General features: G+C 38.5%; 2 protein-coding genes across 2 annotated transcripts; both read right to left on the bottom strand.

Annotated features, from left to right (window-relative positions):
* Positions 1-18,301: 18,301 nt before the first annotated feature.
* ints2 (integrator complex subunit 2) lies at positions 18,302-46,517 on the bottom strand. Its single transcript, XM_079600772.1, has 25 exons — positions 46,089-46,517; positions 45,177-45,473; positions 44,873-45,011; positions 44,311-44,413; positions 43,926-44,039; positions 38,759-38,889; positions 34,008-34,178; positions 33,697-33,917; positions 33,313-33,438; positions 32,344-32,415; positions 31,371-31,485; positions 28,334-28,402; positions 27,830-27,964; positions 26,084-26,254; positions 25,270-25,378; positions 24,327-24,431; positions 23,891-24,055; positions 22,901-23,102; positions 22,683-22,808; positions 22,030-22,231; positions 21,642-21,935; positions 20,641-20,748; positions 20,185-20,290; positions 19,537-19,713; positions 18,302-19,272 (listed from the first exon to the last, which is right to left on the bottom strand). The coding sequence occupies exons 2-25, from the start codon at positions 45,467-45,469 to the stop codon at positions 19,100-19,102; spliced, it is 3,627 nt and encodes a 1,208-aa protein (XP_079456898.1). The 5' UTR covers positions 45,470-45,473; positions 46,089-46,517; the 3' UTR covers positions 18,302-19,099.
* A 1,083-nt stretch (positions 46,518-47,600) lies between these two features.
* Positions 47,601-131,268, bottom strand: med13a (mediator complex subunit 13a). The gene is made up of 30 exons (XM_079600762.1): positions 130,682-131,268; positions 126,388-126,622; positions 105,320-105,488; positions 91,332-91,477; positions 82,766-82,963; positions 81,699-81,896; positions 81,437-81,599; positions 80,571-80,684; positions 74,601-75,320; positions 66,963-67,179; positions 65,214-65,244; positions 64,834-64,955; positions 64,457-64,547; positions 63,888-64,096; positions 62,442-62,641; positions 58,611-59,527; positions 57,942-58,109; positions 56,383-56,606; positions 55,768-55,957; positions 55,266-55,665; positions 54,151-54,370; positions 53,241-53,432; positions 52,292-52,515; positions 51,844-51,986; positions 51,390-51,548; positions 50,463-50,648; positions 50,159-50,316; positions 49,776-49,940; positions 48,892-48,992; positions 47,601-48,791 (listed from the first exon to the last, which is right to left on the bottom strand). Exons 1-30 carry the CDS (start codon positions 130,745-130,747, stop codon positions 48,659-48,661), a joined length of 6,459 nt encoding a protein of 2,152 aa, XP_079456888.1. The 5' UTR covers positions 130,748-131,268; the 3' UTR covers positions 47,601-48,658.
* Between the last annotated feature and the right edge of the window lie 12,911 nt (positions 131,269-144,179).

The raw sequence follows: 144,179 nt of genomic DNA, 5'->3' as shown, positions 1-144,179 counted from the left end.
AATGTTTTGTGATTTAAACATGTCATTTCCAGCTACAGGGTCTTTATGATGGTCAACAGCATCAGAATGCTTTCCACGGAGGACGGGTAATTCACAGCATGCAGAAACAGGAATTAAAGGCCCCGAACAGCGATTGGATCCACCCTTCATTACCTGGGCTCAGCTATACACTATAACTGCCCATTTGCTCTAATGAGGTTTGACAATTATGAGGTTAATAAAGAATAATTTTGACAGGGTTTATTGATATGGTTGGGAATTAAATGATTAACTATCTCATTAAAATTAAGAACCTTGAAGTGCAATTACTTGTGAAATGAATTGACCTTCACAAGTGAAAAGATATGTCCAGTAAAGATGGAGAAAAGGGGCCTGAGATGTCTAGTTTGCAGTGTCTTCATTTAAACTGGTGTGTTTGTATCTATATGTACATAGGTATACTTTTATCATCTTTAAAATGTCATCTAGTTGTAGTGAAATGACCCTTTCTCCTTGCATCGTACAAGTAACCCAGGGCTGCACAGACTGTTTAAAATAATGAGACAAGTAATATGAGGTTTTTGATCTGACGAAGGATCCCAAAATAGGATTTGCTCAGAGGAGTTGTGCTCATTAACTCACCACTATAAAACTGCTAAAATATCATTCAGAAAAAAATGGTCACACAGCTTTCAGTTCCAAACTAACATACCAGGCCTCAAACCAAGACAGCATTAAACTATAAACTGCATGCAAATAAGCCAAGAACAGTTAAAAAGAGAGAGAGAGAGAGAGAGAGAGAGAGAGAGAGAGAGAGAGAGAGAGAGAGAGAGAGAGAGAGAGAGAGAGAGAGAGAGAGAGAGAGAGAGAGAGAGAGAGAGAGAGAGAGAGAGAGAGAGAGAGAGAGAGAGAGAGAGGCTACAAACTCAGACCATGACCTTCCACATTTTTCCACATTTTCAGTGCTTATTTCGAGGGAAAATCTGCTTAACAGATCTATTTGGTAAAATGGAGCTGAAAGTAGTGCTTTATTGGTAGATAAAAGCATAAGCAAATTAGCCAAAATAATAAACAAACACACAAGGGGTGAAGGATGTTAACACACATTCCAATTCTATGTAAATCTGTTGAGTTTTCTGCAAGAGCAGATTATATATGGGCCAGTCCACCGCTCCATAACTGGAACAACAACAAAAATATATTAATGCTACATTTCCTGATAAAGGATTGAACTGTATTTTAGTTATTCTGCATTTGTTGATATTCTGTTCGTGTTTTGATTAAGTAGGCTACCACTAAATGAGGGTTATTGGGATTTTGATTGAATTTAGCTGTAACCGCTACAATGTGTGAATTGATGCCTGAACAAGCCCATTTGACACGATGTGAGATCTCCATTAATGATGGCTTGGCACTTTTAATGGATTTCCCAGACACCCCATTATATCTGCGGGTCATTCAGTGTGTGATAAGTGCTCTTTCTGCCGTCCTGAGTTTTTAACACGCTTTTAAAAAATACAGCTGAGCATAAATTTCTTTCTATTGATTTTTAGTATCTCACTTTATCTTTTTTTTCTGCCTGTGGCTGTGTGACTGCCTCACAGTCTTTATTATTTGATCGATCCGATGTTAGCTGGGCAGATAAGCTAAATCATCACTCAATAATCAGACATGTTTCCTACAGAAGGTCATTTTCTCGTATATCAGATTCATCTAATGTTATTCGCAGTAGCCTATATAAACTTAAACTATTTCCTTTTCTTTTGTATAAAGTGAACAGTTTGCATTTTGTGATTAAGGATTCAATTAAAAAGGCAAGAGAAGGAACATGCAGGGTCTGATCTGAGTCAAAAGCACTCACGTCTTTGTGATATTCTTATGTGATACCACTAGGTGTGGTATTTATGAGGGAATCAGTGAATCACTCAACCGTTTTGTTCAAAAAACGCTGATTCATTTAGGAACGAATGCGGGTCACTGACTCGTTCACTCAACTGATTTGTTACAAAACTGATAAATTTAGGAACTAAATAGAGTCATTGATTCGTTCACTCAACCGATTTGTTTCAAAAGCGTTGATTCATTTAATTCAGAACTAAACGCAATTATTGTGTGTTGCTCAGAGATTTCTTTGGCAGAGCAAACATTATTTCTATGCGATACATCAGAACATTGCTCGTGAAATATTGCTTAAGTAAAAGCAATTGTTAATAATACTAATTTGTAAGGAACAATAATAAAATGAAACGTATTGTTACTTGAAGTATTTCATTGTATAGGCTACTACATGCAGGCCTGTGTGTAATTGTGTGTGATCTCAATTCTGTTTATTCTTTAAAAAGTATTTTTTTGTGTGAAAATTGTTAGGTTGTGTCATATGGTCATGAATCTTCATTTTCCTTTTATTATAATTTCATTCTCTACCTCTAATGAGGTGAATTAACCAGCTATTTGGCACGGCATACATTTTTTTTATTTTTATTTGCATAACTGTAAAACATACACACGGTGTGATAAATATCCATGCGAAATTCAAATGTGCTTTTCATCACTTACTTACACTATAGTAACACCGGTTTTGTGAACTAATTTATTATAATATGCACAAGTACTGAGAAATGACAACAGGCTGGCAAAAGTATCAATGAAATGTGAACTCTGTGTCAAATCAGATCTTAAAACAATACTTCAGTTTCCAGGACCCCTTTAGAGGGCTTCACGTCTTTCAGGTCTGTGTCCATTATCAGCTTTCATTAATGAAGTGTTCTTAAGCGAGGTCAGCGTGTGCACTACAGTTAACCACCACTCTGCTTCTCTGTTGTAATTGAAGCATATGAACCGGGTCTATTAAAAAGAAAGACCATTTCAAAGCAGTATTCTATTGTGAGGTCAGGATGCTTTGCTTGTCACACAGTAGTAAAGCTACAAAGCACTGTACTGTATGTCCGTAAATTACCTTTACAAGTAAATACAGAATGTGAGTAGGAGGGGTAAATGTTTTAAAGACATCCCCCTTGGATGCTCTTAAAAATTAACAAGGTTAAATATTTATGGGATTTGCATTAGACGCCTTCGTGAAGTCTTTTTATGCTGCGAGTCAGGCATTGTGTGTATATTAACAGCGGAGTGCTTGACATTTGAAAGGCTCTGTGTATTAACTCTCCCCCTTTCATGCATCATGCAGCTGTCATTATTTGAAACGATGTAAAATGCAGGCAGACATTTTGCAGGAAATTACAGCCTGCGCACAAGATGCTTGTCGACACAAATAGGAGCCTTTGAAATGAGAAACTAATGGGTTATGCTGATGTTCTTGAATTAAGTGGCAAACAGTCCAGACCGGTTTAACAGAGGCCTGTTCATCAGTGATGCTGTTATCAGACATGCTCTAGGGTTTACAGAGGAACCGGCCATGTCTTATCTGGTTTATATGGGAATGTATCAGCCCACAGCTGTCGCTAGGAGAGGACATTAGGGGAAATGTCTCTCCCGATGTGCCACACAAAATAAGATGTTCTTGATAAAATGGAAAGAATTTTATTTTCAGTGATAACGATAAAAAAACGGTCACCTCCGAGGTTTCAGGATGATATTTATTATGTATTAGGATTGAGGCAGTTTTTAAAAGCAACTTATTACGGATATTTTTAACTTGTCCTGCATCTTTTATTCAGACATTAACATTAACAGAATCTTTTGTTCAGACATATAACTTGTTGAGATGTTAATTCTTTTCTAAAGTGTTTTATGTGTGTAAGACAATAAAACATGTGAGGAAAAAACCCATAGACTTACATTACAGGAATAATGCAAGTCATATACAGTAGATACCAGAATGCTACACACATTTTCTTCTGAAAGCCAAGGTAATACACCTATAACATGTTTTTCTTGAAACACTTTAAACAGAGAGTGATTATTAATGTTCCCGGTGTTCAAACACAAAGTGCGGTTGTCCGTAACAGAGTTTCAAACTTCAGCAGTAGGCTACTGTATCAGACACACATTCATTTCCCAAAAGCCAGCTGAAGTGCTTTTTTACAGGAGCACACACACATTTATCCAGCGCCACTAAATCCCTGCATCAACTCTAAATCCTCCCTGATGCGACAAACACAGAGACAAGCCGGTATTCAGTTCCAGCTCTGTACACACACACACAGCCCTGCTCAGGTCATTCCTCAATATGCCAAACAACGGCGTGTTCACAGACCACAGAGTGAGAGACATTACAGCTAACTAATGAGACTCCATTTATTCTGCCTGCCAAATCCCAAGATAAAAATACACTCTTATACAGAATAGTCTAACAGAGAAGCACTATCTGAATCTGACGCCTGACATGATATGCGGCCTCGGAAAATGATAGGTAAAGGAGAGAAAGGTGTATTATGAAGAATAAGTAGCAGCTTGACTCGAATATTGTAATGATTTATCATTTGCAAATAGGCCTAGGCTTTTTAGGCCTAATTTACTATTTCAGTTTTGCTTGCTATTGTTGTAATTAAATTAAATGAGAGTATAGTTTAATTTAGTCATATTGGCCTAGAAAATTTTATTTTTAATTTTAATTTTCTGTCGGTCTTAGTAAACAATGTAACTACAGAAGAGTCAAGTTTTAAATAGGAAAAATACTCTTTGGTCATTTTTTTTTGAGAGAGATGCTAACAGTCTAATCAGATTCAATGATCTATGCTAAGCTATGCTAAAAAAGCTACCGCCAGATCCGGAGATCGGCTGAATGGATTCGAAAACGGTAAAACTCAACTGTTTAACTCTGGTGGAGTTGGAAAATGAACCTATTTCCAAAAAAAATTAAAAAGTGGAGTGTTCCTTTAAAGAGTTGGGAAGTTGATATTTAAGAGTTGGGAAGTTGTGTTTAGGCTACGAGGTCATGTGGGTTCAAGTCACTTCCGTTGGAGCAAGTTGGCGGTGTACCTTCTCTCAATTAACTACACAAATATAATATATACAGCAAGATATTTTTTAACTCTACGTCTGAAGAAAATGAACATAATGTGCATCAGGTGTGTTTTGCTTTTTAATTTTAGGAAGCCACTGTAAACTATATTGTTACATACTCTATTGTTATATTAGCCTACAATGCTATCATATTTTGTGCAGGCAATTAGCTTATTTTGTTGTAAAAAAAAAAAAAAAAAAAAACCTAATAATGTCACTGCTACCTTGTGGTAGGCTATTCCACCATGTTTCTCACTGACACTCCCCCAACTCGATCGATTGCGGAAAGATCGATGCTCAAAGAAAACCCTGAGCTTACCACTGGTATACGACTTTGTGTTGCATTCAACTCGATCAAAATATGATCTTTCCGACATGACTTGCTACTTGCTAGCACCAAGAACCCTCATTCAGTCGTGGTGCTCAACGTTGCTTGCATCTGATTGGTCACTTGCATTCTGCAAACAATTAACAGTTGACCGTTTTGTCTCAAGCTAAATATTTTATATAGGCCTAGCTATCATACTAATTTTCGCATGAAACAAGTGACATCACTCACTCTTTCTCTCTTCAGGGTCTATTTCCGCAGTGTGTTTGATAGAGCTATGCAGACTGCATGTCTTTCTCAGTCCCTCGTCAGTGTGAGCTCTCGTCCAGGTTACGACAGCTGTCGGCTTGATCTACAGCCTCAGGCTGGTGCAGTAATGTAGACCAAATGGCCTGAGTCGCCCGCGATAATGCAGCCATTCTGGAGGAAATTGGAAATCAATTCTTGTCATCACTAGAGATAATTCTCTCCTTTTCTCCTTTCTTGTTTAGCAAATATCTAAAGATGAGCAGTCAAAGGTTATGAGTGTGGTTTCATGTGAAAGATAGCACTGTGTGTGTTCCAGTTTATGTGTAGCCTAAATACATGAAAATCATATTGATTTCAATTTTTCAATATAAAAATATGACAAATCTGAGTTGTGCAATTAGCATAAGACGCTTTAAATCAGAGAAAAACACACATGTAAACATTATTTGCATGACCGCGGGGGCGCGCACACACTCACTCACATGATGAATCAACTTGCCATTTAGGCTACTACAATTATCATCCTGATTTACAGCTGTGGAAACAGATGTCCTCAGGGCTGAATTTGACCCTAGCAAAATTAATTTATAAATATAGAATGACAAAAGGCAAACTCATTACTGTCCTCAGGGTATGTTCCTAATAATGAGTTTCTTAGCATAATTATATGAAGCATTTAAAGCAGGGTCCAAAATTAACACGCCAAATGAGAGTAAAAAGTGCCTGGTAACTTATATAACCTATAAAGAATTACACAATGGTTTAAAATGTCAATTTATTCAACATTTAGTTATGTTCCTCAAATTTGATTGAAGAATAACATTTAGCGTGCATCACTCCAGACTGGAGTATGTGATCAGTGTGGAGTTTTTTATTTATTTTTTTATACAGTTTCTTGGCTGGTATAAAATATTCATGACAATACACTTTTCTTATCCGTCTGGTGCTGTATATATTTGGGGCTTGCACTTAGTCAGTCAAAACAGAGCTAAGACAATTAGTGTAATATATATATATATATATATATAATAATAAGAAAATAATGAAATGAATGTACTCTATTTTAGCTTACATTTTTAAATGTATATATTTTGTATTTTTAGAAGATTTCACAGTACTAAAAATATTGCCCTCTTAAACTATTTATTTCTATATAAAATAATAAAATATTAGAAAATAAATATATAGAAGTATATTAAAGGTGCACTGTGAAAGTTCTAGCAGCATCTAGTGGTGAGGTTGTGCATTGCAACCAACAGAAGTTACGGTGGCTGACAGGAAAAATAGTCTGAGACAGCAGAGAGTAGCCAGTTAAGCAATGAGGTTTCTTTACAAAGATAAATGAAGAAATCAGGTGTACTTAATTATTCAGTAAAATGATATGTTATTGCCAATATTATTGTTACTTGTTCATCATTGTGTCAGTGTTTTATTCGCTGACTTTAGCTTGCTTCTTTGCACAAGGAACAAAATAGTGACGAAACACGTTTGTCCCTTTAGGGCTCCTGTAGAAACATGTCAGCGCATTTCGGTGTAAGGGGGCCCCACGGTTTATGTAGATAGAAATGGCTCATTCTAAGGTAATAAAAACATAACGGCTAATTAAGTAAGGTCTTTATACACCACTGAAAACATAGTTATGTACATGATATTGCTTTTCTGTCAACAGATGCTCCTAAATATTACATATATATATATGGATGGGAGGAGGACTGGTGGTGGACTGGATGGGAGGAGGACTGGTGATGGGCTGGATGGGAGGAGGACATATAGACATTATCAAAGTTTTTTTTTTTGAAAGTTTATAAGTTTATATTTAAATGTTGATTTTAAGTATCAGTTTATAGTCAAAACACAATATTTTTTACCCACAAATTTAAAATTCAATAAAAATGTAAAAAGAAAATTAATTAACTATATCTATTTAAGTCTGCATTTTTTACATTTTTGTTCCCATTCATTTTTTATTTTTAAGAACATTTAACCTTTTTTTAAAAAAATCCATATTTTTGAGTGATACCGTGTACTATCATACTTGATGAAGTAAAAAATTTTTTTTTTTTTTTTTTTGATTTTTCAACTAATGATGTTTGGTCACCAGGGAGTTAAATTACTCACCAGTGTGGTGTACAAATAATTTTGGACCCTAAAATGATACAGTGCTTTACCATTTACAATTTGGTAAAGGCAAATGACATTATATGTTGTTTTTGTTAATATCAGCTGGACTCTATGAATTTTACATTAGATTTTGATGGCAAGATATGTTGGAATTTGCTCACAGAAGAGAAATCAAAGAGAAAATCAGGGGTTAATGAGACAGAGCTGCATATCAATGTCAAACCTGCTGGAATAAGATGAAAAAAAGCTGGGTTTTTTTTTTACTCTGCTTCCCATTTGTCAGGCAGATTGGCTGTGAGAGGAGCATCCTGTCTGGTTAGTGGCTAGGAAAGGAAGGATGTGGAAAGATCCCATGGGAAAAGAGAAAACATCACTGCACGTCTCGGCTCTATCCCACAAGGCTTTGCTCAATATTAAGTGCACACACACTCACACTTCCATCTCCGGCTCATCATCCCACCACACCCACTCCTGCAATCCATTGTCGATCCGTCCCACAAGCCCTCTCCCTAAAATAGCACACCGTTGTCAGGTATGATAAAAACAGCAGGCGCGCAGCGAGACGGCAAGAATGAAAAATATCTGTCTGTTTGTTTGTAGCATTACAGGACTTGTGTATTTACGTTCTCGTGGGACAAAATCGAAGGCAGGAACCATCCATCTTGTTAATTGGGACAGTTTATAAAGCAACATTGCACTGACAAAATGTCTTTCTCTCTCTTTTTGCTCTGAATTAAATACAGGACCGTGTAAATCTGAGCTGTCATGGCTATTTAGCATGTTTGTCAGGCTTATTCTCAACTCTGCTGTAACCTGAAATCTTTTAGAGGTTACTTTAATCTGAACGACAGCTTTGTGAAAGCTGATAAATAGCGGACGAGTTTAGGGGCGGTTTATAAAACACCGTTCTCAAATAAAAGCAACAAAACGTTATGCACTTTGGTCATTCATTTACACGACAACGTCATTTTGGGGGCCTGATAACGGGTTTTAAAGTGCACGTTTTTGGAAAAAACTACCATTATCGTCTTTGTGTGAACTACAAAACCGTGTGACGTCATGCGCATGCGTATTGCGTGTTAAGTCTAGGTGCGTAGTGTTTCTTTACAAAATGACAACTACTGGCCTGGCATGCATAATTCAGAATAAATTACAAACAAGAATAAATTACATTTTTATACAAAGTGTAATAATGTTCCACAGTATTTACTGTATTTTTGATCAAATAAATACATACTTGGTGAGTATAAGAAACTTCTTCACACTGACCCTAAACTTTTGGGACGAACTATCCCTTTAAAATATTTACTGTTACTAGAAAGAGACAATGCATAAGAAGCTCTAGAACTTCTCTTTAAATGATCAATAAATTTCTACACACTGACAATTTTACCCGAAACAATTGCAAATTGCAAAACAAAGCAAGTTATTAATATCTTTCACCCTCCTTAGATGGGGTATATAAATATTTGACTGAGGACACTTTAACTTTAACCAGCAGAGCCTGAGGAGGGTCGCAGCGCCCCTGAGGTCTCACCCCGCAGCGTCTGGAAACTAAATCAGGCTGATTTTAAAACAGAGAGATCTTGTTAAACTTCACCAACAGGGCTCCAAGAAAAAGTTAGGGCACCCGAGAGGCAGTTAATAAACAGTGAAAGCACACGGCAGTGTTTGCCAAAGGAAACAGACGGCTTAGAGGGGGGAACAGTCAAACCACACACACACACACACACACACACACACACACACACACACACACACACACACACACACACACACACACACACACACGTTGTCAGCTCACTGGAGTCTGCGATGAAGGAAGGAGGAAAAGAGTGGCTTAAACAGGTAAGGACTGATAGGATATCCTTAGGTCACAAAAATAATTTGGATGAAAGTAATCTCACCCGCCTGGAGTTTCATACATGAGAGGAATACAAACAGCTTATTGTGGCAGAGAGAGGAAGTGGGAGGAAATGAGGTCACCAGCAATCTCCTCTCACATATTGCCTTTGTAGCCTGGGCTGAGACAAGGTGACCACAACCCTAACACAGACAATATACTGCATATGGATGCATCATTTCAAGATTGACTCCTCCTGGCTACAGAAGGCACGAAACAGAAGTTGAAACTCCCCGATTGTGACTTATATCCGAGTGAAACGGCTTCTCAAACAAGGACTTTTGTTCATCTGGAATGGTTTGCTATTGCTGTGATCTCACGTGAGTGAAGAGAAGTAAACACGTCACCAGAGAAGAGAAGAGATGTCGCTGCAAGAGGGAGGGGAAGTTATTCTGATTAAAGATTATGAGGGCATATGTATTTTGATTTCATGGTGACTTTAAACACCATCTTGGGTGGAAAGTGCCGGTGCTTTGAGAGAGAAACAGACACACATGCTGACTTTTCATTCATGGCTCAGGGAATGAGCTGTGAGAAACATGAGCTATCAGGGTTGGAGTCACGGGACCAGAGATGGGCTGTTTTTTTTGCACAGGACATACTGACGGCCCCTTGGAGAGCCACTAGCCTGATCTACAGCAGCATTTGGAGTACTAAACACACACCACTGAGCTCATTTCCTCTTACAGCAAGAGGGAAGAGGTATATAATCCAAAATATGAAGGCAACCAGTTATTGAAAGCCAATAATGTCTTGAAAGATGCTGCAAAACTGCTACAAAATTCATTTGATATTAAGTTTTGTTTCTTTGTTTACTTGCTAATTCCAATACGTAACAGAATCTATCAGCTATGTCATTATCATTAAGAACACTTATGGGAGAGAAATCTAAGAGGATTTTCAGGCACTGCTGATAAAAAGAATCACATACAAACTGTAAATTGTGTTATTTATTGAGTGTTAAATAAAAGCTGCCCTGATACCTCCAAAAGGTGATATTACACTTGTTCTGTGTTACTCTACATCTCACCAGGAGAGAAAATCATGCAAAGACGGGTGAAAATTACCTCTGGGGCTGCTCAAGAGCTCACACACACACACACTTGTTAATACACAAACACACATTCATGTGTCAAAAGAGCAATTACACGCCGGCTTAGTTCATGAAGACAAATGTAGAGCATTTTCCAGAAGCCGATTAACAGACTTTTTATCACACTAAAACCCGGGAATTTCATTTGCAGGGTTTAAAGTGCACACTATTTTTCTTAAAAAGCCCCCCACACCTTCCCTTAATAGGGGCATATCCTGCTAACATTAGAAGACAACTACAGCGCAATAACACAGAGTCATATTTTGTCTGCAGTGGTTTTAGATGAAAGTTAAAAAAAGTGTTGAAATCGTTGAAAAACCCTAAAACAAACGGTTATCTTTTATCATAATGTAAGTTATCGTTATCATTTTTGTTAATTAAAATAAAGCTGAAATGAAAGGATAATTGAAAAAAATTTTTTTTAAAGGAAAATCAAAAACTTTTTTTTTTTTACAAAAGCACGACTAATTTACTAAAATGAACTATAAATATATAAATAAAAGCTAATTCAAATAAGAAATACTGTAATCGTATGTAAATAATAGCCTACTAAAATATCCGTTCAGGATATCGAACTAATGGTGCTTTTACGCTCACATACACCATTTGTCTTATTTAAATGCGGTTAAAAAGGGCCTTGCTCTTCTCTTCTTCACCTCAGCATGGGAATGATTTTAAGGTATCTCATTAGCAACTCAAATGAGCTGAGGAGCAAATAGGCCTGGTTCATGTTTTATGTCAGTTTGCATCTGACACCACTTAAAGTGGTTATTGAACTGACACGGTTACAGGCTAACCTGGACGGGGAAAAAGTAGCAACAGATATTATTCTCCCCTTTGTTTTCGCTCTGAGGCCCTAAACCTAATATTTTTTGACCAGACAGTCTGTTCATGCTCTTCATAAAGGATCAGAAGTGTCATAAAGAGCCCATTACGTGTGTTTATGTGCTTGGAGAGAAACAGCGAATTGTCTCATCACTCCCAAAGCTACAATAAGCAGGTGGTAATAAAGGTGACGACAGCTGGAAGACGTTCTAAAATCATAACAAAGGCTTTCCAAAGAAGTGCTCACAATATCCACATCATTTCTTCTTCACCTTCCCGTCCACCTACATGCTCTCCGTCAACTGAAAAAACTACCGATTTCATATTTCATTATCCCCAGTGTGAAGCAGCCTTTTAAATGTAATTTGGAGTTAATCACCACACTGGTTCAGCACAAAATGAAATCATCCTTGCAGTAAAAATCTGATTAGCTTTCATGGTTCATTTTATAAAGCTGTGTCTGGCATTCCAAAATCCCGTCATGGATCCCGTCAACGATTAGACATCATTGCATGCATGCATCGGATCTTTACGCTGTAGTGCTGTGAACCTTTCACAGGAACACCCTCAGTTGACATTTGCATTATGAAAATATTTATTATATTATATATAGTAGTATTTGGATGGATGGATGGATGGATGGATGGATGGATGGATGGATGGATGGATGGATGGATGGATGGATGGATGGATGGATGGATGGATGGATGGATGGATGGATGGATGGATGGATGGATGGATGGATGGATGGATGGATGGATGGATGGATGGATGGATGGATGGATGGATGGATGGATGGATGGATGGATGGATGGATGGATGGATGGATGGATGGATGGATGGATGGATGGAAGGAATACAGAACAACAGATGAACAGGTTTAGGTGTTATGGTTTGGTTTAGTATAATAAGTTGGCAACATGTAGATGCAAAGTTTCTTATAGTCAGTAGAATGGCTGTTGGGACAGTATTGAGATTTATAAAAATAGCAGATATTAAGCAGACAGTCTACTAATACTCTATTACTACTCTAATGAGAGTTAGTTGACATGTAGTTGCTTTCCCATGCAAAACCACATCGAAACTGGGTTGTCTCCAGGGCATTGCTATGTGGTGGCAGGATTAAATATGGGTTAAATATGGAATGTTTGTTTGCCAAAGACCTTGTTTTAGGCAATATAATTTATATAGAAAGGCTTACTGACGGACGGACGGATGGATGGATGGACGGATAAAAACTGATGAACAGCTAGATGGATGGATGGAATGATTGATAGAAAGATGGATGTAAAGGACTGATGATAGATTGATAGATGGATGATGGATTGATAAAGGACTGATGGATAGCTAGATGCATGGATGGGACGCTACACTGTTTAAATTATTTTGTATTTTGGCAGTTAAATCACACGTAAACTAAAGGTATAGTGTCATTTGTTTATACTTTATAAACTTTTTGCCACTCTAAAAAATGCTGGGTTGTTTCAACCCAATTTTGGGTAAAATATGGACAAACCCAAACGTTGGGTTAAAAATGTAATGACCAAATTGGTTCCGCTTGTTTCTGGAGTGAGTGGACTGTCCCAACAGTGAACACTCATGATACTGCAGCTGAGGCGTGGGCCTTTAATGAGGGATACATATAGAGATTTCAAACAGATTCTACTTTTTATCTGGCCCACCACTTCTTTTTCTCTGTCTTTTGTTCTCTCTTTCAGAGACAATCTTTATTATTTTTTGTAGACCACTACACACTACTCCCACCTCTCTGGAGCTCTCAAGAGGTAGAACAGATATAATTTCACAGCTGAGCTGCTAAAGCCACTGAGCTGTGGGGTGTACGAGATTTCACACCTGAGGTTACAATAGCGTTACAGATTGGATCTGTGACTTTACAAAGTGAAGATACGCACACTCCCCTTGAGCAACCCCCGCCTCCCAAAAAGAATCATACTTTCCCATAACAACAGGGTACATATTCCGCTCAACGGATCTACAGCAATCATTTGGTCTAAATTCAGCTTTATTGGTTAATGTGATTGACTGTTTTCCCAGCTCTGGGAATGATTGTGCTAGCAAAGCAAACATATTGATTTATTTATCAGCACTAACATATGTGGATCAGTACGGCAGTTGAACACAAAGTTATCAAATAAGTGGTCAAGATTTGACATGCTAGCATAGTCATATGAGCATGTTTTGCAGGAAAAATGGATGAGAGAGAGAGAGAGAGGAGAGAGAAGAGAGAGAGAGAGAGAGAGAGAGAGAGAGAGAGAGAGAGAGAGAGAGGGAGAGAGAGAGAGAGAGAGAGGGGAGAGAGAGAGAGATGCTCAAAGGCTCTTCAGCACTTTAAGAGGACGTGTTACGCGGCCGTGTTACTGTTGAGACCAAACAGAATGCAAGAGCATGGATATATATTTTTTTTTTTCTCCCATCTCATAATTTCTTTCCATTTCTTTTCCATGTCACTTTAGGCCCTAAAGTTTAGGGGCACCATAATATATAAATCTTGGGCTCGGTAAGAATACAAAAAAAAAAAAAAAAGGCCAGCCTTGGTGACTTCTTTCAAAAACATGTATCGACCCCCAAACTTTTGAAAAGTGGTGTGTGTATATAGTTCTGTTTCATTCTTTTATTAGTCGCATGGGATTTACAGCTTATAAATGTGAGTGCCTCAAAAAACCCAACCAGCCTGCAGAACTCCGCCATCAAGAGCAATGGCAGCAGATTTCAAAGCACATACTTCCTACGCCAACCCGCCTGATCCCGTAACAGTATCTACACCTTCAAACTGTCGCCATAGCTTTAGAATGAGGCTGAGCAATCTCCCAAAACCACCCGAGGAGCCGATTATGCAAATGCAAGGCTAGCTAATTAATTGGCAGTCAAAGAGGAGTGCTCATCTCCCAAACCCTGCACCACAGAGATCGGTTTCTTGACAGCGGATGGGGATCGTGCCCAGAGGCAACAACAAAATAACAGAGATTTACAGTGGCTGATGATAATCAAGAACCATAATTGCTTTTTCAATCACAATGATAATGACACAATCTTGATGTAGAGCATTGTAATTGTGCTATTAATATGTATACTCTCTCAGCACTGCAGCCATCTGTTGTGTGGAGAGAGAGAGAGAGAGAGAGAGAGAGAGAGAGAGAGAGAGAGAGAGAAGGAGAGAGAGAGAGAGAGAGAGAGAGAGAGAGAGAGAGAGAGAGAGAGAGAGAGAGAGAGAGAGAGAGAGAGAGAGAGAGAGAGAGAGAGAGAGAGAGAGAGAAAGAGAGAGAGAGAGAGAGAGAGAGAGAGAGAAAGAGAGATGCTCAAAGGCTCTTCAGCACTTTAAGAGGACGTGTTACGCAGCTTACAGCCGTCAGAACGAGGTCAAATGTGTATATAATGAGGGCGTTAAATGGCTGGTTGGCTGGGTAAGAGCAATTTACTCTCTGAGGGGAAACACTGAAAAGTAATACGCCATGTCAGCACTGGTAATTAAAGATTACAATGTATTTAAGTGAGCTTTGGAGTCATCAAAGATGGTCCCTCATTCTGGCAATGACAACAGGTAAAATTGTTTTTGCATTTTTTTTTTTTTTACATTGTTTCAATATCAAGGCCATAAACATTCACCCTCTTTAGGTAAACAAATTATCATTAAAATGTTGAATAATATTAGTTATTCTCAACTGGTGGGTCACAGACAGCAGGAAGAAAACTGCTAAATGCTAATAATGGACTTTATGCACAGCTGCACTACTTCCTGAACTACTTCCTGAACTTTCAGCCAGCTCCTTTGTTTCCTGTCTGCCATTATTGGACAAACTGATTAATCCAGGTGTGCCTGACCAACAACAATAATCAGACACACCTGGATGAATCAGTTTGTCCAATAATGGCAGACAGGAAACAAAGGAGCTGGCTAAAGATCAGGAAGTAGTGCAGCTGTGCATAAAGTCCATTGAGTGCAACAAACCATATAATCAGAAAAGTAAAATAAAAATGCTTTTAAAATTTGCTGTTCAAAAGTCAAAAGCTGTGCATCCAAACTCATCAGCATGGTAAAAGAAAAGGCTGAATACATGAATACTTACAGCACAATATAGGTGTACAAGTAAACATTACTTGCACTGACCGCAATATGTTTTGTACAGTGAATTATAAGTGACAGAGATTAATATTATTTTCATTTTAACATTTATTTTTGGATTTTTTCCCATCCATCCTTAAAATTATAATATAACATTTCTAACTGCGCGCGTGTGTGTGTGTGATAAACATGTATGGTACTACGCCGGGTCAACACAAAACAAGCTGAGAACCACTGAATTGTTGTTTTCTGTCGTAACAAGAAATGACTGGATGGATGGATGGACAAACAAACAAATAAATAGATCATGGCACAGTGCATGTTGGGTACATCACACTACTACACGGAATATTCAAATATAATGTGCATAATACATACTGAGAAGCTAAAGCACAATGCTGCTATCAGTCATTTCTTGCTCCCGTTTACTATAAAGCCAGTTTTTAAGCTCATATAAGAGCGTCTCCTCTGTCCGATAGCCACCTGTAACACTCAGACCATCTCCCAAATCGCTTTATTGCCTTTACTAATGTAGTCACCCAGAGCGGCCGATGAAGTCAATGCGAGCCCAAAGCAACCGGCTGCAAATGATTTATACTTCAGACCAAAAGCTAATCACACATTCACCAGGTGTGGGATGTAATACACTCTCCCGTCTCTCCAGATGGCATAGCATCGAAGAGCCCTTAAGGTTCCTCCGCATCCGATTCTCCCCGCAACGCCGGCCGCGGAGCAGAGGGGTTACACACCAAGGCCGAACAGCTCGGCCTGTAATAGCGGGGGTAATTAGATTGAGCACGCCGCAGACCACACGCTGGCATCTGCTACCTTTCAGCCTACGAGGAAAAGAGTATTTTACATGGTGCAGTCTCTAATCTCATAAACAATACTAAAAGACATGATGTAAGGCTCCAGGGTGCCATGAACGTGGAGGCATATCGCATTTAGATGGAGCCCGTGGGGCCGGAGCTGAAATATGGTGATTTGATTGCAAGCGTCTGTAAATAGCTTTTGCCAGTTCAGTCGGCCTACGCTGACAACACGATTTGCAGCACAGCTTGCTTTGATTCAGTGGGAAATAAAACACACAAACTCACCGCAGCGCTCTGAAGCGAGATGTTTTGAATTTCACCAAAGGCTTGCCTGAGATCAGAGACTTGATATAACTATCTGGGCAAGAGACAAATTCACTTGGTTTCGCTCGCCTTTCCAACTGGCAGGCTTCACAAAGTTACTTGACATTCCCGTTTGAACTCCTTTGAAAAAAACGGCCTCCATCTTTGAGCGTCTGTAACAAGATGCAAGGAGAGATAGCCTGACCGGTCACAACCTACAATCTTGATGTTCACTGTAAAGATCTTTATCGGATTTAATCTCGCACACATGCCCGCCAGCCATTACCAGATGGAAAGCTGGCAACCGCCGCGGCGGATTTCACAAATGGATGATGTGCAGCGAGGAGCACAACACCGAACAGATGTCAATTACCAAATCAAAGCGTGAATTACATTATCGGTGCTTTTAGATTTCAGCAGACCTTTGTCTCGCAGCACAAAGTCAATCCGATTTACTGATGCGCGCACGGATATTCATACGGCAAACTTCCCACTCAAGGCATCCAGAAGTGAGGAAAATAACTCAATTGAAGGTCAAATGAGCAAGTAACGAGAAACGGCCCTGGAAAAGAGGAAGCCGGGTCTGCTAGGGGAGGCGATAAACATTTCCATTTCTCTCTGCCACGCAAGAACAAAGGTGCAAGGAAAGGTGAAAGAGAGAAAAGAGCACAGAAGCTTTTTGTGTGAAAAAGGTGTTTAAACTTGACAGCGCCTTAAAGGAGAAACAAAACTGAGCTGTGATTCTGCCTTTGCTAGCCTGAGGCCATTCACAGCAGCTCAGAGTCAGAGCTCTGAAGAGGCAAAAGACCTGCGGTGAGAACCATTTACACCACAAAAACACTCGGAATGCATATTTTCTGCCTTTTCTTACACTTTTATCACACGCAAGAACATCTGCGATCACCCTATGGGCAGATGTGCACTTAGGAGTGATGGATGCCTTAGTTATTTTTATGTATCCTTTTGTAGGTGCATATACTGCACATCAGACAAGAGGAAAAACTCAACAGCTTCTATTAGGGACATTACAAACGATTTTACATGGGCGAGAATGACTATATAAGTGATGCAAAAAGTGATTATTTTTTTTTAAATAACACAAGGTTGAGTCAAGCCTCATGGTGTAATCTGGCTCAGAAAAAAAAGTACATTCTTGTACTGGATTTTTCTACTCTAATGTGAAGTACATGGGCCAACTTTGATTGCAAATTAAATCAGAGCATTTTCTAAAGCTTTCATAACACAGAAAACCATTGTACTGGAGCAAAAGGAGCATGTGATTGGACAAGTTATTTGTTATGCTCCAATCATTGATCATGCCATCACTGAACACGCATAAGCGTTTCCATGTGTACTCCAGGTTGTGGAACTGGTATTTTTAGATGAAACAAGAGCACCCCCATGTGGATCTAACGGAAATGTTATTTTTTAATACCACAGATAAAGGATGGTCTATCTGAAATATTAAAGTTTATGTAAATGCCTTTAATATCCAGTAAAATTGTTGGTGCTTTTTGTGACTTGGAGTTTGGCAACCCAAACTGTTTATAATGCCAGCCAAATATGTTCTTCTCAATATGTGCTAAATAAAGGTGAAGTGAGATAATATGCAACTACAAGTAAGCCATAAGGAAACAAGGTCTTTCCAAAAAGATGATTTAATACAAATGTTCAAAGGATTGACATGTAAACAACCAAGGTAACAAAAAAAAGTCAGACGTCACACTTCAAGAAAAGTTGAATGTGTGCCAAGAAAATACAGTTAAATGCTGGTCAAGAAAACAGACCAATAATATCACTGCTAAGTGCCCTGGACACACACATCCAGTTGGACACTCAAATACACAATTTACTAACAACCTAACACACTGTTTAGAAAACATCTACTTCTACAGCAAGCTGCTTTGTGACCTGAATTAAACCAATCCTTAAGGACAGGCCAGAGAATGAGCATCCAATTCACGTAAGACTTAAAGGACGCTTCCTGGAAAGTCAATGTTATTTTGAGTCAAATATAGACTGTGGATTTCGCTGGCAACAGAATATGGAATTGCGATCTATATTTTAACCTTTCAGTACATTTTGTCCTTCGTTTTAAAAATGGTACTCAGTGATTTGACTTTTCGTATATATAATATAAGTACAGTTTACTTTAAACTATGTCAAATTAGATTATCTTTTATTACCTTCATTCCAGATGTTTTCATCACTTGTGGTATTGGGATGCCAAAATGGAGGATTTTGAGTGGATTGACTTTAAATGAAATATTCTCAGCACTAGTCCAACAGCTGCAAGACATCTATCATTATAATGCTTCGTAGGTTCATAAGTAGATTTGTACGACCAAGACTCCAGTAACATGATACTTAACTTTTACATGGGACAAAATACTCATTCCAATCTATGCACAGTCCATCAACATTTCTATTTGCCTGTGTGTTGTCACAGTGTCTGTGTGCTGGAGCTGATGATGTCCATGAAGGTGGCCTCGATCTGATAGCACAGCTGTACGTCAGGATCGGCTCCGCCCAGCTCCTCTGCGGATCTCTTTGGTAGAGAGAGTTTGGATTCGGATAGAGGCATTTCCTGTGGCTTCTCTCTCAGATACTGAAGCCCTAAACACAAGAGCACAGTGTATTAGATCTTAATCTAGGGCTACATGATTTGGCAAAATCATAGTGTGATTATCTTGATAATCACTGAGAAATATACTGAGAAATGACAACCTCATATTGCCTAACTTAAAAATCTCTTTAAAGCATCAAATGAGTAAAATAATTGAATCTAAAATCTTGTCATATCCCCACGACACCCCAACAGCCATTGAACATTACAAAATGTAAAAACAATTAAGTCAAATAAGACAAGAACACACTCACTGGCAATGAGAGGGTCAATGTCTCTGGCCTTGGTGGTGACATCAGCAGCGGACACCTGTCCCACCTGAACCAGCAGGGACATGACATCATCGAAGAGTGGAGGGAAAGCCTTGCAGAACGAAACTAGGCATGGCAGCGTTGGCATGAAAAATGCAAAGCGCTTGGCACGGGTCAGTACTGTAACGGATACCAAAAATGAGTTACCGGTACATAAGTGAATATATTGGACCAGTTTTTGGTTGCTTTTGAGAACAGATGCACGAGATAACATTAAACTTAAATGATCTAATACACAAATGTAAGGAACTGCAGGATTTTAGAGTGCTCAAGACTCCTCTGGTTCTCATTCAATAAAACATAATAAATGGATGGCTGATGCATAATTTATAAACACTGCAGATGAAGGTTTGTTATAGACAGTAACAAATGGCCAGCAGAGGGCAGTGTGTACAAAGATAATCGGACAAGTTTGCACAGGCTGGTTTTTGTTACAAAAAAAGTCAGGGTAATAGTCTGATCTCTCCAATTATCAATGTTATTTTTAGACACTCTTTAATAAAATGCCAGCCCTAATAAATGAATAAGAACGGAGACCAAGATAAAGAGAGAATGGAAGAGAGATAAAGAATCAGATGAGAGTTATTTTACCAGTGAGGAGGGTACCCATCACACTAATGGCAAGACGTGCCACACTGAGGGATTTGGGCAGGGCGTACTGGGTGCACAGATGGGACAACAGCTGTATGGCGAAGATCTGTGGCAGAAAAAACAAAACTGCCATTAGCATCAAGCCCATAGGTCAACCCTGAGGGCTCACCATGTGTCAGCAATTTGAATGATGCAATACACACTCTTAATGCTTCAACTTGTAGCTGTACAGCTCTAACTTAAGTTGTAGTATATACTATAAAGAGTCTCACATCCTATTGAGCATACTAAATATAGTAAACCACGTACATCTGTATCTCATTTAGATACATCGCTATGGTTATAATTTATGGCATTCACACCTAAATTCAAATGATGCTGTCACTACCAGAACTAAGTACATGGTCCATTTAGTCCTGGCTAATAATATGGATGGACACATTGATAGTTGCTTACCTGTTTCTCCAGCTGTGGCTGAGCGAGGAGTTCTGGGATAAAGTCTAGACAGATGTGCATGGAAGGAATTCCTGCCACCGTCAGAGGAAGCAAGGGCTGTGGATAACCCTGTAGAAACATTTTAAGAACATTTAGAAAACCTGAAGAACTCAAATAGAGCTTAGAAAGAAAATTTGAGATTTCTTTTTATTTATCTATCCCTCTTTTTTTTTTTTTTACTGATTTACATAAAACTAATTGCAGTTTAATTTCAACATTTCCAAAATTATGTTCACATCAACAGGAAAATGACCTTATTACACGTTCCTGCTAAATTTGAAAAAATGATTAACTGGTACATATTTAAAAAAATATATAATAATAATAATTTGATGAAAAATACAGTAAAAACAGTAATATTGTGAAATACCGGTAGCATTACAATTTAAAATAACTGTTTTCTAAGATGATATCTTTTAAAATTTAATTTTTTCCTGTGATGGCAAAGCTGAGTTTTCAGGATTATTACACCAGGCTTCAGTCACATGATCCTTCAGAATTGCTTTTTGGTGCTCAAGAAACATTTGTTGAATCAATGCTGATAACAGTTTTGCTGCTTAATAATTTTGAGGAAACTGTTATACTTTTTTAAAGGATTCATTGACCAAAAAAAAATACAAAAAAATGGTACTGATCCTAAACTTTAGAACGGTAGTATAACTTGCTCCACCTATTTTAACCGCTCCCTTTCAACCACCTGTCATACAGAGACCACTTTTCTCAAATCAATCTAAACCATTCCCAATGGATACAATTAAATCCCGCCCTACATTTCTTTTCTCACTGAATATCCTGTTTCACTCTAAAATGCGTAAAAGAAAAGACGTCAAATACAAAAGCAAGTAATCTGAAAATGGAAACATTGTGTGTACTGTGTTTTAAGACTTTCATGAGGTTTGATCATTACATCGTATGTATATCATTATAATGGTAATCACTGTTCTGTAAAGAGATTTAGTTACCTGGAAGTGTACTAGTTTGGCAATGTTGGGGTCTGCGATGAACATTTGGTGCAGCAGGCAGCAGATGAGGCACTGCACCTCCCTCAGGTCACTGAGCAGTCCGCCCTCTGCCTCGCATTCCCGCTGGGACCCCCGCCCAAAAACTGCGTCGCCCACCTGCTTCCGCATGGGAATACCTGGAGCAGACTGAACGCTCCTCAACAGACTGTCTGCTCCTCCACCTCCTCCCAGCTGCAGCTCCTCATGAGGGGACGGCAAACACACCTCCAGCAAGATCTGTACTGCTGCACTGTCCTGAAGGTGGACAAAAACAACACACATATGCCTAATGTACAAAACTCATGATTCAGAGTATTAGAGAGGTGTGTGTGTGCGTGCATGTGTCTACCTGAGCAGCCAGCAGAGCATTCTTTAGCTCCTCTCTGGTGACCTCAGGTGTGTCAGGTTGGCCACCGAGCCCAAGGTTTGATACGGTCTGAGCCTGTCGCTCAAATTCAGCCGTCTCCTTCAGGTGGGCGTTCAGGTAGGCTTTAGATGCCAGCAGGTAGCCGTTCAGCATGTGAAGAGTGATGTCCATTAGTGGAGGACACCTTCAGAAGAACAAACACATATAATGTAATGTAATATACACAAACATTTGAAAAAAAAAAGCAGCACAACGGTTTTCAACATTGATAATAATAATAATACATGTTTATTAAGCAGCATATAATAATTATTTCTGACACTGAAGACTGGAGTAATGATGCAATCACAGGAATACATTATATATTTAAAATATATTAAAATAGAAAACAGCATTTTTTTTTTTAAACTATATTAAATTGCAATAATATTACATATTACTGCTTTTACTATATTTTTGATCAAATACATTCAGCCTTGGTAAACAATTAAATTCTTCAAAAGTTGTAGCTACCTCAAACTTAATCGAATAAAAAAATTAAATTAAATAGATTTAATATTTTTTTTTTCCATTACAAATTATATTAGCAGAATAACAATTGGCATAAATAATAAAAAAATCGAAGCAGAAAATACCTGAAGACTCTGGGGTCGTTGCGGAGGGCAATGAGAGGATCCACCATCAGATCATTCTGAGTGTATCTCTGCTGCCGGAGGAGCTTTACTGAGGGCTGCAGAGCATTTACTGTCATCACCCACAGCCTGACAAAGTAAAGGAAGATAGAGACTTAGTACAAGTGCTGAAGATACCCTTCCATTTTACTACAGCATATAAAACAGAGAGGAAGTCTCACTTGCGTGGCATGACTGTATTAAGTACCATCCAGAGTTTGTTAACAGTCTGTAGGATTCTGCGAGATACGCCGTCCTCTAAGAGCAGCCCCATGCTGGCAGTCAGAGCCTCTGCGTATGGGATCAGATCTCCCGCAGAGAGCAGCGTCAGGTGCTCCAGGATACGCAGCAGCCTGGGCCCGCCAGAGAGGACATTCTGGAAAGCTAAGAAGAAAAAAACATTCATTTTCAAATTTTCATGCTGATTTATAAAGAAAAGTAATCACAAATAATTGCTTAGATTAAGATTTGATTATAATTAATTCAAAGACAAAATGTAACAATTAGAGGATTTAGAAGTCAATATATTGTTTGTTTTATTTTTATATCATTAAATATAGCAATAGCACAAGCCTGTCACTGTTTGTGAACACAAGAGCCCTGTGGAGAAACAGGCCTGTCAAAGCAGCGATGTATAAATACACAAACACCTTCGGGCTCATTAATCCACAGGTGCAAAACTGAGTCATGCACATGAAAGGTTAGACTACAACAACAAACTATTCATATCACAGGCCATAATAAGCACTTGTGAGCTCCTCCAGTGCCAAAGGGCCTTATGAGTCTCAATGTAGAGTTCAGTGGTCTGGTTAACAGTAGTGTGAAATTTGCTTGAAATATGTCATACTGCAGAGAAGTGCTAAATAGTTTGCAGAATACACCTGAGTAATGTTTCTATTTTTATCCATGATTGTTTTCATTTTACAAAAAATTATATGGACATATGCCACTCCAGTTCCTTGTTTTGATTGAACAAAAATGGGCAGTTTTGATATATAGATCCCATTTTATTCACTTTTAATCCTTTTTATTTTTATCCATCAAAATGATTGTTAAATCATGCATCATATTTGAAAATTCTGTAAATGCCAGAAAATCTTTAATGAAATCTCTGTCCCAAGAGTAAAGTGATTTACACATTTCGTCTTTAACTAAGTGGGAGTTGCTCGTACCGTCTCGTAGCTGTGTCTGTGAGTATTTGCAGGATGAGGATGTCAGCAGCATCTTCCTCAGTAAGGGCAGAGTACCAGTCACTTCCTCTTCACTGATCCAGTCTTCCACCATGCACAGGTGAGGGTAGTTTGTGGCCAGTAGACGCAGAAGAGCAGAGTGCAGGCCTGATGATGGAAACAAAATAGTACTTTTTAAAACTTTATTTTAGATTCATTTTATTTAGAATAAAACCACTGGAACGTTTCACTGTTTGTATGAATACAGCCTGGAAATCACTGCACATACAAATTAAAATATACTGAGAGAAACATTTCAAGTATCAAATTAATGTCATGTGTCTAGAGATGCATCTAAACATTATCAGCCCTGGTGAACATATTTGAAAACTACTTGGCTGAACATGAGCGCATTGGAGGTTAAACGGGTGTCCTTTACCTCCCAGCTCCTGCTGCAGTCCTTGGGCCTGGCGGATGAGGTGTTTAATGGGAATCTGGTCCATGAGGGCAGGAGAGTAGGATTTTGGTTTCCTCTGCATAAGTGCTGGGAGGAGAGAACGCATGGTTATCAGGCTGTTTGTTAAAAATAGGCCTCTGTGGTGCAGCTCATGTACAGGTGATTTTTCATTGTATTCCAGTTCATTAGCACAGCCAAAGGGCATCATTACTCCAGGATGATAGAGGAGACGAGAGGGAGAGAGAGAGATTAAATAAGCACAGCACTCTGGGAAGAGCTGTGTGCATAAACAGTGAAGAGTAACCGCTCTAATAACCCATGAGAGGCTTCCAAAGCAAAGTCAAACTGCAGGTGATTGGTGTGAGTTTGAAGCAATTTAACATGCAGAGGAGGGAGCGGGAAGCTAAGCTGTATTGCTCTCATCCTAATATTATAATAGCACTCTGGGTGGCAAGACAGGAACTTACATAATCATTTTATCTACAGTTAATCTGTTGCATTCACGATTAAGTCTTGTTGTTCATTTAATAATTGAATTGTTTAAAATTAAACAAAGGAGGAGGCTGTAAGGACACAACAAAACAGAAAAGATGTCCAAAAACAAAAGACCCATACATGCAAAACTCAGGATGAAGTTGGAATTTGGGTTGAAAGGATTAATTGAAACGAAATTTTAATATAAAGAAATTGTATACAGGGAAATAAAATTCTATTAACATTCAAAATTAAGTGTTCTTACATCGTTGTCGATAAAATTGAATTAACACAATACAATATAAATAATGTAAAAAAAAAAAAAAAAAATCTTTTTATCTAAAATAATTCATAAAAAAAAATCTTCAATGTAGAAAGAAAATCTAATATAATAAAAATGTATTTAAAGGTGACATTTTTAAACATTATGTCAGGTGTGTAATATACTGACCCAATGTCTTCGTATTAGCGAGCAGAGCTTCCTCATACGACAGAATGTAATAGAGAATGAGCAACTGGGTGGTGATGGTGTACTGAGAACGAACTTTCCCTCCATCTCCCTGAGAGAGAGAGATATTAGAGCGAGAGATGGAGAGAGGTCAAACAGAGGTTAAAAGCAAGAGAAGTTACAGGAACATATGGCTCTGTATTGGACAGACTTGTAGATTTATAGTGTATAATCTACTCAAGTCAAGAGTTAAGTCGCATTTATTTATAGCATTTATACAACATAGTTTGTTTCAAAGCAGCTTCACATTAATAAACAGGAAAATAAGTGTTAATGTTGAAAAGACAATGGTGTCTCAGTTCAGCTCAATTCAGTTCAACGTTGATTCAAAACAGTTCAATTACAGTGTCAATATATAGCAAAGTTAGTGTCTTTACCTGCTCAATTTAGTTTAAATTATTTTCTCATCTAATAGTGTCATTGCAGTTTAATAGACAATATTACAGAATATTAATTGTCTTTATTCTAGGAAGTATCACTGACAAATACTTTACCACAGACTCAGGACTTTAATACTGTTAAACCTCAAATGTTTTAAAATGCTTTTTGATATTATATGCTTCTAGAAATCGTTTGTACATATTGCAATATCCAGAAGCCGTTTATCTAAAAATAACTTTCAATAATATCTATGCCACTGATTTGAGTAGGCTGATATTTGTTACTGCAGGGCGGTCATTTATCACAGTTATTTTTTTTGCTGTTTTAGATGATTTTGCAGTCAATGCGAGTAAAAAGATGATTTAGCTCCACTCACCCCTGCCTGGAAAACATTAAGTATCTCCTGCTCTGTGATTGGCTGGTTGGTGGCCTCAGGATTGGTCTTGGAAGCAGGGGTCAGGATGGAGTTAATGTAAACATCAATTAATGGAAGCAGCTGAGTGTGGAGTGGAGTGGTCGTCTCACACAGCTGTCTGAAGATCCAGTCCTGAGGAAGGAAGGAAGGAAGGAAAGAAAGAAAGAAAGAAAGAAAGAAAGAAAGAAAGAAAGAAAGAAAGAAAGAAAGAAAGAAAGAAAGAAAGAAAGAAAGAAAGAAAGAAAGAAAGAAAGAAAGAAAGAAAGAAAGAAAGAAAGAAAGAAAAAAAGAAAGAAAGAAAGAAAGAAAGAAAAAAAGAAAGAAAGAAAGAAAAAAAGAAAAAAAGAAAGAAAGAAAGAAAGAAAGAAAGAAAGAAAGAAAGAAAGAAAGAAAGAAAGAAAGAAAGAAAGAAAGAAAGAAAGAAAGAAAGAAAGAAAGAAAGAGTCAGATCATTCAGAATAAGCGAATTATCCAATCATCTACCTCTGGCACTCGGGTGATTAAATCATCTTTCCAGCTGAGCAGATCAATAGCTATAACATGGCTTACTGACTCTAGAGGAGGCAGATTCCAGTCTTTAAAGCTGACGATGTAATTGTGAGGAAACATTCTGATCTGCCGGGCGATGCACTACCACATTCAAAAATCACATCCTTAATTAAATCAATGGAGTGTCTTTCCATGAGTCAGGAGAGGAGCCAGCCAGTCAAACATATAATAGAACCCAATGGATTCAAGTCAATACTAGCACTGAGCAGAGTCAACATAGTAATGTAGTGTAGTTAGCACAGTGTGGGCTTTTTTTTAACAGAACAACAAAACAGGAAAAAATCCCCCCCAAAAAAACAGAACATAGGATGCAACAAAACAAAATAATAGAACATAATAGACCTGAATGGAACAGAATAGAACATGATAAAAACGAACAGTACACACTAGTACAAAAAGTAAAATTTTTAAAATAAAGTAGATGGGAACAGAAAACAAAACAGAATAAAACAAAATAAAATACTAAACAGAACATAAATAAATAGAAAACAGAGACCAAATAATATAGCACAGATGATAACTACAGAATATAAAAGTGGTTCTCAATAGCTTTTTATTTATTTATTAAAAGACACTGGGAGTAAAGCTCTTATGTAGCCCCGCCCCTTTTTAGCCCTGCACTCGTTGTGTTCTGTCTTCAGTTTACGTTTCCACAGCATGAAGGTTATATCTTACAGATTTATGAATGAACCGCTCGTTTTTAAATCTTCCCGGTCTACTGACATCTTTTATCACATCCCCTTTAATGCTCATGATAACTTTCGTTAACTCTACAATAAATAAATCCACTTCATGAGCTAATTACTCTCTGACAGCGATGCCAAAGAAATACACAGAGCTACCGCAAAAAACAGTTAAAACACAAAATTCTAAAGATGGTCTTGTTTCTCTAGCACATAAGGTCTATAGATATATAAAATTCATTAACTGATTTATTTTATTATTCTTGAAGTGTAAAGAACTGCAGGCTCTTCAATAAAAAGTTGACTGACAACAAAAAAATGGAAAAAAAATAATGCATGGAATCCATCTAACACAAAAGAAAGAAAAAAGAAAAAAAAGGTAGCAGGTGACAAAAACAAAACAACTCAACAGGGCAGAATTCCAACAGAAGAGAAACAGCACAGTCAGAACAGTAAGGGAGATTATCGGGTTTACCTTTATGGACACTTTGTGTTTGGTGAAGGCTCTGCTCCTCAGGAGCTGGTATATGCAGTGGATGGGGAGGAATCCTGTGATGTTGGCACTGAGGTTGTTAGTAACTGCCACTCTCACTGCATGTGCTGTAACCACCTGCCACGACACAAACATCCACTTAATATCAGTTTCTACATTTACATTTCAGATATTCAGCAGATGCCTTCTCCATAACGATAAAAAGTGCTTTGTTTCCGCTGTGTTCGACAGATGGCAAGCACGCAATTCTCAAAGTTATCTGCTAGGACAGGATATCTATAATAGTGCATGTAATAATGACAAGTTGTTAGTAATTAAGATGTTTGCTCTGGTGACTAGTGACTACACAGTTCTTGCAATACGTCAAATAGATTGTGCAAACTCAGAGACATACACAATTCATTATCTTTTCCAAAAACATTGTTCTTGTTAAAAGAGACTGTTTTGCATTAAAACACCATCAATCCACTACAAGGAAAGGAGCACCTGTTCTGTGAAGATTTCCTGAGTGAAAATGGTCTTCATTTTGCTCAGTGAGCTGGGTTTGATGGCGATCTGTGGAAGGATAAGGAGTTAAAGTCAGCAAAATATACAACCCGATTAAACTCAAACGGCAAGTTTCAAAAACAATTTCAACAAAACATGAAGGTTTTTAATGCAGAAAGTGACTCATTCTGGCTAAACAAACCCTCCATGACTCATCAATAATGCACGACTCGGCTAAAGGCAATTACATACCACACAGACGCGATTTAGCCTTCTCTGGGATGTGCCTGTTCTCAGACACTAACAATCAATAAATTCACCAATTAATTCACTTCCTTCAGAGACTTTTACAGTACAAGCTAAGTATAATGGATGTTTACAGCTAGCGGACTAATTCTGGATTTTAACCAATGTTGGCATTTAAGCCCAAAAGTAAACCGCACTAAGTACACCCTTTGTTATGTTCTAAATTGGACTTGTTTTTATATTTTAAAAAAAACTAATACCTCTAGAGTGTGCCACTGATGGATAAACCTGACCTACTGCTGTAGGCACTAGTATTAAATGGTTGTCCAACGAACTAACTTTTGTCCAACTTGTTTGAAATATGTGTTTCACGGATGTACTTTGTGGTTTCACTGGTCAAAATTAAAGCGCATATTACCTAATGTTTCATTGGCTATCTTTGAGGTTCTCTGTGAAATTAAACCCACAGGGATAGAAACATCTGTGATTGTGAAATGTATTTCAGCAATTCATTGCTTTAATCAAAAGGAAAATTGTCGTTGCACTACTAAGTGCACATTCATTATGGAATTCCCTCATCATATACGTTCAAAAGTTTGGGGTCAGTAAATTTTTTTTTTTTAAAGAAATACTTTTATCCAGGAAGGATGCATTAAATTGTGTAAAGGTGCCAGTGAAGACATTTATAATGTTACAAAATATTTCTTTTTCAAATAAATGCTTTTCTTTTGACCACTCTTTACATCAAAGAATACACTTCTTTTTTACGGTTTCCACAAATTTTAAGCAGCACAACTGTTTGCCACATTGATGATAATAAATGTTTCTTGAGCAGCAAATCAGCATATTAGAATTTCTGAAGGATTAAGTGACTAAAAACTGGAGTAACGATGCTGAAAATTCAGCGTTGCCATCACAGAAATAAGTAACATTTAAAGGGGTCATGACATGTTTTTTTTTATTTTTTTATTATGTTCCCTTAGGTGCAATTATAGTATTACTATAGTTTTTTTTACAAAAAACTTTTAAAATGTAGTGATTTATGACCTTTTCCCACCCTGTTTCTCATCATCTGATTCAAACAGTCTGTTTTGGGGGTATTTCCCCTTTAAGAGTTCAGTGTTAACGCCCACTGTTATGATTGGCTAACGTCAGTGCCTATGCATCAATTATTAACGCCCCCAGCCAGAACGTTTGCGGATTCGGCGCAACTTTTTAATAGCGGGTGATGCATGCGAAGCGATGGCTCTTGCAATGATAAAACCTTATTATGTTTGAGCCGGAATCAGATGAGGAATCACCACAAAATGAACCATCACCACAACAACGAAGACTGGATCAGCCCGTGTCCACATGGAAAGTGAAACTATTTTGAATTAATAAAAAAAAATGAACCCGAGACACTTGAAAACGGATTATTGTTGCATAATTATCCTATAGCTTAATTTGCTAACAGTTTAACATTATTTAACTAATTCCAATGAAATGATAGGGTGTACCACGGACAAAAATGCATGCACAGACAGGCCATCTTTGAAGATGCAGCATTGATAAAGGCAACATTTTTGATTTTCTATCACATGTAGGCCTACTAGAAAGGCGACATATTTTCAAGATTCTCTTATACAAATGTGTTTATATTAGCCATGGTAAAAAGTAAGTTTGCGTCGTCGTTATTGAGCCCAGAAGAGTCGGCACGGACTTATCTTTGAGCAACAGTTTTCTGGCAAAGCCATCATCAGGATTTTTTCCTCAAAACAGTCATCCTTAATGTATAGAACACTGCCGTGACTGGGACGTCCGCAAAAAATAAAGTGCATCCATTTTTCCCTGACGACTGGATCTTTCAGCGTATTTAAAAAGTAGTTTAAAGTTTTAAATACATTACTTACAGTTTGCGTCGTCGATGTTGAGCCCAGAATAGTCGGCACGGACTTATCTTTGAGCAACAGTTTTCTGGCAAAGCTCAAAACAGTCATCCTTAAAATGTATAGAACAAACGCTTAAACTAACACTGCCGTGACTGAGACGTCCGCAAAAAATAAAGTGCATCCATTTTTCCCTGACGGCTGGATCTTTCTGCAGCGTATTCAAAGATGTTGTTTGTCCACAGCCAGGAACAGCACATCTGCGGCATCGTAATCTCCCTGTACACAGACCCACTCGCGCTGTCCGTCGACTGAACACTTGTGAGGCGCGCGGGCGCGACAACGATACGGAATGAGCGTAGTTGTCTTGCGCTTTAAGCGTAGTTGTTTTTTGCCGGAGGCGGTCATATGCAAACGCTGGTACGTCACTTCGTACCGTGACGTCACTTCTTACCATGGATCCAGAACGAGCTGTATTTAGAGCTTGATTAAATAAATGATTCGTTTATAATGGGGAGGACGTCTTAAGCTATGAAACTTGCAGGACGTTTTAATGACACAAAGACCTCTTATATACCAAAAGATCAAGGCAAATTTGGTTTCTCATGTCATGACCCCTTTAAAAAAAAATATATATATATATATATATAAAAAAACAAAAAAACATTTGTAATAATATTTCACAATATTGCTGTTTTTACTGTATTTTTCAATTAAATAAATGCAGCCTTATTGAGCACAAGAACGTCCGTAACATCCACATGCATTAAAAAGACACTTAGTAAAGTACATGAAATGACAGGCATCCAGTCTTAATAATTATAACTCAAATGTCATTTTGAAAACGAATCCCACCAGAATAGTATGTTCTTATTCAGTTAATAGGCTGCTCTGGTGCTGCTCAACTGATGACTTAAACTCACCTTCATCCCAAGGGTGGAGCAAACCAGCTCGATGATGGCACTGAGCTGGTTGCTATGGAAATACATGGCAACCAGTAATAGCATCTCTCCAAAAGAGGCAGAGACACCGGCGGCACTGGAAAGAATAAGAGAAGGGAGGAGAAGAGGGAGACGGAAAAGCAAAATAGGGGAAAGAGAAGAGGAGGAGGGAGAAATGGATTAAAAAGAGTCCATGATATTTAAACACTCTTATTATACAGAGATATGAAAACACGCATACCAACCCCCAGGGTTACAGTGGGCTTAACATCCATGATAACACTAACCACAAACACACACTGTCGCGCACCCATGGACATTTATCTCTAAATTTATAGTATGGATAAGCGCTCCAATCACAGTGGGTCAGGAGGAGCGCAAGCTGCAGGAGAGATGACTTATAACCCATCAGCTGCTTATTAGTTATTAAATTGAAAAAGGCTGTCACTGCCTAACCTCTGCATAACCCCATCTGTTTTCATTTTATCATTCTGCTCTTCTCCCCCCCTCCTTTTATAGGAGTAAAATTGTCTAATAGATAGAAAGCACATTTTACCACAAATGTTTGTGTATGCACAAAGATTTTTTCCTCTTAAAGTGGAGGTTACACATACAAAAACATGAAACATGCTCTTCTACCGCCCATGTCTAGAACAGAAGTGGGTCTGAATGCATCAGGCAGACGTCAGAGAACTAATAATTGCAGGACGCAAAGAATGAGAAAATAAATCAAAACTTAGTTCCAAATACTTGTTCTCTTCGAAATGAAACTAATTGGATTAGGATAAGGATAAACATAAGTTTTGGTACATGCATAAAAATACTGTTTCCTGTTATTTTTCGAGAAGATTTCCTTCTTGCTGATCAAAAAATGACTGGCATACTTAGAATGTTGTAAAATGCATTTATTGGTTATTATGGGTTTGAAGGGCTTGTCCATTCAGGCCTGTCATACCTCTCGAAATACTCCTCCTCTTTTATCATCCAGCTGAGCCACATTACCATCAGCTGCTCTTGTTCTGGAGTACTGCAGAGAGAACACACAACAGCAATGATGACGCACCTGGGTTTTACTCCGGATTTTGAGTAAATTAAACTAAACTCTATTGAACTATTGGTTTAAATTTAAATTGAATATACATTTAACTGAACAGAAACAAACAGCTTTACACTGAACATAACTGAGTGACAGAACATTAAATCTTTGATGTTTTACTGAAAACACTTACCGTAAAGTAATTGCTAATGTTACACATTTAAAAGGTTTTCCTTGATCTTTTGACATACACTACCATTCAAGTAAGATTTTTTAGGTTTTTGAAAAAAAAACATCTCTTATGCTCACCAAGGCTACATTTATTTGATCAAAAAATACAGTAAAAACAGTAATATTGTGAAATGTTATTACAATTTAAAAGTACTGTTTACTTATTAAATATTTATATTTATTTTGCCTGTGATATCAAAGCTGAATTTTCAGCATCATTACTCCAGTCATCAGTGTCACGTGGTCCTTCAGAAATCTTTTTAATTTGCTAATTTGGTGAGCAGGAAACATTTATAATTATTATCAATTTTGTGGAACTCGTAATGCATTATTTTTCAGGATTCTTTGATGAATGGAAAGTCAGCACTTATTTAAAATAGAAAACTTGTCAATTTATTGCATCCTTGCAAATTAAAGTATTCATTTATATATAAAAAAAAAAAGAAAAAACTTTTGAAAAGTTGTAACAATGTTTCAGAAGTGTTTCATGCTAAAATCCTTGGATTTCTAAAATCAAAGATTCAAATTGTGTGAAACTTCTATCATTTTTTGGCATAATACAAGTGGACCTCATGGATATTTTTTAATCATTTTTTAATCACTTTAATCATAATTTAGGATTAATGATTTATTTGAATGGGTAGAGCAAGGATGTACCTGACGAGTGTGGGGAACGCCAGCAGTTTGCAGAAGGACAGGGAGACAAAGCGCACTCCTGCAGGTGTGGCTGGTGGACGGCTGGTCATCAACTGCAACAGTTGCTCCGCCTCTTCATCTGTGGGCCTGTGGAGAGAAAACACATTTGAAACCATCTTTAAAACTTTGCAACTCTTCAAAGAGGTATTCGCTGTCAACAGGATTGATACAATCAAACAGGTGGAGTTAATCATTTCCATAACTTGCAACCTCGTCATGGAACGGAGCCAGGAATTTCTTGTCGTGGGAAAAATTAAGTTTAGCATTATAAGTGCCTAAGTGACCTGTGGTTAAGAGCTACTTCATCACCACTGTAAAGACCTGATTGTGTCAACTGTAGCATACCTAAGACCAGCGATCCCCATAAGTGCGCAATAGAGCCGCAGCAGCGCACTGGCCTTGACCACATGCTCCTCTCGCAGGCCAGAGTACCCCGAGCTGCTCTCCGAGTCCATTTCACTGTCATTAGGAACATGGGTGCTGCGAGAGCGGGGTAAGATGGCCACCAGCTCCAACAGCAGCTGCCTCCGCATCTGCCACAGCACTGAGCTGCTCTCTCTCTTCCTCTGAAGAAAGACAGTGAGACACATACTTGATTTCATGTGCTTAAAAAGCAGGTAATCATCAAATGCTTTAGTGCAACTGTTGTTCCTTACCTGCTGACCGTTGCGAATGAACATACTGAACCAGGTGCGCACTTTTCCATTGGTGCCCAGAAGTAGGCCGCTGACATAAGACACCAGAGGACTGACCGCCTCATCTGCCGTGTCTGGCTTATAGTCCAGCGTTAGAGCAACACCGAGACCTGGAAGATGACACTCCTCCACCTGCGGAAAGACCATGGTTTTGACATCAATATGACACATTGTTCTGATCACTATTATTATTATTAGGGCCCAAGCCTTGAAAAGGCGAAGGCCCTATTGTTTTCCTTCGGATTATTATTATTATTATTATTAGGGGCCAAGCACTGAAGGTGCGGGCACCTATTGTATCTGTTCCCGTTCTTATTCTTCTTTTTCTTTTTCTTTTTCTTCTTCCGACTGGGCGTCTATGGCAGCCTATAGAACCGTTTGCGGGAAACTTATACAAATTGGCACAGTGATAGAGAACAGCCTAAACTATCACCATAGCAAATTTGGAGTCTCCAACTCATTCCCTCTAGCGCCACCAGCTGTCCAAAGTTTCACTCATGTTTATGCTAATAACGTTTGAACCACAAGGGCTAGAAACAAAATTCTTTTTTCCTCTGATTCCTGAGCTCACGACGATTCGACTGCACCCTATGACGTCATTTTCCGTCATAATAGTTTTCCCGCCATTTTGAATTTTCCGAAAAAACTACTTTTTCGAACTCCTCCTAGGCCGTTGCTCCGAATTTCACGAAAATTGAACCAGATCATCTCCAGACCGTGAAGACAAAAAGTTATGGAAATCAAGTTGATTCGAATAACCGTTCTCGAATACCGCACAAATAAATTTTACGTAGAGCTTGCAAAAACAGATTCAAGGCTGTATCTCCACAACGCTTTGTCGGATTCAGACCAAATTTGGTACATGTTGTCACAAGCATGACCTGAGGCTACATGCTGCGTTTCGGCACAGTGCCACCTACTGCTCCGGAGATATGAAAATTTGCTTATTTTACTTATAACTTCTGAACGGTTTGTCCAAAAATCATAAAAGTGGTCTCGATAGATTCAGGGCGTCATACTGAGTTGACTGATATCCAATTTTCCCATATCGGCCATTTTGGCTGTCGGCCATTTTGAATTATGTGCTAAAATGCTGTATTTTATGAACGCATGAACGTATCGTTACGAAACTCAGTATGGGTCATCAGTACAATGCCCTAAAGGTACTCAAAAATTTATGAGACAGCGCCACCTTTTGGTCAAAAGTTATAATGAAATTTCCAAAAATGCTAATAACTTTTGAATAAATTTGCCTATAGTAATGACAATGATCTCAATAGATTCCTTGGGTTATGCTGAAAACATAGATACCAATTTTGCCATAGTCGGTCAAACTTCCTGTCCGCCATCTTTATTTTCTTTTAAAACCTACTTTTTCGAACTCCTCCTAGACCGAACGTCCGATTTTCACCAAAATCGGATCGTGTCATCTCCAGACCGTGCCGAGTAAAAGTTATGGATTTCGTGTCGATAGACAAAACCGTTTTTGTATACCGCAGGAGCAAAGTTGAGGCATGATGCCAAAATGACTATTCAGGCTTTATATCTGCAATGCCTTGTAGGGGTGTAACGATACCTTCATTTCACGATTCGATATATATCACGATACTGAACTAACGATACGATATTATTGCGATACTCCCAAGACATATGATAAAAGGTTAACAAAAAATCTACTGTTGATTAAAATGCTAACTTTGAAATTACATTGTGGGTTTAAATGAACAGGTTTGGACTTGGTGCTTGTAATTCAAGGACAATGGTGACACCAGAATAAAAATATTCATGATTCTGAAGCTGACCATTGCATTATTATACATTATAATCAACATTATATAGTAGTTTAATGTAGTACTGACACTAAAACTCTGAAAACATGATTTTTTTCTTATACAGTAATTTCTATTTTGGGTGAACTATCCACGATACATATTGTCACTATCCACGATACGTATTGTTGCATTTTTGTATTGCGATATATTGTGGCACGATATATTGTTACACCCCTAATGCCTTGACATATTGACACCAAACTTTGTATGTGTCATTTTCACTTCACTCTGACCACATCACATCAGTTTCGTAATTGCGCCACCTATTGGTCGAAAGTGATAATCATATTTTTAGATAATGTATTTGATTTTTCAACCATTTTGCCAAAATTCATCTTCAAATGTCTTTAATTGCTCCTTGCTGCAGTTTGTCTCACACTTTCAGCCATGTAGGCATATCTCGTCGTCTGCTTTTGCGCTTGGCCCCGTAATGGCTGCTTGCAGCTATATTTATTATTATTATTATTATTATTATTATTATTATTTTTCTTACGACTATTCGGGCACTTTTGGGTCTCTTAACGTGCTCAAAAACTCTTGAAACTTTGCACAAATGTCAGAACCCGCGGCCATTAGAGCCGGACTGAAGCTGGTACCCGGGCGTGGCAGGGGGGCTCAACAGCGCCCCCTGGAACGCGGTCCGAAAACTTGATCCATAAATCAAACACGCTTGCGTGTAATAATATGAAACTCGGTACACTTATAGATCTCATCGGTTCATATATCCTTCGTGCTCTGACTTTTTACCCCAGCCCAACAGGAAGTCGGCTATTTGGCGTAGTTTAAAAAACACATGCAATGGAATTTAAAATACTCCTCCTAGAAAATTCCACCAATCACCACGAAACTCGGTGTGCATGAAGTCAAGACATGGAGGATGAAAAATTGCCAGGGGATTTTTGATATCTCGAACGGTTTGGCCGTGGCGAGGAAACGAATTTATGGCGAATATTGGAAACAGGAAGTGTGTTATAACATCCTCATACATCAATTGATCTGGATGAAACTTCAGCAGTGTGTTCGCTGTAAGAGGCCGATCACATGGATGTGACTATTGTGAGTCAAAGTTATAGCGCCACCAACTGGCAGCAGGAAGTGTGTCACTTTCAAAATGCTTTAAAATCACCCTCTTATTTTTACCCGATTTGCTTCAAACTTTATGTGTATAATGTAAACACACGACAGATGTAGACCTGTGAAAGGATTATTGATATCTTAAATACTGTTGCCATGGCAACGCAGCAAACTTTAATATTCTTTTTTAAAGTTTTTGAGACTCTTAGCATGCTTGAAATTGCATGAAACTCGACAGACACTTTACATTTATTGCCTAGTACACTTGTGCAAAGTTTCAGAAACGGGCGTGGTAAGGGGCTCAGTAGCGCCACCTTTAGTCAAAAATGGGGTATTAGTTTTACCTACAGTAACAAAAATCGGTATTTATATTTATCTCCCCGAGCCGGACAACTTTCTAATTTACAGTCATTAGCTCCGACCAACAGGAAGTCAGATATTTTGGTTTGAATGTGATTTGATGGGAATTTTGCCAGTCTCTCTCAGTGTCTGTGTGTGTGAGAGAGGAGGGGGGGGGCTTTATTTTAACCCTTTCTCTGCTGTGTGGGACTTCTCGGGCACTTTTGGGGCCCTTAACGTGCTCGAAAACTCTTGAAACTTTGCACACAGGTCAGAACCTGCGGCCATCAGGGCCGGGCTGAAGCTGGTACCCGAGCGTGGCAGGGGGGCTCAACAGCGCCCCCTTTAACGGGGTCCGAAAACTTGGTCCATATATCAAACTGAATATTGCATGAATTAGTATGAAACTCGGTACACATATAGATCTCATCGGGCCGAACAACTTTCGTGCTCTAAGTTTTACGCCAGCCCAACAGGAAGTCGGCTATTATGGGTTGTATGAAAACGCACGCCCCTGGAATTTTATATACTCCTCCAAGAAATTTTATTTGATCTTCACCAAACTCGGTCAGCATGAAGTCAAGACATTGAGGACGCTAAATTGCGGACGGATTTTTGATATCTCGAATGGTTTGGCCGTGGCGAGGAAACGAAGTTATGGCGAGAAAAGAAAAACACAATGTGTTATAACGTCTTCATACATTTATTGATCTTGATGAAACTTCAGCAGTGTGTTTGTTGTAAGAGGGCTATCACATGGATGTGACTATTGTGAGTCAAAGTTATAGCGCCACCAACTGGCAGCAGGAAGTGTGTTACTTTCAAGATACTTTTGACTAAAGTGGGGGGGGTTATTTTTACCTACAGTCACAAAACTCGGTCTGTATATTATGCTTATCGATCCGGACAACTTTCTCTTTTACAGTCATAAGCTCCGACCAACAGGAAGTCAGATATTTTGCTTTGAATGTGGTTTGGTCTCTCTCTGACAGAGTTCCCCCTGCCATTCTCTGTGTGTGTGTGTGTGGGGGGGGGGGGGGGGGGGGGAGGGAGGCACACACACAGACAGCCCCCCCCCCCTTTTCTGTGTGTGTTTGGAGGGGAGCAGAAAGACTCACACTGATACAAGCTCTAAAGCAGACTTCTTCTCGACAGTCAAAGCGGGGTTACGTTATTGCCCGTCGTGCACAGGAACCCGAAAGGCAACGGGGGTGGCGGCTTTATATATATATATATATATATATATATATAAATAAATATAGCTGCAAGCAGCGATGGAGGGCCCAAGCCGGTGGCAGCGCCAGCCCGGTGCCTTTAGTGTTACTAAAGGCACCAGGGTGGCGGTGCCACCGGCTTGGGCCCGTAATCGCTGCTTGCAGCTATATTTATTTATATATATATTTATTATTAGTATTTATCTGCAGCCAATTACAGAGCATGACAGGTGGTCTAGTGCTAGAAACTCACCACCATGGCCCTGATGTTCAGAGCCTGAGATGGGTTCATCTGACACAGCTGCCGGAGAGCTTCTGTCCTACGTCGGCCACCCACGCTTTCCTCATCCTGCCGTTCTCCGTTCTTAATCAACCCCCTGCACACTAGAGACATGAAGGAAACACAAGCAATTTGTATTAAATGTGCTGCTTTTATACATTTGTAACAGCCTATAAACCACATAAAAGATACTGATATTGTTATATTTTCATTACATATATTACAGTTCAAAGGTTTGGGCCAGTAGATTGTTTTTTTTTTGTAAAATGTAATTTTTTGCAAGGACAAATTAAATTGATCAAATATGACGGTAAAGACAAATTATTTCTATTTAAAAATAAATGCAGTTCTTTTGAACATTCTATTCAAAGAATCCTGAAAAAAAAGTATCATATTTTCAACAAAAATATTAAGCAGCACAACTGCTTTCAACATTGATAATAAAAAGAAATGTTTCTTGAACAGCAAATCAGCTTATTAAAATGATTTCTGAGGGATGTAATGGCTGCTGAAAATTCAGTTTTGCCAACATAGAAATAAACTAGACCTTAAAATATATTAAAACAGAAAAGAGTTACATAAAATTGTTCACAATATTACAGTTATACTGTATTTTTGATCAATTGCAGCCTTGGTGAGCATAGGAAACGTTTTTCAAAAACATTTAACTCATCCTTCCCTCGGGTCATTTTGACGATTCGATCCTGCATGTTCATGTGAGCACAACAGATAAACTTGACAGAACCATATGTATTAACTTCTATGTAATGGCTCGGGCAAGATTATTTTTAACACATTTCCCACAAATATCTTTAAATAAGCTCGTCTTTATTTGGCTTTGTATTAAGCTCTCACCTTGAATTAAAATATCTGTTTCCCTTTTATTCTGTGATTTTAACCACAGATGACAGTTCGCCACGCAGAATGATTAGAATTACAGAGAACCTTTTATGACTGAGTGCCGGAATGATATTAGTTTCAATAGTCTCTTATGAAAAAAACATCTGATTGAGAAAAAACGTAGCCGAGTCCGTCACAATTCATGCTGCATCTGATTACAGTGTATCTCTATAGACAAGCTCTTTCCCTTAATGATTCAGCCTTGAGCGGAATATTCTCCCAATGAAAGATCCTGTCTAGGTAATGGGCCTTGAGAATTGGCCATTCATAATATGAAATGTTTCAAACTGGCTCTGAATGAGGCCTCGCACAAATAAGCTATTGACTCAACAAGGACCTGGGAGTGATGAAAGGATACCAGAGACTCAGAGATATTATTATTTCCACTTCGAGTTTCTCGGAGGAAACCCCACATACACATAAAGAGGTGCACAAACACACCCAAGCTGCACATAATCAGCAGCCAAATTCATCAAAATGGAAATTTAGCACCTCTCGGATGATCGTGCAATAGCCACATAAGACAGATAAAATGTAACGGAAAACGTGAGTCACGTGTAGTTTTATAGTCAATGAAGAAAAATAAAACATTGTTATATTTTGGTATGTTAAAAAGAAAATCGTACATATCCATGATGATCCAAAAACCAGAAACACTTGAATGCAACTCCAAGACAATTCGCAATAGAGTAATGCAGGGATGACGTCAGAACCCTGAAGACTAATACCCCGTTGGTTCCTTTGAGATTTTCCTATGGGGTTTTTCAATTTATGTGTAAAAATAAAGCCTGCGGTAAACATAACTTCACGATACTCTGACGTTTTGTTCTACAACGTAAACTGCACACATTCAAACCCCAAAATGCATTTTCAAAATGAAACGTTTTCAGTATGGGTGTGTGCAATTTATTTTGTGGAACAAAATGTCAAAGTATCATCAACTTATGTTTACCACAGGGTTTATTTTACTCATAAATTGAAAACCGGGGTTTTAACGTCATCCCTGCACCACTCTATTCAATAAATTTTCATAATGTGGAGTATTTCTCAATGAAGATGACTGATTCATTTTTACACAGTAAGGCCAGGAACGTTTAATTATAGAAAAGCACCGGTCGATCCGGCCATAAATCGGAACCGGACGTTTTTGCTCCAACACACTATCGGTTTTTAGTTTTATTTTGGCCAATCTCTATTCTGGACTTGCACACAAACTGCATTGTTATATTTCCACGCCAGACTTTGGAAATGATTGCAAAGTCTGTAAACAGGACATTAAAACAGGCCAGAGACAGGACACGCCAAAGACGGAGGCAAAGAAGAAAACTCAGCAGAGCAAATATCGTACCAGGCACAACAAGCTCACTGTTCGCGATGCTAATAATAAGAAAAGTAAAAATATTGAATTGGGGGTGAGGGGTTTATATGAATGTATCTCTGAGGGGAACTGTCTTCAGAAAAGTTTTGATGGCATTTTCTTTTCCTATTACCTCCGTAAAAAAGTAGTATTTATTATGGAAGCTTATGAGTAGCAATAGAGAAGCTGTGGAACTGACTTGTCCATGTTCCCTCACTTGAACCCTCTTGACCTATACCGCCGTAATACCCCGACCAGAGCCGTTGTTGATAAAAACCCCGCCTTCACGCAGTGATTGACATGGCGGGAGGGGGCGGAGACAGACGTGATCTGCTCGGAATGCATTTTCAATGTGCACATTGAATTTTGCTACATACATTGCGGGACATTGAATGAAAATGCAATCGTAAGTGTCTTGACTGTGAGTGTAAATGCAATTGAGAAAAATAACATTTGAATGATCATTTTGCAACAGTTGTTGCTTGAACATGTTACACATATCTAATCATTTCTGTAATACATTTTCATTTTCATTTTGCAACTTATAAAGCGTTAAAATATGTATTCAATTTACATATTAAACCTAGTGTATGAAATGGCAAATGTAAATTATATAATTGCATTTTAATTTTCATTTTGCACCAAACGTTGCACAAATGTATGGGAAAATGTAAATGTAATTACAGAAATGCATTGCCATTTTACATATTGAATTGTCATTTTGCATATTACATATCAAATTGAATATTGCTACTCATAAGCTTCCATAATTTATAAGCGCAGTGCTAATATGTAGTGGTACCGAAAGAAACCGCTGCTGTTCCATAAGCGCCACCTACAGTCAGGGAGTGAATTTTCATTCAATCCGTCTGCTGTTTTTGTTTTGTGCAGGAGTCTAATGTGCCATAATTTCCGTTCCAACAACGTATTTGTTCTATCACCTACATACGCGTAACAATCTTCGGAAATACTACCGTTTCTCTGTTCAGGCTCCACTTCATCTGCTAGTGTATTTAACGCCCGTATTATCTCTGCCGCCGCCATGTTTCCAACATCTCAAAAAGCACGTTATGTTTACCTGTTGCCGTGCCCGTGCCCCGCCTTCACGCAGTGATTGACATGGCGGGAGGGGGCGGAGACAGACGTGATCTGCTCGGAATGCATTTTCAATGTGCACATTGAATTTTGCTACATACATTGCGGGACATTGAATGAAAATGCAATCGTAAGTGTCTTGACTGTGAGTGTAAATGCAATTGAGAAAAATAACATTTGAATGATCATTTTGCAACAGTTGTTGCTTGAACATGTTACACATATCTAATCATTTCTGTAATACATTTTCATTTTCATTTTGCAACTTATAAAGCGTTAAAATATGTATTCAATTTACATATTAAACCTAGTGTATGAAATGGCAAATGTAAATTATATAATTGCATTTTCATTTTCATTTTGCACCAAACGTTGCACAAATGTATGGGAAAATGTAAATGTAACTACAGAAATGCATTGCCATTTTACATATTGAATTGTCATTTTGCATATTACATATCAAATTGAATATTGCTACTCATAAGCTTCCATAATTTATAAGCGCAGTGCTAATATGTAGTGGTACCGAAAGAAACCGCTGCTGTTCCATAAGCGCCACCTACAGTCAGGGAGTGAATTTTCATTCAATCCGTCTGCTGTTTTTGTTTTGTGCAGGAGTCTAATGTGCCATAATTTCACAAATTTGCTTTTAAATTATGTAATCTAATTCAAAAGCAACTGTTCATGCTACATCTTTGTTTTGATCATGATTAAAATGCAGTGGTTTGCCTCTAATTTCAAATGGCTACATATATTTTTAGCTTAAGGCCAGTTTGCTCTATTAAAGAGTACAAATAAACAACAAATAAATTTGAATAAATTTGACAAAGATTTTGATAACATTTTGAAAAAAATAAAATAAAATCGGCAAACGAATCTGAATCGGTCAATTCGCTTGTAAAAAATTTTTTAAGATCGGGCATGAAAAATCATGATCGGTGCATCACTGTTTAAATTAATAAATACATCTAATAAACTAGGGGTGGAACGGTTCAAATTATTCACGGTTCGGTTTTTATCACTGTTTTACGGTCTCAGTATAGGCACGATTCGGTATGTGCTATGACTACTATCAAATAAAAATAAGAAAATAAGAACAAATAATCAAACTACAAGCAACAGCACAAATAAATACAATAGAGCAAATATACAAATAAAATAAACAGTGCTTTTCAGGTTATTTAGGTATCTAACAGTAGTTTTCAGGTACAGATATTGAATAAAGTAATCAAATGTAAAATAACATTGCATATAATTTTAATTAAATAAAGATGAAATATTATTAAAGTTACAAAAGATAATCAGTCAAGAGCAGTGAGGGATTTCCTTGTCTTTTGTTGTTTGTTTGATTAACGAATATTATATTGGAATATTAGGCTGCTGTCACTTTAAGACTAATGCACGGATCCAGTACAATGATACTGATACACATGCGTTTACATTCACATATTACAGCATACAGCACTCCCATTGAACACAGATAACAAAGAGTCACTCTTTTGTCCACGTTGTAACGTACTAGGAAGCGTATCCATCGACAGAAACATACATTAGCTGACCTCGATCTCTGTTTTACACGTTGTTATTTTCAACAAACCATATTATAGATGTGTCGCTGAACCGTGGGTGGAGAATGGTACCGTTAGTTTTTTTACCGACAACCGTTACACCCCTATAATAAACATAGATTTTGTATGTTATCTTTGAAGGATAGGAAAGCTAATGTATTAAGTTACATATCTAAATTGTTTTAGTCAAACATAATATTTCAGCAGGTGATGGACATACCTTCATTGAAGCTGTCCGGGACGTTCGCCACCAGCAGGCACAAGAACCACTCCCCATTCCTCACGTGAAGCAGGGCTTCGGCCACCTCAATGATGGGCAACAAAGAAGGCAGCTCTGTTGGGAGCATATAAACTTAAAATCAAAAAGTAATGTTCCTTGTTTAAGAAAGATTTATAGTTTTATCTTTAAAGACATTAAATAAAGGACAAAACATCAGATAAAGACAAATTGCAGGCACAGCTGAAGTATAGTTTTAGCTAGGTCTTCATTTCTGACATGCTGAAGGAAATATTTACTGATCTGGAGATGAATGTTGAAACTTGTTAAATTTGTCTTGACAACTAAAAGCTTTTAGTCTTCCCACTAAAAATGTTACACTCTTCACCTGCTTGTAGGATGCAGAGAACATCAGCCACTTCCTCTAGGTACACGGGACTCTCAAACAACTCAGAGGACTTGAGGAAAAACTCTCCATTAGAGTCAGTCACCTTTTGAAGAGAGGAAAATATTTTGTAACACTATTTTGATGTGTGATAGAATAAATTAACTAAGATACATGGCATATTTATGAAATATTGAGAAATATTTGTTTTGTTTTGCAGCGTTGTGAACTAAATAATCATATTAGATATATTATTTGGAGTCTGTATTTTTAACGTTTTGGCAAGAAGCCTTTTATGTTCACCAAGGCTATTTGAACAAAAATACAGTGAAAATAGTAACATTGTGAACTAATTTGAAGTAACAGTTTTCTGTTTTAACATATTTTTAAAATGTAATTTATTTCTGTGATGGCAAAGCTGAATTTTCAGCATCATTTTCAGTCACATGATCCTTCAGAAATCATTTTAATATGCAGATTTGGTGCTCAAGACAATTCGTCTTTAAATTGCATAAGAATGTGAAGGACAGATCATTATTCAGGAGTAAATAAAAGGACACTAAACCTTGTTCATAATTGCCAACAGCTCACTGAGAGCCAGTCTGAGTCTCCTGAGAGGATCACTGTGCTCAAATTCCAGAGTCAAACCGTGCTGCAGCTGAGAAACCAGGATGCTCTCACCATTAGAGCCTCCAGCCTTATGCCTGTACGGAGAAAATTTGGTCATATATCATCAGATATCTGAGCAGAATTCTGTCCATAACATCCCTCTCAGTTTCTCAGAGCACTTCGGAGCGAGACTGACTTAACAGATATATTATGCCAATGATACTGAATGGCCACCTGGAATAAATTTCATCTAAACCCACCTAAGCTGCTGCTCTTTTCTAGCGTCCTGCTCCAGAGCATGAAAATCCACAGACAGCAGCGCGACGATGGAGTTCACCGCCTCCACCCCTGACAGCAGTCGCAAGATGAGCTTCTTGTCCTGTGCCCAGGCGTTGCTCTGATCCGCAGGGGCGCAGAGAGCCATCCTCACCAGACAGGGCAGCAAGAGCCGCAACTCTGGGTCACTTAAAGCTGCTAGTCTGGCCACATCTACCTTCTGCATTGCCTCGAATGCATATGGGCTCACAAACTGAAGACTGGCACTGTCTGCCATTCTGCTGTAAAGAAAAAGGAAATAGAAAGTAAATGTTTAAATTTAAACAACAAAAAAAAGTTTGCAGTAACCCCACAATATTAGTTAATACTTAATAATAGTATTGCTATTACTGTAAGATCATAATAAAAAATGACAATGGGATTTGTCATCAAGTGTAGACATAATAATAATAACAGTACAAACCCACACTGGCAAAAGTACTATTATTACCATGTTCTTGCACTTACAATATTCTGGACATGTACCATGGTAATACCATGATATTCATTGAAGTAAGTTATATAGTAGTCGTCGTCTTTAAATATTATAAGTTAGTAGGCTAACGTTACACGAATAACAGTACCATTATAAGAGTGAGTTTACTTGGCGTTTAGGTGTATTTATAAGAATTTATATTTCAGTTTTAACATGTGTTGCTCTAAAAAAAAATTACATTTATATTTAAAACACTTTAAATGCTCACTGTGGAGACTGTGCCCGCAGATGAACAGCAAGTAACGTACAAACTTATGCTTAATGTATAAAACTCTTCGGCTAAAACGTTAATTTAACAGAATACAATACAAGTATGTTTTGCATTACAAAGGACAGTGTGACAGCAGTGGGACCATCTTACCTGGAGTTTACCACAGCCGATGGCTACCAATGGAAACACAAGCCCCGGTGAGGCCCGTGAGACCGCGGTCCGTCGTGATTCTCACGCCAACGGGAAGTTGAGCGTCGTCGGTCAACGTAGCAAAATTCACCGGTAGGCTAACAGGCTAGCTGCTAGAGCTATCCCGCTTAACAAGAGATCCATTCATCAAGATTTAACTAATTGAAGCACTATAATTACAAGATTAATATTTATATGCTTCATATAATTCACTTATTCTGTATTAAAACGACATGTGTCCATCAGACTGTTTCCAGACAGCAAGCTAAAAGGTAGAATGGTAAATGATTTTAGCACAAGCGCTCATCTTCTCTGCGGTGTGCATGCTGAACTGAACTCTGACTGCGTCTCAAAGCCTAGCGAGCCGCCTACCCAGACACCATTGTTTGGACATCATAGGCGTGTTCATAGTTAAAATATGGTAACAGTGCAAGAGTTAAGGGGAAAAATAACCGAACATGCCTGTGATGCCAAAAAATGCAGTCTATGTAAATAACCTAACAGGGATTGAGACAACCATAAGAGGACAGCGCAGACTCGTTTAACCATTATATTGTACCAGTAAGCAGCAACAATTTATTCAGTAACTACTTTTCCCATTCAAATGTTTTCTATTGTATTCCAGATTTAGAAAATAATATTAATAATTATTTAATATATATTTTTAACTTTTATTATATGTATTAAAATTGAACAATAGTTTCAGCTCAGTAAATGTATAAATGTGGTATTTCTTGTGTTCAGATTTACTTCAGTTGTCATAGTAACTAATTTAAATGTGTAAATACCATAGTAAAGAGGTGCATGGTTAGATCAATGTAATTATATTTTCCATTAAGCATGAAGCGAAATATGTAATGTGTCATGAAAAAGTACCTTTAAACACATTTGAAGTGGTAGTTTGCAAATAGTCAATTAGTATGCTTCTCACATACTATAGTTCTGTCTATAGTCACACTAAGTTAATTTTCATAAGAGTAAACTGTGAAAACATCACATAGAGTGTCGTGAGTCTGACCTTCACATGCTGTTCATCACACACTTGAATTTGGAAAGCATGTAGAACTGGTGTGGGAGGTAAGAGAAATCCCAGGGTCTTTGAATATCAGCATAGTTTATTCTGAACAGAGTAAGATACAGGAAATAGATCTTTCTCTGTGCACAAACACGGCATTTTACAATCTGATCAGTACCCAGATCAGATTGTAAAGTCCATTTACACCACACATTTCTGTGTCCCACTCAGGAAAGTGATTTTGGTCTAAAAGTGTCAATTTTCACTCAGAAATGGTGCAAACAGGAGAGCCAATCAGGGAGGGTGAGGTGAAGTGAAATGAATGAACTTCTTAAGGGGGGGCTAGAAGCTTATTATAGGTCTTTGTCATCTTCATCAAAGCCGCAAGTCTCCGTCACTACAATTGTATTTTATATCCCAGTCCCTCCCCCCAAAAAACACAAGCACAGGAAAAAACATGAAGTTGACTTTTTATTCCTAAAACAGAAGCAGTGCCACCCAAGTCCGGTGCGGCATTCATATATAATTATTTATATATTGCAGTTTTTCGTTTTTGTGTCTAAATGTGTGGTATAAAATACAATATACGACAATGTACCTCTTTATTTTTAAACACAGTGAACTTCATTGCTGTACAAGTCCCGTGCAGCTAAAGCTTAGCTGTAATTGTGTCCACACGCAAAGGCGTGGACAGAAACCCCCTATCTGGTCTCCTCTGTACATCGTGACAATACAAATAATCTGTCTCCCTTACAAAAAATAATACTCTAAAAGCAACCTACCGCAACTTTATTTATTCATCTTTTTAGTGGGTTTTTGTTGGTTTGTTTTTGTAATTAAGACGATTACATATATTTTTGACCAATTGCTTTAAAGCAGGGAGGCAATACAAACCTTCTAGAACTTTTATATATAAAAGAGGTTAAGAAATCAGACAAATTATACATTTAAAAACTTACAATAAATAAGACAGATGCAGGCATTTCATTTGGATATAATCCCATCCAAAAGAAACAAGGAATTAGAGGTCTTAAAACCAAGAATTCATTCTCTCATTTCATAGAGCATCAAAGTCCCTTTCCATCAGATTCTATACAGATTCCTCCTCCATACATGTTGATTATAGAACTGGCCGAATCCATGATAACCGAGGATCCGCGCGCAACTGTCGAAGTAGCGTGGAACCAGGGATGAAGAACACCACCAGTAAGCACTTTCATCTTCTTTCTTTGGCCTCCACATTGCGGAAAACTCATTCAAGGCCTACGTTCGTCCTCTGTCGTATCCTCTCTTTCTCTTCGAGTGAGTGTTATAAACACCAGATGCCTGATTCTCCTCCACAGTGCTGGGTCTCAGGTGTAGTGACTGCCTACCCAGATCATCTCCGTTGTAACTCACATACATATAAAGTCCAGCACTATAGTTATCCGTTGGGTTGGTTTAAGATCCACCTTTTCTTCACTCTTCTTTTTTCGTTCCCTGATAAGGTCCTGTTCTCAGTTCTGCTCTGTAAGTGTTACAACATGGTCATGATGAAGTTGTACATTTGATTGAGCACCACAAAATGGATGGGCAGGCAAGAGCGGCGGTCCTGGGTTGCAGGGTCACAGGTCAGCCAGGAAAGGGCGTTGTACTGCTCCAACACAAATCTGCGAAAGAGAAACATTTAGGCATATTCAATATTAGCTATCATTAAATTGTATTGTATACACTAGAAGAAAGCTTTTCAAACACTCAGAGGAGCGTTACCTGAGAACATCAGAGGTCTGATTGGAGTCCAGCGGGTGAGAGTGTTTGCTGTGCAAAAGTTCATCCGATTGCACTGAAGACACATGGAGGTGTAGAGAGGCCTGGAGTAGGGAAGGAGAAAGGCAAGAAGAAATTTTCAGCCGACAGCATCTATTAATCCACGCCCACCCAAAACAAGCTACAAAGCTGAGTTACAAAGCTCTCATTGTCAGGGCCTGTTATGAATTAAATTGACAAGCCCATGAACAAGTAAACACGAGACGCCAGGAACATTCATACCACTGTTTACAATTTCCTTAATTAGGGAACAGTTTGCTCCAGACTTTTTAATTGTGTACAAGTCAACAAGTCAGCAATACACTAACAGCTGCTTATCAAATCAAATGCTTTGCCTTAAATCATGCCAACACATTTTGTGAGCTCAATTCCCTCTCTCTATACACGTATACATATATCAGACTATTTTCTTTCTTTGTTTTTCTTATACACACCAACAGCAGTCTGGCCCAATCCCAGAGTACTGAATTATTAAAAATCCCTCATTGCAGGATTCTCTATAAATGCTGCATGAGGGGGAAACAGAAGTTCATGTGACCTGGACAAAGCATGAGAGGTAGATGGGTGCAGTATCACAAGGAGGCGACAAGAAGTCAACTCAGCTTTCTGAAGTCAACAAGAAAATGACATTCTGGACAAAATATTTTGGGCAAATCACTCTGCATATAGTCTAATGCCAGATAAAAATGATTGTTTTGCACTTCTATGTAGTATTTTGGGGGGGATGAATCAGGATTTGCTAGGGAAATGTGCGTTATACAAATATTGCAATACAAATTGTACAAATCTCAAGAGAAGCATTTCTGCATTATGAGTAGCGCATTTACCTTTAAGAAAAGGGGACACTGGTTCTGTGCCTGAGGACATGCGGACCAGAACCAGTCAGGCAGTGGACCTGCTTTAGCTGTGGACACAAAATAGCCCAGAGCTAATGGCTGCTGGAGGATATTGGGAGCTTCTTCGTGAGACTCCATACGGTCTGTACTTTGACCCTGAAAAAAGATGAAAAGACATGAAGATGTCAGTTACTCAATTAATCACTTAAAACCTTAAAAAGCTGATAAAAGTAATCTTTCATTCTATCAACTAATCTTATCCATTGTGTCTTCAATTCATTGTGTTCATGTCATTAACTTTTACAAGGTCTTGCAAGAGAATATTCCGATTATTTGTTCCTTATTAGAGGTAAATGAACTTGTCTCTCAGTTACCTTGCTCCCATCTCCTCCATGGGGGTACTGGGATCCAGGTGAGTGAACTGGTGACGTGGTGGGTGAGGCAGGGAGGATGTTTATGATGTCAGGATCAACCAGGTCGTTACCTTCCTGCTCCAGGAGGTCAAAGATGCCACCGATTGGATCCGATCCATCTAGAGATAAAGCAAGGATTCAAGGATTTGTATAAACATGACATTAAATCTGGTACAGGGGTTTCGTATTGCAACATCTCCAAGTGGGACAGAACCACAGGCTACCAAGTAAAATAGAGGGGAGGAAAAAAAGAATTGTCCTTCACCATTGCCACCGTTGAAGGCAAGGTCAATGTTCTCGTGCGGGTAGTTGGAGCTGTTGACTTGCACAAAGGCAGAGGTGGGGAACACCAGGATGTGTGTGCAAGACGTGTCCTGCGGGGTGCTCAGCTGCGACGTCTGCATGTTCAGAGTTGTACTTCGACCAAACACTGAACCTGTTGACACAGAGTCTGGACAAAGAAAAGAGAGAAAATATTAAAAAATGACAGACTGAAAATGAACTCAAGAGAAACCAGGATTCATGGATGGAAGTAATATTCTTAGCGGTTATTTCCATCCTTGAATCAGGTTTGACTGAAATTGAAATTCACTTTGAATAAGTTTAATTCAATATGAACAAGAACGTTTTTTCCTTGCATAGGTATCCTAGTATAAAAAAAAACTGTAGCTCTCAAAGCTATGTGAGTGATGGGCAAAATCCATCAGATGCAATACATCTTGATACTATGACAGAATAAAAAGCTTTTGTCAAATAAAGCCATCGATCTTCAGTATCATCACACCAGCACAGGAATCAATAGGAATGTAGAAAAGTGTTTTACGAGATCGAGACACACAGGACAGGAGCGTATATCAGATAGGGACAGCAGACACATGCGTTATGACACATTGAGGCTATCATTCACATCCACAGAAAAGAGACGCATGACTACGGCAATGTGGGTCTATATTTTAAAGCTGAAGTGTGCAATTTTTCATTGTTTAAGTATTTCATTCTATTCCGGTTTAATATACATTTAAGTGTTTTCGAAACTTGTTTGGAAAGTTTGAAAAAAAAAAAATTGTGCCACAAATGAAGCAAAAACGAACTACCTATGCACACTAATTACTGCTAACACAACAAACTAGCCATAAAAATGAGGACGACAACATGCGCACCATACGGAGAGAAACAGGAAGTGTGATTCTACCTGGCATGATGACAAATGAGCCCTGGGGTTCCATGGCAACTAGGCAGGCGCTAAGGATGCTGGGAGTGTCAGCTGCTGAGATCCCACACAGCCTACAGTTCTCCTTTAGCCTCCGAGACACTGACTGCAGATTCCTTCTGCTTAGTAAAATACTCCAGTCTTAAAGAGGAAAAGAAAACCATAAATGTACTCCCATGGGGAAAAATGTCCATGTTTTTACTGCAGTGTTAACAAATCTTGTGCCTTTAAAAATGTATTATAAGACTAATTTGCTTTGGTCCAGGATGCTGTTTGAGCTGTTAGCTTGAAATGTGCCACCTTGAGAAAATGTTAATTTTTTTTATCAATATTGACATTTATGTAGCAGCCTTTTTAAAAGCAATAACAACTCAAATCCAACTGTATTGTGAATATCGTCAAGGCTAAAGAACTAAAAGCATTACATTGGCATTACCTCGCAACTCTCCGTGACCTATTCGTCCAAGTCGGCCAATCACCACTCTCCATGGTAATGATGTCATCTGAACCAAACCCAGGCACCACTCCCAAAGCTTCTGTAGGCCCAGCTTCCGGGCAGATCCCTTTTTCCTTCTTGCTCTGAGATGACAAAAACAGAAAATTATATAAAACCTCTAAACACAAAGGCTTTAAATATATTTTAAATGTCCTTAATTTATGATTACATTTTTTAAACCGGATTAGAAATTAGTCAAATGTGTAAATTTGTTATATTTAAGAGGTACATTATCGAGATTAAAGTAAGTAAAAGTTTTACAAAGGTGTCAGGACTTTCATTTGTCATGATTAAGGTAGTAATATTTAGATATGACACCTATAGGACAGTTATTGCGCCACCTATCTGTCCCACTATGCTACTGAACACTTGTAAAGTTGTACTTCACCTGTTGGGTACGTCTATGCTGATGATACAGGTTTCCAGCAGCTCTCCATACAGGTCCGTGCAGGTGGCCAACAGCCATCTTTGATCATGTGACAGGCAGTAGCCCACAAAAAGGACATTATACTTCTGAGACGCCTCTCCGAAAGTCTCGCCCAACTCTGTTTGCTTGTCTTTCGTTGGGGCCAGGATGAAAGGTGGTGTGTACAATCGCAGACACTCTGGTCTCTATGGCAAGAAAGTCAAATGTCAAAATAAAATAGTGATATAACTCAAGTTGTCTTCCTTGAGGAAAAAAATAAAAAGTGAGGGTCTAAGGTCGAACCATCAACCTCATACTAACGGTGGTCATACCCGTGCACACATCAATATAGCTTTTTCCTCTCTTATAAAATCAATAAACCCCACCAAGTAGTCACATCTCTTTTGTGAGTGGGAAAGGAAGTAGGGTGGGAGAAACAGTGCTAGCGAGTGGAGCGAGAAAATTGGATTCTACAAATAGCTCGGTGAAGAAAGGAGAGCAAGTGGAGCTTTCGGATTCCGCTGCCAAAACATGCAAGCCGGATCCCATTAGGGAGGTCTCATGGAGCTGCCCAAGCAGATAATGGAAAGAGAACTGTTGGGTTGTTCAAGTCCCCTTTGGTTTTGTTCCAGGACAGGGAGGTCAGTGTAACAGTCTCCACACGTCACCGGGTTCTCATACAGCACTGAGAGCCACTAAAGAGCCTGAATGGGCTGCCGGTGAAGGAGCTCTATGGAGGAGGTTAGAACCACAGGCTCTGGGAGCCTCAAATCAGGGTGTTCATTTTGACACAAAAGACAAACAGCTCAGTCCGTCTAAGGTATTGGCAGAGCTTTAGCAATGTAACTTTAAAAAAAGAAACAATTCATATTTTTGAGATTTAAGATATTTTGAATTCATCAACCGATCAAACTGCTGGACCCTTACTCACATCTGGGTTCCTGAGGGATGTGTCGAGGGCAAGGCCGGGGCCGAAACCCGTCAGTGACTTCACATTGGTGGAGGTTGGGAGGGGTCTTCTGCACTGGGTGAAGACAGAGAAGGCTAGAGACTTGAGGTGTTGGGCGTAGAGGTGCCTCTCCTCACTCCTCACAGGTTGAAGCAGGTACTGACAGGGGACAATCTAAGAACACAAAGTGCACAGATGTAAAACAGTGATTCGTTTCACTATTGTCTTTATATAAATTCATCTGGTGTCAAAAAGGAAAGAAACGGTAGCAATAAAGTCACACTAGACCAGTGGTTCTCAACTTTTTGGGATTACAAGGCCTTCCATTGTCCACAACAATATTCAAAGGCCCAACAATCAAGTTAATAGAATGTTCTGCCCACTCTTTTTAAGCAATGAATTTACATTAAGTTTCCAGTTGTTCTTAAATTAACTGGATAAAGATGAAAGAATTTTCAAACTATTTTTTATTCAATTTCACAACTTGGTAAAATATTTTAGAGCTTGGCATAAATACATGGCCATGGAGTTAAGATTTCACATGACTTTTTCCAGACCTAGAAATCACATTCTTAAAATTAGGCTTCCACGTATACCCAGGTGTTTCAAAACCATGGGAACCCTGGTTCCAGTTGTTGAGGCAGTAAATAAATAAAATAAATGTATAGATTATTAACGGATTTTAATGGTTGTTTTCTCTTACTTTAAAAAATGTATAGTAATCTTGAGGCCCCCTTGGAAGTTTCTAAGGCCCCCTAGTTGAGAACCACTGCGCTAAACTTTTTGTTCCGTTGACTTCCATTCGCATGTATGCAAAGATCATTGTGAAATGTTAAATTGGCTTTTAAAGATGTGTCCACTGTAGAGTATCAGGTAAAGTTGCTGTACCAACCTGTACAAACACAGAGTTGCGTATATGAGCTGGTAGGACCTGCAGCATCTCCAGGTAGCAGCGGAGGAGTCCCATCGTCCACATGCTTGATTGTGACGTTCCTGGCTCCGCCTCCTCATATGAGAAGGGGTCCACAACATAAATCATGATGGCAGGTGGGTACGTGATGGCGTGGGACTCGCCGTCTGTGGGAACTCCGACCTTTTCTCTCTCCATAGTGCTGAAAAAAATGGGGGAAAGAAAGGGTCTTTAATGTGCTTTTAAAACAAAACCTGACTAATTTAACACTTTTACGAGTTGAATCACAATTTCAGGGTAAATGCAGGGGTTAAAGTGAATGAATAAAGTGAACTTCATTTTTCTGAATGAAGGCCAGTATCACTGATATTAAACATAATACTGATTTTTTTTTTTTCCCAAATTTTTTAAAAACATTTATTAGGCTTAAAAAAAAAAACTTTTAAATTTAAGAACTTAAAACAATCTTCACTTAAGCCCATAATAGATGTCATATTTACCTGTACCTTTCCTGTCTAACAGGTATGAAATATACATAAATTGAATAAGGTTACAAAACAGTCCGCACTGCATAAATTATAAATGGAATATAGATTAATCCTTATTAAAGCTACAAGCCTTCTTTTTGTCAAGAGCTGTAAGTAATTTTCTCTGTTCCCTTTGTTCTTTGGTTAACTTAACTGACAGAGAGAATTAGTACTGTCTCTTTAAGATCTGCCGCTGCTGACGATCTCACTCATTCTCTCACTACTTTTTACTTTCATTTAAGATTTTATTTAACTCAATTAAGACTGTTCTTGTGAGGATACTCGATAAAACGGACATTTTGGCATAAATGTGTGTGTTATTGTTCATTCAAGAACGAAAGAGAACTCGATACTGGCGTGTGTCAGCGTGTAGCTGCGTTCCTCTCATATGATTGGTAGGTGAAATCAATTGACTCGAAAATATTAAACCTCATGCAAGTTACCAAAAAAAATGTTTCCCTCACGGCCGCACGCCGGAGATCCGGCACGGTGCCGGAATACTTTAAGCCCTGTAAATGTATACCTGATGCCACTATTAAGATAGGAAAAAGCAACAAATGCATTGCGTACCTCTCTGGTGGTTCAGATGGCCCCTGAGTCTGGCTGTTGACGGCTGAATTGTCTCCAGAGAGGCTCGAGTTCTGGGTGACAGCCTGCTGGCCCAGAGCCCCAGACTGGGAGCTGTTACCTTGGACTCCCATGCTTCCATAGGGAGGGAACGAGCTGGGCTTGGCAGACTGGATGCTGCTGCCCTGAGGGCCTGAGGAGGAGGAGGTGTTATTGGTGTTGCCTGACAGGCCTGAGCCACTGTTGCTGGCAGCGCTGTTGTTGTTGAGGGCGGAGCCTCCGGAGGCCATTGAGGTTTGTAAGTTGGAGGAGGATTGCGAGGAAGATGATTGGGAGGAAGAAGGGATAGGGTTTGGCTGAATGAGGAGGGAGCTGTCCAATAGCTGCGTAGCGAGGTATGGAGCTAAAGAAACAGAAGGGACAAAACAAAGATTAGTGAGAAATACATTCATTTTCATGACAACAGGAATAACAGAGAGAGGGGGAGAGAGGGAGATGGTCTTACCGAGGTCATGTCTGCAGACTTGGGCAAACAGCTTGAGCTTGGCAAATGCATCACTGCTGCCACCAGCTGCTTTCAGAAACCAATCGTTGACTGGCTGTTCTGAGTGCTTCTTGGCAGCAGTTCCACCTACCCTAACAATGCCATCAGCATACACTTTGGAGATTGGTCGATGCTGACCGAGCTTACAAGACTGTTGGGCAAAAACAGAAAGAGACCAATAAGAAAGCAGTACAGGGAAGCCAGGAAATGCTGAAAGAGTGCAGTGGACACAGAAACAAATACGAACTATCCATTTTGGTACATCACTTAAAGTGTAGCATGTTATTGCATAGTTAGATTGTATTTATCCACAATATTTTTAACATAAGAATGTTGAAATGTGCTATTTATTATCATATTTTAGTTTATTATCATAATCATAAAAACACTGGTTTGTTGCGCAAATACTTATACAGTTTTACTGCACTTCGTTATTTACTTATATCGGCTAATGAATTGGGAAGTCTCACATTCACAGGAAATAGCTTACTTCTTAGTTGAAAAATAAAGTGGATAGTGCGTGGCAGACAAAATTCTCAGTGGAACATTAAAGTAAAGATTGACCAACTCCCTCACCTCGTAGACCGCTGTCAACTCTCTGAAGAAGCTCTTTGCTCCGGTGAGGAGAGCATCACTGTCCGGACAAAGGACCAGATATCCTACGTCTCTTTGGGAGCCAAAGGGATCAAGCAGTAGCTTCTCCCAGTACGGCAGGCCAAAGGGAGACAGCACCACAAAGTCATACTCATACCCAACCAGGAAGGTAGGAATAGGCAGAGGCTCTGGAGACTCATCCGTGCCTGGAGAGGAGCAAATTAGGAAATAAAGTAAGAGTCAGAGTGACAGGAGAGTAGGGCTGGGCAATATGGCCAAAAAAATTATCACGATAAATGTCAAATCTTTATTTCTTTCAAGTTTAAAGGCAGATTTTTGCTACTGAGTGAAAGTTGTAGAATCCAGACAATTAATTGTGGTTTTATCATCAGAACATGACAAACATGTGAGTATTTCACAAATTATTTCACACATTTGTTTCAGCAGCAGTCAGTTCTCACCACAGTTTTGAAAAATGCTTTAAAAGTGGGCGTGGTGAGCCGCAGAATGGAGGCTGACAACACAGCAACCGCTTCTGATTCAAACAGTTTTATTTTGCTCTCATTAAAAGCATCAAAGCTTCCCACAAATGCAAGTTGCAAATTAGCATTACACGCAACACAATATGCACATGGTTTATTAAGCTCAACGTAAATTACACAAATACATACATATCCTGGCTGTGACAGCTATAATTTAGTGCACAAATAAATGCATGCTGTTGCATCTTTGATAACTTTTGAGACTGCGTGGTTTTTACAAGCTGTTTGATCGGTTAAAGAATCGCATTTAGTATATTAGACTTTTAGTATAATACAAATGCACAAAAACTGCTATAGCTTAATAAAAAATACTGCAACTAACATTAATAATATAAAACAATGTTACATGAATATCCCACATTTCTGCCACAATCCCATGGTTTCAGTTATGAAAACAATCCCATGGTTTATTACTACAGTAAATCATGGTAAATGTTGGCAACTTGTGGATTGAAAGCCTTCTAACTGTGTTGTTTTGACTCAATGTTACTCCTGTTTTCCGTTCAATGTTGTTTTCAATGCTGTTTCATCTGGCTTTAAACTAGTTTAAATCAGAAGCCATTTGATTTGTGGTTTGCATGGGAGAGCTCTGTGCCAAATTCGAACAATTCTCACTGGATCTTACAGTGCTGTTTAGTGGTGGTGTGATTGAAACGGTCAGCAAGTAAATGCATTCGCTCTAAGCTCGCGCTGTGGTGTGCTTTGAGCTGATCTGATAAATGGTCTGTGGCGCGGTTCAAACGAACAGCTCTATTTCGTTCCGCTTTTGGCACGTTTGCAGTTTAATGTTTCTTATATGCCTCAAAAATGGGAGCGCTTATCAGTTAGGAAAATTGGTACTGGCACCAGTGCGATGGTCTGCAACACGTATGTGCAGAATTAATTGCATAGTGCATAAACATTACAGGAGAGCAGTATCAAGATTCCCCCTGACATCAGTTTCAAAGTCTATTAACAATCTTAAATACATAATTATCCATATGTGCCCTTGTTGCTCACCGTAAGACCCTCTTCCAGCCATCTTGTGAAACTGCTGCCATGTGAGAGGCCCCTGTACTCCCCAGGAGCGAACGGTCCTCTTCTTCTGGATGGCATCTTGGAGAACCGGCTGGAGAGAGAGAAGAACTCTCAACACATCCTGAGAGCATAGCCCGCTCACATCCACCGCTGTAGAAAAAAAAAGAGAGAGAGAGATTTAATAAGACACTTAAATCTGTCAATATTCAATATTTACTAACATATATAAACATGAGTAAAATATAGTGATGCACCAAAACAACATAACCAAAAATTACGTTTTCGTATAGCCAAAAACAGAAATGGAAAAGTTTGCACTCCAAAACTACTTTTGTCCAATATGAAAAATATTTTTGGTTGCCGAAACTTCAATGCATTACTAGAACAGAAGTGGTAATATTTGGTCAACACTCTTAAAACTGTAAAAGGAAGGACTGGGAACAATTAACTGTAATACACAATAAGATCAGGAATGTGTATGAAAGTAAGTAGGGTCAATTGTGACCAAGTTGTTAAGGCTATTTTCTATATGAGATTGTCTTCCTCTTTTTGTGATCATATCTGTGATAATTAATGTACCAGCTTAATGAGAGGAATTGTTTTGTTTTTTTAAAGACGCAAGCAAACGTTGAATGTGCTCTAATCTCTTACCGCTGCGTTTGGCCCAATGGTGCAAACACGTGCTCTTCACCAGAGTCTCGTCCACCTTCCCACCGGACATGTTGTCCATGAACTGCCGCCCGTGTTCTAGAGCCAGGTAACAGTCGTTGTGGAAGTCTCTCTCCTCTACACGCACACATGGTGGTACAGTGGCGCCCCCTGGCCCTTGGGAAGACAGTCCCTCGGGGTCCAATGCCAGGATGGGGGAGAAGGGATTAGTGCACTGATCCTGCAGAAGAGAGATAAGCTCGTCCGGGACTCGATCCTTGCCTCCACCCCCTGTCTTCTCTAGCGACATGCTCCGTAACGCCTCAAAACGCTTCTCCGCCTCCTGGCTTACATCCGAACCCCGTCCGATGATATCCAGCTCGTCTTCCAGGAAAAGGCCGGAGCCATTACCGTAGCGCCGATTGACAACAGCACTGAAGCCGCACCCACAGGGATACTGGGCCTCCATGTTGGGGTCGCTGATGTAGATGCCCACGTCGGCACCTTTGATGTTCATGTTGCAGACGCAGATGCAGCAGCTGTCGAAGTTGCAGTCCTTGAACAGGTTCATGACAGACTCCGACAGGATGAGGTTGACGTATAGGCTGTGGGCTTCGGGGATGGAGGGAACCGTCGCAGGTTCCACAGAGTTGAGTGGCCTGCAAGTGGAGGGTGTTGAGGCTGGCGAGTACAGGTCCGAGTTCTCATATTTGAGGGAACCTTGTACGCTGGCTGGGCCTCTGGGCGTCCGGGGTGTCCGTGGGGTACGAGGGGTAGGAGCTGAAAAACGAGGAGTGGCAGGGGACGGGAGGATGTTTGTGCCACTGTTGCTGGGCGGGGCGCTGTTAGACAAGAATGGCGTATGGGTTTGAGTGGGTGTATACGTCTGGATGTACTCATGCTCCATAGCATTGTTTTCACTAGAGTGAACAAAGCAGAAAAAAGACAAGTGAGCAATTTGGGCATCACTGAAATCAAGCCCTACAACAAATGAGCGACATTTAAAATGTCTCGTCAATCCTGTTCTCACCAACATAAAAGATTATTGGATATAACAGTGGACATATATTACGAGCTGCAGTACTGTACTTGTATCCTAAGAAGACCTCCAGGGGGAGGGAGAAGAAACTATTTTTAGACAGACGGTCCAACAGGCAGCTGTGCAAGAAATGAAAGCACAGCTTGTGCCACATGGACCGTGTGTGTGTGTCTGTGTGTGAGAATGCCGAGTGTGGCTCCCGGTGGCCTTTAAAAACAGGCAGGCGTTTGAAGGTCCCCCATTTGAAGACGTGGCCCTCTCCCCCAGCTGCTGTGGGTTATAAAAGAAGCCTAACTAGCTCTTAAAGGGCTTTTGAACTGACTTAAACAAACGTAGACTTTACAACCAGACTTATCACTGTCAACGACCATTCGTAACACTACCCTCCTCTCTCTTGATTTCACTGAATTTCTACTGACATCAAATATGATGTTCAAGAACACAGTGTTCTCTCTGCTCTCTGAGATTAATGTATGAAAAGAACTTTATTGGATTATTTTTTCATCTGCTTCGATATTGCCGCAGTATAAAAACACATTTAAGCAGCGTAACTCAAACCTAACTTCAGCCAAATAGAATGACAGTGTAGTTGAGTTGAAAAAAGGTTCATAACATCAGATGAAAAAGCAATCCAGATGACAGTAGTTTGAGTGAGGACAGTAGAGAAGCTCTGAGATAAGCAGCTTTAAATGTAAGAAAATAAAAGGAAAGTGGCAGCAGATGGATTTGACAGCCTAATTACTAGTGTTAACACCTGTTCTTCGCTTTTATTCTTTTTTCGCCATTACTAAGAACAAAAGGTGTGTACTGATTGCACAGAACATGAGTTAGTATTTACAGTTAGGGTTGTAAATGTATGAGATTTTAACGGTATGATAACAGTATATGAAAATATCAGTTTCATGGTATATACGGTATTAAACAATCAATTAAATTAATGATAAAAGGGTTTTTATTTGTTGAACAACAAACTTGAAACCATATTTTGTTTTGTTTCTCCTAATTTCAATAATCAAAAATCAATCAATAATCAAGATTTTCGGCATTATCGGCCCAGACCGGTAAACGGCTGGTCAGTCTCACGTCTTACTGATTCCAAGCCAGTTCGTTTTGTTGCCAGCGGCACAGGGAATAATGTCAGGTGCGTGCTCTCACTCTATTGCGTGCTCTCACTCTATTGCAACAGTATATTGGATCCGTGCATAAACTCTTAAAGTGACAGCAGTCTAATATTCCTGCTGCTGTCTGTGTTTTCAATTGAAAACCAAAAGACAAAGAGAAAACCACTCACTGATCTTGACTGAATAACATTTGTAATTAGTTGTAAGCATTCATCTGCGTTTAATTTTTGCAATGAAGACTATCCAGTGTTATTTTACATTTGATTACTTTCCTTTCTGTAGCATTTCTTACCTGAATATACTGTATACCCACCTGAAAAAATTAAAGCTGTGTTTATTTCATATCTCTCTTTATTCTACTCTATTTATTTGTGCTATTGTTTGTCTTTTTATTAGTTTTTGTTTTTAATTTGCATTGAAGAAAAGTAGATTTTTGTTTGTATATGATGTCAATTATAGTTCTTTGAAAGAAAATCGGAATCGGCAGGTCACCTACAAAAAAAAATCCGAAATCGGAATCGGCCGAAAATTGCAGTCGGTGGATCTTTATAAAAAAAAAAAGATGGTAATCAATTGAATGCATAAAACTAACAATTGAATTAATGTTTTAATGTAATCAAATAATAAATTAACTCATTGACTTGATCCCATAACCAACCTTATTTTTTGTGTTCAACAGAAGAAAGAAACTCAAACAGGTTCGGAGCAACATGAGGGTGAGTAAATGATGACAAAATGTTCCTTTTTGGGTGTACTATTCCTTTAAATATATATACATTTAAAGTTATTATTATTGTTGTTGTTGTTATTATTATAGTTATTATGAGAAGTATATTCTATTGTACTATAGTAGAGTCATAATTTCTTCAGGTTAAACCGAAAATGTATTTTGACGGGTTGTAGCAAAGACCTTCGAGTTTTTGCTATATTTGACAATAGTTTTTCTCAAATAAAATGATGAAATGCACATTAAGCGTCCTCTCAGAGCAGCTCTGGATATGTTCATATTGTGAGACGGCAGGCGCTGAAAACACCATGAGGTCACGCATTCTTGAGTACGTAGTTACATAAAACGGCAGTTCATTCCTTCAGACAGACGAAATATGAACCAGATTTCTTTAGCCCCTTTCACATAGCGCGTTGATTCCGGGAAATTGCCAGAGTACCTTCTGTGTGAACGCAAACACGTCCCGGGATTGATGCCGGGATCGATCCCGGGTTGGGGACCTAGTAACATTGCCGGGATAAGTCCCGGAATGCGCCCTGTGTGAACAAAAGCCAGGATCAATGCCGTAAGCGGTGTGTCGTAGTGATGACGCACGTGTTGCTCTTAGAAGAAAGTTTGTGTTCGTCATCAACAAAGAAAGAACGAAAAAAATGTCTGCAAACTGGAACGAAGCAGAGACCAGGGAGCTCTTTACTATCTGCACTGAAGCTGAGATCGTTCGCCATCTTTGTGGAATGGTACACAATGGTTAGTGTAGGCTACATGTTTTCGACGCGTACGTTACAAGTCTCATCCTGACGTCACGTGTCTTTACGGGATCTTACCGGGAGACCTTCTTAGTGCATACACAAGTCTGTGTAAAGATATATATAATGGCTGAGGTTGTTGGCTCTCGTTCATTCAGTAGGTTCAATGCATTTGTGCGTCACCCCAGATGTGAAACTCACCCATCCTTGCTGAAAAGGGACATAGCAGGTACAGAGTTGAGTAGCTCCAGTTTTCCCACAGTCCAGCTGGGCCTGTAAACACACTCATCAGGCAGTTTGATAGGGGGCAGGCACTGACTAGGCAAAGACTTCAGGGGGGCAAACATGGAGCAGCCTACAAACGGTTGACAAAACTCAGGCTTGTACACAAATGAGAAGTCCTGAAGAGAGAGAGAAAGAAACAAAATGTTAAATCCGCTGTTGTATAAGTCCATAGTCTTCAGCAAAACAATAGGAATGACTCTCACAAGAAGCACTCGAATGAGCAAATGCATTCAGGGTGCTCATAATTAACTGGTTAACTGTTAACCGACAGTAAGAATTTTGACCGATTAATAAGTCAAGTCACCTTTAATTATATAGCGCTTTATACAATACAGATTGTTTCTAAAGCAGCTTTACAGTGATAACAGGAAAATTATGCATTTCGGCTGATGTTCAGCTTAAGTCAGTTGTTGATTTAGTTCAATACTATCAGTTAAATGGTTTAAAAAGTTGTATTTTTTTAATTTTTCAAGATATTTTAAACCGTTTGCTGCATTTAAAATTGCGTTTTTGACAATGTATCACATTCAGAAATAATGAAAAATAACAAAATGTTTAAACATATTATAAACACTATAAACATAGTTTTAGTTCCCCTTAATCCACAACAAATCCTTTAAATTCAACAGTATTTAGAACAGAACAAGGATGAAAAATAAAAGTCGCTATATTAAAGTAAAGCCAAAAACAAATTAATTTAAAGCAAAACTGAAACAGAAACAGCATTGGGCTCAAATAGCCAATCCATATTCGCGATGTATCTGGATGCTAAACTATATATTTTTTTGTAAACTAGGCTTTGTACTTCACTCACGTTCCAATATCCATGTGATATCCTTCACATGCACAAAAATGTGCTTGGCCACACTGAATGGCACATACTGTACTACGGACTATTTAAATTGAGCAGTGTAACTTTTTGTATGTTTGGTTGACTATTTTATTTTGATAATGAATGATTAGCAATGCTAGAACTGATATGTTTATGCTGCTATTTACACATGTAAAACTAAACACCTGGGAATTTTCTATTGTTGTTGTTATTTTTAATGGGTCACAGACACTTATTCCAATTTAATCTAAGCCTAATTTTACATTATCTTGTCTGTAATGGTTAAAAAACTTCGGTTGTCAGTAAGGAAAAAACTAAATGAACCCCTAAAATGCGCACAAGCAAATTCCAACACAAGTTTACAGATCTTAGAACAGCTATGTCCCTGCAAAAACAAAAATCCTAATATTTAGCATGAAGTGCATTCCGATTGGCTGTCATTGTGTCATTCTGCACAACATTCCGCTTTCTGTCAGGACAGAAGAATGACTTGACGCTGGAAACTGGTTGTACTGCACACATCATCTCACCTTGATTTCAGAAGGTTTGGGGCTGCAGAAACTCTCTTCCACTTCGATTTTAAACTGGCCACCCAGAACAGTAGAGCCGTCCAGAGTGTTGAGGCCAGAGCCAGGCTCCATACAGCCATCTTTACTGCCCATGTTCATGGGGGAGTAACCCATGATGTGCTGCTCTAGAGACGGAGGCGTAGGGAACATCTGGTGTAGATCAGCCGTGCCTGAGGGAGGGATGGCAGAGAGAAAGATGACGTGAGTGAAAGGATAGAAGGAAGATGCATGAGGCAGTACATCCATGACAAGTATGTCGTTTCAAGTCATCTCATGAGCCTATTTCCTACTTATTCTTGTGGAAAAAAAAAAAAAAATTATTGTCAAACTCTATGCAAAAAACGTTTCCAATTGCAATAGAAAATTAATCCGCTGCTCCCTCTCAAAGAAATATATGCATGATGTCCCTGCTTGTCCGCATGCAAAGTAAAAGTTGTCACAGTGGCCAGCAGGGAGCAGTATACAGAGTTCAATGATGGAGTAAAACTTGTGCATATATATATATAGAGAGAGACAGAGACTGTGCTCACTTATACAGGAGACAGGGTCCAATGTGGCTGGCTTCGACTCCTTGTTGCCAAACTTCTCATCTGCTCCATTTACAGCTCTCCGTGCTCCAGGCTATGGAGAAATTCACAAATTAGCCAAAAATCAGAACTACGATTTCATTCAAATTACAGTATTTTCTCTTAAGAAAATTCCATTACAACATACCCTTATTTTCCAATAGCAAAGCAATGGCAATTTTAACAGTACTTGTTTTGAGTACAGATGATATATTTCTACCTCTAATAATGTATGGCGATGAGTCCTCGTGTCAGATTGTGAGAAATATTCACAGTGACGCAAAGCCATTCAGGGGGAGACATAATAGAAAGAGAAAACAGAAATATGGCTTGATACTGACTGTTTGTTCATCCTCATCTGAGTTGAAGAGGTTGTCCAGGTCTTTGATGGAGACTGCCAGGTCTGAATCATGTATGAGGCTAGTGGAAGCGGCCCGGTTATTGGCCGCAGCCCGCTGAGCATCTGAGCAAGAGAGAAAGAGAAAGCGCTTAACATGGTCCTGTTCTCCAGCTTTATCTAGCGTAACCACAGCCTGGGCTTGAGACCACATCAGGACAAGCCCTTTCCCTCACCAAGCGAACACATTTAACCTTTATGGGCAACAATACACTAAACCGGCCCAGGCTGTCAACAGGGAAACTATTTCAAATAAAATAAATGGACTCAGGGTTTGAGAGGGTTCATGAGAGAGTCACTGGAGTGTAACAGGACAATCCTTACCATCTGATAGAGCAGCACTGCCATCTTCTCCCTGCAAGAGAGCAAAATAAAATAGGAAATGTTTAGAAATTTAATATATAAGCCACAGATATACAAAGGTTAGATTATATATGCAGGGTGAGGGTCCAAAATGTACTTTCTGGCAGCACATATCAATGGCAAGTAAGTTGAGAAAAAACAAAACATATACACTTTAAAAAGTGGCACCCTGCAATTGTTACCTTACTCTATTTAACCCATAAAATAGTTTTGTTGGTATAAATGAATGTATTTATGTTGATTAGGTGATGTACAACCAGTTAAATGTAGATTAAGTTACCATCTTTTAACATGCTTTTACATCAAGTTATATTTTTTTTTTCAGTGAAGTCGTCAATATTTAATAATCGAGCAGTCAATGATTAACTTCCATAAAACACAATAAAACAGTCCAGAGTGCATCAGTTCATGATCACGTTAATTAATCACAGAGAAGAAAGTGACCAATTAGAAAAGGTGATGGTAAAAGGAGAGTAAAAGAGTGACAGCTAAGGAGAGAAACAGGAGACGACCAAAGAGAGGGAGGGAGGAAGGGTGGAAGCATATTTATACTTTGCCACCAAATTAACCAAATCTTCCACGCACAGCGTAATAAATAACATTGTAATATAAGATAACAGAGCAGGCTAATGGGACAGCAGCTTTCCCCTCAGCACCTTAGAAACCCACCCCAGACCCTTAACCTGCCCCTCATGCAACCTGCACCTCCCAGAGCCACCATTACAATGCAAGACGCACACTATGCGGAGATTCATTACGCCATGCATAATTTCATTACGCTGCAGGCCGTCTCTATGCATAAAGAGTGTAATCTGTTCCTCCGTACACACACTTCACATCCTAATGACCAACTCCGTAATAAACGCCTGTACATGCAAATCACTCCGCCCCGTAATCGATAGCAGAACCCTGGGGTGGAGTACAGGAGTTAAGCAGCCAATTTTCTATGTAGACTGTATTTTAAAACAAATGAACGCCGCTGTATGTTTATACATAACATAGATACACGTGTGCTATAAGCAATGAGGTTGTTGTACCATTTAGCCCAAATTACTTAAACCTCTCCTGTGTCTGCAAAAAGACGCTATAAGGCACCAAGACACATAAATGACGTGTAATTCTAAGAGTAGGTACCAAAAAAAGCTCTTACAAAATGATGGAGTAACAGAATACAGAAGGACAAAGCTGATTTTTGTTCAGCCTCCGCAGCTGCCACAAAAAGACGCTAAAAGTATGTGTGAAAATCCAACAGGAATGGGAGAGACTGTCTTCGCCCCCTCTATTCATGCTCTCTCCTCCACGTTTGAGGGTGTCAGATTCAGATCTCAGATGGGAATCTCCCATGAGCTGAAGATAGCAGACATGATGCCAGCACATTACATGCTACACTGCCAATAGAGAATCTGCAGCATCTAAAATTCCTTTTCACAGGGAAAAAGAGTCCATGTGAAACAGGATTCACAGCCCATTTTACTTCTGTAACATTGCATATTTCCAAATGAAACTGAAACTAGCTTGTAAAAACAGAAAAGGACCTTTACTTTTACAATACCGTTCAAACGTTTGGCAAATAAATGCAGTTAATTACAGATTAGGAGATGTATTTCAAAAACATTCAAATGAAACTTACTAACCCTTAACTTTTGTGTTAGTGTAGCCTTAAAACTAGTGCATTATAGGATTATATCTCTAGCAAAATGTGTCGCTCACCTTGTGTTTCTTCCCCGGTTCTCTATCTCCCCCTGCTTTGTCTTTCTTATCCGAGAAGGTGAACTTAACATCTCCGTCGACAAAAGCGTAGGGGTCGACCTCAGGCTCATGGTCGTTGCCTGTAATGGCTGCAACCAGGTGCTGGTTCTGTCGCTGCAGGTACGTTTGGAGACGTTCATCTGAGACCTTGAGCGGCCTTTTGGAGGCCACCATTGACCTGGTCAAGGCAAAAAGAAAAATAGGTCAAACCATGATTAAAATAATATAACACTGCATGGTAATACCAATATACTGGCAGAAGGTAAATATATCATCCAGATCAAGTGGGAAATAATTATTTTTCGAAGAAATAAATGCTCATTTCATAATACCCAAGGAGCACATATGCTCCTTATTTGAAAAATTAAGACCTTTATGGGGCACCATGAAATCGTTTTTCTTAATTAAGGGATACGAGGACATATTTACAATAAAAATAATTTTATTTATTTGAAACGACACTTTAAATATTTCTTCTTCAAACTGCATTTAATAATTATTTCTATTCTAAACATTAAATAGGGCTCGAAATTAACTTTTTTACTTGATAGAACTGGTGCCCTCAACGTAAAAAAATGTAGAAGTTTCAGCTAAAATTTAGGAGCACCCACCAAAAAATAAGCACCATAACTACAAATTAATATATATTAAAATATTTTTTGCCAATTCCGATACTGGTTGAGTCTCCCCCCCCCCCCCCCCCCCCTTTTGTTTAAGCAAACTTATTTGTTGTTTATTTGCTCTATAAGAGGCCAAAATGGACTTCAAAAAACAAACATCTGTAGCCATTTAAAATTATAGGCAACCACAGAATTTTAATCACAATCCAAACAAGCATGTAGAATGAGTAGTTTTTTTTTTAGTTTTTTTATTAGCATATAAAGCCCCACCCCCATTCAATATTTATATTTTTAATCCTATATTTCGCATCGCGAACAGTGATCTTGCTGTGCCTGGTATTTTCTCTGCTCCTTGTCTGCGCTCTCCTCTTTGCGGCCGTCTTTAACGTGTCCTGTCTCTGGCCTGTGTTAAACGTCCTTTTAACAGACTTCGTAATGTTTTCACACAAATTACATTCTGGGAAATTATTGCAATGCAGTTTGTGTGCAAGTCCGGAATAGAGTTCAGCCAAAATTAAACTAAAAACCAGCCGGTTGCCGATCGTGTGTTTAGAGCACAAACTGGCCGTTTCCGATTTATGGCCGTTGTGGTGAAGAGATGAGTTCCACCAGAGAAATGAGTCCCACCTTCAGTGGGAAAACGTCCATCAAGTAATATATTTATTTGTATAGCGCTTTTCACAGTACACACAGCTTTACAGAAAGACAAACAGCTATTGTATAGTGAATTAATTGCATATGTAAGCTAACTAAAAAACACTAAGAACGAGAAATGTTAAATTTCACAATCAATAGCTTCGGTTACTTAGTATTTGAAACATATTAAGTTAAAAGACATTAACGGTTGTTATAACGTAGATCAAGCGACTTGTATAATAAAGTAACTGTCGTATTTGTAATCAGGCACTAAAACGATTACCCATAAAACGTGCTTTGAACCAATCGGATTGCTTGGGTCCTACGGTGGGACTCATCTCTACGGTGGGATTCATCTCTACGGTGGGACTCATCTCTTCACCACACCGGTCGACCGATGCATCTCTAGAAAAAAGGTCGCACCACAACAATTATTTGCATTCGCACAAATGCTCCCAAATTAATTGAGGTCACAGATTAAATTTCGGGAGAATATGCGAACAAAATGATCGCAATTTTAAGACTTGTTGAATTAAGTGGCTAGAAAAAGAATGTTCTGCATAATGCGAGACTTTTTTTAAATTACAAACAAACCCAAAATACAACGGGACTCTTATTTTGAAATTCTTTACTGCTTCAAGCTGCTCATTCAAACATATGAGGGAGCTAAAATATGCACTCTTACAAGCATCAAAAACATATTACAATACAAACCATCGAGTAAACATTGTCATAATTCATCAAAAGTAAATCATAAGCAATCATTTGACAAATGCATGGTATTCATTGATCGCGAACTGCTCTGACAAGTGAGCCTGTAGAATTCGCAACAGCGCCGCGTTTTAACTTTGAATATGGAGCGCTCACATTTTAAAAATGAAATCATTGACAATAACAACTTTGAGTCATATTGCAATTCCGGCCTCAAATTTTAATCTCTTAAAATGATGATCAAAACTTTTGTTTATACTGTTTAAGATATTTAAGACTTATGACCTTTCAATTCACAGACATCTATTTTAAGTAAAATTTTGTTGTTGTTGCATATGCAATTGAGAAACTCGCACTGTTGAGCCCTGAAACCTATATTAGTCAACAATGAATTTTAATGCTATCTACATGTATTAAGATTAGGGCTGGAACGATGCGTTGATGTAATCATTACGCAGATTATGCCAATTAAATAATTTTCACACCGCACTAGAATACAGAAGTCAGTTTCATATTTTGTGCTTAATATGGCTGCTGTTTTTTACTAGTTGCCGTGGCTGCGAGGCGCGCGGCTCAAACGTACTCTCTGCAACTCTGTTACAAAGCATTTAATGCTGCTGTTGGTTATTTAAAATATCTAATGGATGAACTTGCGCCTCAATTGGACAATTAATTACACGCTTTCGATTGTGGTAAAACTTTGCGGTTTTATGGACAACGCCACTATGTTCGACACTACACGCTATCGTTAACGCTATGATGAGTTAGAATGTCACTTCAGCCGTTTGATCAAAACTTCACACTTCTAAGCAGTTGCTGCTGTAAATCCCAAAAAGTGACTGTGAACGCAGGCAGCCATAAACACCTTTCCTAATTATTTCTACACTGCATAAACCTTATCTTTTGTGATATTATTAAGTAAAAGTCCATACATAGATTACCTACTGTTATTATTTATTGGCAAATTACTTTTTATTAATTATCGTTAAATTAACCAAAGGTTTAATCAATTATTCAGGAAAGAAATTCAATAGATTAACTGTGAGGAGAAAAAAAACCCCCGCTAGATTATTTCGTAACTCGAAAAACCAATCAATAGGTTAAACAATTGAAAAAATAAGTTTGTTCCAGCCCTATCAAGCCCATTAAGATGATTTGACCATTTAAAAAAGAACAGCCCTTTTTTATGTCCATATGCCCAGAAATTATTCACCAACTCTGTGAAAAAAAACAGGAGGTTTCATCAATCCGAAATCATGTCACACCCCAGTGTCTGAAGTCTCTGTTTGTGTATATATGTTATGTAAAATCCCTCTGTGTTTGTTGAACCACTGGTGTACCAGTTGTACCAACCACTGTTTTCTCACACAGATCTGACCACTGCAGCTCTGGTGGGGGGTGACAGTGCACAGTGGCGCTGGCCAGAGATTAAACCCATTTTGAGGCCCCAGAGTGTACAGGGATTACATTAGGCCGTAACAGCAGAATGGACACAAGAGGACACCAGCCAAGTGCATCCTGGGATTGCACTGCATACCATTACATCTCACTGTGGCCAACAGAGACAGCTTCTCTAAACCACAGCACTGTCTTTTTTTCTGATCTTAGGCAACAACAACAACAAAAAACATTACAGTGGAAACAATACAGATGAAAACCACTTTTAAAAAATGTTCAAGTACACTTAAAACTGTTGAAGGGAACTAAAAAAAAATTAAGCATCAGATATGTGTGAAACATCCACACCACAACAACAATTTCCTAACAGCCATTTTTCCTAGTGAGGGATTAAGGGACAAATATTTTTTAACTTAATTCTATCAACAAGCATTCTTCCAGGAAGACAATGGCACTGCTGAGCAATCTCTACTCTTTATTTTCCCATAACACTGCTGCTTTGTAAATTTATGAGGGGCATATCTCTCATCCATAACCGTTTAGAGGGAAAAGTTCATACTACACGAACATTATTCAAACAAACGTGTCCAAACATTCCCAAACTGGGCCAAATATCAGTGCGACCAACAAATGTTCCCCCTTCAACAGATTCAACAAACACTATCTCATGTTAATGGATGTGACGTTGTGGACCATAAGGAAAAACAAATGTTTTCTTTTTTTGTATACAAAGTAACAGCCAAAGTGATGCTGTATAGTCGGTACAATCATTTTAATCATCATGCATATTAGCACAAATACAGAGAAAACAATGACAACGTCATGTCTTTTGGAAGCAGTGTGGGTAACCGTTTGTTGATTTACATTTCTGGAGAAGCAGTTAAGATGTACACTTAAACAGAAATTTTTCACACGAGTAAACATGTCACGGCTTAGTTGGAGACTGTCATCAGACAGCACTGGCACCGGTGTCAAATGTCTGTGCCTTTAAATCATGGTAGCCACAAGGGAGGCCAGCCGAAGTTCCCTTGGTGCTCTTCCTGGAAGTTTGTAGGGTAGGTGCATGTCGTAAGAAAGTCTGGGCTTAGCATATGGTGGATCTGAACACATCCTTAATTTATTTTAACATCAACTGTTCCATAGAAAAAATTAACCCTGCAACAACAACAGTAAGTTTCCATGATTTTACACACATCCTGTCTGCATTCTTGTGACTTTTGACCTAAATATAGTCAACTTGCTTAAAATTTAGTCTAGCTTATTACTGCCCAATCTGAAAGGAAGATATTGTTTGACTGACAAGTAAAGCGATCAAAATCAATTCAAAATCAAATTATTTCATTTGTAAATAATGAATTTCACATTCATAATTTTTATTTTTTTGTAAATAATAAAAAAATTCAATAACAACCTTTGGATTCTGGAAGATTTAGATTTACTTAAGGCGAGACACGGCAGGCAAAAACATCGTTTTTTTTTCACTGGTCAATTTTGAGATTTTGGGCTATTTGTCTTCAATAACATGTTTTCTTTCAGACTTGTGCTGAAAAAAAGTCCAAAATACACATTTAGGTCTTTATTTTACTACACTTTGTCTATTTGCGTCAGTAGATTTCTCTGAAATTCAACAAAAGTTGCCGTTCTAAATCAACGCGCTGCTCCGCGATCTCTGTGTTCTTCCTTTAATCACGCACATGTCTGGAAAGCTCTCTCTCTTCTGTACAATGCTGTCGGATCCAAATATGGTCATTTCCCTTTAATCAGTAACCAATCGTGAAAGTAAAATGGGCATTTAACCCTAAAAGCGAAATCTCATTGGCTGATGTCAATTTCTGACAGCGTGATTGGTTCAGAAGCATCACGTGACGCGCTCTGACACTCAGATGTGTGTTTTTGACTGTTTTTCTGCTCAGTTAAAGGCCATAAATGCTGTGTTTATAAGTTTTGATGTGATTTAGGTCGTTTGTATTGTTGTTGCTAATGATTTGATAAGATACTGTGTCAGTAAATAGTTGTTTCCACTAAAAAAGTATGATTTTTTACATTACAAATCTTTAAATGCCTTTTTCTCAAAATGACTTTTCTCTCATACTCCAAGTCCGAAATCTCCTCTTCAGTAGCACCGATACACACCAAACTTTCCAGTCTTGTACCTAGTTATATTATGAAGACAATTACAGAGGGATTTGTAAATATATTATTCCTAGCCTGATTTATATAACATTTTATTCCAAAAAACATGGCGAAAATACATTTTTTAAGGCTATTGACAGTATATTCTGTTTTACAGGATAACAAAAGTAGATATCCATAAATCCCTCTGTAATTTTTTCCCCATCTAATATGTGAACACAATGAAAAAAGAATTTTGAACCTGGCTTTATCCAATTCTGAGATTTCGTTTTTTTAAATATAGACAAATTAGCGCATATTTAATTAGATAATGCCTAATTTGCATATTTAAACAATAAATTACAGAAAACTTGTAATACATTTTTTTCTCATCTTAATGTAGGTAATCAACTGGGAAAGTTTCATGGTGATATCTGCTAGTTACAAATATTTCCCTATTCACCTGTAGTGTCTCGCCTTAAAAAAAATTGTTTCAAGAAATTAATTTGTATTCATTAAATAATCCTCAAAACAACATTGATGATAATAAGAAAAAAAATTGAGCACAAAATTAGGATATTAGAATAATTTCTGAAGGATCATGTGACACCGAAGACTGGCGTAATGGCTAAAAATTCAGCTTTGCCATAGCATGAATAAATACATTTTTAAAATATACTAAAATGGAAAACAGTTATTTTAAATTGTAATAATATTTTACAATATTACTGTTTTGACTATATTATTTATCAAATAAATGCAGCTCTTGCAAGCAGAACATTTATTTTAAAAAATCTTACCAACCCCAACTTTTGAACAGTACTGTACATAATATATTTAGCAACAGTCCCTTAAATTTACAGTGTAGAAAAGCAGTCCCCCAATTTCTCTCTCCGTTTTGTTTTTCCTTCAGGTCCACAAGCTAGTGTTTAAAATTGTAGCTTGCTTATTTCTACTCTAAATCCCTACTTAAACCCTGCCCTGAGTGTTTGTATGCACGTGTGAGATGGACACATAATCTCCTAGTTCACAACAGTGCTGGGCCTGCACATTAGTGAAGTATGATGTCAAAAGGGCGCATCGCGAGAGATTAACATGGTGTGTGCACTCAGAGAAAGAACATTCTACACAGAACGAGAGTGTTTATGTGTGCGACTGTGCAGAGGTGGGGGTGCGCGAGGCTACATCACAGCTATTTCAAAACACATACTGCACAAACAGACGGGAACGTTTGGGGTTCGGTATTGGGGGCTCTCGCTAACAAACTCTGGCTGCCGCAAATAAAAGGGCCGTGAGCGGAGGGGATTAAGGGGGTCCACAGGGTTGTCCCGCTCTCACTTTAGAAACACATTTACTTAAGCCATTATTACACAACACTAACGCACAATACAATCCTCCTTGCTGTTTACAGGTTATGGAGAGCTCTAAATCCTAAAAATATGTACTTTCAGTTCACTGCATTGTTTGAGATTTCAGGGAGTATGAGAATGTAAACAAAATGTGTTTTGAAAACATGTGTTTCCATAAAGCCAAAAATCACAAGGCAAAGATCTCTCCCCAATCAATAGACCCATTTATACTAACCTGCAAAAATTGGTTGTTAAGAAATCAGGTTATCAAAGTTATCAGAGCAATGAGTACATTAACATATGACAAGCCAAATCTGCATATCAACATCTATTCAGTATTCAGTTGGGCAGTCGTCGTGGCCTAATGGTTAGAGAGTCAGACTGGCAAAATGACTGCTCACTGCTCCAGGTGTCTGTGTCTATGGTTTGCAGTGTGTTCACTACTCACTGCTCCTAATGTGTGTGCACTAATGCGTGTGATGGGTTAAAAATGGCAAGTATGGTTTACCATACTAGGCCTTCACGTCATGTCAATGTCACTGCAAGCAGGCCCGCCTTCAAGAACATCTTAGCCAATCGTAACAGAGGTAATTTACATAAAGTATAGCCTATTTAACTCAAAGAGTATGTGGTCAACCTATGGAAGACAGAAGTGTTCAAATATATATTTTTTTTCTATTTCACTTGGTGAATCCAGTAGCTCAGAAATTAGATTTACCTTCAAATAAGTGCATGAAATAGTTTGTGGTGCTTGTAAAGAACCTGTTACTCACTCAGTAGCAGACATAATCCCTTCAGCTCCGAGTAACACCTCTTCTCTGAGTTTGTCTCCTGGTAGTGATGGCGTGGGAAACTCTGCATCTTTCCTACGCGGCAGGTTGAAGAATCTCCACGGCGCATGACTCCCGTCGTCATCCAGGTTTACTGCTGCACTGATGTACGGGGTAGGCTCCAAGGGCTCGGAGTATGCAGGGGGAAAAGGTTGCGTGAGGGGATCCAAACGGGCGTCATCTGGGCCCTTCTGGAGGCATGGTTCTGAAGGAGGGTAAAAATGTTGGCTGTGTGGGGTGGAGGGGTTTTTGATGGTGTCTGACGTGTCCTCGCCACGTTCGCAGGGGTGAGGGCTCAGTGGTGGTGGCTGAGGGGAACCGACCATCTCCGTTGGGCCACTGTTGCCCACGGTAGCTCCGCCCCCGCTGTGTAGCTGTGGCGGTTTTGAGCCAGTGCTCACATCAGATGGGCGGAGCCCAGGAAATCGTCCACCCTCTTGACCTCTAAGAGCCAAGCGCTGTCCTGCAGAAGCGTCAGTTTCCATGGGAACATCTTCGCAGACTGAGTTGCGGTGGTGGAAGGGTGTCTGCGGGCGCTTCTGCTGCTTGTCTCCCTTTTCGGGCTTCTCTCCGGCTTTGTGCTTGATGGGCGGCTGCTGCGTCTGACCGGCACTGGGCGGCTGACCAGGCGTGCTGCCTCCTCTCTGCTTCAATGTCTTGTGCCTGATAAGAGAAATAAATATTTTAATTCAACAGGGATATGAATTATGAACTGATGACAACATTAATAAGAAAGCCTATTACCAGAAATCATAATTTTTAATTCATTTCTTTTCACTGAGTTACAAAAAAATAATAATATATATTTAATAGGCCTTTGAGACTCGTAACCGAGAAATGTAACAGTTTCTTAATTAGCTCATTATTTAGAATTTTCAAACTATTATTGGATCCTTGAAAAAACAAAAAAACCTTTGAATAAAGATTCTCTGCTTGTCGAGTCCAAAGACAGGTTTAAGAAACAACCATTTTAACAAGCGCTCCACTCCTATCAGAGTCTGTCTGACCTGATAACGTGTGTCCACACTTTCTCAGAGATATGTAAAGCCCCGCAGCTGCCAGAGTTTCCCTGTGGGATCCCTTTTACAGTGTCTCTCATTTATAATGTTGTTCTTCAGAGGCAGTTACCATCTCAACCTCCACAGAATCTCAACACACAAGCCTGTAGGCTTTTATCCCTCCCTTAAAAATTCAAAGCTTCCACAACAACCACTTATGTTACAAAGCCAGGAAACTTCAGTTTGGTTCAGATATCTATCAGTGTGGTATATGTATGCACGTTAGTATTTGAGAGAGATGCTTGAGTGTGTAGTTCATTTGTAGTGTGAGGTGTTTAGGGGTCAAGGAACTTAATTTAGCCCATATTTGAAAAAGCAACCACAGGGTAACTTTGAGGTCGGAACTCTGTATGTAGTCTTATGTGACCTTATGTTTCTTGAGCACCAAATTATCAGCATATTAGGATGATTTCTGAAGACACTGCTGACACTGATCATGAGACACTGCTTTGCCATCACAGGAATAAATGACATTTTAACATGTTTTAACATAGAAAACGGTTGTAATAATATTATTTCACAATTGTTTGTACTGCATTTCTGATCAAAATAAATACAGCATTGGTAAGCATAAAAGACTTCCCTTATATCAGTGGCATACAGTGGTGTTCTGAAATGAGGCAATGTCCTCAGTTTTGTAATGTTTTGTTTTTAATATAAATCAAATGTAATCAAATGTAAATGTCCAAGTTACACTTTATGTTTTCACATTTTACATGTTTTTCCCTGCCTTAAATAGCTTGAATGTGCTTAATTTAATATATGCAGAACAATGCATATGCAAATTAGTCCAGCCTCCACTCACTCAAACCAGCTCAGAGATCCACTCGCATACAAGTCGATGTATCAGAAATGCTTTTTTGTATCGCTCTCTACAACGTCGGACCCATTGCGGTAATTAATATGATTAGCCTTTCGCTTGACTACGTTATCAAACAGCTAATAATGTGTCGCTAATTTTACACAAACCATGTTCCCGTTCGCCATCTCAGAGTCAGACAGCTGCCTTCTAAAAATCTTTATCCTTAGAAACGCTTTGAACAACTCAGAATATCATTGGAGAAAGTTATGTAGTTCATCATAACATCATAATATACATCAATTCACCCGCTATATTGCTAAATGCACCTAAAATATACCGGGATAACCCGGCTTCTCTTGAGACTCTCCTGCTTCGCAGTTAATGATAAAGCCTGCCTGTTAACGGTTATAAGGTACTTTGTGACGCAAGAAATACAGGCGATTTCAAACCGCGTTTTTGAGACTGTTTTTTTCTTCACAGCAGTTTTAAGGAGCAAATACTCAGCAATGCTGCTGACTTATGAGTTTGCACATGGTTTGTCTTAAAGCATATTAAAAACACCCCATAGACAAATAAACAACATTAAAAACTTGATTTTCACCACAGGGGGTCTTTAAGCATTTTTCCATTTATTCCAAAATAATAACTATAAGCAGGCAGTAATAATTTAAACAATATATTTTATTTGTGTATTGATGTTCAGCTGTTCTTTTTTTAATAGTCACCACGTGCGGTAAACACTGGTCACAGACAGTTCTTCAGAGAAACATTTCAACCAAACTTCACAGCAAAAAAAAAAAAAAAAAACGACCAGACCACAGGGGAGTCGAAGGTAAAATTATACCCTTTTATTCTCACACTCAAAACAATTTCACATGTAAGCACACAACAACAACACAGCCACTCACACAAATATACACAAGCAGAATGCTAAGCAAGCAGAAAGGCTCTCAGTCGATGCATGGTCATTTTCACTTCACGGGGGGACTCCGAGTTTCATCATACCTCTCAAGCTGGGTCTCTTCCAAAAAACATATTTGGCAAATGACAACAGTCCCACAGCGCCTGGCCTTCTCTTGGCCTGAACTGAACAGCTACTCAATGAAGAGAAAGAGAAGACGACTAACAGCAAGACCACACAGCACTACGCAACATTAAGTCAGTGTTAACATTACTTGCAATGCTCCACAGATAGTATTTAATTTAGGCTCATTCTTTCATGTACTTGCTGCTTCTTGTTTACAAAACCATTATCTACCTGAAGTAGGCATGTCAACAGCACTGATATTATTGGAATACATTGATAGTGAAAGTCAATCTCCGTTCCTTTCAAGTCCTGTCACAGCATGCCGCGATATTAGTGTGCATCTATTACAATAACTACAGTTGGGCAGCGAGTCAGCTACTGTCTAATCTGTAAACACAAGTTATAACAAGTTATCATTTTCTGTAGCATGTAACCAGCATCAGTTTGAACAATGACTATTTACATTATTCTGCACAGTGGAAATTACTGCACTGAGATAACAGCCGTATATGTTTTTTTAATACATAATTTACAATCTAAAACATTTATAAAAAAATTCAAGCAGTTTACTTAATTTGGTTCTTTGTTTTAATTTGTTCTCTTGCTTGTAATTTGGTTCTTTTTCTACGTATGTTTTTTATGTTCAACGTATCACAAAAACTCAAGTACCCTTCATGAATCAAGGAACAATAACCTATCACACTTCATTCAAACATTAATTAATTACCACCCTCTTTAATTATGAAACAAATACACACTCCTAGCTCTGTAACAATGCTAAGTGCTACAAAAAAATCATAACTGTTTTTAACAATTATGCTACCAAGCCAAATGGGAATTCCATTTGTTTCCAGATCAGTTCCATTAAATATAAATCTGGATAAAGAGTTCATGTAAGAGTGTAAATACTCAGAAGTCATAAAACCATGCAAGTGAAGGGACCAAGATGTAACTCAGCAATTTACAGAGCTGTAAGACTAGATACATGAACATATACACAATCAAAGCATGTAGACTACACAGAATATCTAAGCAAGTTAATTTTCTCTCTACATCAGAGACTTATGACACTTAAAAGGGCAGCAGACTAACATTTGTGAACAGTAGCACCAGTGCCACACAGTTTTACAGATGGTGGCACCAGCACCTGATTTAGTAGCGCTGGGGGGATTTTTAATCAAAGGTAATTTTAATCTTATAGAATTTCACTCTCAAAAGGTTGTACGAACCCAATACCATGGTTACCGTTAGCGCTACATTAAATCCATGTTGAATTTTGGTAACTTGTGGACTGAAAAGGCTTCTATACTAGGGCTGCACGATTAATCGCAATCTACATTTAATCACACCAAAACCGATTTGGCTAATCGCGATTTTGGAATTGCAAAGGCTGCAATTATTTTTTATGCGCAGCTTGTCATTGATATACGGCTCTGCCAACGTTGCTCCATCTGAAACCCCTGTGAGTTTGAGTCACTTATAACGTGCATTTGAAAAAGCAACAGCATAAAACAATTTTCCAAACATGAGAAGCATTTATGAACCTCTTGTCCAACAAAAGACAACATTAAACAAATAATGCTTTTACTACAAACTCACTTCATAATGACAGTTGAGCATCCTTTTATGAGATGATTTGGCTTCTTACGCAGAATAAGGCATTTGTGTGTTTATTAGTCATGTTTAATCAAAGCGTTTCAATCTTTGTTTCTGTTTATTCAGCTACAGATAGTATGATGCCCGATAGGGATCTCCTGAAATTATGTGCTTTATCGTACTTCTGTGGCGGGGCATATTTGGCGTGTCTGCTAGAGGATGGATACCCGACCCGAGCACCGGGCCGGGTTCGGACAGATATTTAGAAATTATGTTCGGGTTGGGCTCGGTCACATCAGTGCGATAAGGCATTGAACATTTTAAATTTAAAACAGCTTATTATGTAGGTAGCCAATGTGCCTAATGCTTTTACTTGATGCAAACGGTCGTTTTTGTGATTAAAATACATTATTACCATAACATCTGTCTTCCTGTGTGCGGACATTTGTTTATGTAGCCATGACAACGAAACACGTGCATAATGTAAGCACGCCTGTGTTAAGAGTGCTTGTTGCTCCGCGCGCTGATGCGCTCATCGTGTTGACATTTCAGATTGCCTTCCTACAGTTGCTTAATAAATGCGGGCTTTCCACACAAACAAACGTACAATTGTCATTAGAAAAAATGGGATTTTAACCACCGCTCTTGGGTCGGGCTCGGACAAATATCTTTATGCCTGTCGGGCTCAGGTCGGGTTCGGTTACTGCTCTGTCGGATGCGGGCCGGGCTCGGACAGAAAAATTCGATCCGCACTCTAGTGTCTGCGTGAGAGCGCCCTCTGGCGTTCAGATGGAGCAGCATTTACTACCCATCAGCCGTGCTGCACTGACAAGCTGCGCATAAAATAATCGCAGCCTTTGCCAAATTGCGTGCGGTTTCATTCCTAATCATTGTGCAGCCCTATTCTATACCCTGTTTGTTCATGGCATAATGTTTCTACTGGTTTCCACGTCAGTGCCGTTTAATCTGATATCTATGGTTTATGACAGAATTCTGCGCTGAATTTGAATGCTTCTCAGTAGATCTTGCAGCAATGTTAATACTGCTGCAAAATCAAACACTTTCTCACTGGATCTCCAATCGCGCTGTTTAGTTCCGCTTTCGATTTGTGTGCCGTTTGACACCTTTCATATGCAATCAGTGCGACCTCTAACAAAATATACACACTGGCAAGAAAAAAGGTTGCAAAATGCGACCACGTTTGGTTGCAGTCTGGAGAATTGCGTAACACAATCACTCAGAAACCAGTTCCTCTGGTTTTCACAAAGAGCTTATTTAATTCTCCATGACAAATGTGATGCCTGTCATTTTCAAGAGTGACATATAACACTATAAGAGCTGAAAAGCGATTAGTAGCAGCAGCAGTGCGGGATGGTTAAACAACGAGAGCCTACGAGAGTATAAGGCTAAGTGAGTTTGCATGTTTGTACCTTGAACAGTTGCAGTTTGATCTCTGTGTGGAGTCAACAAAGTCCCAGGCGCCCACTTTCATCAGCGTCTCCTCCTCGCTGGTCCCATTGGAGGCTGTGGCGGAGAATTTCCGTCTGTGGAGACACGATGAAACAAGATTGGAATCAAACTCTGTATCTTCTGAATGGCTTTCTAAATCACAAAATCCATGGTATTTCGTCAAGGCTAGTAGTTGAAATTTTCCCAGGGTAGATTTTGGTTTGAAAGTCAATTTCTGTATAGACACATACCATTAAGTCTTGGCTACACAAAAGCTTTATAAAATTTCGCAATTATTGCACAGGGGGAAAAAAATAATTTGACACACATTGACCTTTTGGAGTAAAGCCAGAACAGGCATCATAGAAGTCACAGATCATTGCTGCATTTTTAGCTAAACTTTAAATAAAACAATTGCAAAATGGCAGCAAGTGAACATGCAAAAATGTAATATATTTTGGACCCAAAAAACGTAAACTAATAAATTGCATTAATTTAATATGTAAAATGTGACAAGCTAACATTTTTAGTTTTGAGGACAGAAATATTTTTTTTCTAAAATGGATTAAAAACCATTGTACATCTGTGCAAATTTCAAAACGAACACCTTACAGAAAAGTTGTGAAAAGTTCCCTGAGTAACAACTAGCACGAATGACTTGTACTTGCTTTTTTTTTTCTCTTTATAAAATGAATCAATGATAAGACATTCTGAGGCTCAGATATGCATTGTACCAGTTTTAGCAGTGCATTGTTGGCTCTGTCTTTGATTTATCTTGACTGTGAAATGGGATTATCTGATGTAAGATTTGCTCTGAGCTCATCTGAGGATGTCAGAGCACACTTACTTGTTCTGAGCTCGGTTGATGTTGCATTCTTGCCAGACGCCCTCAACCACCTGACTTGCCATCCTGCGTGGAATCTTGCCACCATGGTGACTGGTGCTGTCAACACTGAATCCATCCATTGCCATCGGCAATCGCATCCACTTCTGTGCCGAGTGAGAGTGAACTACAGAAAGAAAGAAAAAGACAAAAAGTTTGAGTGTAACGGATCTCGCCCATGTAATGAGATTGGTATGGGTTTGAGTTCAAATAGAGGCGTGTTCACCTGTCTGAGCTTCCTCTGGTGAGGTGGGAGGAGTCAGTGTCACTGAAGAGATGGCAGGGTCACGGTTTGAAGCAGGCACTTGATGGCCGTTTGAATAGACAGCAGTGCAGTGCGACGACCCCGTAGGTGTTACAGTGATCGGGATGTCTGACTGCGGGACTAACACTAGGCATGCAGGATACACCATGCGCACACCACCTGGAGAAAAATCCCACGCATTAGCACAATGAACAACTAATAAATGCACACTAGAGATGTGACGGTGATAAAATTCTCCCACCGGTTAATCGACCAGGGGGGGAGTGTATAAAATGTAACGCAGGGAGTTTGATTGACAGGTGATTTTACCAATCATAATCCCCCATTTTTGTCCTGAAGCAGTCAGGAGAGTTTACGTGTACTGACGTCTTTCTGCTGTTAAAACAACAGTCCTTCTGATGTTCATTCATGTTTATTTGATGCTATAAATTAACTAAGGAAGAGATGATCGGTTCAGCTTTAACTGAGGCAATCAGTCAACACATTAAAGAGTCACAAAGCGGTAGGCCTATTTCAAGAAGCCGTTTGGCGGAGAGGTGTTAAAAGATAGCGGAGTACGCTCTTATAAGAACACTCGACAAAACTGACATTTTGGCATAATTTGTGTGTTATGGTTCGTTAAAGCCCGAAAGAGAACTCGATACTGATGCGCGTCTTTCTGTTCATCGTGTGTGTGTGTGTGTCACATAGGCAGGATAATTGACAGACAGCGCGGTCTCTTTTGTCTTGTCGCGCTTGAATGATTTAAAAGCATTTTAATTAACAAGAGCCTGATCATACAACGCTAGTCAACGGGTGACAGGAAAAAACGGATACTGCGTTTTAATTGCGTTAAAATCGCTTTAAACTGGAAAAAAAATAGCCGCGCGGGCAAGTGATGAAACCGGTGTTGCAACTAAACACCGTGTAACACCGTAGCAAGCCTAATGCACACTTGTACACGCATACATGTATAGCCTCCGCAATGCAATTAGTTTAAGACTTTACCTAACAGACTTTTAAGTCAAATATATTTTGGTCCAACTCACCAACAAGCACTTCCACTGCTGCCAGGGAGTCGTCCTCCCAGTCGATGTCCTCCATTTTGTCCTCTGCGCTCTCCTTGGAGGTCGGGCTGATAGGATAGAACTGGTTCCATTCTTCAATGAGCTTCTGTGTCGGAGGATCAGACAGCTTGAAGGACTGGCCGGTCAATGTCCCGTTCAGTCCAAATGGACTCAGAATCACTGTAGGGAGAGTAAAAGAAGAGATTTATTGATACACACAACGTACAGAAAGGGCAACTATCTGGAACACAGGCCGGTCACGATTATCTGATCTAATTAAGATTGAGATAATCATAATCATTGTGTTCTTTTCATCCAAATCACAGATTGCCACTCAAATAAAACAACAGTGTAAATGGAAAGATCTATCAATCCTAAAATTAAACTATATAATAAATGTAACATTAGTATTAATACTAATAAATACTAATTATTTAAAAAAATTATATATTTAAGCATTAACTATTTTAATATTTAAAATATTGGGTCATTCAACTTTATACAATATTTCTGTACAAAAGACCAAAAAACAAACAAAAGGAAAGCTTTATAGTTTACCCAAGTCATTTACTCACACACGTTGTTCCAAATCAATAAGACTTCCGTTCATCTTCGGAACACAAATTAAGCTATTTTTAAATAAAACAGAGAGCTTTCCATTTCCATTCACCAATGACAACTACCACTTTGACGCTTCATCAAGAGATCGTAAAACTAATCCATATGAATTAAGTGGTTTAGTCCAAATTTTTTTGATTGATCAGCGAACAAACAGAAGCTCAACCAAGAACAAACCTCTTGCAGAAGCTCAAACTTGTTGCGTGACACGAGAATGAACCTCATTGGTTCTTGCACATCAAGTAAACATGCTTCAGTTTCCGTTTACCACAACTGATGTGTGAGTTGATGAATGTTTATATGTAAATAAAATATTAAATTAAATCTGTTGAGCATATAAAGTGGTAGTGTTCCTTCATTTGGACTAGATTAGTTCGTTTTACAATCTTTTTAAAGCCTCAAAGTTTTAGTTGTGTAGCTGTCAAAGGACAGACAAAAATCTCTCAAATTTCAACAAAAAATATCTTCATTTGTGTTCTGAAGAGGAACGAAAGTCTTATGGATTTGGAATGACATGAGGGTGAGTAAATGATGACAGGGGGTGAACTAACCCTTTAAGCTTACAATGTGAAAGACATGAGGGAAAAAAACTATTCAATTGTTAACTGTAATTGTATGATATCTAAAACCCCACAAAAAAAATGAATGATTGTAACAACACTAATTGGTGAACAAAAGGAATTACCAAGACCATGTAACATGCATCAGAGGATAACCATTTAACCGATTTGCCCTTAAGCAATTCACCTTATGTAAGTACATATGTTAACATGTTAAGGTAAAAGAACCTCTGCTAAAAAGTCAAACCAAGTGGCATTTATCTGGAGTTATCATTGGAAAGTTGCTGGTTCTCGATGTAAAAAGCCCAGCATATGTAGAAGAAACACATGAAGAGTGAAGAGCGTGTAATCAGAACAGGGCCAAAGCAAATGAGTCTATGAAGCGGGGAACACTGTACAAACACTCCCGCCTGGCTCCCTCTCAACCGCTCTCTCCACTTCTGTTCCTCATTAACTGTGGTCTTAAATGACTCCTCCACTGCAGCCGGGTCTCTTTCCTTCCTCCTTTCTCTCAGACACTTTCTTAAACCCTTTCATATCAACACAGCCTCTAGTTACTGCCAAGCAGCGCTCATTCAGAAGCCATAAACCAACTTAAATAAACATGTCACTCAGAGGGAGAGAGACAGAAACAGGATGAAAGAAAAAGACAAGGTGAATCGCAAATATGGAAGCAACAGCATCAGTTTTCACCCTATTGGTGTCTTACCGAAACACTTTAGTTTCTCAAGAGCAACTCTGTTACATGCTATTTTCATGCTTAAAAAACAACTAAACAGAGGTAGGTAGTTATACATTTTCCCAAGAAAATCTTATATTGTACTTGATATATTGATCCACATTTTGGGGGTTAAGAAGAGGAAGGAACTTCCAGGGAGAAGGGGGGGTTGGGGGGTTGGATGAATCCATCCTGTGTCCTTCCATTAGCCGGCTCATTCCATGGCCTTCATCACACAAATCCATAAAAGCCGCAATGACAGAGGACACCTCCGACCATCCGGAAGAGGTATGGGAAGAGGGAATGGGAAGGGGGGCTATACAAATGGAAAGGTGGCACGATTCATCTTTAATGGGTTTCAGTGGCTTAAACCTACACGCTTTAACAGCAATCATTATCCTTTATCAACACTGGAAGACAAAAGCCTCCAAAATGCATTAGTTCAAGAAAAACCAAGCTGACCAGACCTAACAAAACAAACACGGCTTGTTTGCAGAATGTCTCTCCAGGCAAAAATAGCTCTTTTAATATCCGACAGCTCCCTGATTGAGCCAAGGTGACGGGGCCGGAATTTGTTTAGCCTCTGGACCCCCGGCTCGTCGCAGTGCATCAGAAAAGACTCCGCTGAGAACCACAAAATATTTACAGAAAGGAAGCCCGCCGTTGAGCTCTTCAGGCAGGTGTCAGGGTGGAAGGTCAGAATTTGCATTGCAGGAGAGCTCGAAGCATTGAATCTACTAAAGATGTATCCGCATGTCGGCCATCATTAGAGAGAGGTCTGCTGCTCTGGTCTGCATTTGATTGGGGGCATCACACCGATATAAAGCAATTTTCAGACAAATAGGCAAACAAATGTATTCCAATTTCACACTGTTCACCTCACATTTATTCTGTCAAGCAATCTGTACACTACCAGTCTCTCTCTCTCTCTCTCTCTCTCTCTCTCTCTCTTACTCAGTTAAGTGAGCTATGAGTTCATTACACCCCTCTCACTGCTCTTTATGAGGTCATAGTCGCAACACTCGCACGCTCACTAATCCGAGACTGTCAGAAACGGTGAGCAGCAGACCAAAGGAGATCGAGAGAGCAGGCGAGTGAGAAAAAGGTCAGCTGGTTCCAATTGACACATCACACATTCCTGATTCACTGCAAAGGTTATTTCCCATCAAAAGGATGAATTATGTTTTAAAACTTTAATTTGCAGGAACGCAAACAATCTCAATTATGCAAAACAACATCAGATGTGATTCTAGTGCATGGTTCTGGGAGCAGATTGGTCAATACAGCGTTCCAGCCAAGCTTAAAGGAGAACTCCGATCAATTTTAACATTGAGCTAATTTTTTTGTAAATTTGGAGTGCTGTCAATACAGAGAACAACAACAAAAATCGGTGTTGCCTACACTGTGTTATCCTCTTTTTAAAATTTGCACCCTGTTGACTTCAATGGGGCAAGTTTTAAACCTGCTTTTAGCCTCTTAACATCCTTGATGTGTCATTACAAGTGCCCAGCCATGTGAGTGATTCTTTTAGAGTGAACACGGTGAATCTGACTGCAGTAGATGTGAAAGATATGAATAAAAATGATGTTATTTCAACCAGCGCAAATACCTGTATTTACATCCTGTTTTCGGCCGAAGTCCGAAGTAGTCGATTGTCGAGTTCACGCGCGTGATCATAGGTAACTAAACATATGCACATGAACTCGACAATCGACAACTTTGGACTCCTTTAACTACACAATACTAAATGAAACCCATTCAAAAAGAGCATCACAAGCAATACTTCCCACTGATAGTCCTTGGGTACATAAGAGCAACTTAAAAATCCAGTTAAAGGGCACCTATTATGGAATTTTGAAATTTACCTTTCATGTAGTGTGTAACACAGATCTAAGTGAACAAAAACATCCTGCAGAGTTTGAAATATGAAAGTGCACCGTATATAAAGTTATTGTCTTTCAAAAGTAAGAGTCGACTGAGTCATTTTTATGAATCGTTAGAAGACCGAAGCTTTTTCTCTGACTAGATGACGTCAACTTGTCAAGTTATTTGAATACGATACGCCCACTTATTGCTCTCCAAGGCCAGCAGGGAAAATATCATGGCGACGAGACGCTGTGTTCTGAAGTGCGACTCAAAAGCCAACTTTTTTCATCTGCCCAAGGAAGAGCATTTGAAGACTAAGTGGCTACAATTCATATATACAACTATACCACAGAAGTATAGTCCGAGCCTTGTGCTTTGTTCGCGCCATTTTGAAGACGATTGCTTTTTAAATGCAATCAAACTTGGATTCGCGAGCCGGAAAACTTGGATGTAGCATGCTTAATTATTATATTGTTTGTTGTGTAAGCACCGTTTAGCTTCTAGGTCTTCAATGACAATTTATTGAGATATGTGAAGTGTTTGTCGTTGTTTTCGGAGTTGTCTTAAAGAATAGAATAATACCTCGTAGTAACGTAACTGCATTTTTTTTTTGTAAAAACGTTATGTTTATGCATCGGGCTAATGCAAACAAAGACTGATTGTGCTTTTACAAAATGAACTCTGGGCTATACTCGCTAACATAACATTAAATTCTTTATCTTATTTTTAGTGTTTTACTACAAACTACAAAGCAGTGGACTATAATCATTATTATAACACAATTTAATTGATAAAAGCATCATTGTACTCCGTGTTAAACAATAAGTATTATCTATGTAAACACTGCTGGGTCATCTGACCAATCGCAGATTAGCGTCGCGCAAAGGAGGGGTTTGGAAAAATGAGTCGTTGAACGAATCATTTGGGAGTCGGTAAGCAAATCAGGTAAAAATAAATGCATATTATACGAAAACAAAAGTGTTTTTTGACATTGCATGCACGTAAAACTGTTGTTGGGGACTCCCTAAACAACATTAGGAACATTTTAAATGTCATAATCGGTGCCCTTTAAGGTCCTTTAAAAATCGAATCCTCAAGCACGATCTAAAGTGTGGACATTTTTTAAACCGAGACCGAATAAAATAGTGCTTTGCACTATTACCATGGCACTCAGTACCATTTTTGTACCATGGCTCAGTGTTATATTGTCAAGTGGCTAACATAGAATAATCAGAAAGCTTTATTTGAAGTAACAGTAATACACCATTTTCTCTACCATACAATGTTTTAAAATGAATTGCATGCCGTTAGCAACACAAGTCATCCAGCTTTTATTAATGATATCGATCTAGCCTACAATCTATATTGTTAAAAGAGCTATATAAATGAAGGTGACTTGACTTACTGCAATGAGCAACAAGTGTTTTCATATAAATGTAGAAATTCAACACGGGCAGCTATTTCGTTAGAATGAAATAAAATAATGTGAATTTAAGTTATAAAACATAACTAACAAAGCTCAAGTTCAGGGAAGGAGGAGGTTGACAATAAACTAGGGGTGGGCGCTATACCGGTATGAACGTGACAACCGGTATTATGTTGTGCCATGATATGGATTTTGCGTTAACGAGAATACCGGTTGATATTCATAAATTCAAAATTTGTAGTTATATTGTTTTGTTCAATTTTGGTGCTCTTTTACAACTTTTAACACTACTAATGACGACACAGAATCGAGGCTGTACTGAACGTTTAACCTTCTCCTCTACTGTGTCCAACTCGCGGGATGCAGGCATTAATAAATCAAACACCGAGAGCATTAGGGGTGTCACGATTCTCCAAATCCTCGATTCGATTACATTTTCGATTCTAAGGTCACAGTTCGATTCGATTTTCGGTTTTTACTCTTTTTTTTTTTTAGCACAGGTTGCTATGCCATTTTTAGACCAAACTTTTATGCATAATATCTGACCTTTGTTCGCAATGTACCACACTACATTGTCAAATTTAAAACATTTATTAAGAACATAATGTAACAATACTTCTTCAGTCAATTGGAAACTAAAGCAAAATAACCTGCGATCTAGTTTCTCTTTTGTAACTGCAGTCTTCTTCACAGAAGATGACATTCAAGTTCACAGCAAAACAAACAAACAAACAGTTTAACAGATAAATCTATGCGTCGCGCAGAGCCACGTCTTTAAAATTCTAACACTTTATTCTCTGAGTGTACACACACACACACACACACACACACACACCGGCGGCGCCATTCGCCGTCTGTCCGCGGCGCCCAGCAACGGCTCAGGACCTTGTTCAAAATGAATCCTGCCGCGCCAGAGAGCGCCATTCACATTGTATATTACATTTATTATAAATTAATACATTTTATATACATTTATTTGTCTCAAATCGTCGTTATGACTTTGCAGCAATATACATGTTTTACATTCATTTACAGAAATCAGCTGGTTGAATGAAAATTGCTGATGTTATCGGATTTTCAGGATACATTCAGTTAACGGACGCTCTCTGAGATAGAGATAAAGTGCAGACTAAGCAACGTTGTACAGAAGCCTCATAACATACATGATCTTAATTCCATAATGTCCTTAAACACAATATTGCAGGCCACATGAAAGTGCGCGTCCGGTGTGTGCGATACCTCGAGTTGTCATAGACGCATAGATTTCTGCTTGACAAGCCGACCGAACGTGACATGGGGGCGTGGCAGCATCGACGATTCCATTTTTTAATTCGATGATCGAGATTGTGACTTAATTTCGATCGATTTCGATTTAAAATCGAAATCGTGACACCCTTAGAGAGCATGCACAGTCCAAGTTAATAGAGCACAAACCCGTCTCTTGAGAAACAACAGCTAGAAAGCGCGCATATTTGCAAACGTGTGAGATTTAACAGAGCTGCCAACGCATTCCTCGCGCCGCAGGAATTTTTTATGCGCGTAACGCGTCTTTGCATTGACTTAACATTGAAATCACTCGCGCCTGACGCGTTATTCGCGTCCGGTGTGAACTCACCATTACACTTTCACACGCCACACATCCATTTCCTCACGCACAGAAAAATCGCGAAGCAAAGAGGACACGGAGACCGACAGACAAGACCGAGCAGGTTACTTATGATATACAAAGTCTCAGCTCTCAGATTCTGTCAATTTTATTAAGAAATTCAAACAATATTTTTTCCCGCTTGTAAATGTGACGTGACATATCCTATAGTGCATCAGTTCAAGCGGCACGTGAACCGGTCATCTCTAGGCTACTATAGTAAATAAACACGAATGAACAATGTTGAGAGATACATACAACTTACCGAAATGTATATTCCTTATACTCATACATAATATCGATCAATCAGTGTTTTTCCACTGCGAAAAGAGGTCAATAACAGCTGGAGAACAATTATGTTATAACATTTACCTCAGGAAAGCCATTTAATGACCATATATAGAACATTAGTTGGCTAGAAAAAAGAGCTATATAGAGTATTTTGCTAAATATGTGCACTATATTACATATTTATTATATATATTTTTTACGTCATTAAATAAAGTTGTTATAATAAACGCATTATATTTAATTTGAGTTATTTTTAACCTTAAATTATAGGCTACTAAAAGCTATTATAGGGATCTCTGTGTTTACAGCATTAGGTGAGGGGTTTTTTTTCTTGAGAAAATGAACACCCATCTTGTGTACCTAATATTTATCCAAATGAGTCAATATTATCAAATCACAAGAATTGAATTTAAATCGTGAAATTTGTGTCAAGCAATAATACAAAACCATAGCTTACCAGAAATTGTAGGTACCATGTAGCCTAAACATTGTACCCCATTAAATTATAAAAGATTTTTCATTTTTTATGTCCAATGTAATCCCTCACCTTTTTCTAGTTATATAGGGTCATTTAACTAAGGTGGAAATGTGATTCCAAATCGCGATATAATATCGATATCGTCCGGACATCGAAAAATATCGTGATATGTATTTTTGCTCATATCGCCCACCCCTACAATAAACGTAACTTTAATCCTAAAATATATATATACAACAAAACAAAAGGAGCGGCAGCAGCCGACTTCAGCATATAAGTATAAAAAAACGACAATTTAAAATGTCCTAACGTTAATAAAAACTTTTAGACATTAGCTCATCCATGAACATGATTTCTGTCCAATCCCAGTGGATTTCTTTCCATCAGCTGTGAAGGTGAAGACGTCATATCCCATGATTCCACGCGCATTCACAGCGTTATTAAATTACGCCTTTGTTTTGAATAAGTATCCTCTAGCAGCAAATTTACTGTGCCTTTAAATAGGTCTACATTTTCTAAAGTGAGGATTTTCCACAGTTGCCACCACTAAACGCCTTTTGGAAGGACCACTTAATTCCACTTTTCTATTGTACTTAAAGGTTTGCGCAATAATAATACAAATATTTAAATTTTAAGGATGTGCAGAAGTCACCATTAGGACGTCAAGCCCTGCCCATGTTCCTGGTAATGAAAAACACTTCCCTCTTCCCCAAGTATTCACAACAGGAAAAGGTCTTTAACATTATTTCTGTATTTCATTTTTTATTCATTTTTTTTAGATAAGGAGGGGCAGACAGGATGCCACTAGGCTTTACTAAATTATAAAACTCATCTAATTTTGATTGGAAAGGAAATGCTGGAAAGAGAAAGTGCGAGGAGAAACAAAAGCAGAGGAGAGAGGGGGGAAAAGATGAAAAAGCATATCAAGTAAAGAGTGTTCTATCACCTTGGAAAGGGCTGGAGGCCTGCTGGGCCAATGTCAGGTGCTCCTCGCTCAGGTGGTATACGGGCTGGTGCTGGTTGATCTCCACGCTGGTGCACACATTACTGTCTCCATGCAGGAAGAACGTGAAGGAGCAAGACAGGTGTTCTCTGAGTAAGAGAGAGAGAGAGAGAGAGAGGTGCTTAAGTTGAGCAGCAACGTGCTTCAAAAAGAGAAAAAAAAATATTAATATGAGACCCAACAACTAGGGACATATCATCTGATTGGACTTTTTATACATTTACAGAATCAGCATCTGAAATCTTGTGAATAATTTAACTGCCATCTAATGTGATCATTACAGGCCTAAGAAAAAATCAGATTCATTTGTAACTAAAAACAGTGCTGTCAATACTTCTAACATGTTAGAAACATCACACATCATTGAGATGCAAGAGTCTGGTCTTTGACCTCAAGGATTACACTGCGTTTGACTCTTCTCTTCATGAATGCATTAGGCTCTTTAATATATGTAAAAGGACAATAATACTACTTCTAAATTAGTCACACTCAGAGCTCTGTAAAGCCTGAGCTCTGTGAAAATAAGTCAAACTACGCTAGCTTCCTAATATGTGCTTAAAATCCTTTGTTCCACAGCGCATTAGGGTTGCTCTGCTGATCTGGAATCATCGCAGACATTAAAGCATCTTAAAGCAAAAGTAGTCCATTGGCAAAATTGCTTGACCAGAAAACCCCACTTGTATCTCCATGAAATGCCACTGCATTATGCTTTAAAAGGAAACATTTGTAAAATAAAAAAAAGTTCCTGCATTAATTAATTATGCTTGCTACAGCAATTGTTGCTAATTTACTATTGCTCATACCTGGAGTTAAATATTTCAGTGATGCTTTGGATGAACAATATATAGAAGTGCCAATATTTAACAGCTTTTGACTGCGCCTCACAAGCTCAGCTTCTTGTTCGTCTTCTCACCAGAACACGCACAGCAGCGGAGCAACGCATAGCAGCTTGTGATTCGGTCCGCTGAACAGGTGCTTTTCTATGGCGAGCAACTTCTATGTTGGGCTTGTTTCAAAGGTGACAAGTCACCGGTCTGAAGAATAACTATTCAGTGTAATTGCCGTACGATGCCGCTTTATAAAGGCAGATCGCTTACCGCGATTCAGGCACTTGAACGGCATGGCAGTTTTTTTTTTTCTGCTGATCTCCCACGCCCCCCTGCTGTATCTGTGCACCCCACACTTTGAATACCACTGATCTAGAGAACAGAATATCACACAGTCTTGCTTTTCAGATTGTTTGACCCTAGGAACAACCCAGAACATCTAAAGCCGATTTCACACTGCACGATTTGGCCGTCTAAGACACATTTTGTGATTCCTAAAAAAATTCCTCAGATCCTAGGACAAAGTCTTTAATCGCTAGTTTGCCATGTTCACCGGCAGCCAAGTAATGACCATTGCGTTCAAATCTTACCTAATGTCAGAAGTTAAAGCATAGTGCAGCAGTGTGGCTTCTCCTACGACAAACGGCAAATCAAAAACCAATAGGAGCGCAAACCCGATGACGCAATTAGTGAGATGACAACAAACCTCCACTTGCTCCACACACATGTCTTAGTTTTTTCTGTTTCCTTTTTTAAGAAAAGCAACGATTAAAATAAACGCTAAATATTGGTTTTGTTTGCGAGCCAAAATTTCTATCTCCCGGCATGTAAATTCCGCTGTAAATTTCAGTCACCAAAAGTGTCATGGGTTGATGATGTAAAACCCTGGATGAGTCTTTTTGCATGAGTCTATTTTTTAACGTGTCTTGACTAGGGATGGGCATTTTTCAAAAATATTGCATTCGAATATTCGTTTATTTTAATGACGTTTAACGAAAAATACGTTATTTTCTAAGTTAATTTTTTAAAATGTTTTTGTCACCATTTCGTAAGCCTACGATTAGGCAATATACACAACAAGCTTACAATTAGGGCTGTCACTTTTGTGAAAAAATCCTGTTCGATTTTTGAGACAAGTGTTCATTGAATCGATTGTAAAATCAATTTTCCATGTGTAAAGACGTTTCCATTTTCCAACCAAATATAGGCAAATCCACGGACAACTAACAGGCATTAGGACAAGCGTAAAGAGGGCGCTTGAGATGCGCACAAGTCAGCAATATTTCTGATGATTTATTGGCGTGAAGATTCGTGCACAATGACAAACAGGAGTGCAACATTCAGGGATTGAAATTAACACCCGCCAATCCGCCAAATGCGGGTAAAAATGAACTTTGGTGGGTAACGCTGTCAAATCACGAGCCAATTGGGCGTGTTTCTATGTTTACTCACTTTGCTGTGGAAGTTCGTGTAGCCAAATCTGCGCGGATTTAGCGCAAATATGCAACTCGTGAGTCATCATGATATATTAAATACAGCGTATTGCGCAGAATCTGCGCATTTCTGGCTACCTTGAACACACACGTCACTAAGCAACAAACAACAGTGCACTTGCTCACTTGCATTGAAGTAATAGCGAATATTAAAAAGCATTTGGTTAACAGAAAAGACATTGTTATTTTCCAACATCCTACATGTTCTGTGTATTGTATTGATCTGTCCACCTAAAACAACTTTTTTGGTAAAAAAAAAAGGAAAAAAAAGGCCTTTAAAATCGATTCCCTATATTCATTTTCGAATCTTGGGTTGGTTGGTCCGATCGATTGTGCAATCGATTTTCGAACGTAAAGTGACAGCCCTACTTACAATATATGTTAGTTTTCTTTTAGTTGAAAACATAAAACAGTTGGCCTATGTGTAAACCAAAAAATATAAAGAACAAAAGGATTTAAGCTCAAGCAGCGCGAACAGAAAAAAACGCCTAATAAAGCAGAGTAGCAGACTGCGCCAGATATAGTACAGAACGTACACATACCCTCGAGTCAGCATGATTATCGTGTTTATATTGTTTCAAGTTTATGTTGAAAAAAAATATATATATATCCACATGCAAGGGCGTCTTAACGTGTCTTGACTGCCGAACAGTCTGACATTAATGACAACTGAGATCCTACAGTGTGACATGGCTTACAGCGGTGTTATCATGTTCATACAATCTGACAAGCAACAATCGTAAAGGACTATTATAGATCGTACAGTGTGCACCCGGATTTAGTTCCGCAACACTTATTCTGGATATATAAGAAAGTGTTTATGGATGTGTCTCTTGTCCAGCCATTGTCCCATAGGCTACAGTGTTACTGGGCCTCATTTATGAAATTAACGTACAACAGAAATCTGTGTGTACGGCCGTTTCCACGAAAAACTTGCTATTTACCAATATGGACGCAAGCAGTGGCTAAGATCAAATCTCACATCAGGTCTCGGCTCGTGTACGCAAGTAAATTGTGATTAATCATGCAGCCCTAATTTTTAGCTACTTATATTTCATTCTTTTTTGTTCTGAATACCGTTAAATGTAAAGGATTTTTTGTGAAGTGAGGGGGGAAATAGCCTCTTGGCTATAGTGTTTACATTGTTTGAAAATGTTTTGTGTTATTTATCGCTATTTAACATACATATAATTGTTTGCAATTACGAGGATAACGTGTGTTTTTGGAGTAAAATAAATTTCTCTTTCATGAGATTACTTCCTCTTCTTGGCCGAGTCATGTTTCTCCATGTCGTAAATCCTAGGGGCGAGGCTTCTAAAACGTGAATTTTTAGGGGCTTGATATTCAAATGACGATTGTATTCAGCCGCCACATTTATCAACGTCCGATCATTCGTACGATGGGATTGGCAGCATACGAATGTTTCATGAATCACACGTGAACCCCGTCATAAGATGATTTCTGCGCTTAGATCTGCGCTCGTTTTTATGTAAGATTGATAAATGAGACCCACTGAGAGCAGCTTTATAACTGTGGTCATTAACCTGAAAAAGTCTGTCCAAAAACAGTACACACAGTACAGGCAGTGTGCCATTCATTAATATGGACACCTGCCAAACATCTGCATTTAGAGTGAGAACCATAGAAGAGGATCGGCCACTAACCCACAGAGAGACACTGATTTGCAACTACGTCAAGCCTAAACTGAGTAAACTTGCCATACTGACCCCAAGCACTACAACAGCTCTCGGTCTTGCTAGGGGAGGATGTTTTACAGCAGGCTGCCCCCTGTAGAGATATTAGCACAACTGCGATCTGACTTTATTTTAGCCGCACAGGTCTTAAACGTTCTCAACAACAATGCACACAAAAGGAGGCTCTCTGAGCGAGCTCAATCCTGCTGCACCATCAGATTTGATCACATGGTCTACACACAGAGTGTGCTCAATAACAGCATGCTCCTAAAGTTCTCTATTCAGCGGCAGACAGAACAATCAGTGTGTGCATCACTGACCAGACCCAAAACAAAAAATGTGACCTGTAACCACTGTTCCTGCTCGAGTTCACACCAGTCCAAAATTAACACTCAACAAATGAAAATAAAAAGTTGTCTTTGGAAATGAAAAAATAAACAGAGCGACACTTATTGGAACTTCGTCTTCAGACAACTTATCCCTTAGTGGCCAATTCATCATCAGAGGTTTAACTAAGATTAATACTATTTCGCCTTCCCATTTTTGAGACCGAGCTTAACCAAGGGACTTTATGTACTTTATGGTTGTATGATTCTGCAAGTGGCCATGCTTTTTGTCACAAATATGAAATGAAAAAACTTTTTTTTTTAAATACATAGTTCAAAAGTGTAGGGTCAGCAAAATATTTTTTTTAAGAAAGCTATACTTCAGAAATTATGTTAAATTGATCAAGTGACAGTAAAGACATTTATGTTACAAAATATTTATATTTCAAATAAATGTTGTTCTGTTGAACTCCGCATATTAGAATGATTTCTGAAGGATCATATGACACTGAAGACTGGAGTTATGGCTGCTGAAAATTCTTAATTTTGTAATTTTTTTAATTGTAATAATATTTCACAATATTGCTGTTTGTAGTATATGTTTGATCAAAAAACGTGCAGCATTGGTGAGCAAAGATAACATATGACGTAAACATAAAACAAATGTTACCGACACCAAACTTTTGAATAGCAGTGTATTTTTAACAAACATAACTGCAAAACAGTTTTATGGTCCCTGCATCAGTCAACCGATGACAAAAATAGAACTCAGGACACCAGCTACTCCTGATGACACTAGCTAATTATGATGACCACGGATTTCATCTAAAAAGCAAGAAAGGAAGAAAAGAAGCAGCTAACCGGTTTAGAGGGGAAAATTAGCAGAATGAAAAAGAGCATTAGCAACAAACAAAACATTAAGAACAGCTTGTGGTGAGATAAACAGCATGAGAAAAAAACGGACAAAAAAAAAGAGGGGTAACATTCCACAGTTGTTGTAGTGTTGAGCTGTTACTGACTTCCTGAAAGCAGTGGCTCTGGTCAGGGCGTAGCAAACTCCTACTAACAAAACCCACAAACACACTTCACATCTCAATTCAACGACTTTACACATGCAGCACACCCAGGCACAGGCAAGCAGGTGTGCAAGCGGCCCTGTGGCCAAGTCATCTGAAACGCCTCTCTGTCGAACCATCCAACATAATTCACATTTAACCGTCTTATGCAGAATGCTCAAAGAGCTACAGGAGAAATCCTGCTTCAGTCATGCGAGTGTGTTGATATTGTTAACTAATACTAAAACTATTTAACTATTTTCTTAATTAAAATAATAATAAAATATAAATTGTAACGAGGATAGATGTTATGGGAAGGAGGAGGCGGGAACCAGCGAACATTAAAATATTTTAATAACAAAATAAACAAATACAAAAATGAAAGTATAAGCCAGCAGCCCCTCACGGACGACTGCTGGCCACACAAAACAGAAACCTCTCTCAATCTAAACTGTCGTCGCTCCTCCTTTTATGCTTCCGCTCCTCCGTGAGCGATACGATACCGGTGCGTCACGCAAGTGTCGCTCATAATCACGCTACTGGCCTCGCACTGTCCTGCTCGCCACATAAATATTAGATTAAATACTTGCCTATTAGATTAAATGTTGCTTTGACAACTAAATGAATAATAATTTTAATACTCCAATTCAAACTATTTAAAAATTAAATGGAAATATTTAAAAAACGAATAAGTTACAAGTTACTAAAACAAATGAAAATATAAACAATAAACACTATAATATAATACTAAAATAATACTGGAGTTTAAACAAATGTAAAACAAGAGAGATGATGTAAAGACTGTCAGAACAAACATAAAAAATTCACACATTTACATATTCATATTTTTAATTTTGGATTAACTATTCCTCTAACATGTCACATGTGTCTAAACCACATGACTGTCTGTCTTCCGTCACCTGACCAATAGCAGTAGCAAGATCAGGTGATCAACTGAAGGAACATGTCGTTACACAGCCTCTCTCCAAACCAAACCCCTGGAAGACATCAGCCACTGTATTGAAGTGCATTACTAACAGCAATGAGTTTACCACAAATAGAGAACTGAGACTCTCTGAAATACCTTCAGATTAAAGCAGTCGACCACAGAGCAATGGCAGTTAACACACAAACATACACGGTCTATTGCATCCATCAAAAGATCCTGCAAACAAAGCCTTTACACACACACACACACACACACACACAGAGGACATCCTCTCACTCATTCATAATGTGTGGCCTTTAAACGAAGCGCATAGAGTCAATAACAGAACTTAAAAAGCCTCTAGATTAGACAAGAGCTCATATTCTGCATGCTTTAAATGTTTGCCTCATAATAACAGCTGAACAAACCCGGCTAGACGTTTTTCAAACAAAACATTAGTTAGTCAACAGTCACTTATGCTAATTAAATGTTTATTGATCTTATGTAACAGGCTTTCACTAAATACAAAGTCAATGTTCTCACTAAAACAGGACCTGATTGGCTCCGAGCCACAGAGACTCTCAATCTTGACAAAGATTATCACAACAGCCACACAGGGATGGGTTTTGAATTATGCTTTAATGCAATTTTTTAAATATATAAAACTAATAAACAGAAAACAATTAATAGCGGTGCTCCCTAGAGACTGTATTTCAAAAAGTGAAGAGAGTAATTTCTAAGCTACAAGAATCAAGACTTTTTTTAAAAACTATGATGTAGACTGCTTTTAAAGAGCAATATGTACAGGTGCTCGTTTTCTTTGTACATGTAAGCTGATGTAGATCTGCTTCTTGAGCAAACAAACCCCTTCAAAATGAGCCATTACACCCTGTCTTCCTCAATATACGACCAATAAATTCCATCATCAAAATAAAACTTTATAGGAAAAGGGACTTTCCTTAATAAACATGCTTTTTGAAAATAGGGGGAGGTGCCAGACCGGAGACCAGACACCTTGGAACATCTCCACAGATTGTAAATCTATTCACTACAGACACCCTCCACACACACTCCTTAGAGCAAAGAAAGGAGCTTCTGATTAAGTCAATTTACGGGGTCAAGGTTGCAGTGAGCATCGGAGGAGAGGAAGAGAAGATAGAGGAGAATGTAGAGATAAGAAATACCTGAATAAAAATGGAAAACGAGTGAAATTTCAGCATTCACCATTGATATCTATGACCAGTGTGTAGTGTCAGTAAGTGTGTGAGTGGAGAACAGGAATGGGAAGTGAGAGAGTAGGAGTTCTGGAATGTCAGGAATCTCACATCAGTCTCTTGGATCTGAGCTCTGAAAGCAGCAGAGAGGAGCTGGGAGCTGTAGCCTGGGCAGGGTTCTAAATTTACAGCAATCTTCTGGACCCACCCTGAATGATCCAGATTTACTACAGTGTGTTTATCTGAAGCTGTCCAGGAGTGAAGTGTAGAAAAATGGTTATCAGACGATATAATGATGTAATCTGGACATGCCTTTGAACTTGAACATGAAACAAGGACTAAATGTGTGCGCACACATGAGATCTACGGTTCCTTTCTCATCCAAATTGCAACAACATAGAAGGCAGAACCTGAGACAAAGTGCAGATTTTTTTTTCCTGCACTAATTTTTGGGGAAAATCTCCAGAATGATGTTCAATGTGGTAAAAATATGTTCAACTGAGCACTAAAAACTGACTGGTAGCTAAATTAAATTGTAATAATAAACGAGTATTATTTGGGGGACTGGATTAATTTAACTTAGCAAATGACAGATGCCCCAATTCTGCAGAAAGATTCTGTGTGGGTCTGGTCATGACTGAGACAAAGAAACAAGGGACCTGGTGTGGAGAAATTCATCCTTTTAACAGTATAGATACAGCAAGTTCATTCATAATAGATAAACACACCAGATCACATGCCGCTTAGCTCTCTGTGGAATCCCGTTGCTGCATCTGCTGGTGTGTGTGAATGCTTTGTGACAGTTGTGTGCAAACCCCTATAAAACATCCTAGCATGTTGTTTGTCATAGATGTGCATCTCAAGGGAGACCATGCATGCATTTCTGCATGCAAATGATTTTGTGCCTATGCAAGCGCATGATTTTATTACATGAGACTTCTGTGGGCGTGTACAGATGTTCAGAAATGTCTGTGGTTTCAAGCAGGTAGGTATCGTGATGGATATATTCAGAGCTGCAGCCGCAGTCTGTCTCCTCCGCTGCCTTGCTAAGCAAATAGAAAAATCACAGACGCATCTTTAATACCCTTTACAGTATGACTGCGACATTACACCACAATAATTGTTGAGTAACGTGCAGTGACGTGCAGGGAATGCATCATGTTCTGCACTGGCTCACGCATCACCCGGCTCCCCTGCGAGCAACTGCCCATAAAAGAACACACTGGATCTGTGGATTAGCCATGGTAACAGATCTGCTGCTCACACCCACCATGAGAGAGAGAAAGAGAGTGCGCACGATCACAGCTCTGACCTGTATGAAGGATGATGTAAGCAGCTAAAACACATCGGGTTTGGTTACAGAGCAGCACCGTGTGACAACACAGCCAGCCAATGGGAGAACCGCCTAGTGACTGAGCATAGTTACACAAACACACACACCAACTACACAGAGCTAAATATGGCTGGAGTGTGTTAGCCATTTCAAAATAAATAAATAAAAAATCTAATAAAACAAAACAAGTTCCCTGGCATTCCTCGGAGCCTAGCTTCCACACAGATCCTCTAATTATAGAGAAACCACAAGACACTTTTGCTCATATGCAAGACAACACAGCACAGAAGAGAACAGGAAGGGTTTGGGTCTATTCACAAGCTGGAATTTTTTTTTTCAACCTGCGGGGGGGGGGGGGGGGGGGGTTTGGGGAGAGAGAGAGAGAGAGAGAGAGAGAGAGAGAGAGAGAGAGAGAGAGAGAGAGAGAGAGAGAGAGAGAGAGAGAGAGAGAGAGAGAGAGAGAGAGAGAGAGAGAGAGAGAGAGAGAGAGAGAGAGAGAGAGAGAGAGAGAGAGAGAGAGAGAGAGAGAGAGGAAGCCAGTGGCGCTGCAGAGGCTGTCTGTGTTTTCCGTGCGGAAGGATTTAGAGGGCGGGCGTCAGGATAAGCAAAGGTGGGGACAATACAGACCTGAAGTCTAACAGGTTTACTGAGGTAATCCCTCAAAAGAGAATACAAGTGTGTATATGTGTGTGCTGCGAGTTTGGATCCACTCCTTAAACACACTTTACCTAATCTAAACAGTCAGTGCACAGAGATTAAAAAAATACAATGCAAAATATCAAAATACAGTAAAAATTGTAATTTTTTGAACTTTTTTTCACTTCCTGTGATTACTTCCTTTAATGGAAAAGTTGCCATAACTCCAGTCTTCAGTAGGGATGGGTATCATACGGCTTGGTCCGGTACTATAACGGAATTCTTATCAGGTTCTTTGTGTTGATGCACTTTTGAGAGATGTTTGGACAGATTGCTCGTCTTTCTGCACTTACAAGCAAAAGTCTTGTTCCACTTGTGGCAATGAGCATTGTCTGTATCGACTCTAGTGAAGTGTAACCACACTTTTGTAGGTTTAGTTCTCTCCGGCACTGTCACTAATTAAGCAGGGCTTTCGTGTTGTGCGCGCTGAAGCGTGCGAGAGGCACAGACTCCAACGCGAGAGAGATCTCTCTTATGGATTATGAATAGGTGAAAATGCATCATAGACAAATGTCTTAATATTATAGCAATTTAGAAATGGTTGGTAAAATAAAATTTCCAAGACAATGTTTATGTAGCAATAAACAGGACATTTATTTTCTGAAATTCTCCAGAACCAAAAGCAGAACTGATTACACTGGAGCTTATTAATACTACAGTCTTTCGCAATTTAACCCCGAGGCCCGTTAAGTACTGGTTTCGGTACCCATCACTAGGCTTTAGTGTCACATGATTCTTCAGAAATCATTCTAATATCCTGATTTGCACCGGAAAAAAAAAATGTATGCACCTTTTTCAGGATTCTTTGAAGAATAGAAAGTTCAAAAGAAATTAATTTGAAAGAGAAATTATTTGTAACATTATAAATGTCAATACTGTTACATTGATCAATTTAACGAGTAGTACAAATAGAACAAAATATTTATTTCTTTAAAAAAAAAAAAAAACTTTTGAATGTAAGGGTAACATTTATAATAATTATGCCAATCATTTAATAGCTGAAGACAATCATTAGATTGGATGATACATCATGAAAAACTAATTTCTTAAAGTTCTTTAGGTTAATTGTGATTGTTAAGAACACAAGAAATGATTCTTAACAAGGGATACACTGACTAACATTTTTTTAAACACCGATTAACATTTTAGGCAATTGTTATATTCATGCTGATGTAAAACGTACATTATTTTGTCCCAAATTCAAAATATTGTTTTAATAAAATCACTCGACGCTACAAAATAATCTACTAAATAATCTAATACCGTATGATAAGTTTTGGCCAATCTGTGATGCACTGCTAGTTTTCCGTTTATGAATGGAGGCCTGTGAGGAATCAGATGTGTTTAGAGATTTTATGGCATGCAAGAACCCACAGCCATATTTGTGACAGGTGATATCCTCTAAGGGACACATGTGTGTTCTGCTATGGTGGTTCTTCAGGGACAAAATTAAACACCTGCTTGGTGGAAAAAATACACGTGTTTAAGACTTGAACACACAGCCACTCACTGAGGGATTTGGCACTAAGAGAGACACAAGCAAACTTTGTGAATCAGTGTAGCAGGCAGAAATGCTAATCACCATCCAGCCCATTACTACACAGTGTTCCTCTTCCTGTCTGTAATTTAAAAGGCTCAATGAGTACCGATTGAGAATCAGATCCCTTCAGTTCATATTATCTTGTCGTAGGGAAGCAGGGACTAAAAACTCATACAAGATGAACACTTACACACATTAAGAAGAATCAGATTTTGCAAATATGAGACATTAGGTGTCATGAAGTAAAGCGGACCACAGACCAGTGGTTGAACTCCACAGAAACTCTCGACACAAAGACATCATGCACTGCTTCGACATTAAAGGTGCAGTAGGACATCTGAGAAAAATGCTAACTTTAGCCTGATAGCAGTAAAAACGTACGTCTCACCCTCCCTGCAAATTGCCGTCCAAAGCCACGCTTCCTGAAAGCATGACCGCGCACAGCCCAGAAGACCAGAGACAATGTTACTGCAATAGATCATGTGTCATTCACCGGTGAGAAAATTATAGTACAGTTAGTAACCGTTCCAAACGTAAACAAATTCTTAAAAACGGAATTAGATGCAGCAACTTGTCAGTGTAATATTTCTTGCATGCCAGGGGTTCCTCGTTGAGTCTTGTGTTAGTTGTTTTTTGCAGCTTGCCAGCCATTCTCGCTCTGTCTGCACAGCGTACGTGATCGTGCTGATGACTTATGTCTGCGTGCCGTGAACAGCCTGCGCAGTGGTACTGTATGCAAACACACATTGGCCGACAGGGAACACGTGCTATAGGACCGTTCAGACCGAACGCAACGATTGAACGAACATTCTATGGTCCTACGCCGAGTGATTGCTTTCAGGATATGAGGAGACTTTCAACCAGCATAACAAAAAAAAATATGAGAGAATCACCTACAGCACCTTTAAAGTCCATCTTGGAATGTACACACAAGCATTCAAAAGTTTAGGGGCCATATGATTTATTATACGAAATTAATACTTATTCAACAAGGATGCATCAAATTGATCAAAAGTGAAGTTTGATAAACAATAAATTTATCAAACAATCAGGACAATATGTATCAATTTCACACAAAAACTATGCAACAATGAATTTTTCCACATTGATAATCATAATAAATATTTTTGAGCACCAAATCAGCATATTAGAATGCTTCCTTAAGCATCTTGACACTGGAGACTGGAAGACTGGAGTAATGATACTGAAAATTCACCTTTGCCATCTCAGAAATATGCAAAACATTAAAACAGAAAACAGTAGTTACAAATGATAATAATTTCACTGTTTTTACTGTATCTCTAACCCTAACGCAGCCGTGGTGAGCATTAAAGACTTTTCAAAAACATTTAAAAAAATAAAATAAAAAAATTATATATATATATATATATATATATATATATATATATATATATATATATATTTATATATATATATATATATATATATATATATATATATATATATGATGTAAACAAGAATTTTTAATGATAATGTAAACAATTTTGAACCAACATTTTTGAACGATAATGTAAACGAGAAGCAGTGTTACAAGCTCCACATCCAAATTCAACCATAACTTTGCTTCTAATATCTAATGGATGGAGTCTATACATTTTATCAGTTTACAATAAAAGAGAGGAACAAAGAGTTAAAAGTATAAAGTAAATATGCAAGACAAGTACTCAATTAATAATTAATGAGTATGTAAGCCGTGTTAAGTACGTCGAGCATGGTCGTAATCATTTGGTTTTAAATGCTAGAGGTAAAAATTTAAATATTAAAATAAATAAAAATGAATCCATAAGACTGCAGAATCTTCAACACGCCATCTAAAGGAAACTACTAATTAGAAAGAGGGAAGGAAAGTGTCTGTATGAGTGAAAAAGGGTGAGCTAAAGGAGGAAATGCGGTTGTTCCTTTTTTCTGTCACTTTACAGTGATTTGCAGACAGACAGTGCTATAAAACACAGACACAGTTAGAGCCTTAACAGATCTCAAATGAATGTGTGTTTTAACCATGTTTAACCAACACACTCTGATCTTTTAAAAATTCAGGGGCACTAGGATTAAAATATTAATTTCAGTATTAAACAATGCCTCAAATACATATCTTGCTTTGAACTTGAAGACTATCAACCTTTCCTGTGATTTGCTGTATGGGAAAAAAAAAACTATTTTGAACCTACTTGAAAGCTGTCTGGCTGTGCTAATAGAGTGTATAAATGACCTTGAGAACGATAAGAGAAGAGTGCAAATAAATGACGCTGTGAGGAGAGAACTGTGGCAGAGGGCAGAGAAAAGCCAAGCTGCTCTCTTTTTTCCACCTCTACACACGTCGTCTCAGTTTCTTATCAAAGAGCACAGATGCTGACAAGGAGAAATCCAGCGCTGGAGACAGAGCACTTGCATGCCTGCAACAAACGCGCCAAGAAGCTAATGTACACAAACACACAAGAGCGTACAGCATATATATAGATTTAGAGCGCAAGTAGCCTTGCAATTAACGATCTCTGGATACACTGAGACGGTGTGTGAATATGCATTGATAGCAAAGATATTCACGTTTTGGTGTCAGACTGGGACGGAAGTATGGTTGATTTGAGGCCACCAGGTCTAAATAATATTACTCTGTCTAGAAACATGAGCTTCAAAAACAAGATTTTTTTCTAATGTAAGGACTACAATGGATAATGCAAATTGCAAACTTGGTAGCCCACTGCACAAAAGAGTCATTTATCTCCTCAAATCTCCATCAAAGCTATTATCAAAACATGATCAAACACAAATAAAGAACATCTGAACAGAAATATAATTTTTCTTACCTCTTGTTTATGGGCTTCTCATCCTTTTCGTAGGGTTTAACGAACCATTTCCCAATGCGTACGAAACTGCGGTTCATCAGACAGCGCTCCAGCAGGTTGTGAATGGCCTTGAAGAGAAGAGTTCGACATTCATAGGACAGACCGCTTTCCCACACGCCGTCATCCTCGCCTGTGGAGAGGACAAACACACAGAGACCCGGTCAGCCTGCTGCTGTCTATAAACATCTGATGTAACGGTCGTAAGTAAAAGGAATTTGCAGAAGTGAATGACAGAACACAAACAAAAAAGAAGGCAGATCTACAACTTTTTTATACAAAGGCAAAAAGTATTCCCTATACTTCATTAATGCAATTTTTAACTGACCAGAAGAAAAACAAGATCACTCTACAATGCAGAGGCTGCATATCTGCACCATACTAAATTCATTCTGGAAGTTTCAGGTCACATCTCTCTCTTTAAGTACAGAGAAATTATGAACATTTTTATTACATAAAATTCCTGTTCCTGCAGTTTCTATCCTTTCTGAACACACCAGCTGGACTGGGCCATTTCGTAAGTCTAAAGAATCTAAAAGTCAGGTATGTTTGACAATTTCAAACAATGATTTCAAACATCAGATTTCAAACATCTTATCAATCAAATGTAAAACAATCCAGAGCTCCTGCTGATTTTAAGTCAATTAAAAGCTTGGGACATTAATTGAATTTAAAAAGAGACCTATGCACCTGCAGAAAAAAAAGAAAGAAAAAATTATTCTGAAGCTCTAGTTACTTTCAAAGCAACGCAGGATTCTGCTTGATTTTTTTTTTTTTTTTTTTGATTCAAGTTAATTAATCTGATGCACTGATTCTAGCAAATGCCATCTTGCCTTGCACAGACTAGACTTGCAGGTACGGTGTCCAACAGGGCTGTAAATCTGAGTGCTGGTTTGTTTCTGGATCACGTTCGGCAGTGGCCTCTATGCTTCAGTAATCTCATTAGGAGTCACTGCTTAAACCTGGCAGCTCTTAAGCTCCTTTCAAACATGTCTCTGTGCAGCACAGCTCCCATGAGCACCCAGAGGCTGCACGCATTACACCACCCACCCACACTTGCCCGCCCGCCCGCAGGTCTGCAGATGGATACACAACAAATCCACTTGATAAAACAGTAACAAACAGCTCAGATAGGATTCCCCAACACCGCAGACGTCTGAGACAACATAATTGCCCCAGTGTTATAAATTAGACACACATTTAGTTAAGGTGACAACACAAAAGCACTTGATCATTTGCAGGTAAAAAGAAGCTGAACATATCTTCCTAACCAATCACAACAGAGTGTTCTTATGTGCAACCCTCTTTCTGTTCATGGCATGCACTTCTGCATATTTAAAACGCAGTTACTGTACCCTGTTGCAGCTAACAACACTGCATATTTATTTGTTTTTCCTTATGACTGCACTTTAAATGCTTTGCATAAATGTTTAAATAAAAGATACTGCAGTTTGTGGCTACTTTGATCAAGCCATCAGCTATCAGTAATAGTTCTGTACACCCTAGGGGTTTAGAGCTGCACGATTAATCGTTAAAAGATTGTGATCTCATTCTCGATTCGAAACACCCACGCAATCTTATTCCTAAATGACCACGATTCTGCTATGTCTTTTATACTTATTTCACATGAACAGCGCTTCACATGAACAGCAAAAATTTTGCTGCTGACGTGTTAATGAATGACGAGTGTCCACTGGCGAGAAGCAAGCGGAGCAGAGCGAGCATTTTCAATTCATTCCCATGGAAGTTGAGCTTCTCTCTCACGCGTGAATGTAAAGCTCTAAAGGAATGAATTGAAAACACTCGCTGCGCTAGTGGACGAGAGGGTCGCCGTCATGCTTCCGATGTGACCGCTCTCATTCATTGATATGGGCAGTGACAAAACACGTGCTGGTCACACTCCGCTGACGCTTGCGATGTGAAACTGTTAAAAACAAGGACTTTGGTTAACCTTGAACAGTACCATCATCACACTAAAACATTCAAATACAAGTTTCCACTGCCGCTAATCCGGAGAGAGAAGCTGCCATGTAAATATACAATATGAAGCCGCTTCATATACAATATGAAGCCGATTCAGAAACAAAGAGTGTTTTCAACCACACATTATCGTTATTTATGGGTTTCAAACTTTTAAATAACAGGGAATAAAAGTGTACTGGGATAAAACTTTATAGTTTGGGTATAAACATGGTATGGATCAAAATAAGAGTAAATACTCTTAAATTATTTTGACACTTGTATGTATTGTATAGTTTATCGTTATGCCAGGAGGTGGCGACAAAAGGGTATTTAAAAAATAGTGTCATTGAATCATTCATTTAAATGATTCACAAACGCTGATTCATCCAATAATGAAACAAGTCTTGATGAATGAGACATCGACTCCATTCAAATAATTCAAATTTTTTATTTTGTTCAAATTAATAAATATTTTAAATAAAAATTCTGTAAATTCAGTAAATCTGAATTTATCCAGAATCATGCAGCTCTAGTTCGGTTTTTATCACGGTTTCAGAGTCACGGTTTGAGTACGGTTCGGTATGTTCAGGGGAAAAAAAGAATACTGTCAAATAAAATGAATGAGAATAGGAACAAATAATCAAACTACAAGCAACAGCATGAGTTTAGTTTAAATACAGAAAGCAACATGTGCTTTTGGTGTAAATGACTGGTCATAAAGAGTATACGGCACTCGCATTGAACAAAGTTTAGAAGAAGCCAGAATGCGTATCCACCAACAGACACATACATTAGCGTAACTCTGTCTGTTTATTTATTTTTAACAGACCATATTATACCGTGGGTGGAGAACAGCACGATTTTTTTACAGAAAACCGTTACACCCCTAGTTTACTCAGGTCTGCATTAACCATTTTACCACATTCCCACACAATCAGTGTAGAAGATTTATTGTGGGCCAAATCATAAGGTCATTCAATCAGAGTTTGTCTGCATGCAGTGAAATAAGTGCAAACTGAACGCAGCTGAAGAACTGGAAACAGGCCAGAAGGCAAATCTATAATTCGTTGATGTCTCCTGAAAAGGCAGCAAGTAGCACAATTCACTTTTAAAGGATGTCATTGATTTGACTAACAGCTTGGCAACAATGAAACACCTTGTCTTTTGTCAAAGCTGAGAGAGAGGCAGAGAATGAGAGAGAAAATTAGGTGGTTTTGGCTGTCTCATGCATCTTTTAATAGCCTAAGTACAGGGCCAGCTACTTTTCACCTGTACACAGATACACGCTCTTGACAGAATCATTCATTCAAGGTAAGAAACATTAGCCTCAGAGTCCATGAAAATCTCCCATTCATGCAACATCTTTAAAAAAAAAAAGGCAATGATCTTTTTACTTGTAGTTGCACAACAACTAATTTCATTAACGTTAAAACTTACATTCTTCAACCGACTAAATCTAATCCCGCCCCCCAGAGACAGTCTGTATACGCAATCAATTTGAAATAGACTACATAATCTATGAACAATCAAACCCCATCCTGAATGCCGCTAAAAATAGGTCAGATACATGCAACGTCCTTGCCTTGCATTTTGATCATTGTATATTAACTTGAGCGTTCACTTAAACAATGTTAGCTATTAGACACATTTATTCAAATAAACTGAACTAAAAGGCAGTGCAAGACCAAGTAGTTAAAACCTAACAGCCTGCCTATTATAAACAGATTTCCTCAAATAAAAGTTAGTCCACACAAACTAGCATGTTAAGTTATTGTTGTTCATTACCACAGCAACCACTTGCGTCAGGGTTTGAACGCACTTCTCGTGTATGAAAAAGTATCTGTACACATGATGGGCAGCAAAATCGCAAGAAAAGCTTGACATGTACTGACAACTATACATTATTTTAAGCATATTCTCTTCATTAGGATGTTGATATAGGAACTTTTCAAGTGTCAATTAAGTTTCATTCATGATGTTTCTCCTTTAATCCGATTAAAATTCCATACTGTATTGTCCCTCATAAGCGATAGTATAACAAGCCTATAAGCTTTTGTAAGAGCGCAGCACTGCAACACCACATGACCGTAACCGCAAGAGACCATCCAAAATCTCTACTGATTGACAAATTTCTAAGCTATAGGTAACACGTCCCGTGTTTTCCCAGATTGTGAGCCTGTGCGTTGGGATGGCATTAAGATGATGAAAAACCAATGAAGGCATCACTGTCACTTCCACTTTCAATAACGGCAAATCATCCGTCTAACTTTTTTATATAAACAGCTGCCGTAAAATCTACTGTTGTGTGTCAACGGCATTTCATTCCTCCTTTAAACCAAACCATCATGTTCACTATTTCTACTGCGGGGAGGAGGCACCTGGTTTCTATCAAGCGTACCCTGTGACCTTGTATCTTATGGTCTAACCACTACCCACAGAGCGCGAGACACAAAGAGAGGAAGATAGCTGACTTACAAAGACCCATGTGCTCAAAAGACTGCCAAACATACTAACACCCCTGAAAAATAAACACATTAAGCCTGGAGTTATAACTGCATAAATGATGCAGCCTCTCTACATGCTAGGAATTTCAGTTGTGACATGAGTATTGTCGGACTGTCACTGGCTGTGTTTGTTTTGTAAGGGTAAGACACTGATTTTTAGACACCGAGATAGTGGGTTTCTTTTCTAAAAAAGTTCAAGTTATCAAGGGAAATCGACTTCCGGAATCGTAACAATATAGGACACAAAACACACACACACCACCCGGTTCACACAGTCCAGCCAAGTTAATCATGGGTGGATATAAGTGAATATATGAGAGTACCTTTAGGGGGGGAAAGAAAATAAATAAATAATAATAATAATAATAATAAAAATTATTATTATTATTATTACTATTATTTAAATATGATTTATTAATAATAGTTATATTTACATTTATTATAATTCTACCAATCGAATATTTCTGTACAAAACCTATTATTGTTATTATTAATGAATAACTGCAAAGATTGAGTGAATCAAAGTAATATAAAAATATAAAATGTAAAAAATAATTACATAAACATGTAATCATTCACATCAAAATCATTCACATCAGCATTGCAAAAACTATTATATTCCACAGTGCTGTTTACACATTTACAATATAAACTGTAGATTATTGCAAATATATGAATTCCATGTGTAGAGACAATAAGAGAGATTCAGAGCTGTACCCTAACCTGACCACAACTAGGAGGCCAGAACATGCTGGTCTTTTCAGCAGTTCCCTGTATTATTCAGTACACCAGCAGTGAGTACCATATTATCATGCCTCAGACACACATGGGCTCATAATAGCAGGACAGTGAGCCCTGCCCCTTAGTGTAGAACTGCTCCCTACAGCCACAGGTTCCTATGCAGGAGTCATTAGATCAGCTGTAGGGTCATTAAACAGAGAGATTAATGTCTGCTCAACCATTGGCCCCAGGGGATTGCGCCAGACCAGGGAAGAGCCAGAGCTGCGCGCTACAAGAGCCTCTTCTCTTTCTTCCTGCTTATTTTCTCTGTTGTCTCTTTCTCTCCATCTCTCTTTATCTCCATCTTTTTTTTTAATTCTTTCTACCTCATCTTCATCCTCTGCTGTAATCCGTCTTCCCTCTCTTTCTATATGCACCTCCATTCCTTTCTCTTCTCCTTGTGCCCTTGGCTTTCCTTTCTTTCTCGCTCGCTCTCATTTGTTCCTTTTCTCTGATTTTGAGTGCAGAGCCATACAAGGACCGGAGAGCTTCAATTACTAATTAATGACTATTTCCAAAGATGACAGGAGAGCACAGTAAGAGAGAGAGAAACGCTAAGGGGAAAAAAGCATAAAGATGGAGGAAGGAGGAGGCAGGGCTACCCCTTGTCTCTGGTTTGGGGAATTAAGTACAAAAGCCAATGCATCATCAGGACAGGGTGAACTAGTCTGACCACACCATAGTTTCAGTAGCACAGACACAACACAAGCAGCAAACAGCACTTGCTGAAAATTGTAAGTGCATTTCAGAGACAGATTACTTAGGAAAATTATCAATAACGATTGCAGCCAATACCATATGGCGCTTTTCCACTGCATGGTACAGCTCGGTACAGCTCAGTACGGTTACGCTTCAGTGGGTGGGATTATAGACTGATCGTTATAGTTTACCCGCTCCTCGGCAACCAACGAGAGGAGCGTCTGCACTTCGTAAACTGACCACGATTTCTTTTTTGGAAGTTTTTTTTTTTTCTTCAAGCAAGTAGTTTAAAAACAGGTGCTACAGCGGTGGCTGTTACTGACTATTTAAATCTACCGGGTTTGGTGTCTAGTGTCGCGCAAATACAATGACGCTGGTAGTGACGATTCTGTCTGACCAATCAGTGATCTGCAGTGTTTCACGTCCCATTTTAGTATCGGTACGGTACGCTTGGAACCTCAACAGAGGTGGTACCATTTAAAGCGAGCCGTGCCGTAACGTACCGTACCATGCAGTGGAAAAGCGCCACAAAGTGAGCAGAACCGTACCATGCAGTGGAAAAGCACCACAAAGCGTGCCGTACCATGCAGTGGAAAAACGGCAATAGATACTACATCTATATGATGTCAATTCTACCAGTTCCAATATTATTATTATTTTTTTCCAAATTTTTTACAAAAAACTTTTAACACTTCTTGTGTCATTACATTCAGATACTGCATTCTTACATTTAGGGTAAGTACTTTTTTTTTTTTAAAGAAATTAATACTTTTAATCAGCAAGAATGCATTAAATTTATCACAAATGACTGTAAAGACACGGCTACAAAAAAAATCTATTTTAAATAAATGCTGCTTTTTTCATCAATGAATAAAAATTATCAGTTTCCACAAAAACGTAGTACCGTTACGTTATTTGACAGTAGTCCTTTTTCCCTGAACATAGCACATCGAAACCATGAAAACATAATAAAAACCTATAATAAAAAGAACTGCACGATTCAGGATAAATTGAGAATCACAATTTTTTTTTGTGTGTGTGTAAAATGAAGATCGCGATTCTCCCACAATTCAGGAGAAGAAGAAAAAAAACAGACAACAGTGATAAAAACCGAACTGATTCATTTCAACCTGTACACCCCTAATCAATCCCTACTAAAAATGCATATCATAAACACTGTCCAAAATAACCCAAAAACAGTTTAAACCAGGTTCCTTTAATCTAAAAACATTAAATCATTGACCTATTTCACATATCTGCAGGTCTTGACCATTAAGCCAAACACAAGCTACTTTCAAGTACAATTTAAACTGATGTTTGCAAGCACTACCAGTAAAGGTATAAAATAGATTGTTATTAACAACTGCAATTGCACATTTTAACGAAACCAAACAAGCCCTGTCATTAGAGGAATAACACACAGTCTTGCAACAAAGCCCTTAAACTAAGCCCTTAAGTCAAATGATACAACAAAATTACCAGAAAATAAAAAATACAAATCACGACCTCACAAACGGTGAGAAGAAAAAAAAGGAGCTTTGTGCGTTATGCCGGGCAGCTAACCACCAGCAGTGTAAATCAACCCAAATCTTTCTCCTTCAATAAAGCAAATGAAATAACACCAATTTCAGGTGACCTAGAAATGTCTTAACACTAAACAGAATGTGTCTGTACAAGACCCATGTTGTTTTCTGGTAGGCATCTGGCACAATGTGTGATTGTCTGATCACATTGCTTGACTGTTATGGTATCCGAAGTCTGTTTAAAACTTGAGAAGCGTTGCGGAAACAGAGGAGGGTCAGGGAAATTGAGAGGGACAACAACGCACCTTCTGAAGCAAAAGAACTTGTCTTATTTCATTTTGTATCTGACATAATTTCCTGTTGGAGGCAAAGCTCTCCAGCAATGGGTCAAAGGTCAAAGCAAGCAGAGGATTTACAAATGACATTGCTGGGATGATCTCACTCACAACCACCCCAAAGATCTTCAGACACGCAGTGATGTCAAAGAAAGGCAAAGGCAGACATCATCTCCTCCAGAGCACTCAGTTCTCTCTCTGTAGATGGGATCCAACATGTTTTCAAAGAACCTTTTCTCTGAGCAGCTCAGCTCTGTGGCCCGAGGGTTCACACTACACAGCTTGCCAGTAGAAGATTCCTGCTCTTAAATGCAAGGCGGCTCATGTGTCTGACAAACAGTTCCAGTCAAGCTGCTTGACTGGACACCACCAGTGTGCCTAAGAGTCATGGCCGACGTGACATCTGGACAAATACTTAATAAAGGATGTTCATCACAACTTGTGTCATTATGTTGGTGGGAGAGTCTCAGAGGTCAACCTGGGATTACTGCGACTGACAGGCTCTTGGTGTACTTGGCTTACTGCCCAAACTTACACTTGTATTAAAGGTGCATCATTTAATTTCTGTACTACATGGGACAATTAGTTTTACAGTGGCCCCACATAGCAAAGAGCTGAAGATTAACCAAGAATATTGTTGTCCCACTACCACATTGCCCAACTGATAAGAGCTGCCATTTCTGTTGCATATGAGAAACATCAAACGACACAAAAGTGGAACGAAACGTGCTACTCGTTTGAGGTGTGCGGTGTGGAACGTTTATTAGCTCTGAGAAATAATAGACAGCGCAAGGCAAGCTCAGAACAGGTTTACTGGCAGGATGATCACATGACACCGTTACTACACAGCGCGGGGAGATCCAGTGAGAAAGCATTTGAACTCACTGCAGAATAAATAACATTGCAGTGAGATCTAGTGTGCTGGGTATCGATTCAAATTTCAAGAATCGATTCGATTCCGATTCTCAAGATCTTGAATCGATTATCATTATTCGATTCGATTCGATCCGATCTGATCCGATCTTATATTTTTAAAATCAAAAGTTTTAACTGTTCATGAACAATCAAGTGTTTGTATTAAATTACATTCACAAACATACATTAATGTTGTAAAAATGTATTGTTCACTCAATGTATTGATGTTAGATAAGGCCTTAATGTAGTGTTACCAACTAAACAGGAGATAAAACGTGTTTTATTTGACTTAATTGACTGTCCTTTTATTTAATCCAAAACTGCGTTCATATTTAAAAGGCCTTTTAAACTAGATACAACCGCACACGATACCACTTTAGGGGGCCGTTCACATATCGCGTTTTATGCGCGTGCAAATTCAGTGAGAAGCACTCAATGCATCTCAACAGGTCATGTGACAAAAACAAGCCTGTTACGGCCTTTCCGTAACAACATGAAAAGCTCGGCCGAACAGCTGATCATAGCTGTACAGGGCGGCTTTTTATTTCTCATCTCAATGAATATATCTAGTAGTAAAGCTAATGCAAGGGCTAGAAATCAATTAATTATTTGATACTTCCTCGTCATCATGGAGAGCGCAGTTTGCACGAGTTTGCACCGCTTTCTCCTCTCAACAAGCGCATACTTTCCCTTTGCGTCTGCCGTTGCTATGCAACCATGAACAGAGGCGCGCCTGGAAAACGAATTTGCACGCGCAAAAAACGCGCTGTGAACGATTCATTCCTCCTTTCTTGTCAACAAGTGGATTCAGAGAAACCGCATTAGCAGCGCCGCCGGTCGCCGTGTCTCAGTGTGTTTATGGGGAAAATGTAGGCCTGTTATTAAATCGATCCTCTGAGTTACGGATCGATCTTTAGAAATTAATATGAAAATCGATTTAGAATTGGTGAATCGATTTTTTCAACACAGCACTAAGTGGGACGCATTCAAATTCAGCCCAGAATTCTGTTACAAACCATATCAGATCAAACAGCGCTGATGTCTAAACCAGGAGAAACATTGTGCCATGAAAGAACAAGTTGTAGTAGGCTTTTCAATCCACAAATCACCAACATTCACTATGGAGTTAATGCAATGCTAACTGTAACCATGGTATTGTGGCATAAATAGTCAAATGTTTATATGGGTTTATACAACCTTTTGTGACTGAACTTCAAGCACTTTACAAGGGCTTTCGATTGTTTCACACTTTTTCCATCACGTCAAAGCTCTAAATATTATACAATTATTATCCGTAAACAAAGTTTAAAGATGAAGGAAAACTAACACTTTGTGGCAAACAAACATTTTATTTTTAAACAAATACATGAAATTACCACTATAACCAGTAGATAGCTGCAGAGGAGCACTTGTTGACTTATTAGCCACTTCCACTGCCTAATATATGGAAAAGTAAGAAGGCACAAAGTCTCATGAAAAACAAAAACTTTTATTTCAATTGTGCCTGAATTACAAAGAAAGCAAGTTAAGAGTGCTCCATTTATAATCACTGAAGCTGTCAGTCAGTTTAGTATGATACTATGGATGAACAATGGTACATTTAATAAGAGAACAATATTTACATTTTCCCTATAGTAATCCCTTTAGTAACTGTACTTAATGCAAAACAACATACAGTTTATGATTACAGTAACTTTATAATTAATTTTATATAATAATTAATTTTTAGTAATATATTTATTTATTTATCAAGATTATACCGGTTTCACGGTATATCGTTTCTTTCTTTTTTTTCCCAAGCATGACTGGGTGTTAGTCACATTTTCTACTGATTGAGAAGGGAAATACTGCAGTAGATTGTAGGGATGTGCATCTCCATAACTGAGGCCGATGCGATACGCATTTCGATGCATAGCCAACGATACGATACATTAAAGATACATATAAGCAGCTACCGATGCGATGCAATACGATTCACTAGTATTACGATGCGGTGCGATACGCTTTCGATTCGATTCAACGTGATGCGATTCAGTGTAATACGATGCAATGGAGAAAAATATGATGCTATGCAATTAAAAAAATGGTATAGATAGTTAACTTTTATTTTTTTTGTTCAGACATACAGCAAATCATAAATTAGCTTAAGTGCCATCTGACTTTTAACGCATGGCTCTTTCAAAAACAAAAGCTTTGGTTTTCACAAAACCAAAAGATTAAATAAAAACAGACATTCTTTCCCCAGTTACACTTTCAACAGCTTACACATTTAACAGTGAAAGGGATAAACAAAGAAATCTTCCGTAACTTGCCAGCAGATAATGTGATTTCAGCAGGTAGGCTAACAGTGACCAGAAAGCAGGTGCTATTTTAACATAAACAATAACAAAAATAATAAAAACTTTCACAAACAGGTCTTTCATACCTGTATTAAAATGAAAAACTATTAGTCACAGGCTTCTGTAAACCAGATCAACTTAAATGTCCTACTTTAAGGTTTAAAGGTAGGTGACTCAGGACACGCCTCGCACTCCGTAGTGTTGTGATGCGTTATATTCATAGAGCAGCTGCAGCAGTGGAGATGAGAGAACGCGCTTGAGCAACAGTTCAGAAAGGAAAAATCAATCTAGTCGAACTGGATGCGCGAATGAGGCGAAATCGCATCCATCGCACCACGCTAAACACGTCTTTACATTGACTTAACATGGAAATCACTTGCTCCAGACGCTCTATCCACGTTCGGTGTGAACGCAGCAGCTACATAATAAAATATTGGTCACACATGATTGGTCACTTTCTAAATAGTAAAAGCATAGCGCATCTACTAATAATTATATATGAATAAATAGTTTTTTACCGATGCAGATATGCAGGGCCGGATTAACCATTAGGGCAACTGGGCAATTGCCCAGGGGCCCAGGACATCTAAGGGGCCCTGGGCACCGTCAAATATTATGATTAAAATGTCTCCACGATCTGCTTTTGAAGAAATATCGTAGGATCGTGCATTCTATCAGTTTGCAGTTCTGGCGCCTCCGTCTCAACATACTGTACAGCGCGACGTATATCCACATGAAATTCAGAGGAACGGGACACTGTAGTTCATAAAAAATAATTATTTCCATGTGCTTTAAAGCCTTCCCGGTTAAACATGGCATTCGCTGCTGGTGTGCTGTTCTAACGGGCGCTTTTCTGAGCGCAATAACGTTACACCCGCCGACGCGCACATGCACTAAAAGCCTGTCTAACAGCGCCTGGTTACTGGACTAAGTTATCTTTCGAGTCTTATTGCTCTAATACTGTCAAATACACACAAGGTTTACATAAACAAAGTTGGTTATGTCTAAAGTGAAAGAACAGTAGAAAAAAAAAAGAAAAAGAATCTGCTTGTCAAATGCGTGTAGACTCGTCGCGGGCAGATCTTAAAGTGACAGTAGCCCTAATAGTAAACATGCTGCCGCTTGTCCTTAAAGGGACAGTTACCCAAAAATTAAAATGATGTCATTATTTACTCACTCACTCTAATGTTGTTTCATACATGTATTAATTTCTTTCTTGTGCTGAACCCAAAAGAAGATATTTTGAAGAGTGTGGCTAACCGGGCGGTTGCTGGTCCCCATTGACCATAAAAAACTATTATGGAAGTCACTGGGGTACATCAACTGTTTGGTTACCCACATTCCTCCAAATAACTTTTATTTTCAACAGAAGAGGGAGACTTATTTGGGTTTGAAACGGCTTGAGAGAGTAGGCTAAATGATGACAATTAAAAATGTCCCTGTTAATAAAACAACAAAATACAAAGAGCAAATCCCTTACTCTTGACTGAGAACTTTAATAGTAGCTTTAATAAGAATCAATGTACAATTTATACAGTGAAGTCTATGTTGTGTTTTATTTTCATATTTCATATCATTTAATGACTTTCTTCAATGTTGTTAAATACACATAGCTGAAAAAATAAATATGTTTATTTCATTTGCATATTAAGTTAAGGGGGGGGGGGGGGGGGGGGGGGTCCTACAAGTCATTGTGCCCAGGGGCCTCTGAACTCTTAATCCGGCCCTGCAGATATGTTAGAAACGATGCATCGCGATACAAATGCCACTTGTAACCGATGCACACTTATTTAAATCGATGCATCGCATCGTTAGCTTTTATGCCGATGACATAGAATGCCATATTTTACTGTAATGAGTGAATATTGAAGAAAAAAATTACACACTAGTATTGATACAGGTTGGCTGTTTACAAAGAGGTGCTAGCAGGAGGCGCTTTAGGAGCGGTAGGAATAGCGGTTTCCTTACTAACGGCTGAACACAAAAGCAGCAATGCTCATAAACGCTGCTTTATCAGGAAAGATAAAGATTCAATGGAAATAACATCGAAACTTTCTAAAGACCGTCAGTTCACTTAAGATAAATTCATATAAAAACACCCGTGCTGCGTTTTAAAACGTGCAGTGCTCATGTTTATTCAACAATGTCAATGCTAACCACAACTAAATTTTCAGAAAGGCCGTGTTGATATTGTTAACCAATGTATGGGAATGGGAAACACTGTAACTGTGCGTTCACACTGCCGCCGGCGAGAGCATCAAAGTCATTCATTTTCAATGTGAGCCCGCAGCGAACTCCGGCGAGGAAGGCGCGTCTTGGACGACGAGAGTGGCGTGAAAAGTTAAAATCAGGTCAACTTTATGGTGATGATGCGGTTCGGCGGCAACCAATCGGAATGTAGAAGTCCTCCGCTTGAGAGAATTTCAGAGAACGCAGTCATGTAAACTTTGGTTCCGACCACATTAGTTCCCAAGCAAAACAGAGGAGAGGTTGATCATGTGAATTTGATAAGGCACCAAACACTATTTATTAGAGATGCACCGATTGATCGGCTGGTGACCGGAATTGGGCGATTTTCACGTGATCGGCCATGACCGGCGACCGGCCGGTCAGTCTGACATATGTCGATTTTATGCCGGTCAAATGCACTGTGACTCGGCATGATTAACATCGCGCAACATCAGCATCACACGTGCACACGGAACGCACATGTAGGAAACCTTGTGAATTACGCCCGTTTGGTTAAAAGTATATGGTGTTTATAAAATAAATATATATAGAAAATAAATATTTGTGTGTGCTGTAAAGTGGTTAGAAAAAATCGGAATCGGCTAAAATCAGTATAGGCAGGTCAAACTCAATGAAAAATCGGAATCGGCTAAAATCAGTATCGGCAGGTCAAACTCAATGAAAAATCGGAATCGGCCTAGAAAATTGTAATCGGTGCATCTCTACTATTTATAGGCAACATTTTCGTGCTAGAATGCTTGTTTTTCAGCGGGAATGCAAATTAGATTAGCACTTAACCATGAACACAAAAGACACCACATAAATGGCTTTTAACTGTTTTATTTAGTTTGCAAACATGTAATTTTTAAGTTCTTTCCATCGATCAATTTCTTGCTTTCACAATTAAAAGATTCCATGAGGTTAACTTATACCCTACTTGGTCAGTTTTTGACTGTTTGTTTGTTTGGTGTTTGTTTGTTTTGCGGCCCCTTTAAATAAAGTTTAAAAAAAGACCAAGCATTCGATCACTCTCGCCGGCGGAGGTGTGAACGCACAGTAATAAAATTTGACAGTTATCAATTATAGTTTAACCTATCCATCCTCACCATCACACTTAGTAACACATACAGCTGTGTCTCACCACAGTGCAACAGTGAAAAGTGATCCTCTCAAACAGTGTCGTGCCGCATTCCGAACGTTGTTAAAGCGACATACACCGACCGGTATTGCGGTATATAAAAAATGTATCATAATAAAAATAAACACTGGTATTTGGTATGAACCTGTATACCGCCCAGCACTAAAATGTATATATACATATATACAGGGTTTTTCCTGCATAGAGAATTATGAGGTGGAAGTTTGAAGGAAACCTCGGTTTAGGCTATTAAGGAAATGTAATTTTGCCAAAAGAAGAAATTTTATTTTAAATAAATATTATTTTTAAAGCAGCCCACTTTAGTGTGATATTTTACCATATTATCATGTAATGTGATGATCAGATATCTAAATCAGAAAATATCATAGGTTTGGGCGGTTGGCGGGTGGATTATTTTTAACAGCGGATTCGGGACTCAAAGTGCACCAGATTAATGAATTAATGAATCTTTAAAATGTACAAAATTTTCTTCCAGGGGAGCATGTATATACAACAAAAGTATAAAGTATATAGTCAATAGTCAATATAGTCAATTAAAATAAATAAAAATAATAAATACCTAAAATAACTATTTGTATAACTCTATAACTAACTATTTTGGTGGCAAACCTCTTAAAAACAAAACATTTATTGCAATTCTGTTCAGAGCAACTGGTGGTCAGAAAACACACTTTACCTTCAACAAATATATGGAAGGAAATACTCCAATAACAAAGACTATGCGCTCCTTTTTCCTCACATCATAAATTTAAACATGTCGTTTAAAAAAAAAAAAGTCGGTATGAGCCTTAATTTCATAGCCTGAAAGCCCATCAGCCTTCAGCATAATGGGTATCACCAGCAGCTGTCTTTGAGCTATGCGGTAAACAGGTAGCCCTCGCGAAAAAAAGCCAGAGGAGGGAGAGAGAGAACAGGGAAGAGCAGGAAGAAAAGAGAGAGAGAGAAGCTGCCAGCACAACTCGCACCACAGGGAGACTGGCAGACGGGGGAGGGAGCGAGAGAGTGTAGCAGACGAGTGTCAGAGGAGGAAAAATGAGGAAGAAATGAGCCCTACAGCAATTACCCTTACAGACAGACTACAGCTCCTTAATTTCTATGCAAAAAAGATCAGAGAGGAAAAAAGAAAAAAAAGAAGGAGGGAGGCAAAAAGGGAGAGAGGAAAAGCAGAGGGGAGGGAAAGAAAGAGACAGAAAGGAGGAGGGAAAAAAGACCTTATTCATGTCTCGTTCTGTGGATGCCCCTGGATAGAACCGACATCAGCAAGCGCCACCGACGGGAACAGAGAGCAGGAAGGGGGAGGGGAGGCGATCGGACATTTACATAAAAATAGAGGGCCATGGTCTACCGAGGAGATGCTCATTTACTCCAATGGCAGTTCGGTTATTCCAGATCATTCCATCACATAGCAAGTGGAGCACTGGGATTGGTTCTCTCCCACGTTCCATTCAGATTCGGGAAAAGTTCCCTCTCAAACATCAGCCAAATGGCCTCCTGTCTCATTACTTCTCCGAAACAGCACTCCATGTTTTCCTCCACTCGCTCTGTGATTAAATACAAGGCTTCAGAAGATCCGTCAAGTTCTTCCTTCACTTGCTCTTCCCTTGGGATGGGAGCGATTAGTTAGCAGACAGGAATGGCACTTGCTGCAAAATTTTCAGACTTTAACAAGCTGTAGATCTGATGAGGGGGATAAACTATGAGAGGAGGGAACAAACATGGAGGGATAAAGATGTGAAGACACCAACCCAATATAAAGTCTCTTAGTTTATGCTTGGTATTAACATGCAATCACAAGCGAGCCGTGTTGAATACAGGTGTAAATGTGGTTCAAACAGCCTACAAAAGAAACTGAATGTTTTTGAATAAAGTAACTGAAACTGAATAAAGTATACCGTATTAATGTGTTATTGTGTAATAATACATATTACTGATTACTGAATAAAGCAGTCTTCACTGTATACATTAAATATAGAGTAATCCTTATTAAAGCTACAAAAGTTATTCATTTAAGAGCAGAGATTGATTTTATCATTGTCTTTTGACTGCAGCAGATTTATTATGCGACAAGGATCCAATATACTGTTACACACCAGTTTTCTTTCTCAACTGTTTACATAACAGCATTTTGTGTGTAGGCTATTTGAATCCGAGACCCACAGTATACTTTGCTTATGCACGCTCTTCGCGTTCGCAGCTTAATTTCCTTTTAATGACACCGTTTACTATCAGCTGCGTCCCACAGTTTAGCAACAGTAGACTGCATTTTACAACACTTACTTATTCGGCAGACTTGGATGTTAAGTTTGGCTAAAGCCGGGTGCACACTGTACGATTTTGGCCGCGATTTGGCCGTCTGAGACAAATTTAGCAAATCCTAAAAGAATCCTCTGATCCTAGGCAAAAATCTGAAGTCTTTGAATGTTAGTTTGGCCAATTAATGACCGTTGCGATCTCCGACGAAATTCTGGCAGTGTCAGAAGATTTGACTCACAGTCCTGCAGTGTGGCTTCTCCCAAGACGGCCGTCAAATTGTCTTTATTTTTCAAGATAAGCCGTGACCAAAATTAACATTTGAGATTTCTTTGTAGCAACTATTTCAATCCCTTGTGTAATGCAGCTCACATCACCAAACGCGTCATTGATTGATGATGTAAAACTCCGGACAAGTTTCCTCGCGTGCGCCCGTTTTTAACGCGTCTTGATAGGGCTGGACAATAATTCAATATCAAAATGTATCGCAATATTATTTTTTTCAATAACGGTGATATGATTTTTAACACATTTCCGATATTTCTATATATATTACAGGCATGGGCTACGTTTACGTTTTCATTTTTACTGCGTAATAAATATAAGCAGCACGGCACAACGGTTCATATGTTGATCGTCTCCAAATTGACCGTTCGCAAAGACCCGCCCCCTTTAGTTACTGTTGCTATGTCCACCAAGCTACGCCGCTCTGGTGCTCTCACGACCCACCATGTTCTCACGCAGTGAAAAGTACATCGCGGAGCAGAGGACACTGATAACGCGCCGACAGACAGGACAGAACAGGTTACTTTTGATATGAAACAAAGTCTCAACTTTCAAATTTGGCAATTTTGTCAAGAAATTTTAACAATAAATACCGTTTTGTGGCTCTTTAATGTGTCTGACAGATCGCTGTAGAGCATCAGTTAAAGCTGCTCGTGAACCGATCATCTCTTCCTTCTAGTTTATTTATAGCATCAAATAAACATGAATGAACACAAGTAATGTTGTTTTAACCGTGGAAAGACGTCAGTACACTCCATTTTTCAAGTACAAATCCTCCAACGTTAATCTACTAAGTTAACTCTCCTGACTGCTTTGCCGGACAAAAATGGCGGATTCGGCGAATGGAGTTATTATGTGCAGACAGCTGGAAACTATATGTGTGCAGTGTGCACATGTCAAAAAATCTATTCTGATTTGAAGCTTGTGACATAAACACGCACACAACAACCCAATCACTTGTTTAGCGTTCATGTAAACACTACATTCAGATTCATCAATCAAAATGAAGGGTGATTCAGGGTGTCATCAACACTTAAAATGTCCCTCAGCAACATGTGTTTTTGTTGTTGCTCACTTTTTTTGGTTTGTTTTCTGCAGCAACTGAGCACTTTTCATGTTCTTTATCCTGGCTGATGCACTTTTTTCAATCTATAAGAATAATATAATCAACCTATATTAGCATATAGCTTAAAGTTAAAGTATATTAATAAGTTGAGTGAGTTATTAACTTATGTTTATTTGACAGTGATTTCACATTTCTTGTATGAAGGCTAAATACAAAAAAAATATTAACAATAACATTAATGACAGCTGAGATCTTGGATCATGTTCGTACAGTCTGACAAGCAACAATCATAAAGGACGATAATAAATTGCACAGTGTGCACCCGGCTTAAGGGAGAAACGAAAGTGCACCGCTGCGAAGGAAAGGAAGGTGTGCGGGACGGAATGCGGCAGTAGCAAAATAATCGGTTTACCTCGTTTTACCTAAAATCAAAAATCAATTATGATTAATCGCACAGCCCTAATCAAAAAAGCATGTGACCACATTGTATTTGTAATGTAAATGCTAATGCACCCTGATGCAGATTCCCAGACTGACAACTCAACTGTAAATTCATCACTGCACTATAACAAGGACTTAAATGCTTTAAAAATATATATATATCTGATTGGAGGAAAAAAGCCTGTTAAACGCACAGATCTGAGCATATTCCTTACTTTAACACGTGAAGACACAAATGTCTGAATTATGGCAAGACAATTATGGCCCATCCACACTTGGTTCTTGAAATATCCTGAGACATGCATTCCTCAATTGCAGCATACAAAATAAGTGATAGTGCCATCTTTCACTCTCTCTCTATCCCCTTTAAAGTCTCACTGGACCTGCTGTTCACCGATTCACACCTCTATTGCCAGGGTGCCAGTCGAGATCTAAATCAGGTGCTCTGTGGTCCAGCGCAGGCCAATATATTTACGTGTGTGTGCGTCTTAGAAGCTTAAACTACTGCATCCCGTGGGTCTCAACAGTGTTTGTAAGGAGGCCAGCAGAAAGACAACAGCATGTGTGTGTGAAAAAGACATCAAGAAGTGTGCGTCAAGAGAGCTGTCGAGCGGGCAGCAGGTTCACACGTCTGTCGCAAGGAGAGAAGGTCAAGTGGCAACGACCCTGCTGATCTCAAGACGACCACAAGTATAACATTTAGTCCTGACACACAGGCTGTTTGACACTTTATCTGATCCTGAATTAGTTGAACAGAGAAGCACAGATGCCTACAAGAGGAACAAATTAAAAGTGCACAGTTTAATGCGACATTTGACAATCTGGATTAGCACTCACATAAAATGAATTGCGATTTCATCTGCAATAAAATGAACACTTGAACTAACTAGAGTTCATTTAACAGATTTCCCCAACACCTTATGACCAATGAAAAGTCTTCCATGACTTTTCCAGCTGTTCTAGATGTGCAATCTCTAACTAAATAAATATTTTTGAGCAGGGCATAGTCAGGAGAAAAATATATATTTTTCAAAATCTCAATTAGAAAATGTCCTAATATTTCCAGGGTTTCCTTTGACCGTGGGAACCCTGTTCCGGGGACCAACAAGTGACGAAAGAAACAAGAGGTGTCAAGAGAAGGAGAGAAGCACATGTCTGACTCCTCCTCTGAAAGTCAAGAGACACAACAGGAATGCAGCCATTATAGCAAACATCTTCCCAAACGAAAGGAAAATACAGCAATATCTCTTGTGGAGGGTGATATTATGGAATGGGTAAATTGGTTATTCTTTTGCCCATAAGGCTTCATTTCTGTCCCTCCTCCGGCACAATGAACGGTAATGAGGGTGGGTCAATGGGGGAAAAAAACATTTAAAAGAAGAAGAAAAAAATAAGAAAAAAATAAGAAAAAAATCGCCTTTTCCTATTTCTCTATTACATCCCATTTTTCATTCCTTCTGTTTCACACTGCAAAAGGCATGAATAAAGATGGGGGAGGTCCATCTTCCTGGTCCATAAAGGAAAAGGAAAAAAAAAAACAAGGAAGGAGAGAAAGGTAGAAAATGAAAGCTTTTCCGCAGACATCCATGATGCTTTCGGCTCGTTCATGCTTCAGTGCTCTTCATTATTCCATCCTTCAAAGAGCTTAAGAAATAAAAATGAGGCAAAACTTCTTCGATATTTCCTATTCCTTTCTTTTGTTTTTTTATCTAACCGAGGGATTTGCACTCACACACATCGTTTGAGAAGTGACGGCATCACACAGACTCCACTGCTCCATTTCTCACAATACAACACAAACCCAAAACAATAACCCTCAGGTCTGGGTTAGCAGAGCGAGAACCGATCTTAAAAGAAAACACAATTACAAATGCATTTCACATTACTCCTGCCACACTGATCTACAGGTGAGAACTTCTACAGAGAGGAATCAAACACCTTCAGACCAGTCTGTTTAAACACAAGCAGAGGCTCTTGATCTATTTTTATCACTCTAACGGTTCTTGTAAGCATTCAAAATATTGTACCGTGCATAAACTTAATGGCACACTTTCTAGGTTTATTGGCAAGTGACAGATACTGACTGCTGTACTGGGACTATGGAAATAAAAAGTGAAGATTTTTGCTTGGGCCTACGGCACATTTTGATGACAAGTAACTAAAATGCACACACAAAGAGTGTGTGGGTGTGAGAGAGGAAGGAGGAAGAAATTCAGAGAGACCACAGTCGATAGAAAAAGAGAGATAAAGTGGGCGAAAAGGAAAAAAGAAACTGAAAAACGCAAAACAAAAAGAAGTATTCGTTAGAGTCAGCGACTGTGTGTCTGAAAACACAGTGAGCCGCCTACCTAGACAGCATCAAAAGACACTAGGGTTGCTATGACCCCATATCGCAGCATCTCTTTTATTTAAGCATCAACTTGGTGCAAAAGTACCAGTACACACTGATAATATGGATTTTCAAAAATAATGCTCAAAAATGCTTTTCAGGTTGCCAGCTCACTAGGTTTTGAAACAAAACTGTAAGCTGCACTCCACAGCTTACCTGTGAGTTCGTGGTGGATGAGATCAGAGAAGTTGGGATCGTCACCCCACCAGAAGAGCCAGAGCTCCCTGCGTCCCTGCCTCTGGCTCCGCCTCCACACGCTCAGCACATCCGCCTTTAGACAGCGGCTGAAGCTGCAGAGGATGGGGTCCTCCTCGGTGACCGGGAACAGAATGGGCGCCGAAGTCGGACCTTGCCACACGTACCTCTTCCATTTTATCCCCGTCAAGTCAGCCTGTGAGAAAGAGAGATTATGTTAACTTCTGTCAGTAAGGCCACTCACCACCAGTGAAAAGACACATATTCGGCAGCATCTAAAAGTCTTAGTGCTGATCTATTATCTGGTTTTAAGACCGAAGATAAACGGCACTGATGTGATGGAACAGACCCTAGACCAGCAGCACTCGAACTATGAAATACTTAACGGATCCCAGCCCAGAAGTTAATCCTGCCTTAATGATCCACTGCAAGATCAGCCACACTCAGACCCAAAAACAAGCAGTGAAGAATAAGATGGATAGAGATGGGTTACAATAAAATTGTCTTAACAATAAATGTGGGGGTTTTTTTTACTATGAAGAAAAGCAAGCAGGGATTTTATACATAAAAAAGTAAGAAAATAAGGAATAAAAATATGGAAGGGGATAAAAATACCCACATTATCAGAGCACAAATTAACTAATAACACATGCAGTGACGTTATACACATCCTTAATTGACTTGCCAGGACATGTCATGCAGACCTCCGCTTTTATAAACTGGACGGCAGCGTTTATAAGAAGAACAACATAAAAACAACCATTAACTGTTATAATCTAAAAACCCTGACCATTGGCAAGCCTAACAGCGGTCAATCTCTCTTGTGCACGCCTAGTTAGAATCAGAGATGGAAAAAGACAGCTTAAGCCAGGTGTGTACAGCCATGTTCATCATAATGCTCATTTATTACAAAGTGAAACTTGTTGCAGCTGTTGGAAAATAATGCAGATCAAACACCTGCAAAATATGCAAAGAGAACATCTGCAGAGGATGCACTGAAAAAAACAGCAGCAAAAGCTGTTACACACTTGTTACTGAAACTAAAAACGGGACAAAACTAAAGGTCGAAGTTTAGACCGTTGACAGCTGAGAAAAAAAAGAAAGAAGGAAAAGTCAAAACGGACTTAAAGCCGGAAAGAAGAATTTGGCTGAAATGTAAGAGCAAAGTAAACAACCACATGAAGCAATTCACTTTTCCAGCTGAAAATTATTGTTATCCAAAAAGAGTTTTTCTGTTGTTGATGGAATTCCATATAGTCTAAAATTAGCAGCAACCACAATATGCAAAAACATCAATGGAAAGTGTGCGTGTTTTAAGAGCAGGAGTCGTGTTCAGGTTGAGGAATCTGGCTCCTTTGACTTTCCACTTAAACTTGAGTGGTTTGCTGGGTCATGGCCTTCCACATAACTTCCTCCTTTGTCACAACATCTTTTCTTCCTCTCGCTCCTTTTTTCACTGGAGTTTACAAGAACTCCTCCGAGTGCTGCCAGGAACGACAGCAGATGCTTCTAGTGAGAATCAAAGCAAACAGCTGACCTACAGGTGAAGTGACACCAACAACCTTCTTGAGACGCACTCCATCTAACGGCCCAAAACTATCGGATGCTTTCTCTGTAGCTCTCACTCCCAAGAGACACTTATCAATAGCGTCTGTCTCACGTTGCTTCAGCCACTCAAAAAAGTCAATCGGCGCCCGGAGACCAATAGCCCCTGGAGATTCGTCCAAAGACAGGAAAATAGCTTCACATGCACTCCAGATAAAAACTGTGACTGTTTTAAATCCATTTAACTGAAAGATTTCATCTTCAAGAGATGTTCACAAGCAGAACGACCCCCACTAACCCAACAAGTGTAACAAAACTTTAAATGTCAATCTCAGGAAGCCACAAGGTATCTGCGACGTATTGCATGAAAACGTGCATCAGACAACATTAAAGTTCATCTCTGGCAAGCATTTTTATAGCTACACTACACATAAATAAAGTGAATAAACATGTAATAAAATCTTCATTAGACATTAGCTGTTGGGTGATGATGCTTATTAAAGTTCCTCACTTGATTTCAAAATCATATTTACTCCACCTGCCTGGCTAATATTATGCAGTAAAACTAAAAAAGGTGTGTGTGTGTGTGTGTGTGTGTGTGTGTGTGTGTGTGTGTGTGTGTGTGTGTGTGTGTGTGTGTGTTATGAGGCAGCAAATGTGTGTGCTGAGGTGAGACAGAGTTCCCCATGAGTTGAGCCTTACAGTCGTGTGCTAAAATTACACCAAGCAAAACAAAACGGGGTCAAACACTTTAAGAGCTTACATGTACAGAGAAATATGCAGATGGGCTGTTCTGCATGATCATATGGGGGCGCTTTTTAACTAGGATAAATGTAATAAAACAATTGTAATTGACATTGGTGGAAAACGTGAGGAGGGGGGAAAAAAGCACACCTGTAACTAAACAACAACAACAAAAAACTCTTCCGAGACTGAGAGCACAAGCAAGTTTCTGGAAAACTGCAACCATTCATATTCAAATGATCAAGCAATACATTCAAACTAAGTGTGCAAACAAGTTCTCACTTCTCAGTTGAGCCATCCATCTTCAGACAATATCAGAGATTGTGCTGTGGCAGTAATAAAACAGAGCAGGCATTAAACTGGATAAGCTGAAGTTATATAATTCACCACAAGGCCTTGACACTGCTCATGAGAGTGTGTCTGTGTACTTGTTTTGCTGTAATAGTGAGGGACACATTTATGAAAATGTCAAATATAGCAAAACCTTCTCAGCGATGAAAAATCTGCATAAAGAGAACAAATACTGTCTGTTCTCAAACCTAAAAATGCAGGGCTGGTCCATAGTAGTTATACTTAGCTTAATCTAACAACAATAGAAGTCAATGGGACACCAGTGTGTGTGTACAAGTGTGTGCACGTGCGTTTAGGGAGCAGAAAGTGCCGTAAACAACCCTGCAGGCTTCAGGAATGCCCGATCTATTTCAAACCCCATGTCTCTTATTGCAGACATGAGGTAAACCCCAAACCCAACACTGGTTATTTTGAGCTGTCAACTGATGCATGGCTCACATGATTATTGCAAAAACACACCAAATCCGTCAAAAAGGGCCATTCCATGAAAAGGCTGGATTTTCATTATGAAAGGGTGATTACTGTAAGTCAATTTCTGTAAGATTTTTCATCATATTAATTGATTGTTAATAAACATATTTAAGTGTTTACAAACTGCACTGTCATCTTTAATACATGTTGGAATTTAGTTATAGGCTAGTTGTATAGATTATTAGCCATTGGATCAAGGTCATTACATAACAGTGTTTGTTATTAGAAAGGAGAATTTAAGGCAGATATTTCTACAAACATCCCGTTTTCAATAATCTGCAGACAAACATACTGAAAGAATGATGTCATTCTGACACAGTCGTTCGAGTTATGGAACTGCACATCATTTTAATAAGGTAAAGTTATGATGGAAAGTTGACAACTTAACGTTGGAATAAACATTTGTGATGGCATTTTATTAAAAAGACTGTATGTCCACTATTTTTTAATTATATGAAAAGAAAATGCAAAACACAAGGTATAAAATACTATATTAGCATAAATACGTATTTGATAATAAAGCATGCAGTTGGAAACGCATGCGATGGAGATTAAAAAAAAAGTGTTTTTGTTTACGTGTTTAGAAAAATACTTCAAACCTGGTGTCAGGTTTGCATTGTTAAACGCATTGCTTAAACATATGAGAGACATTAAATCACCTTTTCGTGGAATGACCCAAAATAAGCCTGTAGAGTAGCGTGTAAACATTCATGTAAACACCACCGAACATAAGAACGTGGAGTTTGAACTGAAGTCTAAACGGCTTTGTTTTACACATCTCTTACAATAATATATTTTAGAAATCACCAGTCATTTGTAACGTTACTTGCACACCAAAAAAAAGTGCTGTTAAAATGAAACTTCAACTTTCATTCTGCCAACTCTCTTCCTTGCGTGCAATTTACAAACACATCAAATCAAAACACACAGTCGCTTTGCGTTAAGCCATCTGGTGCTAAATACTACAAACATGTAATCTCTTAAGAAAAGCTTACAAACAAGCATATAAACAAGCAGTGTGTGTTTGAATCACACACATACACTGGGCCCTGACTCTGCTCGCTCTCTCTCCACTGGGGCTGATGTTAGCATGCTAGGTGGCTAAAAATGGCTGCTTTTTCCTTTTAGTTTTTAAATCTCTTACCAGATAGAATAGATTGGAATGGCAGTCCTCCAAGCTGGCCCCGTTCGGTACGAAACAAGAACTCATCCTTTCACTGCGCGCTCGAACATCCCACCATCGGGCTTTCCATGGAAAAAAAAGAACGTTTCTCCGAATTCGAGTCGAATGTGAACGGAATTATTTTTAAACAATCGGTGGGGGAATGGAATTCAACAGCCCCATTCGATCGCTCGCGCCTCCCGCGTTCAGCCCGAATTAGAATAAAAAAAAATAACGGCCGTAACCGTCGACGAGGCTGTGGGGGAATAGATTACATGTAAAGGTAGAGGAATGTGTTATTAAAATAGAAAAAGAAAAGGGAGAGCAAAAAGAGGCAACTCTCCCCCCCTCCCCCTTGGCTTAAAAACGGTTTTAGCTTAAAAACGGCTCTCTTATGCCTCCATCCCCACCGAAAGCGCTTTAAAAACGAAAAACATTCCGCGTTAAAAGCGTCGAAAGGTGACGAGAAACTACATTAAATGGCTCATTTTCATTTAAAAGCGTAAAAGGTCTGTGTTCCTGCTGGTTTCCATTTGAATTCATGGATTCCTTTCTCTAATGGCGGCCACAGGGAGAACTCTGCCTCCCGGAGCCCATTGGCTGCTCGGCGGTCATGAGGGGCGTAACAACACTGTAAACGACGGGCGCTACCGCTAGGGGAGTCACTGAGCAGATACAATTACAACTGGCAGACTTTCAACCTGCGCCACCTAGTGGTAATTTAACCTATTTTTTAATACCAATTATTTTTCCCACTTTTTTTTACTCCTTGGACAATCCAATGTAGTAAACGTATATCTTTAAATATAATAATAAAATAAAATAAAAATCTTTTTTTTGTAAAGATTTGTTTTAATTAAGTTTTGATAAAGGTCTTATTTATTTGATAAATATTTATTTGTTTTGATAAAGGTCACATTTTCAAAAAACTAAAATAAATAAAAACCTGCACCATTGATAACATAATAAAGTAACATAATTTAATATTTTACCTACAGGCAATTGTGAGTGAAAGAAAATTATAAACCATAAATATGTGCATATTTCCTTTTATGTAAAAATGTTCACGATAATACTTTTACAACATAAATCAATCAGTTACTTCTTTATATGGCTCTGGAATAAATGTTGATTTCTAAATTTATACAGATCAGTGGTAATTAGCCTATATAAAAAAAAAGATTTACAATATGGAAATATAAATATGTTCACATGACTAATAAAATATGGAAATAAAAATGTTCACATGACTATTTACACCAGCCATGTTCACATTCAAAACAGTCTTTACTTTTATTTACAGTTGACAACACATCAATAAGAAATTGAAAACATATAAATTTCAGTCACAATGTAAGTGGTCAAGCATAATAGGTTCAAGTATATCTGCACAGTATACAGCTAGTGAGGGACTTGAGCGCCTCCCTGAATGTGTCCTTGCATTTTTATGTGATTCCACATTTTTGTGTGTGAAGAGGACTATCAAACAGAAATATAATACACAGTGGAGTGTTAGGCGTAGTTAGACACGCATCTGGCTGAATGAGATTACTTTCACTCAAGAGTTTAAGTGAGATGTATTCCCCTGGATGTAACAATCAGATGCCAGCATCATTCGCTGCTTTTCTAATGGCAGTGGGGTTTGTCTGGCTGAAGTGCATTTAGAAAATGAAAACTTCATCGATGAGCACACAAACCTATTAGCCACACCGGTGCTTCACATGATTTACTTTTGGTCTATAGATTTGTAATAATATTCAAATTATATGTCCACTAGATTAAACACTTTTACTTTAGATAATGCATATTTGTCAGAGGTAAAATTATGAAGGCTTTTGATGTGAAGGGGGAAGGATGATGGCTGCATTGATTTACAATACACACACACACACACACACACACACACACACACACACACACACACACACACACACACTGTTATGGAAATTTTACATTTAGATATGTTTCTTTTACTTTTATATGGTTTCCACAACAACACACACAATAGATCACAATAGACACACATCTCTCTCACACACTCTCACATATTCTCATCGTTTGTTATTATCTCTGTCATCCATTACATAAAAATACTTAAATGTAAAAAAAATAATGAAAAATAAAATGTTCATGTTAATTATTCCCCACCCTCCTGACAGGTTCCTTTAAAAGTTTGTCCGATAGCCACACACACTTTCACACATTGCCGCACAGATTTAAGACACGCCGCTAGCAGACACGGGACTCATCAATGGTCAGTGGAATGTGTGTCAATAGTTGCAGGGCCACAGTTCAACAGCAGACCTGCTGTTTACACAGGCTAAGTGGTGATATCCTTCCTGCTCCTTTCAGCAAAAGTGGAGTCAAGGAGGGATTCAGAGGTTCAAAAAGGGTAATTCGTGTAAATACAGAAGCAGTCTGACTGCTTCTTCAGTACACACATATGAATATATGCAGATATGCATTCACAAAATCGACATCAAGTGGCGAGCCAACACAGTACCGAAATTGTACAAAATGTAATATTAACATTCATTAATATTAATATTACCAACATTACTGGTCAAAAGTTTGGAATAATTAAGATTTGTTTAATGTTTTTGAAAGAAGTGTCTTATGCTCACCAAGGCTGCATTAATTTTCCCAAAAATAATGAAAGTGTGAAATATTAGATTATAAAAAAAAATATATATATATATATATATATTAATAATCTAATATTTCACACTTTCATTATTTTTGGGAAAATTAATGCAGCTTTACACATTAATGCACACTCTGTTTAATCACAGAGTGTGTGATTTCATATATATATATATATATATATTTCATTTTAAAATGTAATTTATTCATGTGATGGTAAAGCTGAGTTTTCAGCATCATTACTCCAGTCTTCAGTGACCCTACATAAATCATTCTAATCTCCTGATTTGGTGCTCAGTTATTATCAATTATTATTGGTAATTATTGATAATGGTTCTTATCAGTGCTGAAAACTTTTTGTCAGCAGAAATCTTTTATAACATTACTAATGTCTTTACTGTCACTTTTGATCAATGAATCTTCTGTGAATTAAAGTAATAGTTTATAAAGTAAAGTGTATAATAATAATAAATGTTTCTTGAGCATCAAATCAGCATATTACAATGATTTCTAAAGGATCATGTGACACTGAGGATGATGTTGAAAATGCAGCTTTTTTATTAATACATTTTTGAAATATCGTAATACAAACCAGTTATTTTAAAATGAAAAAATATTTCACAATATTACAATATTTTTAATAAAATAAATACAGCCTTGAGCATAAGAGACCTCTTTCAAAAACATTTTAAAAAAAGTTTTTTAACTTTTAGTGTAGGCTACATGTGGGAAAAAAAATTATCTTCATAATTGTTCTATTCTCAATGTAAGTCTAATTGCAAATGATTTTGGTCAAATGCTGCAGCAAAATGTTTAACTCATGAAGGTGCTTGATTTTGGTTCCAGATGTCTCCCATCCCATCATCAGGTGTGTGGATCAGCCAGAGCCAGAGAGTGTGTAAGGACCTCTGCTCTTCCACCACTGCAATCAGCCTAATACCCTGTTAGCTCTTCAAGCTGAACCAGAGTACACAGTAAGGGTTCACGGTTATTTTGGTGAGAGCTTCAAACCACTGAATGGGTCATTTAGGGGGTAATTGTGGCTCTGGCTGAGTTCTCTGCTGGATGTCCTTGTTTAGAAACACTGAAGGATTGAACAAGAATCTCTGCCCCTCTGTTTCTGTTTGCAGAGAGAGGACCTGCTGACCACAGACGGAGGCTGCCTCCAACCGTAAACTTCCCCTGAACCGTGTAAGATTGTGTCAGTCAAGCTCAATATCTTTTCAGCTGAACTCTGGGAAAGCCTTCTCTATTGTTGCTCTAAGGAAAGAAAAAAAAACTTCTCATTTATATTCTCACTTATATATCTCACTTACTCACACAGGGAGTTTTCAGCAGGTTGTTATGATGAATCCTATTCACATCAAAATGTTCTACAGCCCCTTGTTTGTTTATTAACAAACAACACAATAAATAAATGGCAAAATCTTAAGAAAATATAAGCAACACATTTTTCTTACACCTTGAATACATGTGACTGTGAGTGTATACACTTTAAACTCTGCTATACAATACTGTTAAAAAGTTTGCGGCCAATTTCATGTTCCTTAAATAATTGGGGGGGGGGGGGGGGGGGGTTGGAATGTCTCATGGTTTCCTCAAAAATATTAAGCAGCACATTGATTTCCACATTGATAATAAGAAATGTTTGTTGAGTAGCAAATCAGAATGATTTCTGAAGAATCATGTGACACTGAAGACTGGAGTAATGGATGCTGAAAATTCAGCTTTGCCGTCACAGGAATAAATTACATTTTAAAACTTGAAAACATTCATTTTAGCACTAATTTGTAACTTTTTTGGTAAAAAAACGAACAAAATTCATAATCAATGCTGTATTCCAAAAAAAATTTTTTTTTGTCTTACACTGAATCACTAGGCCTATTATAAATATTTGAAACATGTCGGGGTGGTTTTCGCGGGACTAGGCCACTCGCCCGTGCGGTCTCGTCCGCAGAAAAGGGTTGCTCCGGCTATTTCGAGTGACGCGATTCACTCGAGGTGTGTGTGGGAATGGCATAAATTGGTTTGTAAATAAATCCAGCCTGGCTGAGCATAAGAGCATAAAATATATAAAATAAACAAAAACATACTGATTACCGACCTCAAAATTCATAGGCCCTACTACATCATTTTATAACCATGATACCATGATATTTTATAACCTGAATACTTTTTCAAAACCTTTTTTCATTTTTTTTTCATTATAATATCAGGACAAATGAGTCTCACAGACATCTTTGACCATTTATTTTTAGATAAATTAAATTAATTAATTTTTAGATAAATTAAATTAATTAATTTTTAGATAAATTAAATTAATTAATTTTTAAATAAATTAATAGAATGGACAAAAATGTTTTACAAATAGGAGTATATTATTGTATCTCAGCCCTTTTTTGCACTTTTTATCATGTTCTGCAGAATTTTCTCTCCAAATCATTGCAGAAAGTCTGAATAAAAAAAAGTCTGCAGATTCCGTCTGGGCCTCTTACTTAGCATTAGGAGCCTGGGTTGCTTTTGTGATACCGCCATGGTACACAGTTGAGGCCAGGCCTGCAAGACTGGAAAGCACTGTTGAACACACAGGAGATTAGCAGGAACATTCCCCTGTACACAAATGCAGACATGACAGATGCTTTTGTTGTGCACCTGATGCGAGGCCGGGTGTTCTGCAGGGCTACTGGCTCTCCCAGCAACACACAACTACTGAACATCCCTGCCGCTAAATAATGTGACACACTTGCAGTCTTTTGCAGTTTCAGCACTGTTAGAAATCATGTCGCTCTGTTCATCTCTCTCCCTCTCTTTTCCCTTCCTCTCTCTCCACCAGCAGATGGATGAAAAGTGCCGGTATCACGGCTTCTTTTAGTTAAGCTGCAGAAACAGCATGAGATTAATAAATTCAATATGAATAGAGAGTTAATGAAAGGAAGCTCTCTCTCCCCCTCCCGTCTCAGTGTTTTCTGCCGTCTGAGGAGCCTGTAAGAAGCACCATTGAAAAGCAGGAGTCAGCAGAAACAGCCCCTGGATCGCAGACAGACTTTGACCTCTGCAGATTCCTCTGTGGCAGCTCACTCTGTCATTCCTCTGCAGCTTTTACCGATAAACACATCAACACTTAGATCTGACACAATATGGGCACAATACACATTACTGTAATGAAAGGACAATCAGTTGTGGATTCACTGTATAGCTTGAAATTAATTCATTGCATTAGGAGGAGGAAACAACTGAGACTGTTTTCCTGAGCCTCAGGTTAGGGAAGGGCTTTTCAAACTTTTTGCAACCACACATATCCTCAAATATAATAATCCACCTGCCAGGGACCCCCTTGATATAATAGGCCTATATATATAAGGGACGTATAGTTTAAAGTCAACATTTGTTCAAAATTAAATATTTGTCTTTCATTTTTTCATTGTACTAAAGACTAAGCAAATGAAAAAACATAATACCTACGAAATATTTTAAGATTGTATCTTTTTTTCTATAATAAATATATTGCAATTTGTACAGTGAAATCACAAAATAGGCCTACATGCATGCTGCTGTAAGAAATTGACACTTTTTTTGACAAATAATCCTGAAAATCAAAAAAAAAAAATTCAAGAAATACTGATTTGGTGTTAAAGAAATATTTCTTATTATTATCAACGTTGAAATCTTTTTTGGTAGATACCATGATACACTACCATTCAACATGTTTGATTGCAAGATTATTTTTTTATTGTTTTAATATTTGTACTTTTATTCACCAAGGATCCATTAAACTGATCAAAAGTGAGAGTAAAGAATGCAATGTCTACCTCAAAATCAGAATTGATTAATAACAATTAATAATTGAGTACCAATAATAAAAATAATGAGCACAAAACATTTAAAAAAAAAAACCAACCCCAAACTTTTGAATGGTACATACAGCCAAACAGATGTAATGTTAATATTAATTTAAAAAGTTGTCACCTTTTACACTTAAAGCAAGACATATTCCTCTGAGCTCCATCAACACATGCTAGGCAGATCTTAAAGATTGAAATCCTAGAAATGCCCCCGCATTCAGTCAAATCTGCTGTGCACCTGACAGACATGATATAAAGTAAAGGCACTGAAAGATGTCAAATAAAATAGATAAAAATAGCACAACCTCAAATTTAGAATTTCTTATTTTTGACATTTTGACAAGTCTCTCGGGGGGTTAAGAACAGATAGGCATCAAGCATTCGGTGGAATCCAGAAATAACACCCGTGAGCGTCACCTCAGCAAGACTGCAACAGTCCAAACATGCTGAGACGTCCACAACGAACAAGACACTGAGAAATCAGCCACCCACACGATCTGGCCCTGCTTTCCCTTCCTCTCGTCTCAAAGGACAGAATCAATGACAAATGAAAACCACGGTCCTCTCTTAAATCAAAGCGTGCACACGCTGCAGTTTCACCTTGGGTCTGGGTATAGGGGCTGCCAATTAGACATGAAACAGTGGGTAGCGGCGTCCTTGCCAGGTTATCCTCAAGGACAGGCGTCAGAGAGGCAGAGGGGGTGGGGGGGGTGGGGGATGCTGCCACAGAGGACATGGCCACATGTTGGCCATCTGACCACGATCATACAGTTTTTCCACATGATGCTGAATGATTAAATTTACACAGGCAATACGATGGGAAACCTTCATCATCCAGCTAAAAATGATCAGAATTTGAACTGTAAAAGACTGAAAATCCTACAGTAAAAACCTTCACAGTTCACAGTAAATTGACAAAGAAAAACTGTAATAGATTTTACGGGACATTTCAAGTAAAATACTGTTAAATGAACAGCTTTTGAAAGTGAAAAATAACACATTTTATAATTTACAGTGGAAAAAAACTACATAAATTGACATTCCCAGACTTCTCTGTGAGAGTTCTGATGTTCACATTTGATGGTTTTTCAATGAAATAACGTTTCTTCCGTTATGGACATTAGGGTTTTTATACTATGTTGTTAAATTAATGTTTATTGCATTATTTTAGTGTCATGTGTGTTATGATGTTTTGAATTTGTGTGTATGACACCATGCACCTTCTAGACCTGTATACAGTATTTACCTCAGCTTATGGAAAAGCTATTTGTGGATGAACTTTATCCTGTGGCTTTTTTTTACCACCTGTGATTTAAGTGGTAGAAAACAGGTTTTTAGTAATCTAACATTATTTCCAGTTGCATACGCTAACCTTTTTTGTTCAAATTTTAAATTTAAATAATGAGTCAATGCATCATATATCTTCCAAAATGTGTTTTTGTCTTACTCTGATTAACTGGTATCTCGTAAGTCTGAATGTTTTATGAGTAGGCTATAGGATAATCACACACATTGAATTGCAGAAGTGTCAGACAGTTAATGTAAAAGAGACTGTTACATTACAGCTGGAGATTTTAACAGTATTTATGGGCAGGTGATGGCGTGACAGTCTAGCTCTTATCTGAAAGGCCAGTGTACACACACATAATCGGCCAAAAACTTATTGTGCGCCATGCCACAAGAAAGAGTGAAACTGCAATAGCAAATGGCACAATTTAACGGGTGTTAACACAAAGAGCTATAAAGTGCGACAAGTGTGCGATAAACACTGATGATAAATTGTAATATGCTCTGTGGAGGATATGGCAAGGATGTGCAAGCTGACGCTGTGTGTGTGTAAAATTGAAAACAGTTGGAATCAATATGGGTATTATAGCATTAGCCATGGAGAGATATACCATACACTGTTTCAACATGCACCCATGCTAAAGCAATTTACACACTTGCTCAGTGCTTATGAATAATGCATACTCATATCAGTGCTGCAGCAGAGCCCCATACTGTAAGCTGCTCTAATAACTGTATGAGTAAAGTCACCTTTGATACTAATTCATGGAAATATGGAAGTGTGTGGTATCTGTCTTATCTGAGTTAATATTTATGATATTTCAGATTTATTGTCTTATTTTAGTTATTTTATGGACTTTACCTGCTAATATAAAACGAATCTTACTCATTTCATTTATGTTATATTTTAACAAGACAATAAAATGTATAATAATAATATATATATATTTTTTATTATTATTACTATTACTATTATTGTAAATATCAATAAAACTTTAATAATTATTTATATTTATAATTTGTTATTATTCATTAATGAAAAAAAAACATTATTAATAAATTAATAATGATAATAATAAAATTAGATAAGTATTAATAATAATTATTTAAATGTAAACATTTTCTAAATGATTATTAATAATGAAATACCATTATTAATACATTAATATTTATAATAATAATAATGTTAATAAACTGGTAAATATGAATGTATTCATAATTATGTATATTTAAAATTATTAATAACTATTAATAATTGAATAGGCTAATAATTACTATAATAACGACTATAATTAGTAATACATTAATATTTACAATTATAATAATGGTATTAAAATGGTACATGTTACGGTTTGTCCAATGACAGATGTAGACAAAACGAAACCAAAACGAAGCATAAATGTGACAGAACACAATCAAAGTCGCATGAGGTTGAGAGACGGAGCGCAGTGGATGGCTTGAAAGTCCATGGCGCAGGCAGGGTGATGGCTGACCAAGGTGGAGCCGGAGGGAGCCCAGTGGAGCGCAACGTATGACGGTCTTTGGTGGAGCCGGAAGGAGCCCAGTGGAGCGGTACGGATGATGATCTCTGGTGGAGCCGGAGGGAGGGAGGAGCCAAGGTGAAGCGGTACGGACGACGGTCTCTGGTGGAGCCGAGGGAGGGAGGAGCCAAGGTGGAGCGGTATGGACGACGGTCTCTGGTGGAGCCGGAGGGAGGGAGGAGCCAAGGTGGAACGGTATGGACGACGGTCTCTGGTGGAGCCGGAGGGAGGGAGGAGCCAAGGTGGAGCGGTATGGACGACGGTCTCTGGTGGAGCCGGAGGGAGGGAGGAGCCAAGGTGGAGCGGTACGGATGACAGTCTGTGGTGGAGCCGGAGGGAGGGAGGAGCCAAGGTGGAGCGGTACGGACGACGGTCTCTGGTGGAGCCGAGGGAGGGAGCCCAGTGGAGCGGTACGGAGACGGGGAGGAGGAAGGCTGCCTGCCGGAAGTATTTTGTAAGTGGGATGATGCAGTGTCTGCTGCTTATGCTCGTAATGATGATTGATGGGACTGAATGTTTTAGGCTCCTCCCGAACCTGCGTTTGGAACTTCATTCAAAGTCTTATTATCTAAGTCTGTTTATTCAGAGATCTGGCAAAAGCGAAGTGAAAATTAAAACAGTGGAAGCCCAGCACGGGCAAGGGTAATATTCAGGTATTCTGTCACGGTTTGTCTGATAAAGGATGAAGACAGGGATGAAGTTCAAATAAAGATATTTAGAGTAAAACAATATGAAAGCAGGATTCCAACAAGATCAAACGTAACAGTGTGAACAACAAAAACAACACCGGAATGACAATGCCAGAATGAGTGAAGGTGACAAACTTAAATACACATGGCGATGAACTAAATAATTAACTAAATAATGAACAGCTGTTATGATTAAATGAATATCCATGGTAACTGATTATGGCGGGAAAAGGAGAACAAAGGAACACAGGCAAACATGTGATTAAACAGACTGATGAAACAAAAATGAACTGTGACGATAATAATAATTAATCAATACAAATAATAATGAATTCATATTTACAATAATAAAAATGTTTTTATTAATAATTAATGTAAATAAATACTTATTATTGTAAAAAAAAAAAAATAATATACATTTTAAAAATGTAGCATTACTATCATGAGCAAAAAATTCTCTTCTGTTTTTTCAACATTTCTTCCTTTTATTTTTTTGGGTCACTTATAAAACAGTCACTCCCATTTGTATCATCAGGATGTTTATCATGTTTTGATAGTTCCTTCACATGCATTTCCACACAAAACATTCAACTCAAACTCAAGCTCTGTAAAAGTTGTGAGTCTGAGAGCCCTCAGGCAAAAACATTGTGTAATCAGTGTGTAGAGTTTTGATGAACAATTCAACTGTTCAGTCTGTCTCTTAAACACAGATCCATGCGAGTTTCTCCAGATCTTGTTCAAACCATTAATGTGGGTCTGGTGATTTCAATCGCACAGACTGATTACATAACAATACTTTTGCTTAAGGGCTCTTCCACTCGCATTAGAGATGTGGGGACAGCAGTCAACGCATATTTCAGCTGTGGGCAGCACAATCACACACAGGTTTCCTTGAACACTCTAACCTCTAATAACCTCTAAGCAAATGGCTTTAATATGTCAGGGATATGATGAAACATGTCCTCTCCAGGCAGAATTTATCTTCTCAGCATTTTTTTCCCAGCTAGTTGGTACACAGATGTTGGTACAACATATTTTGCATGGTGGTTCTGCAATGCACAACTCAATCATGTAAACCTGATTTATCTTTAAAGTTTTTTTCTTTTTCTTGCAGATAGGATATTGTTTCCTTAACATCATGTAAAAAAAAAAAAAAAAAAAAAAAAAAAAAATTTAACAGCATTAGATAGCAATATAAATAGGTGTCGCTGTGAAATTTAAAGGAAATACTTTATAATAACCAGTTTCATTTGTTAGCATTAGTTAACATTTACTAGCAATGAACAACACATCTACAACATTAATTGTCTAATCTCAACATTTACTACCGTAATACATTTTTAAGATCATAAGTTGTATCTGTTAACATTTGTTCATGCCTTGAGAACAAACATGAACATTTTATATTAAATGCTGTAAGAATTATCATTGTTCACTGTTAGTTAATGTTAGTGAATGCATTAATTAATGTTAACAAATGAGACCTTATTGTAAAGTGCATCACTTTATTTTTCTGTTCCCCGTGTACATACTAATTACAGTAATTACTGGGTAATAACTAGGTACTAACACTGAACCTACCCCTAAACCTAACCCAGTTACCTTATATTACCCATTATTTCTACAAAGTACACTAAGTAGACGTGAGTGCAAATACTGTAAAATAAAGTGCAACCGTAAAGTGTTCTCGAAATAGTCATATCGTAAGATATTAAAGGTTCAATTGTGAGATATAAAGTCGCAATTGTGAGAAATAAAGTCGAAAGTATAAGAAATTGTGTTATTTTACTTTGATGTGAAAACTGGTTTAACAAATTGTAGAATATTGAAAGAAAATACTGTGAAAGTACAGCACATTTTATTTGTTTATAGAAAAATTATTACAATGACCTGTCTTTAAAAATGTTACAAAGTCACTTTCCTCACAATCTGATTCCGTTGTTGTGATCCTCTTTTCTCTTTTCCTTTATGGCTACAGGAAGCTGGCTTAGTGCTGGGTGTCTGAATGAGTTTGCCAGGCTTTCTATGGGAGAAATACATAATTAATGAAGAGTGTGCTATTTCTCTGAACACACAGGGAATCACTTCTTTCAACTTTGTCTCAGACCCCCACCGGGCAGCGTCTGCAGGGTTCTCATGATGACACACAAACACACACACAAACACAAGCACGACCCCCCGGTGCCCTCTCCCCCGTCTCATGCTGAACAGACACAAAAGGAGCAACTCTCTCTCTCTCTCTCTCTCTCTCTCTCTCTCTCTCTCTCTCTCTCTCTCTCTCTCTCTCTCTCTCTCTCTCTCTCTCTCTCTCTCTCTCTCTCCCTCTCTCTCTCTCTCTCCCTCAATATCGTCCATCCTCTCACCCTCTCCCTCCTTTTCTCTCTCTTACCCATATTTCTCCTCCTATCGAACCCTTAAGTCTTACTCTCTCCTGTGTGCAGTGGCAGCATGCTGAGGCTAAATTAATTTGGCGGTGCTGCTTTTTTATTTATTTTCCTTTGTTGCTTTTCAACTTTGTGATTAGTCCATAGCCCTGGATTCATGCTAGACATGGCAATTCTGTTTAGCAGACAGTGATCTTATCCTGTAGTCAAATATTGTAAGTACATGCTTTCAGTGGGATTCTGTGCCGAGAGAGAGAGAGAGAGAGAGAGAGAGAGAGAGAGAGAGAGAGAGAGAGAGAGAGAGAGAGAGAGAGAGAGAGAGGGAGAGAGAGAGAGAGAGAGAGGAATGAATGAAAAACACCACAAAAATAGTCGTCTGATGTACATGCATCCATTAAAAACCCTGGAAAAAACCTAGCTTCTAATTTGTTTCTTTACAGCTGGAACAAACATTGTGTTATACTAATGTGAAAATGAAAGAATGGCAACTAGTAGCTGGGAATAAATTCTAAACTCACACTAAGTCTTTAATATGGTGCGCACAAATCCTTACATCCGACAGTAAGAGTAAAAGCCCTTAACCGACTCATTTCCTAAAAGAACATAATGTGAACTATACAGACAGTGAAATGACAAGAAACAAATGGGACGCAGTGCTGCGCTTGTGCAGCTCGTAAATAAGGCATAGAGCAGGCTGAATATACTGTATGTGCTGAGATTGCTTCTGTCACTTACCCTGGAAAAATGCAGGGCAAATATGGGTTGATGGAGAAGATCTCTTCTTATAGGGCCACAGGAGAAATGTCAGTGCGAGGCTGCTTTTGAATTCGGGATATAAGTACATGCACTAAAATATGTATTTGGATCTCATTGATACTTAAATCCAGAAAGTTATTGAATTCAGGATATAAGTATTATACACTAAGATATGTATTTGGATCTCATTGATACTTCAATCTTGAAAGTTATTTATTATTGAAATAAAATGACTTTTAAACATTCAGTATAAATATTAAATTATTACTATTAAATATTATTTATAATGACATTGTATTCATAAAACTTACATAATATAATAATAATACATACTATAT

The sequence above is a fragment of the Phoxinus phoxinus genome (genome assembly GCF_949152265.1).
Source record: "Phoxinus phoxinus genome assembly, chromosome: 23".
Lineage (NCBI taxonomy): Eukaryota > Metazoa > Chordata > Actinopteri > Cypriniformes > Leuciscidae > Phoxinus > Phoxinus phoxinus.
This window is presented reverse-complemented; position numbering and strand designations above follow the sequence as displayed.

What these genes read in the sequence shown, in the direction of transcription:
- med13a (XM_079600762.1), bottom strand. Translation starts at nt 130,747, where the DNA reads ATGAGTTCTTGTTTCGTACCGAACGGGGCCAGCTTGGAGGACTGCCAT. An exon ending in CAGATGAGGATGAACAAACA is followed by an intron (nt 64,548 to 64,833) that starts GTCAGTATCAAG and finishes ATTTCTCCATAG; the next exon opens with CCTGGAGCACGGAGAGCTGT. An exon ending in AGTGTCCCCTTTTCTTAAAG is followed by an intron (nt 48,993 to 49,775) that starts GTAAATGCGCTA and finishes TCCCTACTCCAG; the next exon opens with GCCTCTCTACACCTCCATGT.
- ints2 (XM_079600772.1), bottom strand. Translation starts at nt 45,469, where the DNA reads ATGGCAGACAGTGCCAGTCTTCAGTTTGTGAGCCCATATGCATTCGAG. An exon ending in AGCCACAGCTGGAGAAACAG is followed by an intron (nt 20,291 to 20,640) that starts GTAAGCAACTAT and finishes TTTCTGCCACAG; the next exon opens with ATCTTCGCCATACAGCTGTT. An exon ending in GATGGGTACCCTCCTCACTG is followed by an intron (nt 19,714 to 20,184) that starts GTAAAATAACTC and finishes TATCCGTTACAG; the next exon opens with TACTGACCCGTGCCAAGCGC.